This window comes from Gorilla gorilla, chromosome 23, assembly GCF_029281585.2.
Source record: "Gorilla gorilla gorilla isolate KB3781 chromosome 23, NHGRI_mGorGor1-v2.1_pri, whole genome shotgun sequence".
NCBI classification, from domain to species: Eukaryota; Metazoa; Chordata; class Mammalia; order Primates; family Hominidae; genus Gorilla; species Gorilla gorilla.
In genome coordinates, this window is record NC_086018.1 from 21,083,023 (window position 1) to 21,204,918 (window position 121,896).

General features: G+C 49.4%; 4 protein-coding genes and 1 pseudogene across 7 annotated transcripts in view; 1 reads left to right on the forward strand and 4 right to left on the reverse strand.

Annotated features, from left to right (window-relative positions):
- Positions 1 to 480, reverse strand: part of IGLL1 (immunoglobulin lambda like polypeptide 1) — an 8,573-nt gene extending 8,093 nt beyond the window's left edge. The window contains exon 1 of the mRNA XM_004063141.5: positions 1 to 480. This exon is cut by the window's left edge and continues 108 nt beyond it. Coding sequence (XP_004063189.4) covers positions 1 to 98 — 98 coding nt within the window. The 5' untranslated portion in view covers positions 99 to 480.
- Positions 481 to 27,894: 27,414 nt separating this feature from the next.
- On the reverse strand, positions 27,895 to 52,313 carry DRICH1 (aspartate rich 1). Its single transcript, XM_031005417.2, has 12 exons — positions 51,294 to 52,313; positions 45,441 to 45,505; positions 44,344 to 44,365; positions 41,537 to 41,619; positions 40,081 to 40,102; positions 38,841 to 38,870; positions 37,026 to 37,108; positions 36,298 to 36,319; positions 33,563 to 33,639; positions 33,062 to 33,083; positions 32,717 to 32,758; positions 27,895 to 28,211 (listed from the first exon to the last, which is right to left on the reverse strand). The coding sequence occupies exons 1-12, from the start codon at positions 51,505 to 51,507 to the stop codon at positions 28,207 to 28,209; spliced, it is 687 nt and encodes a 228-aa protein (XP_030861277.2). The 5' UTR covers positions 51,508 to 52,313; the 3' UTR covers positions 27,895 to 28,206.
- A 5,660-nt stretch (positions 52,314 to 57,973) lies between these two features.
- Positions 57,974 to 101,577, reverse strand: LOC101141165 (uncharacterized; annotated as a pseudogene).
- On the forward strand, positions 94,190 to 102,715 carry RGL4 (ral guanine nucleotide dissociation stimulator like 4). 4 transcript variants are annotated; one of them, XM_063704617.1, is made up of 12 exons: positions 95,582 to 95,777; positions 95,879 to 96,092; positions 96,233 to 96,561; positions 97,326 to 97,541; positions 97,913 to 98,016; positions 98,516 to 98,585; positions 100,164 to 100,238; positions 100,721 to 100,795; positions 101,384 to 101,407; positions 101,760 to 101,881; positions 102,102 to 102,192; positions 102,391 to 102,693. In XM_063704617.1, the coding sequence occupies exons 1-12, from the start codon at positions 95,601 to 95,603 to the stop codon at positions 102,658 to 102,660; spliced, it is 1,767 nt and encodes a 588-aa protein (XP_063560687.1). In that variant the 5' UTR covers positions 95,582 to 95,600; the 3' UTR covers positions 102,661 to 102,693. The 4 variants fall into 4 exon arrangements, with proteins under 4 accessions (XP_018873821.3, XP_063560687.1, XP_018873825.1 ...); XM_019018280.4 differs by lacking the exon at positions 102,102 to 102,192 and having other exon boundaries at positions 102,391 to 102,715; XM_019018276.4 differs by lacking the exons at positions 95,582 to 95,777; positions 101,760 to 101,881; positions 102,102 to 102,192; positions 102,391 to 102,693 and adding exons at positions 94,190 to 94,518; positions 101,507 to 101,724 and having other exon boundaries at positions 95,899 to 96,092.
- A 149-nt stretch (positions 102,716 to 102,864) lies between these two features.
- LOC101145823 (uncharacterized) lies at positions 102,865 to 121,435 on the reverse strand. Its single transcript, XM_063704706.1, has 6 exons — positions 121,252 to 121,435; positions 120,754 to 121,160; positions 118,718 to 118,903; positions 117,896 to 117,995; positions 113,498 to 113,579; positions 102,865 to 109,256 (listed from the first exon to the last, which is right to left on the reverse strand). The coding sequence occupies exons 1-5, from the start codon at positions 121,433 to 121,435 to the stop codon at positions 113,536 to 113,538; spliced, it is 921 nt and encodes a 306-aa protein (XP_063560776.1). The 3' UTR covers positions 102,865 to 109,256; positions 113,498 to 113,535.
- Positions 121,436 to 121,896: the final 461 nt, after the last annotated feature.

The window sequence follows — 121,896 nt, forward strand, 5'->3', positions numbered from 1 at the left end:
ACGGCCAGACCCAGCAGCAGCAGGGGCCAGCGCTGCCTGAGGTTGGGGCCTGGCTCACCAGGGGCCTCAAGGCGCCCCTGGCCTGTCCCTGGCCTCATCGGCCCTCAGGGTCAGAGGTCCTTGTGGCCTGACTTGCACTGTGGGCTCCCTAGAGAGTGGTGCCCTGGTCCCTCTCGCTGGCAGCAACTGTCCCATTGCACCCCAGTCCATGTGGCCCCATCCTCATCCTCTGGTCCCTGCCCCCAGCCAGGCCCCTTCCAGAGTCCATGACCGTTACCCCTGGGGTTCTGTCCCAGAGGCACATCTGCCAACTGCCCTGCTGTGGTCAGGATCCAGGGCTCAACTGCCTCCCACACCTGTCAGCTTGGCCTTGCCCCTGGGGCCCTGGGTGCTTTGTTTGGGGACCTCCCACCACAGGCAGAGGGTAGGCAAGAGCTGAGGTCACACAGGGAGGTGGGATGCGCCATGGCCCCCCAAGACCCTCCCTTGGGGCTTTCCTTTGGAGGCACCTGCGCCCTGGATGGGCTTGAGTCCCCTGGGGGCTGGTCCCAGGAGGTGATGCACCTGACTTCCCTCCTTCCCCACTTCCCCGAGGGCGCCCTGGGTCTGTGGAGCATCTCACCGGGGTCCAGAGAGCTGCGCAGCAGGAGTTCCCCAGGGCTTGAGCTCAGGGGCCTGGGCTGAGGCTCCTCCAACCGGTCCTGGAGGGAGGTGTGGTTAGAGAGCAGGAAACAGGTTTGGGTTTAGCCAGAAGCCACTCAACGGTTCAGGTCCAGGAATCATGAGATAAGAATGAAAATGCTGTTTAATGCACCATGTTCAGCACCTCACTGACCTCACATCACACAGACACACACACACACACCAACCACCCCAGCTTCCTGAAGGTGTAACTGACAAAATTGTATATATTTACCACCTACAATGCGATGCTTTGCCACACTGCAAAATGATTAAATCAAGCTGACACACACGTCCGTCACCTCACACACTTATGCTTTTGTAGTGAGAACATGGAAGATCTAATCTTAGCAATTTTCCAGTATACATTTATTAACTGTAGACTACATGCTGTACGATATATCTCCAGAGTTCATTCTTATAGATTTCACTCAAAGGCCAGTAGCTTCCTCCTGAGCGGTGAGTGCATCATGTCATGGCTTCTGACAGGCCCCCGGGTCCTCTCCCAGCCCAGCATCCCCGACCCTCTCCCAACATCTCGCGACCCTGTGCTTTGGTGTTGAGGGAGCAGTGGCAGTCAGGAGGGACTGAGCACCTGTGCTGGGCGGCCAGGGCCAGGCTCTTTTGCTGGTGCTGCCAGAGATGCCTCAGGTCACCCAAGAGTCTCAGGTTCCTCTCCTTCCTCCAGAGGTGGGGCTGGAAATGCTGCTGGCTCTGCTCACTCTCCAGGGCTGGGTTGAGGTTGGTGTTGGGAGATAATGCATGTCAGTGTTGTTTTCTTCATCTGTAAAAAAGCAGTAACATACACACAACCTAAAATTTATCATCTTGACCTTTTTTTTTTTTTTTTTGAGAGTCTTGCTGTGTCGCCAGGCTGGAGTGAAGTGTGGCGTGATCTCAGCTCACTGAAACCTCCGACTCCCTGGTTCAAGCAATTCTCCTGCCTCAGCCTCCTGAGTAGCTGGGATTACAGGCATGCACCACCACGACAAGCTAATTTTTGTATTTTTAGTAGAGATGGGGTTTCACCATGTTGGCCAGGCTGGTCTCGATCTCCTAACCTCATGATCCACCCGCCTGGGCCTCCCAAAGTGCTGGGATCACAGGTGTGAGCCACCGCGCCTGGCCCATCTTGACCATTTTTAAGTACACAGTTCAGTGGCATTAACTACATTCACAATGTCGTGCAACCATCACCACCATCCATTTCTAGATTTTTCTTTTTTCAGAGTCTTGCTCTGTTGCCCAGGCTGGAGTGCAGTGGCGCAATCTTAGCTCACGGCAATCTCTTTCTCCCGGGTTCAAGCGATTCTCCTGTCTCAGCCTCCTGAGTAGCTGGGATTACAGGCGCCCACCACCATGCCAGCTAATTTTTGTATTATTAGTAGAGATGGTGTTTCAGCATGTTGGTCAGGTTGGTCTCGAACTCTTGACCTCATGATCTATCTGCCTCGGCCTCCCAAAGTGCTGGGTTTACAGGCGTGAGCCACCGCAACTGGCTTTTTCTTTTTTTTTTTTTGAGACGGAGTCTCACTCTGTTGCCCAGGCTGGAGTGCAATGGCATGTCTAGATCTTTTTCATCTTGCAAAACTCAAATTCTGTCCCCATTCAACACCAACTTCCCATTCCTCCCTCCCCCAGCCCCTGGCACGCACCATGCTAGTTCCCATCTCTATATTTGGCTACTCTGGGTACCTCCTATGGATGGGACCATACACTACTTGTCCTTTGAAAGTCCTTTTTAAACTGGAAAGTGCTGCATGTATAATACCTTCAGGGGCTTATTATTATTATTATTATTTTGAGATGGAGTTTCACTCTGCTGCCCAGGCTGAAGTGCAATGGTGCTATCTCGGCTCACTGTGGCCTCTGCCTCCTGGGTTCGAGCAATTCTCCTGCTTCAGCCTCCCAGGCAGCTGGTCTACAGGTGCCCGCCATCATGCTAAATTTTTGTGTTTCTAGTAGAGACGGGGTTTCACCATGTTGATCAGGCTGGTCCCGAACTCCTGATCTCAGGCGATCAGCCCACCTCAGCCTCTCAAAGAGCTGGGATTACAGGCGTGAGCCATCGTGCCCGGCCGATTATCATTATTATTATTATTACCAGCTGACCCAGTTAGTGTGGCCTGGAAAATGTTGTCAACCATCATAAAATAAACGAATCCTTGATGATACTGAGCTTCCAAATGCCACTCTTCAAATTTTGCACTGCAACTCAGAGGGTGTAAAATTAATTCCAATGGCTGCAACCAGCATTTTGTTAAAGTGAGGCAGCCCAGAGCTGACTCCAGCTGGAGAGCGAGCTGTTCAACGGGAGGGATGGTGAGGGTTCCTGGAATGTTGCTTCAGTTACCTGAATGCGTAGATATGCTCTGGATAACGATGGAAGATCTACTTCTTGCTGGAAGTTTGGATGGAAAATCTTTTGGAAAGTGCTGTCCTGGAACACCTGGCCCAGCTGTCAATCCCCTCTGGTATTTCCCCAGCGGCTGATCTGCTGTCACGTTTGAAGCCATCCTTTGCCTTAGGCCCTCCATATCCCTGTCCACGCCCCCGGGTGTGTCCCTGGGGGCAGTGCCATCTGATGGCTTGTCCAGCGCTGTGAGGCTCTCCCAGCTTCCCTCAAGTTGAGTTTCATCCTGGAGCTGGGCCATCTCACACATCCCCTTGGCATCTGCCAGCCATGGTTGTGGGATGCTATAACAGACAGACAGAGAGACAAACAGAAGACTTCACGTTATCTCATGGAGATCACGAGAGCCATAGTGAGCTCAGGCTCCATGGACTGATGATGCTCAGATCCCAGTGTCCCACAAACACTGAGAGTCCCCTCAGCGCCAAAGGCTGCATGCCAGACAGCTCCCGATCTTCGGGGAGATGGGCAAGGTGCTGAGCAGTAATGGGATGTGGACACCCTAAGAAACACTGATGCAGGTACAGGGGAAGCCCCTGGGAGGCCCCAATCCAGTCTAGCTTCTCCCCTGTTGGGAGCCTTGGTCCACTGCTGCCCCGACCCTGGCTCCTCTCACCTTCAGGCCTGGAGCAGCACCTGCACTGGGGGTCTGGGCTGAAGCTGCTCCCTCCCCAGCATCCCCCTTGAGTGTGACACTCATCACTGCCTGGGACTCAGAAACTGTGGTTCCCCCAAGGACAGCCCCAGGTCTCGGGAGAGGAAGGGACTGTTTTAAATAGTGCCCCCAGCCGCTCCCTTTCAGGCCCTGCCTGACCCTGCACCTGCCATGGCCTCTCAACAGAGGCAGCCTCAGACCACATCTTTCTGTGGCGGGAAGTCTGGGTCTGGCTGGATCCTGGGGACCCTGCGGGGCTGGGCTGGGCCTCTCCAGCAGGTGCAGCTGCAGCTCTCACCACCCAGGCTCACCTCACCCCTTCCTGGACTGAGATGTGTCCAGGCCTGGGCAGAGGAGGCTGGGTCCTGCTGTCCTGCTCAGTGCCCTCCCTTTTTAGGGTCCCTGGTGCCTCTGCAGAGCCCTCTGGGTCCTGCCTGGCTGTCCTCTCTCAGAGCACAGGTGACTACCCCATCTAGTCACCTCTGCCCTGCTCCCGTGTTTGTGGGTATCCCCCATTGGCCTCCTGCTGGTCAGTCCCCTGCCCACTCTCTATGCCCCAGGCCTCAAAGACTCCGCCTGCACCACCAAGGATCCCTCTCTCTCAGGCTGTCTCCAGAGGAAATACAGGACCATTTTCCTCAGGAACCAGAAGTGAAGGTTCTAGAAACTCTCAGGTTTTCAGGGTCACTGGAAGTGATCTCTGTTATTTTGGCAGCTTCAAAATATTCTTCAAAGCCCAGAAGTCTGAGGGTTCCTTGGACATGAGGATGATGATGTACCTACCATTATTTACGGCCAGGGTGATGTTTAATTTTATGTGTCAACTTGGCAGGGCCACAGTGCCAGATATTTGGTCAAATATTATTCTGATGTTTCTGTGGCATTATTTTGTGGTTGGGATTAACATTTAAATTTTACATTTCACAAATTTGTGAAAATTAAACAACAGTCTTTTTTTTGAGACAGGGTCTCACTCTGTTGCCCAGGCTGGAATGTAATGGTGCAATCATAGCTCACTGCAGCCTCAACCTCCAGGGCTCAAGGAGTCCCTCCCACCTCAGCCTCCCAAAGGGCTGGGATTTAAGTTACCAATTTCCCTCTATGTGCTGATTTATCTGTATCCTACAAATTTTTATGTGGTGGTCTCATCATTGTTCAGTTTAAAATGTTACCCAATTTTGTTTCTTGAGTTCCCCAACTGTTGGCTTATTCAGCAGTTTCTTTTCTCTCTTTTTTTCCCTCTCTCTCTCTCCTTCCTTTCCCTTCTTTCTCTCCTTCCTTCCCTCCTTTCTGTTTTAGAGACAGGGTCTTGCTGTGTCAGCCAAGCTGGAGTGCAGTGGTGCAATCAGAGCTGACTGCAGCCTCCAACTCTTAGGCTCAAGCGATCTTCCCACTTCAGCCTCCGAAGTAGCTGCAACTAGAGGAACATGCCACCACACCTGGCTAAATTGTGTTACATGTTTTGTTGAGAGGGTCTTGCTATGTTGCTCAGGCTGGTCTCAAGCTCCTGAACTCAAGATCCTCCCGACTTGGCCTCCTGAAGTGCTGGGATCACAGGCATGAGCCACCATGCCCGCCTAGCAGCGTATTTCTTAATTTCCAAATATATGAGGAGGTTCTAGTTATATATTTGGTTGTGGGGGATGTTTTGTGGGTTTTGTGGGTTTTCTTTTCTTTTTTTTGAGACAGTCTCACTGTCACCCAGGCTGGAGTGCAGTAGTGTAATCATGGCTCACTGCAGTCTCCAACTCCTAGGCTCAAGTGATCCTCCTGCCTCAGCCTCCTGAGTAGCTAGGACTACAGGCACACGCCATCACACCCAGCTACTTTCTCTTTTATTTTTATAAAGACAGGGTCTCACTGTGTTGCCCGGGCTGGACTCAAACTTCTGGCTTCAAATGATCCTCTCGCTTTGGCCTCCTAAAGTTCTGGGATTACGGGGATGAGTCACTGTGTGCCCGGCCATATATTTGTTATTGATTTCTAGTTTAACTGTATGTGTTTAGGGCGCATACTCTGAATAATTTCAATTCTTTGAAATCTGCCTTATGGAGACTTGTTTTGTAACTCAATAGATAGCTACTTTTTGTCAATGATTCTTGTCTGTTTTTATCTTTGAAGAGAATATGTACTCTGCAACCCTTGAATGCAGTGTTCTATATGTAAGTCCATTAGGTACTCATTATTGTCTTTCAATCTTCTATTTATTTTTGTTTTTTAGGATTTGTCTGCTGAGAAGGAATCATCTCCCTCAGGGACTGTGAATTTATTTGTCCCTGTAGCTCAGCAGTTTTTGGTTTCATATTTTTTGAGACTACATTAATAGATGCATACAAATTTAAAACTGCTAGTCCGGCTGGTAGCTTACGCCTGTAATCCTATCACTTTGGGAGGCCAAGGCAGAAGGATCACTTGAGCCCAGGAGTTTGAAATCAGCCTGGGGAACATGGTGAAACCCCATCTCTACAAAAACATTAAAAACTAGCTGGGTATGGTGACCTGCACCTGTAGTCCCAGCTCCTTGGGAGGCTGAGGTGGGAGGATCATCTGAGCCCAGGAGGTCTAGGCTGCAATGAACTGTGATCACACCACTGCACTCCAGCCTGGGCAACAGTGTGAGACCCTGTTTCAAAAGAAAACCAAAAAACACCATTACCTCCCTCATGTTGCCTGATGAGGTTTTTGTTTGTTTTTGAGACTGAGTTTCACTCTTGTCACCCAGGCTGGAGTGCAATGGCAGAATCTCGGCTCACTGCAACCTCCTCCTCCCAGGTTCAAGTGGTTCTCCTGCCTCAGCCTCCAGAGTAGCTGGGATTATAGGCACATACCACCATGCCCGGCTAATTATTGTATTTTTAGTAGAGACAAGGGTTTCACCATGTTGGCCAGGCTGTTCTTGAACTCCTGACCTCAGGTGATCCACTCACCTCATCCTCCCAAAGTGCTGGGATTACAGATGTGAGCCACTGCGTCCAGCCGAAATAAAACTTTTATTAACATAAAATAGCCCTATTTATTCCAGATGACATCTTTTACCTTAAAGTTTCTTTTGTCTGATATCTATGTAACTACACCAGTTTTCTTTTGAGTAGGAATTTCACGGTATCTTTTTCCATCTGTTTACTTTCATAGCCATTCTCTAACCTAGCCCACCACTCCTGCACACGGGAGCTCTTCTCTAAAAGACTTACATGTGCCCTTATCGTGCAAGAGTCATGTTTGTTCTCCTTGCATTTCCAACAGTTTAGTCGCATCTCTATGATGGGATTTCTAGGCCTTTTCTGTGCAGTATCTGGGGCTGGGATAGCACTGCCGGGTGCCCCTCCCCCCATGCTTCCAGGGTACATGTGCAATGTCTGTTGACCATGTCAGAGAGCCATCCTGTGGGTCCCAGACACCCAACTCAAATGGCCTCAAACAAGGGGGGAGTTATTGCCTGGCATAACCGGGAATCTGGATGTGGGGCACCTAGGGTCACCCAATCCCAGAACCCTGCTTCCATTCCTGTGGGTTTCTCCCTGCCCTTTCCCCCAGTTGGCTGGATTTACTCATGGGAAGCCTTATCAGACCAAAATTCGAGGGGAGAGAGAGGCCTTCTCCATCATCCAGGCAGAGGGGCCCATCCCTGAGGACCAGGACCAGGGCCGGGGCCTGACTGCCTTCCCTGGGGCACAGAGAAGGGAGGGAGTGGTGAAGGTCTCAGGCCTAGGACAGGCAGCTGACCACCACCCTCCCCTCCCCACCATCCAGGCCAGGGACAATCTGAGAACCAACTAGCAATCCAGCAATGGGACACATTCAGCAGAACCCTGGAAGGTGCCCCAGGAACCAGGCCCAAGGCCTCTGATGTCAGGGCTCACAGAAACCCAGGGGTCTCCCCACCGTGCATGCAGTGTGACAAAGACTCTCTCCTTGAAAAAACTTGAGCCAGGCCCCTCTAAGCCTTCTCCACTAGGCTTTGACCTTGAGCTTCAGTGCCCACCTTAATTGCGTCTGCACTGCACAGTTTTAGCAAGATTCCTGCTAAGTGGGTTTAGCCAGTCATCTACCCTCAACATCTGATCACCTTCCCTATCTGATCAAATTCCCAATCCGCCAGGTGACGTCTGGTCACCCTGGCCTGCCTTCTGAGGAATCCCCACTTGCCCATGCTATATTCTCATGGAGCCCAGTCTCATACCGAGGCCTCTTCTGCACTGCAGTAGTTCCTGATAAAATCTGTTTTGACCCTTTTGCTACTGTCCAGTTCTGGTTTTCTTTTTTTCTTTTTTTTGAGACACAGTCTTGCTCTGTCGCCCAGGCTGGAGTGCAGTGGCGCAATCTCGGCTCACTGCAACCTCTGCCTCCCAGGTTCAAGCAATTCTCCCGCCTCAGCTTCCCAAGTCGCTGGGATTACCCATGGCCACATCCAGCTGATTTTTTTGTATTTTTAGTAGAGATGTTTTGCCATGTTGGCCAGGCTGGTCTTGAACTCCTGGCCTCAGGTGATCCACCTGCCTCGGCTTCCCAAAGTGCTGGGATCACAGGCGTGAGCCACTGTGCCCAGCCCAAGCTCTGATTTTCTATAACAAGTTGGGAAGGCGCTCAGTGGGAGGGTTCAGCCCACAGCAGAGAAGTGTATTCAGAACCTCTTCCTTCTTGCAGGTCACACCTGAGCTGCCCTCTTCCTGAGAACAGAGAGAGCTTCCAGGCAGGGGGCCCTACTGTCTGCCCATCAGGTGCCTAGGGCCACCATTTAAGAGGGTGCTCACTCTCAGGTGCTGACCCTGTACTCACACAGGTGCCTGCTCCCCTCACTCTGGTCCTGGGCAGGCCCAGCACCTCTGCATCTGTCTTATGGCCTCCAACCGAACAGGCCTGTAATGAGTGATGGCTGTCGCTTCCTTTCTGCCACCCGGGTATCTCACAATTTTTTTTAGCCAATTCTGACCCCAAATCATATGGAGAAGGGGACTGTGGGAAACTTAGTTCTAGTTTAGCCAGGTGGACACAGGGCAAAACCACTCCAGCCCACCTTTGTCAGTGTGGCATTTCTGCACACTTCCTCTGACCAGATTAACCTCCAAATAAAGCCACTAGCAACATCATGCTTCTGCCGAACATGATGAAACTAGACTCATATAACCCAAACAAGCTAAGCCTCCCAGAAAAGGACTCAGGTCTATAGATCACTTCATCCATCTTCAGGTGATGTTTATTACTCTCCCAGCTGACACACACACACACACACACACACACACACACACACCCCTTTGATATTCTATAACTTAGATATCAAAATAGGTTACCAGCCAGGCGAGGTGGCTCATGCCTATAATCCCAGCACTTTGGGAGGCCAAGGTGGGCAGATCTCTTGAGCCCAGGAGTTCAAGACCAGCCTGGGCAACATGGTGAAACTTTGTCTCTACAAAAAATACAAAAATTAACCAGGCGTGGTGGCTTGAACCTGTAGCCCCAGCTACTTGGGAGGCTGAGGTGGAAGAATCACCTGAGCCCAAGAGCTCGAGGCTGCAGTGAGCTATGGTGGTGCCTGGGCGACAGAGCAACACTGCCTCATTAAAAAAAACCCAAAAAACATATATATGTACATATATATGTGTGTATGTGTGTGTGTATATATAAAATAAAAAATATATAAATGTTCATATATAATAAAAAATTTAAAAGTAGGTCACTTATTAACATAAGAATGTATTAATCACAGGGAAATGAGGAGGAGAAAGTGTTACTAGTGTTACAACAAATGCAAATACAGTCATGTCAAAACAAAGAAGAAACATCCTCACTCTTGAGTGTCCTCCTTTCTGTCACTCTCACATGGCCGCAGCTGGTGCTGACTGTTTCCACTACCCATTGTGTATTCTGTGCCCTCAGCAGATACCTTGGTGTTACCTGTTTGGTGGGGTGACTCAAACCCTTATACCTGAGGGTCTGGGCCATTCACGCTCCTGCCTGAATTACATGGCTGTAGTTTGCAGTAACTGTTACCACAGGACATGAAGGGACCCCGAGGCTCTCAGTGCTCCAGACATACCCTCCCTTCATCCCTCTGTGTAGCAGTGCCCTAATACCCTGATAGTTTGGCTCGATCCCCCAATGTCTATTGTTCTCTGGCATAAGGAGCCCACAGTGGCCAGGGAGGCAGCCTCTTGTGGAATTGGTCGAAGGTTTCCTCTCTTGGGAATTAAAGCCTCTAAAGCAACAGAGCCCAGAGCTGTGTGGACGGGAAGCACCTTCTGTTTGTTGATTTCCAGAGCCATGAATCCTGGCTAGGGGTGAGGTGATGACACATAATGGCTTTCTGGTTGCATTTTAGTGATTGATTTCTAGCATCGTTGCATTGTACTACAAAAGCATAACCTGTATTTCAGCCCTTTGATTTTTTTTTTTTTTTTTTGAGACGGAGTGTTGCTCACCCACCCTGGCTGAAGTGCAGTGGTGTGGTCTCAGCTCACTGCAACCTCCACCTCTTGGGTTCAAGCAATTCTCCTGCCTCAGCCTCACAAGTAGCTGGGATTATAGGCATGCACCACCACACCCGGCTAATTTTTGTACTTTTAGTAGAGATGGGGTTTTGCCTTGTTGCCCAGGCTGGTCTCGAACTCCTGAGCTCAAAGTGATCTGCCTGCCTTGGTCTCCCAAAGTTCTGGGATTACAGGTGTGAGCCACTGCACCCAGCCAGCCCTTTATTTGGGGACACATTCTTTTTTGTTTTGAGATGGAGTCTTGTTCTGTCACCCAGGCTGGAGTGCAGTGGCACAATCTCAGCTCATTGCAACCTCTGCCTCCCAGGTTCAAGTGATTCTCCCGCCTCAGCCTCCCAAGTAACTGGGATTACAGGTGTGCACCACCACGCCCGGATATATAAATATAGATATCTATCTAGATATCTATATATCTAGAGATGGGGTTTCACCATGTTGGCCAGGCTGGTCTTGAACTCCTGACCTCAAGGGATCCGCCCACCCTGCCTTGGCCTCCCAAAGCGCTAGGACTACAGGCGTGAGCCACTGGGCCCAGCAGGGTACATGTTCTTTATAGCCTGGCATATGTGCGCTTTTGTTCCATATCTGCTTGAAAAGAATGTGTCCTGCACTCGGAGCATGCTCTGCTCCGTGGATGGCATAAGGCTGTCTACTGTCTTCCTCAAACCTTCTCTAGCCTTTCTCACTCATGGCCCACTTATTCTACTAATTACAGAGATGTGTAAGAATCTGGGAGCACCTCTACATCTATAGGCATCCCACAGCTGGAACGGGGCTCCCCTAGACAGTTCTGGCCTTCAGGCCTGCGGAATGGTTGAGGCAAAAGGAAGAAAAAGACACTGAGTCCCAAGCGGAGATGTGGGGTCCTCCTCCCCCAGCTCAGCCTGGGCCAGTCTCACAGCACCCCCTGGTGGCCTCCCGCTGCAGGTCACACACTTACACCCTCAAGGACTGCACTGGAGCTTCAGACAAGGAGGGCACTCTTCCAGGCCCTGTTCTTGCTGGATGGGTCAGGTCTCTTCCTCTCCCTCCCTGTGACTCCCCTTTCTCCACCGACTACAAGGAAATGGTCTCCTGCCAGCCTTCTCGCTGTCTGAGAACGTGAAATGACAAGGTCTCCTGTTGAGATCTTGAACTACTCCAAGCGCTTCCCGCTTCACTTCTATGAACTGAGCTTCCCTCAAAATTTCTGCTGACCTCATCCACGAAACAGGGAAGAAACCCAAGGGCAGGTTGAGCCTCAGCCATTGTGAGGATCTATCTGAGGCCTAGGGGGTCCTGTCAGGAGCTAGGTTGTGGAGCACATGGGCTCAGGGAAAATCACAGCTGGGGTGCTCGCGAAATCATTGTTTTTAGGAAATACGTAAATACACCAGGCGTTAAGGCGACATGAAAACATAACAGTGAGAAGCAAGAAGAAAATGGTTATGGTTGGACCTATTTTCTCCTTTTCCACTAACCAAAGGGCTGGCTCAAACCCCAAATTTGGCCTTCTTCCCTGGTTCAGCTGCACCTGACACCCAGAATACAGCACAGGGCTGGGGGAGGGGTGTGGAGGGGGAGCAGGCCCTCTGCTTCCCATGTTACAGTAGCTAACATGGGAATAGGACTCCCCCAAACCTCCAGCCCAGGCTCCTTCTGTGGCTACGCGAGGGGTGTTTCCGCAGGCACGTCCTTCCCTCCAGCGGAAGGCATGCTCAGGGAACACAGGAACGCATCTGTGGCTACGCGAGGGGTGTCTCCCCAGGCACGTCCTTCCCTCCAGCGGAAGGCATGTTCAGGGAACACAGGAACGCAATGGGGCTGGAGCACGGAGGGTCCAGAGACGGGAGCCAGATCAGCAAGGGCCTGCAGGCTGGCCTTGACATTCTGGTTTACCTGGGACTCAATGGGGGTGTCTGAGGAAGGGAATGACCCCATCAGGCTAGCAGGGTAGAAAGCACTCTGGCTGCCAAAAGCGGAACAAATACAAGGGCAGTCAGGTCAGGAGGCTGTGCACTGGGCCAGCAGAGGGATGGCAGCAGCCTCAGGTAAGGCAGAGTAATCAGAGAGGAGGTGGCATCCAGTGATATCAAGGAGCAAGACTTGGGGGGGCGGTCCATGAATTAGAAGGTAGAGGAGGAGTGGGTTTTTGAATCCAGGCTTAAGAGGAGAAAAGGACAGGAAGTAGGGAGAGAGCTGATAAGCACCATCAGTATGCATAACAGGCAAGAGAAAGTCACTTGTTCACACAGCAAGTGCTACTGGGCGGCCTACTCCACAGCCTCTTCAGGGGCAGAGCCCACCCCTCCAGGGCCCAGTCTGCACAGTGGGAAAGGAAGATGGGCAGAGAGAGGCTGATATTGGGCACCTCTGGGGCGGGCCACTAATAGAAGGGAGAGGCTTCAAGCTTTAAGATAAGACTTCCAGCCAGGTGGCTCACACCTGTAATCCCAGCACTTTGGGAGCCTGAGGCAGGCAGATCACCTGAGGTCAGGAATTTGAGACCAGCCTGGCCAACATGGTGAAACCCTGTCTCTATTAAAAATACACACACACACACACACACACACACACAAAATTAGCTGGCATGATGGCACACACCTGTAATCCCAGCTACTCGGGAGGCTGAGGCAGGAGAATTCCTTGAACCCAGGAAGTGGAGGTTGCAGTGAGCCATAATCGTGTCACTGCACTCCAGCCTGGCAACAGAGTGAGGCTTCACCTCAAAAAAAAGAAAAAAAAAAGAAATTATTCCTGAAGAAACACAGGTATCAGACTTGCTAGACAAAGACCTTAAAACCATCTTAAATACGCTCAGTTAAAGGAAAACATGGACAAAGAACTAAAGGAAATCAGCAAAATTATACATTAATAAAATGAGAATATCAATATAGAGATATAAAAAGAACCTCAACAAAAATTCTAGAGCTGAAAAATACAATAACTAAATTGAAAAATTCAGTAGAAGAAGTCAATGGAAGGTTCAAGCAGGTAGAAGAGAGAATGAACAAACTTGAAGAAAGTACATTTGAAATTACTTTGTCTGAGGAGCAAACAGAAAAGAGCAAACAGGCCGGGTGCGGTGGCTCATGCCTGTAATCCCAGCACTCTGGGAGTGCTGAGGCGGGCAGATCACCTGAGGTCAGAAGTTCGAGACCAGCCTGGCCAACATGGTGAAATCCCTTCTCTACTAAAAATACAAAAATTAGGCCAGGCACAGTGGCTCACGCCTGTAATTCCGGCACTTTGGGAGGCCAAGGCAGGCGAATCACAAGGTCAAGAGATCGAGACCATTCTGGTGAACATGGTGAAACCCCATCTCTACTAAGAATATAAAAATTAGCTGGGCATGATGTCGCGTGCCTGTAGTCCCAGCCACCCGGGAGGCTGAGGCAGAAGAACTGCTTGAACCTAGGAGGCAGAGGTTGCAGTGAGCCAAGATTGCACCACTGCACTCCAGCTTGGTGACAGAGCAAGACTCCATCTCAAAACAAAACAAAACAAAAACAAAAACAAAAAAATTAGCCGGGCGTGGTGGCGCATGCCTGTAATCCCAGCTACTCTGGAGGCTGAAGGAGGAGAATCACTTGAACCCGGGAGGCGGAGGTTGCAGTGAGCTGAGATGTCACCACTGCACTCCAGCCTGGGCGACAGAGCAAGACTCTGTCTCAAAAAAAAAAATAAAAGAAAAAAAAAAGAAAAGAGCAAACAAAGGTGAAGGCATCCTAAGGGACTATGCGACACCATCAAGAGGACCAAGATACACATATGCATTCAGCAAAGGAGAAGAGAGAGGAAGGAACAGAGATTATTTGCAAAAATGTCCAAAAACTATCCCAAATTGGAGAAAGACGTGAAACTACAAATCAAAGCAGCTCAATGAACTCCAAGAGAATTAACCACAAAAAGATCCACACCAAGACACATTATCATCAAACTGGCAAGTGACAAAAAATCTTGAAAGCAGCAGCCAAAAAAAAAAAAAAAAGTTGGCTGGGTGTGGTGGCTCACGCCTGTAATCAAAGCACTTTGGCAGACCAAGGGAGGTGGATCACCTGAGATCAGGAGTTCAAGACCAGCCTGGTCAACACGGCAAAACCCCATCTCTACTAAAAATACAAAAAATTAACCAGGTGTTGTGGCAAGTGCCTGTAATCCCAGCTACTCGGGAGGCTGAGGCAGGAGAATTGCTTGAACCTGGGAGACAGAGATAGCAGTAAGCCAAGATCGCACCACTACACTCCAGAGTGAAACCACGCCTGGCTAATTTTTTGTATTTTTAGTCATTGTTGAAGTTCAAGGGAACAAGATGTATGACAAGTGACTACTCATCTGTCAGAGTGGCAGGGCCACTGAGGATGTGACAGTCATTCATCCACTCTGAAACAACTATTCAGGACCCCTAACAGAAAGGAATGTCTGGCCTTTACATGCTTTGATAAACAGGATCTATTCCTGTTAAAGCAGAGGCTTCGTTCATCTCCAAAGCTTGTAGAGGAACCTCAGACCTGGGCCAGAGATCCTCAGAGGGCTGTGGTTTCAGGGCCTGGAGGTGACATCTCCCAATCACACAGACATTGCAGGCTCAGAGGGAGGAGCCCCTTTGAAAGAGGTGAGCAGAGTCTGGGGCATTTGTGCAAATGTTGATGAGGTCCCCAGACAACTCGCAGGCTCCCAGGGAACCCTAACTGGGGAAGAAAATATGAGGATAAGCAGAGCCCACCATGGGTGAGAAGAGAGGAAAGCCAGTGTCTCCACCACCCAGGTCCTCAGTGTCCTTCCTCTGTGTACCCGGCCCTGTCCTGTGTGTGGAGGGTGAGGAGAGGGAGAGAAGGAAGGGCTGGCAGTTTTATAAGAACTGGGGCTCCTCCAATGAGTGGATGAAATAGTTTAATGGGATTGGTTTTGGATTTTCCAGTTTCCCTAGAGGCCGGAATCAGATTCCCAATATAAGCTCTTGGTTGCTGTGGTGAAAGTTTGTGTGTATTCATCCCCTGAGAAGGTTCCCTAACCCTTACTGTGTCTTCTGTGTGAAGAGTGCAGCTCTAAGCACTCAGGGTACTGTTTCCCAGTGAATCTTAATGAAATGTTTGGAGAATTTTTATTTCCTCCATTTAGCCTAACCAGAAACGTCAGCTCTAGAGGTAGAACAGGTCACTCAGAGTCACCCGAGCAATGACTGCTGCATGAGCTGCTGACTTGAGGTCTAAGTGATGGGAAAGTTCACCTTTCTGCCTAGTTGCCTCTGAAAATGTATCCTAAAATTAAGTAAACACATTGTTTATAGCTAATCTTTCTAGGTGGCTTCATAAATCAATAAACAGACACACATTTTCCATGTGCAGATGGTGTGCAAAGTTCTGGGGGTCATACCAACTCAGGAGGCTGCCCCTGAGGAGATAGGAAAGGTCCCCTGTCCATTAATGAAGTGGCCTTGGCCAGACTTCCAACCATGGTGAGGGAGGAAGGGGGGCATCCGTAGTTACTTCTCCTCCACTCTCAGGAAACCCTAAGCCAGGAAATAATTCTAAAGAGATCTAAGGAGGAGGAACTGAGAGGACAAGTTGACTCAGACAGGAAGACCCTAGGACTCTCCATGGGGGACGTTCATAACTGAGAAGCATCATTGCCTGCCAGGGGACTGGAAAACACATCATCTTACGTCCCTGCATTCCTGCTCCAAATGTCTGAAATCCCAGGAACCCACAGCCTGTCCTCTCACCGGAGCTCTCAGGGGCACTTCTGCTCTGTAGGAGATAGAAACTGTCCCTTCATTATCACATTACGTCATTTTTGCTGCACACAGAGTCTTCCACAGTGGGTTCTAGTCATTTCTCCGTGTTTCCCTTCATCTCCTTTCTCCCTTTTCTGAGAGTCTGATTCCATCTAGCACCTCTTCTCTTTCCTGTGAGGCCAGTTCTCCCCGGGTCCAACCTCAGGGGTGCAGTTCAAAGGTTGTCCCCTTCCTCTTCCTCTTCCCCTTTTGACAGAGTCTTGCATCCAGGCTGGAGTGCAGTGACACGATCACAGCTCACTGTAGCCTTGATCTACTGGACTCAAGAACCCTCCCACCTCAGCTTCGCAAGTAGTTGTGACCACAGGTACATGGCACCCCCGTTTATTTTTATTTTTATTTGTGCAAATGGGGTCTCATTTTGTCTCCCAGGCTGGTTTAAACTCCTGGCCTCATACCATCTTCCCACCGTGGCCTCCCCGCTCTGCATTTTCTTCTGAGCGCTGGTCTCACAGCCTCCTACAAGTTTGGTGTGCTTTGTTTCCATTTTCATTTATCTCAAAGAATTTTTGAACATCACTTGTAATTTCTGCTTTGATTCATTGATTGTTTAGGAGTGTGTTTAAATTTTTATACATTCCTGAATTCAGATTGCCTTTGTTATTGATTTCTACCTTCATTCTATTGCAGAGAAGATGCTTTGATTTCAGTGCTTTTACATCAATGAGATTTGTTTCATGGTCTAATACATGGTATATTCCAGAGAACATTCCATGTGTGCTTGGGAAGAATCTGTATTCTGTGAGTCTGTTGTAGATGTTGTCAGGTCTAGCTGATTTATAGTTTTTCAAGTTCTCTACTTCTTTATTGATCTTCTGTCCCATTGTTCCAGCCAGTATTGACAGTATAGTATTGCAACTATTATTGCGAAGCTGTCTGTTTCTCTCTTCAATTCCATCAGTCATTACTTCCTATACTTGGGGGCTCTGTGGTTAGATGCACTTGTACTAATTGTTACATCTTCTTGATGAAGTAACTTATTTATCAATATATAATGTCCTTCTTTGCCTCTTGTAATAACTTTCATTGACTGACCCATCTTTCTTTTCCTTCCTGCCTTGCCTCCTTCCTTCTTTCCTTCCTCCCTCCCTCCATCCCTCCCTCATTTAAACTGTTGGCTGGACACAGTGGCTTACATCTATAATTCCAGAATTTGGGAGGCCAAGGCAGGTGAAGTGTGTGAACCCAGAAGTTTGAGACCAGCCTGGGCAACATGGTGAAACCCAGTCTCTACAACACAACACAACAAAACAAAACCTAAAATTAGCCGGTCACCTATAGGTGCAGCTATGCGGCCACTCAGGAAGCTAAGGCCAGTGCATCTATTGAGCCCTGGAGGTCAAGGCTGCAGTGAGCCATGATCACACCACTGCACTCCAGCCTGGGTGACAGAAGGAGACCCTGTGTCAAAAAAAAAAAAAAGGAAAAAAGAAAAGAAAAGTACATAAATACACAGATAAACTGTTGGTTGGGAGCCATGTATGCACCAGGCACTAAGCTGGGGATGAGATGGGAGGAAGAGTCTGGAGACTTGGGAAAAGGCTGCATCTCTGGGAGGCCACAGCTTTTCCTTAGTCAAAGAGGTTCCTGGAAGGGGTAGGTAAGATCCCTTGAAGCCAGGTCCTCCAGAGCTCCAGGACCCAAGGTGGAGCTCAGGGTGTGGGAAGGCAGCCAGGGGGCAGCATCAGGCCTGGTTGGGGGCTGGGGCTGGGAGCAGGTGGGATGTAGGGAGAGGGCTGTTCCACCCTCACCTGTGAGCTGCATGAACACCCAGTGCAGCCCTGAAATACGCTCCCCCTCTCCCTGGCCACATCTGTCTTGTTTTTCTCCTGTCCCACATCCCACGCAGCAGACTTGGCTTCTTCTTGCCTTAGTTTTTTCCCTTGTCACCCTGAGTTCTGGTTTAGGTCAATGTTAAGATTAACCTTAGCCTGGGGATTCCCAGGGTCAGCCAGCTGCAGGCAGGGCCACCAGAGCTGGGAAGATGAATCCCCCACCCCCATCCCTTGGCCTGGCCCCCACCCTACTCTCACCTCAGACCTCGCTGCCCCTCCAGGCCTCCCTGGCCAACCCCTTCACCCAGGAAGCTACTGGTTTCCTGAATGGCTGGTCCTCAGGGTCCCTGACCCAGCTTTTCCTTGACCAGAGCAAAGGCTGGGCCCAGGGAGGGAAAGACACTTGCCCAGGATCACACAGTGTGTCACCCACAGGCCCGGGCAAGAACCCAGGAGATAACAGCAATGGCTGCAGGTAGGTGAGGGTCCCCATGGGCATGGCACTCCCTAGGCATTCTCATTTAATCCCCAAAACAAACCTGTGGGGAGAGACTGTTATCACCCCCCTGTACAGAGGAGGAAACTGAGGCCCACTGAAGGGAGTCAAACTGCCCGAGGTCAAGGGCTGCTGAGGGCTGAGCTTGGGCGGGACCCCTTTTCTGTCTCACCCTGTGGCTGGGGCTCCCACAGCAGAGGCTCCACTTGGAAGAACACGCCCTGGGCTCCTGCAGGCCTTTGCCAGCTGCCCTCCCTCCTCCTAGCTGTTCAGGGGAGGGGTGGCCATCGGGCTCTGTAGCCCTGACTCAGCCTTACTCTGCTCTGAGGCCTCTTTTCTGCATCCCTGAAATGGGGTCAGAGCTGGGGAATGGTAAAGGGAGGTCACCCCACCTGAGCATATCTGGTGCCTGGCAGAGGGCAGTGCTCCATACAGGCGCCCTCCATACAGGTGTGTTCCATACAGGTGTGCTCTGATATGAGCTTGGGCAGGCCCCTTCCTTTCCTGATCTCGGTTTCCCCATTTGTCAGTGAGAGGCTCTGGGCTGAAAGTCAGGGCACCCGAGCTGGCTCTGCCTCATTCTTTGGGATTTAACTGCTCTGGGCCTCAGTTATCCTACCTGTGAAATGGGACCATGATCCTGGCTGTGGGCCCCACAGAATCCATGAGTGGCTCAGCTGGACAACACGTGTCCCATATTTTATAAATGGTACAGGGACAATAAGGCCACTCAATAGCGTCTCAACACAGGCACAGCTGCCTTTAGGAGTTGCAGATCTGGCCAGATCTGAGGCATTCAGGGCCTTTATTCTCAGCCTTGTTCCCTCTGGGCCCTGTTCCTGCCCCTCTGCAGGGCTCTGGGGCTTAGGACACGTCAGCCTGCTGGCCCAGCCCAGCGTGCGTGTTCACAGCCCTGGTCTACCATCCATCCCAGAGAACTCCTATGCACCCCGCAGGGCCCTGCCCTGGACCTGCCTCCCTGCATCCTCTGCTCATTCAGTCTTCTTTACCAGGTGGTCACTGCCTGTGTCCCATTCAGGGCCCAGACCTGCTCTCTCCCTTGTCCCCTGCCCCTATTAAGGCCCGGCCCAGTGCAGGGCCCAGCCATGTGGCAGAATGGAAGGAATTTTTGGGTGGTGAGCAGGGTGGCAGGGCACGTGGTATGGCAGACAGGTTCTAGGGTCTCTGAGATGATCCTTCAGGGTGCTTCTGAGGGGGCCCATGTGCACCTGCCATATCCCTGTTGAGAGAAGGGGCGCTGAGGTCATTCCTGTGCCTTTGCTCACACCCATCTTCCAGCATGCCCTTCCTCCCTCTGCCCTCCAGCCCTGGTTCAAGCTCCCAGGCCTGTCTGAGGTTGCCACTGCCCCCATGCCACCTTTGCTGACATGGGATCCCCAGTATCCCCTGCCCCTCACCGTCTTCACAGAGGGTCTCATCTGCAGCCTGAGCTCTGGACTGGGCAGGGACAAGTACTCCCAGGGGACCCCAGTGCCACAGCCCCCTTCTCCCACGGTGCATGAGCAGGCACACTTCAGGTCTCACCTGGGGCTGGGCTAGGCTGATCCCGCTTTGCCCGGGACATCAGGAGCTGAGGGTCTATATAGGTCAGGCCCCAGGAGGCCTCAGGGGGCTTGTGGAAGGGTGGTGGTGTGTGTGTATGGACAGATATATGGATGGACAGACTGATGGAAAAACGGATAAGTAACTGTCCAGTCTGAAGTCCTGTCCATGAAGGAGGGACCCTGGGAGGCCTCTTGGGGGCAGCTGTGCTTCCAGGTACTTTGTCACTACCCAAGACCTTAGGGTCCCAGGGCAGCAATTGAAAGGGTCCCCATTTCCCTTTCCCTCCCTGTAACTGGCCAAGCCCCCCTGAAATGTCCGAGGTTTGGAGGCAGCAGGTGGGGTGTGACCTGCAGGGACCCACTTCCAGCTTCGGCCAATCCTGCCCACCCTGGGTCCCTCTGAGCTCTGAGTGTCTGGCTGTGCCCTACAGTTGGCCATAGCTCTGCACCTAGCATTTTGAACAGTTCCTGGGGATCCCTGAGAAGGGGGTAGGGACTGCATGAACAGAAGCTTCTGGAGCGGAAGATGCCGCTTCTGTCCCTTGACTGACTGTGATCTTGAGACCCTGTCTAGCTCAGGTCTGGGCATGGGGCTTGGGCACCTCGGTGCTGGATACAGGCCCATTTTCCAGCTGGGCTGGTGGAGGCTTCATTACCCGAACCCTCCCCTACCCCTATGTCCCCACCCCCACTAGCCTCCCCTCTAAAAACAATTCGGCAATTTCTTTTTCTTTTTTTTTTTTTTTTTTGAGAGGGAGTCTCACTCTGTCGCCCAGCCTGGAGTGCAGTGGTGCGACCTCGGCTCACTGCAAGCTCCGCCTCCCGGGTTCACGCCATTCTCCTGCCTCAGCCTCCTGAGTGGCTGGGACTATGGGCACCTGCCACCATGACCAGCTAATTTTTTATATTTTTAGTAGAGACGGGGTTTCACCGTGTTAGCCAGGATGGTCTTGATCTCCTGACCTCGTGATCGACCCACCTTGGCCTCCCAAAGTGCTGGGATTACAGGCGTGAGCCACCGCACCCGGCCGGCAATTTCTAATAAACATACGCTTATGCATATCAAGCAAACTCTACTCCTAGGTTTTTATCTAAATGGAATGAAAACTTATGTTCAAACAAAAATTTGTTTGCAAATATTTATACTGGTTTTATTCACCATTGGCAAGAAGCAGAAACATCTGGTTTGACCTAACACACACACACACACACATACACACACACACACACACACACACACGTGGAAACAGCCCAATTGTCATTCAACTGGTGAATGGCTGAACACATTGTGATACCTTCATAAATGGAATCATACTCAGCAACAACAGGGAACAAACTATTGATCCATAAGGCAACTGGGATGAATTACAGCATTGTTAACACTGAACTCAGGAAGCCAGACTCAGAAGGTTACATACTTAGACTCCTAGTCAGCATTAAAAATGAACAAACTAGGTTGCAATTGAGCCACCTGGAGGAACACCCAGAAAACTATGCTGAGTGGGAGAAAGCCAGTCCCCAGAAGTCACATACTGTGTGATTCCATGTGCAGAACATTCTTGAAATAACAAAATTATACAAGTGGAGACCAAATTGGTCATTGCCAGGGGCTAAGGAGGGGTTTGGGACAGTGGGAAGTGACTGTTTCTGTGAAAGGGCAACATGAGGGATGTTTGGGAGGGAAGTGTTCCCTTCTTGCTGTATCAATGTCAATCTCCTGGCTGTGATCTGTTACTGTAGCTGCAAGGTGCTACCCTTGAGGGAACTGGCCGGAGTACCTAGGATCCTTCTGTATTATTCCTCACAACTGCATGAGAAGCTGCAATTATCTCAAAATAAAAAGTTTAATTTAAAAAACGGTCACATCCTTTACATTTGCATTTCTATGATATTCTGTAAAAAGCAAAAGTATAGGGTCAGAAAGAGATCAGTGGTTGCCATGGTTGGGGTACAGAAAGGGTTTGACTATAAAAGGAACATAAGGGCTGAGAGCAGTGGCTCACCCCTGTAATCCCAGCACTTTGGGAGGCTGAGGCAGGTGGGTCACTTGGGGCTAGGAATTTGTGACCAGCCTGGCCAACATGGCGAAACCCTGTCTCTACTAAAAATACAAAAATTACCTGGGTGTGGTGACACACACTTGTAATTCCAGGTACTCGTGAGGCTGAGGCAAGAGAATCGCTTGAAGCCAGGAGGCAGAGGTTGCAGTGAGCCGAGATTCACCTCTGCACACCAGCCTGGGTGACAGAGTGAGACTGTGTCTCTAAAAAAGGGGTGCTTAGAGAAATTTGGGGGGGGGAAATATTCTATATTTCAATTGTGATAGTTACATGAGTCAATGCTTTTTTAAAAATTATACTAGGTTTTATTAGCTACACCAAAAAGAGTAAACTTTACTGTAAATTAAAATAGAAATGTTTCAAATGTTTAAATGTTTTAAAATGTTTATTATGTCATTATAGTTGTCAAAAACATATTTATCTTAAGTGTTTAATGTTCCCTACCATGGATGTAACATAGTTTATTTTGCCTCCCCCTAACGTTCGACATTTAGGCTGTTTCCACTTTTCCCTCCATGAACACATTTAATTTTTTTTTTTTTTTGAGACAGTCTCGCTCTGTCGCCCAGGCTGGAGTGCAGTGGCACAATCTTGGCTCACTGCAACCTTCGCCTCCCAGGTTCAAGCGATTCTCCTACCTCAGCCTCCCACACATTAAGAATTTTTAGCTGAAGTTTTATCTCCCCAAAACAAATTTCTCGAAGTGGAATGACTTGATTAAAAGGAATGTACATTTTTATGATTTTTCATACATGTTTCTGAAATCCAGTCTCCCTCAGGCAGCCCCCGAGAATGCCTGCTACTCCCCATCAGCCTCTGGTGCCCCCAATTCAGCTTCACTCTCCCATTTCACAGCAATCTGGGCCCCTGGGTGGCTTAAACCTGTGCCTCCTCCAGGTACCTCACCTCCCCCGGACCTGGCTAACCCCACTCTCCGCCCTGGGCCTCCCTCCTCTAATCTGCTCTACACCAGCCTCTCATCAGAAGCACACAAATCTGATGATCAGTCTCCTACCCAAATCCCTCCAAAGACTCCTCCTGGATCTGAGGATAAAGGCGGGCCACAAGGACCCTGTGGTCTGTCAGCCTCTCCCTCCATGTCCCCCAGGAGCTCCCCGCCATAGCCCTTGGTCTCCTCTCCACTGGCACTGCTGCCTTTGAGGGGCGCCCATCACCAGCCAGTGCTGCTTGATCTGTGAGACCAGTATTGGCATCCCCCCACTGCAGAGGGGGACCCCCTCCCCCTTTATTACTCCAAAAATGGGCCATGATCTGTCCTCCTGACTGGACAGTCCCCTTCCGTTTGGCCCACCCTCCCTGTGTCCCCCAGCCTGGCCCCTAGTAAGCCTTTATGAGCAAGACGATGAGTGGATGGCCTTGGGGGAGACCAAGCCAAGCCCTTGCTGCCTTCTGGGTATGCTTTGCAGACCACCACTTCCCTTGGGCATTTTGTTTAAAATACAGGATGTGCTGACATGATCACAGTGTTCTCTTAACTGTTCATCAAAAAAGCCCAGGGCTGTCCTTGTTCCTCCCTCTCCTGTTCCCCCTTCTCCTGAATCTGTCCTCATATCAGTCAAACTGCCTGGGTCACCACAATACCCTCCATGGGGTGTCTCTAGTTCTGGATTTGCACCCCTGCCCACCCATCCAACTCTGGCCTCGTCAATTCCCTGCAAACAGCCTCCAGGACTCCCCAGATGAGTCTGTCCTCCAGGAATGAGTTCTCTGGGTCTGGGCCTGGCACCTGTCTAGCCTGTTCTCAGACCACCTTGGCCCCAGGACTCACTTGGTCCAGCCCTGTGGGCCGCCTGGAGCTTCTCGAGGCTCTATGCCTGGGAGTCCCCTGCCAGGTGTCCCCTGCACCTGTCACTCATCCTCTGTGGAGACCCCTCAGGCTTTCCCTGTCCCAGTCTCTGTCCTGCAAGCATCACACTGCATATGGCTGTCACCTCACACGACACCCTCATTTTGTGTGCTTGAGTTGGGGTAAGTCTGGTTCCTCCAGGACCTCAGCCCTGGCACAAAGCCTGACGCTGATGGGGACTCCTTGCCTAGAAGTCCCTGCAGGACACTGAGACCCTGGTCCCAGCCTGGCACCCAGTAGTTTTAACCCTCCCCTGACAGAGGGACTGCTGGACTGCTGGTGTTGCACAGGGTCAGCTTTCCTCGTGGAAGCCCTCACCACGGCCACTGCAGGGGTGGGCATCAGGCTGCAAGGCCCTCACCAATCAGAAACCTCACTTTGCATAAGGGGAAACTGAGGCTGCAGAGGTGCACACGTCAGCTCCATCAGCTCAGGGGACAGGGACAGGGAAGAGCTGGAGTTGGACTAGCTAAAGCCCTATGACTTTCTCAATCACTAGAGCTGCTAAGCTGACACTATCTTTATTACCTGGTTCCTCTCAGAGTTGATATTTGGAATAAAGTACATGGCCTTCCCTTTATTTCTGTGAAATGACATCTTGATCTAGTTGTCCCAGTCCATTGCATTTGGTGCAATTGTCCAAGGTACTCATGAACTCTGCCAGCTCTGCGATATGAGCTGAGTGAGTTGGGCGGGTCGCCTCACCTCTCTGGCCTCTATCCCTATTTGTACAATGGGGATCACAGCAGGACCTGCCTATGAGGCCACCGAGATGGAGGTTCTGTCCCTGAAATGATTATCACCTGGGGTATAAAGTTCACCAGTGATGAACAGGCCATTGTGACCCAGAAGGTTGTAAATGAACCCAGATGCTCAGTGCTTTGTCTGGGGACCTCCCACCACACACAGAGGGCAAGGACTGGGGCCACACAAGGAGAGGGGCTGCACCATGTCCCCCCAACAGGCCCTCCCCAGGGCCTTTCCCTCAGAGGCACCAGCACCGTGTGGTCTTGGCTTTCCTAGGGGTCAGTCCTAGGAGGTGACTCTGGCTGAGGTCTAGTGACCCACAGACCCCAGGGAAGGCCCCCACAACATCAGCTGGAGCCCACCACCTGGTGCTCAGGGAGGTGGCCCCTCCCCAGTGGGGGAAAGGGTGTGGAGGCAGCACATACGTAGTGGGAGGAGGAGGGGGAGAGGAAGGGAGAAAGGAGGAGCCTGGGTGCCCTGTGGGGACAGCGGCCACCATCCTCTGTGGACATCCTGCCCCTGCCTCCATTCCCACCCCTGCCTCCATTCCCACCCCTACCTCCATTCCCACCCCTGCCTCCATTCCCGCCCCTGCCTCCATTCCTGCCCTATCCAGAGGAGTGGGGGGAGGCCAGTGAGATGCTGGCCTTGGTGCCATATTTAACAGGGGCCAGAAATCTCACGAATCAAGATAAATATTTTAATATGATATTTAAAAATAAAAATTAGGCCGGGCACAGGTTAATTATGGGCTCATGCCTGTAATCCCAGCACTTTGGGAGGCCGGGGTGGGTGGATCACTTGAGGTCAGGAGTTCGAGATCAGCCTGGCCAACATGGCGAAATGCCATCTTTACAATAAAAAAATTAGCCAGCCATTGTGTGCACCTGTGAGCCCAGCTACTTGGGAGGCTGAGGTAGGAGAATCGCTTGAACCTGGGTGGCAAAGGTTACAGCGAGCTGAGTTCAGGCTACTGCACTCCAGCCTCAAAAAAAAAAAATTTTTTTTGAGTGAGACCCCACCTCAAAAAAAAAAAAATAATTCAAACAAGTTCATGATGGACAAAATAGCAACCCTTTAGTGAAAGCTAGTGTCTGCCCAGGCCCCTCTAGGGGTTGATGTTCCTCCTCAACCCTCTGGCTTGTCTCCTCCATATTCCATAAAATCTCTCACCCCTTACCTGCCCCACAGGCTTTTGGGGCTGTACCGACAACTTCCCTCCCAGGCTTCCAGCTCCAGCTGGGAGGAGCCAGATGGGGCCTGTTTATGGGGGAGCCTTGCCTCATTGTACTTCTCCCAGTACCTGCACCCCAGCTGTGCCATGTGATGCCCCCTTCCCATAGAGCCCCAGGTCCCTTCAAGACCCCTTGGCCAGACCCTATGGCTTCCCGTTGGCATCAGTTGGGGCGCAGCTCTTTTTGGTGTGTGAGACACTGGCCTCCACTCTAGGTCTTCCATCTCAGAGTCAAACCCAAGCTCTTCTCAAGGGCTGCTCTGACCAGGCGTGAGTCTCCAACTCCTTTGAAATATTTCAGGTGGGAAGCGGGGGCTTTCTTGGCTCCCCTACTCTGGGGCAGTGGTAGGGAAGAGCAGAGGGTCTCCTGGTGTGCCTGGACCCCACAGCAGTGAGGTGCGGGATCTCCCAGGGCTGGCTGCTGCCTCTCAGGCCACTGTGCCCTGCTACGGCAGATGCCCCCTGAGATGCCAGCGACCAAAGGCTGGCCCTCCCTGGGTCCTCTGCGCCTGCCCTCTCACTCAGCCCCTGACATGGCTGTCACCCACAGCCTCCTGCTGGCTTCTCAGGCCCCTGGCCAGGCAGCTTCGTGGGGTGACAGGGAACTTACAAGTTCTCCTGTCAAACCCACCAAGTTGCTCTGCAAAATCCTTCCTGCGCCCTGCAGGCCAACCAGCATGGGAGCGGGTGCGGCCGGTCCACCCTCAGTGCCCTTTCCTGTTGTGCAGGGGCCCACGATATCATCAGCAAGGGTCTGATCCGCTCACTGATGTGGAAGCTGCAGAGGGAGGAGCAGCTCCGGGAGCTTGTCCTGGACCCGCTGTCCCCTGCCTGCAGGAGGATGCAGGAGAGGGTCTGACACCTCCTCCCCATGAGGAAGGCGAGAACAGGAGAAGCACTGGTGACGATCCTGACACCCAGCGGTCACTGAGTGGCTCCTGCGTGCCAGGCATTGTCTCCAAACCTCACATTTAGACAACCCTCCAGGGAGCCGATGTCTGCCTTCACAGGTGAGGAAATGGAGGAACATTGTCTCTCACCCCAGGTCACATAGGATCACAGTCTACATCCTGGCCTCAAAACTGGGGGAGCACAAAGACTCACAGCTTGCAGTGGTTGGGGAGTGTTCCCACACTGGGACCCTCATTGTGAGGATGGGCCAGTCACTGACCCCCAGAGTCCCTGCCTTGGCGGTGGCCATGTCCCCTTGCTGGCGGGAGGATGGGGGGGCCTCTTGCCTTCCCTAAGTCCAGGCTTCTCTTTCTTCTGAGAGTCTCATTAGAGGCTCGGGTGAGTATTTCTCCAAGTGTGGCCCCTGAACCAGACCCTGGGTGGTCTGTGGAAATGCATGTTCCCAGGCCCCATCCCAGCCCCATCCTTCTTAGGTTTGCACAGAGGTCCCTTTCCATGGGATCAGGAGAGTGGCTTTCCAGGAGAGAACTTTCTCTCTGAAACTGCAGCCTCCCCAGCCTCCCCGCATCCTCCTGTGTCCACTGTGACCACCATTCTTGCCATCACTTTCTGTGTCATCCCCAAGGGGAGCTCCTGAGGACAAGGCTTTGCTCTGTTTGCTGCTCCAGACCCAAAGGTCACAGCAGGGGAGCTTTGGCCCCAAGTTGAGAATTACCTGGCCCAAAAGAGTGCTGAGGTGGGGAAACCCAGCTCTTGCCTCAGCATCTCGCTGCATGAATGAATCAGGGAATCTCTGCAGCAGCAGGACAGGGTGGCACCTCCCTTTGAGACTCTGCAGGCACCAGGGTCAAAAGAGGGCTAGGGTGAGAGGGGGTGAGAAGAGGCCCCCACAGGCTGTTAGAAATTCCCTGTGTTCGTGGCCTGCCAAGAAGTATGTGGCCCTGGACGCACAAGCCATCAGCCTGCTCCTGAAGCTGCTACACTCACCCATAGGCAGGGTGTGCCTGAAGGCCACGAAGGCCCTCACCATGTTGCCAGAGGCCCCTGAGGGCTGCAAGGTCCTGCAGGCCCACATGCACACCTTCCGTGTCCTGGAGGAGGACTCTGACAGCAAGGCTTATGAGGGCGAGGCCTTATAGAAGGTGACCCAGATCGCCATCGATGTCATTGAGTGGAAACCCTGAGCCCCTCATTGGGTCAGACCTGATCAGCCACCTCTGCACCTGAATAAATGCACTCAGTCTCTTTATTTCAAGTTGGAATAGCACTTTCTTCTCATGGAGCACAGTCACGTCTCTTCTCACTGTCTTGCCAAAGGAGAAATGCCAGGCCCAGAAGCACTGGGTCCTGGATGGTACAGGCCAAACCCAGTGCTGGCGGTGGGTGTGAGGCGGCCTTGGACTTTTGCTCTCTGCTGGGGCCAAGAGTTTTCCTCAGAATGTAGAGAGGATTGAGACCTCCAGGGGCAAAGCTGGGGACCCCGCAGCACGTGCTGGCCTGCCCTTTGGGTCAGCACCCTGGTCAGCTCCACAGAAGGGCTTCACCCTAGATGAAGAGACAATCCCTTTTTAGTGAAAGCAGGCTCCCAGCTTTGTGCACTATGACATCATCCCACTAAGCAGCCTCCATGCCAGCATCTCCTGGGCTCCCGCCTCTGCAGTCCAGGCTGAGGAGAAATTACAGATGTGGAAACTCATCAGCCAGGGACAGAGGTGCCTCTGTTACAAGGGGAGGGCCAGGAACACAGCCTATGTTGGGACCTAGAAGTCCTGAGCACCACACCCTTGCCTCCATTCTCCAAGGCCCACTTACCGTTATCAGCTTCTGGGATTTAAGAAACTGCTGCCAGGAGAGGTATGGGAGCCAGCCTGGAAGAGGCAACTGGTCATTCAACTGTAGCCCAGAGGCACAAACTGACACCCCAGACAGCTGAGTTTGGACAAGGGCAGAGGGACAGCCAGTGGCTATGAGCCCACACTATGGAGGGAGGCTGCTGTGTTGAGACCCCAGCTCTACACTGACTGTTTATCTATGCAGCCTGGGGCAAGTTGATTAACTGCTCAGTGCCTCAGTTTTCCTAGCTCTAAAGTGGGGCGAGTAATTGTGCCTATCATAAATGGGTAGGATTTTGGCAGTGCCGGGGGCATCATACTGAAAATAAGTGCCTTGTACATTGTGGGTACCCAGGAAGCCAGTTTACAGCCCCTCAGAGGAGACCCATCAGCAGGCATCTGAGGGAGCCTGGAGCCCTGCATCCTGCAGGTGCCTGGGGTCCTGTGCCCAGGAGAAGCTGCTCCCTCACTCCACAGCAGTCTACAGAGCACCCCCTGACCAGGGGTACACCTGTTTGTGCAGGTGTCAGGAGGGAGCCCTGGGCCTCTCTGGGCTCTGACTTTCCCTGGCAGGACTGTAGAGGGCCCAGAACCCTGCCTTCTCCCAGCCAGGCCCTTCCCTCCCTTCCCCAAACTCACGGCCTCCTCACCGCTCTCTGCCTCAGATTCAGGACTAATCTCACTATGTCCTTCATCCCTGTTTGCATCATGGGCTGCAAGAAGCTCAGCTCACCTCCCCCTCAAGGCCATGAATACTCCTTTTCTGACCCCATCTGCTGCAACCTTTTTTCCAAGCCCTCTGGAGGCCCTCCCTGGAACATTCTTTCCTTTCTTGCTTGGACTGAAACCTAGCTCTCCCAAAACCTGCTTCCCCTCCCTGGGCATCCTCCTATGTGGGGCTACTTTCCTCCCTCCCTGCCCCTCATGCCCTCACTGGAGTGGGACAGGTCCTTATGAACCATCTCCTATGCCTGTTCTGAGGAGCCCTCTGGTTCTGAATCCCTGCACAGGCTCTGTGGCCCTGGCCGTCTCCCCTCCCCAGCACCAAACCACCAGATTGCTCTTGTAGGGCACGACGTGGTCTCCATGTGGCTGAGCCCAACCGCCAGTCCTCAGGCCTCATGTTTCTTTGGTCATGAGGATTTCTTCATCTCACCACCTCCCCCTCCCTGAAACACTTCCAGGAAATGAGGCCACTTCTCTGCAATTTTGGTTGTTCAGTAATGTGCTATTGTGCTCTTTAAGAAACTGATACACATCGTGGTGTGTTTAAGCCTTTAGGGAAGTGGGAGGATACTGGTGGCTGCTGTGTGAGCACCTCTATGCCATACCAAGTAAGACCAGTAAGGGAAACTGGACTGCTAAGCTGCAGGGCTACCTCCCCCTCCAGGATGCTTTTCACGTCTTCCAAGATCCCCTCACTGGAGACCTTCCATGGCCTGGACTCATCTCAGGCCTCCCTGATCTCTCCATGTGCTACTGGGGTGCCTGCCGATCAGACAATTAGCAATGCTGTCACTGAACTGACTGCCCGCAGGGACTCGTGGTCTTTGGTGCATTCCAGGCTCCACCACAGTCTCTGCATCCACAGGCAACTGTGGTCCTGGCTGCTCTCTGCTGTTAGGTTTCCCTTCCATTTTTACTTATTGCCTAAAGAACTTCATACAAAACTCTATTTAAAAGCAGTTTATTCCACAGTCCCACATAGAACACATCAACTATTTTAATTTTTTTCTTCTTTCCTGTCACTGTCTAAAAGCACTTTTTTTTTTTTTTTTTACATAGTAAGACCCAGTGTGGCTGACTCTATCTAATTTTTAACCTATTATTAGATGGGCAATTTTTTTTTTTGAGACAGAGTCTGCTCTGGGTGATTCTCTTTGATTCTCTCTGTTCTCATTCCACCACATGCTCTATGGACGCATAATCCTTCAACTGCACTCATATAACCTGTCAGTAACTTTTCACTCCCTGAGCCAAGAGCTGCTTCTTGCAAGCTTCAGCAAGACCAATTTCTGACCCATGGAGCAATGGGTAACACCAGCCTCACTGAACTCACATGCCCAGCTGTGGAAGCAAATTTCATTTTATGTTAATTCTATTTTGCCAGTACAGGCGGTGTAGCACGTTAGTTTATAGGTTAACCTTTGGCGTTAAAGAGATCCAGCTCTTGGTGTGTCTCCTCAGTAATTTACTTAACTGAGACCCACATTCTTCATCTGTATAATGACTAAAACAAAACTAATTCCGTCTCAAAGTGATTGTGACACTTCAAGGAGACAACATACAGAAGTGCCCACATACCCAATTTATGGCTGTTCTTATTTTCATTCTTTTTTTTTTTTTTTTTGAGATGGAATCTCGCTCTATCGCCCAGGTTAGAGTGCAGTGGGCATGATCTCGGCTCACTGCAAACTCCGCCTCCCAGGTTCACGCCATTCTCCTGCCTCAGCCTCCCAAGTAGCTGGGACTACAGGCGCCCGCCACCACACCCAGCTAATGTTTTGTATTTTTAGTAGAGACGGGGTTTCACTGTGTGAGCCAGGATGGTCTCGATTTCCTGACCTCGTGATCCGCCCACCTTGCACCTGCTTATTAACTACAGCCATATGTAGCAGAATGACATTTTGGTCAATGACAGAACACATGTATGACAGTGGTCCCGTAAGATTATAACAAAGCTGAAAATTTCCTTTTCCCCAGTAAAGTCGTACCTGTTGGAAGGTCGGCGCAGTGCATTACTTACGTGTCTGTGGTGAGGCGGGTGTAAACAAACCTACTGCGCTGCGTCATTACAGTAAAACAACATTTCTTTTTGGTGAACATTTTAAGTAATATGTTATACAAATGAAAGACTAACCGCAGTGATGTAATTTTTAGAAAGAGATAAAACTAAGAGTCTGTGAGGATTTGGAGAAACGGCTACTCACGTATGCTGTTACAGGAGCATGAATTGGTGTCATCATTTTGGAAAAAGTTTGGCATTATTTATAACAATGAAAGATATGCCCGCTTCTAACAGTCTACTCCACAGAAGTGAGTGCTGGTGTTATTCCAAAACCACTGACAAAAATACTCAAAGCACCATTACTTGAGATAGCCACAATTACATTAAAAATAACCCTGGCCAGGCACAGTGCTCATGCCTATAATCCGAGTACTTTGTGAGGCTGAGGTGGGCAGATCGCCTGAGGTCAGGAGTTTGTGACCAGCCTGGTCAACACGGTGAAACCCTGTCTCTACCCAAAACACAAAAAATTAGCCAAGTGTGGTGGTGGGCACCTGTAGTCCCAGTTACTCAGGAGGCTGAGGCAGGAGAATGGCATGAACCCGGGAGGCAGAGCTTGCAGTGAGCCAAGATCGCACCACTGCACTCCAGCCTGGGTGACAGAGCGAGACTCCATCTCAAAAAAAAAAAAAAAAGTCTAGAACTTAAGTGATGAATACAACTTAGAGAACAAAACCAAAGCCAAATTTTTGAAGACAGGAAATAGTGTGATACTATCTTTTGTGGGAAGGAACTCCTGGCTTTCCCAAAAATTAGAGAACTGGGGAGAAAGAAGCCTCATCTCAGAATCTGTGATGGGGTTGGGAAGTGGAGGCCGGAAAAGTGCTCAAGGTCAAACTTTTCTCCTCCCCTCAAAGGAGACTGGAGTTTTACCAGTGAGCCCAGAGTGAATATTCACTCCACCATCCACTCCGGGAGATCCCTTTAAACCAGGAGCGCACAGTGAGGACAGAAACATGAATGTGCACTAACAAGTCCTGAAAGTTCAGAGGGTGATTCTCAATTTCCCCTTGGCACAGAGCAGAAGAACTGTTTCTCTAGGTTCCAGGAAATGCCTGTGAGAGAGTTGCATCCCCCAGATTCCCTTCATCACAGATGACACCCAGTGCTTCAGCCTACACCCTTTGTGTACAATCCCAAGGAGTGTTGACTAATCCAAACCAAAGGCTCTGATGTTCCACAGGCAGAAAAGAGCAGGTGCACTGCAAAGATAAACTCTCATGAACGCAGCACCATCACGGCCCATAGAGACAGTTCTTACCATGATGCCAAGAAACTCTGAAAACAACAAGCCAGACCTCACACACATTTCCATTTTCTTTCTGATTTCATACCCCCTCCTTCAGCCCCTCCTCACAAGCAGCAGGGATAACCTGGAGGCTCCTGGGAACCTTTTCCCATTGGGTTTTTCCTGGCATGTAGTTCCCTACCTGGATGAATCTCCTCATCACTTAGACTCTCCAGCGTCAAGTCTTTAGAAACAAAAAACACCAGGATAAGTCATTAGAGAAAGTGACTGACCCACTCCTCCTACTTTAGCTGAAGCTGAATGATGGGCTAGTCTCCCACCCCACACTGCTTCATACATGATCCCCTAATCTTTCTTCTGGGTTGACAAACCTTCCTACAGCTTCTTGGGCCAGAGTTCTACACTGGCAGAATCACTTTCATGAGAACCCCAAGCCTCCTTCCCAGCAGGAACCCAGAATCAGGTTTCTATACACTGAAGCTAGCAAGTTTTTCCCTCAGGAAGTGAGTTATTTCATGGTACATACCGCTTTCTTTCCGAGCTGGTATCTGCAATTAAATAAAAGAAAACATTATAAGAATCAGATTCTGCTGTGCACTTCACCAAGATCTGTTATTCTCTGGACAATGATAAAAAACCAAAAGGCAGTATAGTGATTGAGCCATAGGTCAAAGTCCCCAAAGACTAGCACAGAGGATAGCTATAGAAAAACAAGACCTCTATTTGCAGAATTTACCTTTAAATTTAATTTTATATGCAAATGCACAATGCTTAATCCAAGGAGGAAAACTGTTGTTGTGGAAAATCCCTCAGTATTCCAGTTGATAATGGATGCTGTCATTTAAAAGCACCCTAGCATACCACGTATCAGTTGGGAAGACACTCCTACGGAATTCCAGCCCCACAAAGAGAATAGTGTGCAGTGTACATAATGTGCATTGCCAGATTTTCATATCAAAATTAATTGAGAAGTAAAGGAATCAGGACAGCAATATTGCTGTAGAAGACAAAAAAAGGGAGGTCTTACGTGGATGTCATCATCATCTTCTTCTTCATCTTTGTGTCGCAGTGAGCATCTTAAAAACAGGCTATCTTCAGAACAAGCTGGAAGGACACAGAGGAAAGATCAGTGCACCGGTGGTTGGTGACTGTGAGTCACTCAGGGAGCTTTGCTGGATGTGGTGTATGGAGGTGGTTGATTAACAAGCATGGACTGAGTTGATGCTGGGCTATTCCCCTGAGTGGAGGAGGGATGGCAAAGAAGGGAAGCATGAAAGACATGAGAGATGGAGGCCTTGGCCTTGTACTAGAGGCATCAGGAATCAACACAAAACAGTCACCCCCAAATGTAAGTAAAATGCACACTAAGGGTCAGTGGAAGAGTGCCTTCCTCCCTCTCAAATGTTTTGAAACTCTTCAAAACAAACAGGATTTTCTTAACATATTCAAGACTGTGTCAGTACACTAGGATCTAATTATGCTGATACTACATTTAGAATCTCTTTTAAAGGATTTATTACTTATTTAAAATCATATTTTATTGTGAAATGGACTCAATTTTACCCAAATTATTCTATTAATGACACTTTCTTTTTCATAGAGATCATTTTAAAAATTCAATATTAAAATGCTACAATTAAAAATAGTCATGATTTCCTCTTTGTAAGTCTTCTTCTGGAGCAACTTCTACACACACTTTTGGACCCCTGTGATTAGGGGCTTCAGCAGCTCCTGTGTCACTCTCCCTGAGGAGATTCCCTAAAAATCAGGCTTCATTCAAACAGGCCAAGCTCACACAGCCTGCTCTAACTACACCAGTGAAGCTGAGAGACGTGACTCTGAACACTTTCTGCCATGAGGATAAGTTTCCAGGTTCAAATATGCATTATCTACTGAACTGGGGAAATGTATACCAATACAAATGAACAAATTAATGAAAAAAAGTCCATGAGTATGGGGGTGATTTTTGGTTAGCTAGCTTATATAAAAATTATTTTTTTGGTTGAGCACTCTGGCTCAGACCTGTAATCCCAGCAGTTTGGGAGGCTGAGGTGGGTGGATGACCTGAGGTCAGCAGTTCACAACCAGCCTGGCCAACATGGTAAAACCCCGTCTCTACTAAAAATACAAAAAAATTAGCCAGGCATGGTGGTGAGCGCCTGTAATTCCAGCTACTCAGGAGGCTGAGGCAGGAGAATCACTTGAATCTTGGAGGCAGAGGATGCAGTGAGCCGCAATCACGCCATTGCACTCCAGCCTGGGCAAGAACAGTGAAACTCCATCTCAAAATATACATGTATATTTATTTGATACCTATTCATTCAGACATATAAAATATTGGTATAAGAAATCAAAAATTTTTATCAGTCATGTTAAATCTAATTATCAACTGTCAACATGAAGATCCTAGGAAGTAAAGAAGGTACAAATAAGTTGAAAGGCATCCTGTATTCATGGATAGGAAGACTAAACCTGACTAACACACAATACTACACAAATGATCTACAGACTCACAACAACTGCTATCAAACTGGCAACAGCCATCTGTGCAGAAATGGAAAAGATAATCCTACAACTTTAATGAATTTTATATGCTTCAAGTAACCATGATGACGTTAAAACAATAGTGTTAGAGGCTGCACATTCATGAGATTGAAATCCACACACACACAAAAATACAGAAATTCAGACAGCTTGGTTCTAGCATGCGGGCACTCAAAAGTTTCACAGATATAGAGAGCCAAGAATTGAATGCACACATACACCGTAAACTGATCTTCAACAAAAGTGTCAAAAATACACAATGGGGAAAGGACAGCCTCTTCCACAAATGATGGTAAAACTGCATATTCTCATTCAAATAAAGAAATAGAATGTTGACAGTGTGCTCAAGGTTGTGCTTCTCCCTCCATTTCCAAGACACTGAAGCTTGTGCAGTGAGCCCAGAGTGAATTTTCATTCTGTCCTCCATGCCCAGGAAGAGCTCTTGATACCAGAGGTAAGCAGGAAAAACAGACAAATGAATGTGCTGCCATGAAACCTAACACTTCATAAGGTGAGAATTAATCTCTCATATGCATCTGGGCACACCACAGAAGAATTTTGTCTCCAGAATTAAGTAACTGCCTGTGACAGAACTCTGTCCTAAACCAAAAGCTTTGAGATTTTGCAGTGGCACAGGCAGAAAAGAGCAGGTGTTCTAGAAAGATCATCTGTAAATAATAAAGTAAGAAGAGGTGATCGAAAACACAGGATACTCAAAAGCCCATAAACATAGTACTTCTCACCATGATGACATTAAACTCTAAAAAGAACAAACTTGACCTATATTTACTTTTTCTTTATCTATTTCTGCACCTTCCCTAACCCTGCCAAGCAGCAGGTATGACATGAAGGCTCCTGGAAATGCTGTATTATTAGACCCCACTTGAAATCTTTTTACCTACCTGGAAAGGCATACTCTTCCCTGCTGAGATTCTCCAGAATTCACTCTTTAGAACCACCAATATCAGGATAAGTCAGTGAGAGGTGCACTCACTTCTCCTACTCCAGGTGAAGACACACTGGCTCACACAAAATCTCCTCGTTGGTCCTCTGGTTCACACACATTTCTACAGCCCCTCTGCTCATAGCTATACACTTGCAGAATCATTTGCTCTCACCACACCCCCAATATTTTTAACAGGAACCCAGATTAAGGTTTCTATATATTAAAGCTAGCAAGTTTGTTTCTCAGAAAGTGAGTTAGTTCAAGGTACATACCCTGGACAGGTGATGGTAAAATCTGCAATGAGATAAAAGAAGATGCTGTAAGGATCAGATCAATTCTGCCACACTCCTTACACAGATCTGTTAGTCTCTTGATGACTTCACAAAACTATTTGTAAAACAGTGGTAAGTCAAGGTCAAAGACCAAACATTCTAGCATAGAGGACACCTGTGGAAAAGACAAGAGCTTTTCCCACAGAATTTATCTTTGAGGTTGACTTAGATTGGTAAATGCACAATGCCTAATCCAAGGAGAAAAACTGGTGTGGAGGAAAATGCCTCTGCATTACAGTTGATGATGGATGCTGTCATTTAAAAACATCCTAGTGTGTCATGTGTTAGATGAAAAGAAACTCCCACTGAACTCCATCCTCACAAAGAGAATTGTGTATGTTGTACATAATGTGACTTGTCATATTTTTATATCAAAATTAATTGAGAAGGGAAGAAATCAGGTGAAGGAAATAATGTATACAGTGGTCCATGTTTAATACAAAGTGCCTTGAACCGGTCTAGGTCAGCAAAAAAAAACAGAAGAAATAGGATATGCTGGGCTCCTGCTTGGATAGGCAATGCCTGCTTGTTGGGCCCCCTCTCCTCGGAAATCTCACTTTTACTGTTTTTCAGCTCCCTGAGTCCATTCTTTGGGTTTGGACTGGTGACTTTGTTTCTCACATCAGAAAACCAACATTTCCTTAGAAGGCAAAGAAAGGTGGTCTTACCTGGGCATCATCATCATCATCATCACAGTCATCATCTTCACTTCGTGGTAGGCATACTAAACTCAGGTTGTCCTCAGAAGAACCTGGAAGGACACAGAGGAAAGATCCGTGTCCTGGTTGCTTGTGACTGTGAGTCACTTAGGGAGCTTTGCTGGATGTGGTATATGGAGGTGGTTGATTAACAAGCATGGACTGGTTAATGCTGGGCTATTCCCCTGAGTGGAAGAGGGATGGCAGAGGAGGGGAGCAGGAAAGACATGAGACATGGAGGCCTTGGCCTCGTACTAGAGGCATCATGCAGCAACACAAAACAGTCAACCCCAAGTGGAACTAAAGCACACACTAAGGGTCAATGGAAGAGTGCCTTCCTCCCTCTCAAATGTTTTGAAACTCTTCTAAACAAACAGTATTTTCTTAATGTATTCAAGACTGTGTAAGTACACTGGACATAATTATGCTGGTACAACATCTAGCATCTGTTTTAAAGGATTAATTACTTAATTTATTGGTGAAATGGATTCAATTTTACCCAAATTACTCTATTCTATTGATCACACATTCTCTTTTTTTTTTTTTTTTTTTTTTTTGAGACAGAGTCTCACTCTGTCCCCCAGGTTGGAGTGCAGTGGTGTGATCTCAGCTCACTGCAAGCTCCACCTCCCAGGTTTGCACCATTCTCCTACCTCAGCTTCCTGAGTAGCTGGGACTACAGGCACCCACCACCACGTCTGGCTAATTTTTTTTTGTATTTTTAGTGGAGTTGGAGTTTCACCGTGTTAGCCAGGATGGTCTCCATCTCGTGATCTCATGATCCACCCACCTCGGCCTCCCAAAGTGCTGGGATTACAGGTGTGAGCCACCGCACCCACCTGATCACAATTTCTTTTTCATAGAGATCATTTAAAAAATTAAATATTAAAATACTAAAATTAAAAATAGTCATGATTTCCTCTTTGTAAGTCTTCTTCTGGAACCATGGTGTGTGAACACAAACTTTTGGGTCCCTGTGATCAAGGGCTTCAGCAGCTCTGTGTCAGCCTCCCTGAGGGGATTCCCTAAAGATCAGGCTTCATTGAAACAGGCCAAGCTCACACAGCCTGCTCTACCTGTACCAGTGAAGCTGAGAGACGTGACTCTGAACACTTTCTGCCATGAGGATAAGTTTCCAGGTTCAAATATACATGATCTACTGAAATGAGGAAATGTATATCAACAGAAATGAACAAATTCATGAAAAAATGTCCATGAGTACAGGGGTGATTTTTGGTGAACTAGCTTATGTAATTTTTTTAACTTGATGCCGATTCATTCAGACATACAAAATATCGGTATAAGATATCACAAATTTGTCCAGGCATGGTGGCTCATGCCTGTAATCCCAGCACTTTGGGAGGCCTAGGTGGGGGGATCACGAGGTCAAGAGATCGAGACCATCCTGGCCAACATGGTAAAACCACGTCTCTACTAAATCTTCAGAAGTTAGCTGGACGTGGTGGCATGCATCTGTAGTCCCAGCTACTAGGGAGGATAAGGCAGGAGAATCACTTCAACCCGGGAGGCAGAGGTGGCAGTGAGCAGAGATCACATCACTGCACCCCAGTATGGTGACAGAGTGAGACTCCGTCTCAAAAAAAGAAAAAAAAAATAGAAATCACAAATTTATATTAGTCATGTTAAATCTAACTAATCAGCTGTCAACATAAAGTTTCTAAAAGTAAAAAACATACAAATTAGTTGAAAGGCTTCCCATATTCATGGATAGGAAGACTCAGCATGACTAACACACAATACTACACACATGATCTACAGACTCACAAGAACTGCTATCAAACTGGTAACAGCCACCTGTGAAGAAATGGAAAAGTTAATCTAAGACTTTAATGAATTTTTATGTGCCTCAAATAACCATGGTAACGTTGAAAAAGAACAGTGTTGGAGGATGCACATTCATGAGATTGAAATCTACAAAAAACAGAGAAATGCAAAGAGCATGCTTCCAGCATGGAGGCACCCATAAGTATCACAGATATAGAATAGAGAGCCCAGAATTAAACACACACATACAGAGTCAGCTGATCTTCAACGAAGTTGTCAAGAATACACACTGGGGAAAGGAAAGCCTCTTCCACAAATGATGGTAAAACTGCATATTCTCATTCACATGAAAAAACAGAATGCTGACAGTGTGCTCAAGGTTGTGCTTCTCCCTCCATTTCCAAGACACTGGAGCTATTGCAGTGAGCCCAGAGTGAATTTTCATTCTGTCCTCCACACTCAGGGAGATGTCTTGATACCAGAGGTAAACAGCAAGCACAGACAAATGAATGTGCTGCCATGAAACCTAACAGTTCATAAGGTGAGGATCCATTTCTCCTATGCATCTGGGCACACCACAGAAGAATTCTGTCTCCAGGAGTAAGTAACTGCTTGTGACAGAACTGTGTCCCAAACCAAAGGCTCTGAGATTTTGCAGTGCCAGAGGCAGAAAAGAGCAGGTGTTCTCAGAAAAATCAACTTTAAATAATAAAGCAAGAAGAGGTGAACAAAAACATAGGATACTCAAAAGCCCATAAACATAGTACTTCTCATCATGATGACATTAAACTCTGAAAAGAACTTGGCTTATATTTACTTTGTCTTTTTCTCTTTTTACATCCTCCCTCACCTCCCAAGCAGCAGATATAACATGAAGGTTCCTGGAAATGCTGTTTTATTAGATCCCACCTCAAGTCTTGTTGCCCACCTGGAAAGGTAACCTCTTCCCTGCTGAGATTCTGCAGAATCCACTCTTTATAACCACAACATCAGGATAGGTCAGTGAGCAGTGCACTCACTTCTCCAACTCCAGGTGAAGACACACTGGCTCACACAAAATCTCCTCGTTGGTCCTCTGGGTTCACACACATTTCTATAGCCTCTCTGGTCATAGCTATACACTTGCAGAATCATTTGCTCTCACCACACCCCCAATATTTTTAACAGGAATCCAGATTAAGGTTTCTATATATTAAAGCTAGCAAGTTTGTTTCTCAGAGAGTTAGTTCAAGGTACATACCCTGGACACGTGATGGTAAAATCTGCAACGAGACAAAAGAAGATGCTATGAGGATCAGATCAATTCTGCTGCACCCCTTACACAGATCTGTTATTCTCTTGATGACTTCAGAAAACTAGTTGTGAAACTGTTGTTGAGTCAAGGTCAAAGGCCAAACATTCTAGCATAGAGAACACCTGTGGAAAAGACAAGAGCTTTTCCCACAGAATTTATCTTTGAGGTTGACTTAGATTGGTAAATGCACAATGCCTAATCCAAGGAGAAAAACTGGTGTGGAGGAAAATGCCTCCGCATTACAGTAGATGATGGAGGCCATCATTTAAAAACATCCTAGTGTGTCATGTATTCGATGAAACTCCCACTGAACTCCATCCTCACAGAGAGAACTGCGTATGTTGTATATAATGTGCCTTGTCATATTTTTATACCAAAATTAATTGAGAAGGAAAGAAATCAGGTGAAGGAAATAATGTATACAGTGGTCCATTTTTAACACAATCTGCCTTGAACTGGTTTAGGTGAGCAAAACACAGAAGAAATAGGATATGCTGGGCTCCTGCTTGGATGGGCAATGCCTGCTTGTTGGGCCCCCTCTCCTCCCCACTTAATTGCCCTCACTTCAACCAAAGAAGTTTAGTCTAAGTTGAAAGTTTACTAGCCTGCAAAATAGCTCGCTTTGTCTGTTCTTATCAGCCTGCCCAGCTACTTAGGTCATAGGTCAAATACTTGAAGAGCCCCTGAGCTCACTAGGATGGTAATGCATTGTGGGCTGCAACAAAATGCAGTAAGACAACCATAAAAAAAAAATACCTAAAGCCCCTCCCCAACAATCAATATGTGACACCCACGAAGATTGTGACCTCATAGTACTCAGCCTATGAGGAACCAGGGTAGGGACCTGCACACTAGGGGATAAATTGCTTGTTGAAACTGTGCTGGGTGTATCTGCCCATAAGGTACCGGATCTTGCAAGACTGTCATTAAAAGTCTCACTTTTGGCCAGGTGGGGTGGCTCATGCCTGTAATACCAGCACTTTCGGAAGCCGAGGTGGGTGGATTACCTGAGGTCAGGAGTTCGAGACCAGCCTGGCCAAAATGGTAAAACACCGTCTCTACTAAGAATACAAAAATTATCTGGGCATGAAGACACATGCCTGTAATCCCAGCTACCTGGGAGGCTGAGGCAGGAGAATTCACTGAGCCCAGGGCATGGAGCCGAGATTGCACCACTGCACTCCAGCCTGGTGAACTGAGTGAGACTCTGTCTCAAACAAAAACAAAAACAAAACAAAACAAAAAAAGAAAAGAAAAAAGAAACAAAAAAAAGAAAGGAAAGAAAATCTCACTTTTGTTGTTTACAGCTCCCTGAGTCCATTCTTTGGGATTGGACTGGTGAGTTTGTTTCTCACATCAGAAAACCAACATTTCCTTAGAAGACAAAGAAAGGTGGTCTTACCTGGACATCATCATCATCATCATCACAGTCATCATCTTCACTTCGTGGTAGGCATACTAAACTCAGGTTGTCCTCAGAAGAACCTGGAAGGACACAGAGGAAAGAACCGTGCCCTGGTTGATTGTGACTGTGAGTCACTCAGGGAGCTTTGCTGGATGTGGTGTATGGAGGTGGTTGATTGTGACTTTGAGTCACTCAGGGAGCTTTGCTGGATGTGGTGTAAGGAGGTGGTTGATTAACAAGCATGGACTGAGTTGATGCTGGGCTATTCCCCTGGGTGGAAGAGGGATGGCAGAGGAGGGGAGCAGGAAAGACATGAGACATGGAGGCCTTGGCCTTGTACTTGAGGCATCATGCAGCAACACAAAACAGTCAACCCCAAATGGAACTAAAGCACACACTAAGGGTCAATGGAAGAGTGCCTTCCTACCTCTCAAATGTTTTGAAACTCTTCTAAACAAACAGCATTTTCTTAACATATTCAAGATCATGTCAGTACACTGGGATCCAATTATGCTGGTACTACCTTTAGCATCTGTTTTAAAAGATCTATTACTTAATTAAAAGTCTATTTTATTGGTGAAATGGACTCAATTTTACCCAAATTACTCTATTAATCACACATTCTTTTTCATAGAGACCATTTAAAAAAGAATATTAAAATGCTACAATTAAAAATAGTCATGATTTCCTCTTTGTAAGTCTTCTTCTGGAATAATGGTGTGTGCCCACAACCTTTTGGGACCCTGTAATCAAGGGCTTCATCAGCTCTGTGTCACTCTCCCTCAGGAGATTCCGTAAAGATCAGGCTTCATTCAAACAGGCCAAGCTCACACAGCCTGCTCTAACTACACCAGTGAATCTGAGAGACGTGACTCTGAACACTTTCTGCCATGAGGATAAGTTTCCAGGTTCAAATATACATGATCTATGGAAATGAGGAAATGTATACCAATACAAATGAACAAATTCATTAAAAAATGTCCATGAGGAAAAGCGTGATTTTTTGGTTAACTAGCTTACATAAATTTTTTTTGTTTGATGCCTATTGTACCAAAAAATATTGGTACAGGATATCACAAATTTGGCTGGGCATGGTGGCTCATGCCTATAATCCCAGCACTTTTTGGGAGGCTGAGGCGGGCAGATCACGACATCAAAAGATTGAGACCATCCCGGCCAACATGGTAAAACCACATCTCTACTAAAAATACAAAAATTATCTAGGCATGGTGGCACATGACTGTAGTCCCAGCTACTCAGGAGGATAAGGCAGAAGAATCACTTGCGCCCAGGAGGCCGAGGTGGAAGTGAGCGGAGATCACATCACTGCACCCCAGTATGGTGACAGAGTGAGACTCCATCTCAAAAAACAAAAAAGAAAAGAAAAAAATAGAAATCACAAATTTATATCAGTCTTGTTAAATCTAACTAATCAGCTGTCAACATAAAGATTCTAGAAAGTAAAGAACATACAAATAAGTAGAAAGGCATCCCATATTCATGGATAGGAAGACTAAGCCTGACTAACACACAATACTACACAAATAATCTGCAGATTAACAACTGCTATCAAACTGGTAACAGCCATGTGTGCAGAAATGGAAAAGATAATCCTCAGACTTTAATGAATCTTCATTTGCCTCAAATAAACATGGTAATGTTGGAAAAGAACAGTGTTGGAGGATGCACATTCATGAGATTGAAATCTACAAAAAACAGAGAAATTCAGACAGCATGCTTCTAGCATGGGGGCACCCATAAGTATCACAGATGTAAAATAGAGAGCCCAGAATTAAATGCACACATACAGAGTCAGCTGATCTTCAACGAAGGTACCAAGAATACACAATGGGGAAAGGAAAGTCTCTTCCACAAATGATGGTAAAACTGCATATTCTCAACAGAATGCTGACAATGTGCTCAAGGTTGTGCTTCTCCCTCCATTTCCAAGACACTGGACCTTTTGCAGTGAGCCCAGAGTGAATTTTCATTCTGTCCTCCACACTCAGGGAGATGTCTTGATACCAGAGGTAAACAGCAAGCACAGACAAATGAATGTGCTGCCATGAAACCTAACAGTTCATAAGGTGAGGATCCATTTCTCCTGTGCATCTGGCACACCACAGAAGAATTCTGTCTCCAGGAGTAAGTAACTGCTTGTGACAGAACTGTGTCCCAAACCACAGGCTCTGAGATTTTGCAGTGGCACAGGCAGAAAAGAGCAGGTGTTCTCAGAAAAATCATCTTTAAATAATAAAGCAAGAAGAGATGATCAAAAACACAGGATACTCAATAGCCCATAAACATAGTACTTCTCACCATGATGACATTAAACTCTGAAAATAACAAACTCAGCTTCTATTTACTTTTTCTTTTTCTATTTCTACACCCTCCCTCAGCCTCCCAAGCAGCAGGTATAACATGAAGGTTCTTGTAAATGCTGTTTTATTACACCTCATCTGAAGTATTGTTACCTACCTGAAAAAGCATAGTCTTCCCCACTGAAGTTCTCCAGAATCCACTCTTTAGGATTCTGGTATCTTTACCAACATCAGGATAAGTCAGTGAGAGGTGCACTCACTTCTACTCCAGGTGAAGACACACTGGCTCACACAAAATCTCCTCATTGGTCCTCTGGGTTCACACAGATTTCTACATCCTCTCTGCTCATAATTATACACTCGCAGAATCATTTGCTCTCAACAGACCCCCAATATTTTTTAACAGGAATCCAGATTAAGATTTCTATATATTAAAGCTAGCAAGTTTGTTTCTCAGAAAGTGAGTTAGTTCAAGGTACGTACCCTGGACAGGTGATGGTAAAATCTGCAATGAGACAAAAGAAGATGCTATGAGGATCAGATCAATTCTGCTGCACCCCTTACACAGATCAGTTATTCTCTTGATGACTTCAGAAAACTACTTTTGAAACAGTGGTTGAGTCCATGTCAAAGACAAAACACTTTAGCATAGAGGACATGAATGAAAAGACAAGAGCTTTTCCCACAGAATTTCTTTGAGGTTGATTTAGGTTGGTAAATGCACAATGCCTAATTTAAAGAGGAAAACTGGTGTGGAGGAAAATGCCTCTGCATTACAGTTGATGATGGATGCTGTCATTTAAAAACATCCTATTGTGTCATGTATTAGATGAAAAGAAACTCCCACTGAACTCCATCCTCACAAAGACAATTGTGTACGTTGTACATAATGTGTCTTGTTATATTTTTATATCAAAATTAATTGAGAAGGAAAGAAATCAGGTGAAGTAAATAATGTATACAGTGGTCCATTTTTAACACAAACTGTCTTGAACCAGTGTAGGTCAGCAAAAAAACAGAAGAAATAGGATATGCTGGGCTCCTGCTTGGACGGGCAATGCCTGCTTGTTGGGCTCCCTTTCCTCCCCACTTAGTTGCCCTCACTGGAACCAAAGAAGTTTAGTCTAAGTTGAAAGTTTACTAGCCTGCAAAATAGCTCACTTTGTCTGTTCTTATCAGCTTGCCCAACTACTTAGGTCATAAGTCAAATACTTGAACAGCCCCTGAGCTGACTAGGATGGCAATGCAGTGTGGGCTGCAACAAAATGCAGTAAGACAACCATAAAAAAAAATACCTAAAGCCCCTACCCAACAATCGATATGTGACACCTGGGAAGATTGTGACCTCATAGTACTCAGCCTATGAGGAACCAGAGGAGTGACCTGCACACTCAGGGATAAATTGCTTGTTGAAACCGTTCTGGCGTGTCTGCACCCAGATCTTGCAAGACCATCATTAAAAGTCTCACTTTTGCTGTTCTGCAGGCCTCTGAGTCCATTCTTTGGGTGTGGATGGGTGAATTTGTTTCTGACATCAGGAAAGCAACATTTCCTTAGAAGGCAAAGAAAGGGGGTCTTACCTTGGCATCATCGTCTTCCTCACTTGGTGGCAGAAATTTTAAACTCAGGCGGTCCTCAGGGGGACCTAAAAGGACACAGAGTTAATGTCAGTGCCCTGGTGGTTGGAGACTGGGAGTCCCTCGGGGAGCTTTGCTGGATGCGGCACATGGAGCGTGGGACTGAAGGTTCGGAGACCATCTCAGAGAAACAACTGTGTTCAAGTAGTGAGCATGAGGGAGTCTCACTAGATACCTTGCATCTTAGCCAGTGCCCAGACCTAATAAGACTCTTGCATTCCGAAGTCCCAGAAGATATTAACCAATCAAAAATCAGGGCTTTGGTGTTTGCTGTGACATAGGAAAAACTGGTCTTCTGGGAAAGGTAATCATTAAATATCAGAGCAAGAAAAAAAATGGTTACAAACACAGCACACAAAGCCCATGGATACAAATTGTCTCATATCTATCTTATTAAAATTCCAAAGGAACAAGTCAGACTTCTACACATATTTCCTTTGGTTCTGACTTCATTGCCCTTTTCCTAGGTTCCAAAGCAACAGGTGTCACCCAACTGCTCCCAGAGATCCTCCTAGAGTATCATTCTCTAGCTGCAGATCTGCCTCATTGCAGCTGCCCTCATGGATGGTGTCCACTGGCCAATCATTAAGAGACAAAAACTCTGCAAGAAGTTATTCCAGAGAGCAACTCGCCCAGCCTCCTACTGCAGGTGAGGCCACACTGGGTTGCACAAGATCACTCTGCACTTTCCTCGGTGTTGTCAGACTCTCCCTGGTCTCTGTGGAGTCAGAGGTCTCTAAAAAGGCATTGCTCACACTTGCCAGCCTTTGAGTGAGAAAGAGGAACTGAAGGAACCACCTTTTAACTTTTTCCTTCCACTGGCCCATTACAGGTCTCACCTCCAATCTCACAGCCCTGAGATTCCCACTTTCATGTGCGCGCTTTGAGTTAGAGGAGTTCAACAACCAGTCCCTCGGCCAGGCTCACAGCAGATGTGAAAGTGCATTCTGCGGGGATGGAAATCTCTCCGCTGCATGAACATAAGGCTGCTGGGCCATTGCACGGTGCCTGTTGTGATGAGGTTCTGATTTTTTTTTTTTTTTTTTTTTTGAGACGGAGTTTCACTCTTACTGCCCAGGCTGGAGTACAATGGCATGATCTCGGCTCACTGCAACCTCTGCCTCCCAGGTTCAGGCGATTCTCCTGCCTCAGTTTCCCAAGTAGCTGGGATTACAGGTGTGCGTCACCACACCCGGCTAATTTTTGCATTTTTAGTAGAGATGGGGTTTCACCATGTTGGCCAGGCTGGTCTCGAACTCCTGACCTCAGATGATCCACCGTCCCTGGCCTCCCAAAGTGCTGGAATTACAGGTGTGAGCCACCACGCCCGGCCCTGAACTTTTAATTGTAAATAGTTAAATATATTTAAATATGAGGAGACACAGATATGACTGAGAACCTCACTAGATGGCACAGGAGATCCAGACATGAGGAAGACATGACTCCCCTCCCCTGGTGCTTTCTTGCGAAACAGTTTGCAGCTCTGCTCCTACCATATGTTTATGGTTACTTCCTGGGCATCTACACAAGGGCCAGTCACTGTGTGGGGCTGGGGATATGACAACAATGAGGACAACATCCAGGTCCGGAGGGATTCCAGCAGGGGGCGCACGTGCACACAGGGGAAGAGCGTGGCCCTGCACAGCCTGTCTAGACAGGATCAGAGCAGCAGGAGCCGAGGGGCAGGGGCACCTCACTGTCCTCAGGAGCTCAACTTCATCTCCAGGGACCCTGACTCAGAAGCTGGGGCAGGCTCCAGGATTGGTGTAGGGCTTAACAGGCTGGACAGGCTGAGAAGGGAACACTTCCACAACTAAGCTAGATCCCACCCCAGGGGCGACCTAGAACTCATCCCAGGGATGTGTTCATTACAATGCCCATGGGGCCTAACATGTTCTCCCCAGGACCAAGCTCTGGGATAAGGACTAATGAGGAAGACACAGTCACTGCCCTGGCAGGAAACACCCATAGCCAGGGCTCCTCTACCCACCCTGTGGGAAGACACAACACAGATAACAGTTTGACACTGAAGATTCCAAACCTTCTATAAAACAAGTGGAAACTGATGTGTGCTGGATTCCACAGAAGAGTTGCAAGGATGAGCTGGACTCTGGAATCAGTCCCCATCCCTTTGCTGAGCTCATGGTGCACTGGAACTTGTGTCCCTCCCCACCTCCCCTGCTACTCAGGAGTGCTGCAGCTACAGGCCCAGTGCTAGGGGGCTCTGTCCAGTTGATACACACGTCGGCCAGGCACAGTGGCTCACGCCTGTAATCCTAGAACTTTGGGAGGCCGAGGTGGGTGGGTCACTTGATGTCAGGCGTTCGAGATCAGCCTGGCCAACATGGAGAAACCCTGTCTCTGCTACAAATATAAAAACTAGTTGGGTGCGGTGGCACATGCCTGTAATTCCAGCTACTAAGCAGGCTGAGGCAGCAGAATCAGCTGAACTTGGGAGGTGGACGTTGCAGTGAGCAGAGATCGCACAACTGCACTACTCCAGCCTGGGCAACAGAGTGAGACTCCACCTCAAAAAACAAACAAACAAACAAACAAACAAAAACACATTTCTGAGCCAGACAACCCTTGGCAAATAGTGTCTCCTCAAGGCCATTCCTCAAGTGACTTCCATAAGAGGTGAAAAAGAAAAAGTCATCTGTCCCAGCCCCAGGAAGATCAGGCCTGGGACCTGTCTGTGTCTGTCCTGACCCTGAAGTCCATCCCTGCTGACTTGTGTCCTGTCTGCTCTGTGTCAGAGAAGTGGGGACCTGATTCCTGTTCTGCCCCCCCACCAATTTCTGCCGGTGTCAACGGCCATCATCGCACAAAGAGATGGAGAAGACAAGAGAAAGCAATGAAACTCCATTCTTGAGGCATTTAGGATGATGTCCATGCCATGCTCTCCGCAGACAGGAAGGCCAGGTCCTGTTCACTCCTACTAAGAAGGGGTCTCAGATATACGACTACTAACCCTGTTAGATATTTCTCCTCTGCTCTTCCCTTTCATTTTTTGTTTTGTTTGTTTGTTTTGAGAAGCAGTCTCAGTCACTGAGGCTGGAGTGCAATGGCTCGATCTCAGCTCACTGCAACCTCTGCCTCTTGGGTTCAAGTGATTCTCCTGCCTCAACCTCCCGAGTAGCTGGGATTACAGGCACCCACCACCACATCCAACTCATTTTTATATTTTCAGTAGAGACAGGGTTTCGCCAGGTTGGCCAGGCTGGTCTCGAACTCCTAACCTCAGGCAATCCACCCACCTCGGCCTCCCAAAGTGCTGGGATTACAGGCATGAGCCACCGCACCCCGCCCATGTCTTCCATTTATTTGCACTGTGTGTGCATCCATTGAGTCAGTGGCTGCTCATGCTCACACCAGCTCCCGACAGTGGGACAGTCCATCATGGGGATCAGTACATGGGGATCAGTACATGGGGATCAGTACATGAGTGTTGAGCCTCACTAACCTACTGGTGCAAGAGGTCTCCAATGAGGGTGATCGGCACCAGGCTAATAATATTGTCCTGAGTTCTGACGTGGCACTGGCCCTTGTCTGTCTGCTATGGATTGCAGCATTTCTTTTTATTTATTTCTTTATGTTTTTGAGACAGAGTCTCACTCTGTCACCCAGGCTGGAGGGGGCAGTGGCTCGATCTCGGCTCACTGCAACCTCCACCTCCCAGGTTCAAGCGATTCTCCAGCCTCAGCCTCCCAAGTACCTAGGACTACAGGTATGGGCCACCATGGCCGGCTAATTTTTGTATTTTTAGTAGAGACAGGTTTTTACCATGTTGGCCAGGCTGGTCTCAAGCTCCTGACCTCAGGTGATCTGCTGCCTTGGCATCCCAAAGTGCTGGTATTACAGGTGTGAGTCACTGTGCCTGGCCATGGATTGGAGCATTTCTAAGGCTTGAGGTACTCATGTTACTAAATACAATGCAATATCTTCCTGATCCTTCCCTGCTTTGACCAAGTGCTGAGGAATGACCCCAGCACTCACAGATGTTGACCTGCACTGTTCCATGTGAACCCTTACACTTCTCAGAATCTGTGAGCTGACCAGAAGCCTGTGGGCTTTCTATGTGTATTTCACAGTAATGCCCATGCCAACGTCTATTGTTCCGTGTACCTTTTGCTACCCAGGGTTATGTGACCACTGGGGCCCCATTTGATGGTGGGCAATGTTTGGCACGCTTATAGGCCATCCACTACCACTACCAGGGGCACACATAGGTGCTGGAACTCCCTGGTGTGGGGTCATATCACCAAGCCTGAGTGATGACATGGTTGAGTAATGCAGACCATCAACATCGGGACCCATTTCTGGGTTCACTTTTGCCTCTTCCATTCAGGAGGTCAAAATCTGGGTTCATTCCTTTCCACACTCTCTCTCTCTAAGAAGTAGGGATATTAAACTGACCTTCAGGTACAGCTGTGTTGAGCGAAAAAGAGGTCATTTATGTAAAGTGTATGGTGGTGCTGAAGTTTTTCTTCCTTTTTATTAGAAGAATGACATGACTTGGGAGGCTGAGGTGAGAGGACCACCATAGGCCAGGAATTCAAGAAAACTGACACTTGCACTGTGCTGGGCATGCGGGTCCACATTTTTGGGGGAAAACACACATTTACAAACACTACACATTAATTCACCCCTGGCTATCTCCCAACCCTCATGCACACAAACCCACACCATCTAAATGATACGGCTGTTTCCAGGGACTCTAGTGGATGATGACAGTTCTTCACTGAGCCATCTGTTTCTCACACTGCACTCCAGGTCCTCACTCCTATCAGGAACCTGAAGCCAGGCAGCCTCTCCAGACAAAAGCAGGGAAGAGAGTCCCCCGCGAACCATCACTTAGATTTGTCAACAGCAAGGGAGTGGTCTTAGAATACGTACGGTGTTAGAGAGGGAATGATACACACTGGGGCCTGTCGGGGCAGGGGAAGGGCGAGCATCTGGATACACAGCTAATGCATGCAGGGCTTCATACCTAGGTGATGGGTTAACAGGTGCAGCAAACCACCATGGCACACTTTTACCTATGTAACAAACCTGTACATCCTGCACATGTACCTCGGAACTTAAAAAAAATTAAATTAGGAGCCGGGCGTGGTGCCTCATGCCTGTAATCACAGCACTTTGGGAGGCCGAGGCGGGCAGATCACCAGGTTAGGAGATCGAGACCATCCTGGCTAACACAGTGAAATCCTGTCTCTACTAAAAATACAAAAAATTAGCCGGGCGTGGTAGTGGGCACCTGTAGTCCCTACTCAGGAGGCTGATGCTAGAGAATCGCTTGAACCCAGGAGGCAGAGGTTGCAGTGAGCTGAGATCCCACCACTGCACTCCAGCCTGGGCAACAGAGCAAGACTCCATCTGAAATAAATAAATAAATAAATAAATAAATAAATAAATAAATAAATAATAAATAAAATTTACAAAAAATAAGCTACCTTAAGAGATGGAAGAAAAACAATCTGACCCTTAGCTGGTTCCTTCATTTAGGTACCAAACCGGCCAGATAGGTGAGGCTACAGAATGGGATGGGGACTCCAAAATTGGGGTATTTGAATTTTCATTGAGAAAAGGGCTCTCCCTTTTCTAGATCAAAAAGTCTCAACGACAAAGACAGGAGGCAGAGCCAGCCTTTGTCTCCCATGCCTCAGACCTGGGAAAGCTGGCTATGGGCAGGAGGGAGCTGGAAGCTGAGGATGTCTCTGGGGATGAGGGTATGGGAAGGGGGTGGCGGTGGCCAGAGGTGTGCCAGAGGGTAAACGGCACCCGTGGCTTTTTTACCTGTGGGCATCTTTTGGTTGTTGATGTGCTGCAGGTCTTGGCCCTCCGTGGCTCCCACATCCAGCTTGCCAGGCTCTACAGTAGTGGATTCTGATGTTGGAGCAGCCACGGCCTCATAAATATCAGATTCATAACTGGGTGCTACCTTCCTCCTGGGCCAGCCACAGTTGGAGCTGACTTTGGGGCACACACAACAGGTCAGTATATTCCCCATGGGGCCTCTCCGTGCCTCTCCACTCCTGCCTCAGCCTTCAGCAAAATTTTAACTGTGCTGCCCTAGCAGCCACACTACTGAGGGTGGCCCTGCACTTTTAGAAGCAGCCTGACCCCAGGCAGATCTGGGGCCTCAGCCCTTACTCTGCCGCCACCTCCCAAACTAGCTGGTCTATGAGGTCAGGGACCTGCTGTCTTCTTTGAAAAATAAACGAACACGACAAGCACCCAAAGGTGCAAAAACTGCCATCAAAGAGCACAGTTGGAGCTCCTCCTCCCTCCACTGCGAGCTACCGACTGAGGGCTGCTGGCCCTGGCTGATGCTTATAACCCACAAACCTTCCTATGTCACCTGGTTACCAGGCAACAGCCAGGTCAGGCTAGTGACTCACAATGTCCAGCCCCACAGCCCCCCGCAATGCCTCACAATGCCTGTCCTTGCTGCTGCCCACCTTGTGGCCCCCATGCCCCTCTGTGGGGACTGCACTACTCAGGCTTTTATTCACCCTATGCTGCCTGAGCTTTCCAGTCCTGAGCTAAGTGCAGGGGGGGTTGTTATTGGGAGTCACCCTTGGCAAGAAACTCAATAGAAAACCCTGGTATGGCCAGGAGTGGTGGCTCACGCCTGTAATCCTAGCACTTTGGGAGGCTGAGGAGGGGGTGGATCACCTGAGGTCAGGAGTTCAAGACCAGCCTGGCCAACATGGTGAAAACTTGTCTCTACTAAAAATACAAAATATTAGCTCGGCCCGGTGGCGGGCACCTGCAATCCTAGCTACTCAGGAGGCTGAGGCAGGAGAATCGCTTGAATCCAGGAGGCGGAGGTTGTGCAGTGAGCTGAGATCATGCCATTGCACTCCAGCCTGGGTGACAAGGGTGAAACTCTGTCTCAAAAAAAAAGAACGAAATAAAGAAAACCCCAGTTACTAAAGTCAGTTCCACCAGCAGTTCTGTTTTTCTGAGTCTGACAGCTTTCATTTGCTCACCAAATGCAGTTACACACAAATTTTTGATTGCTTTTGTAACTAAATGCTTCTCTCCTGTCTTACAAGTGTTAGTTCTTGTCTGCAACTTGACCATAGCTACCCCCAGGGCCCTGGTCCCACTCTCAATAGAGAGTTATGGCTGCGTATCCTCAGTGAAACCCTGGGACACATCACACTTCCCTCCTCGTCTATAAAATAGGGACTGAACACGTCCTTCCCAGCTCTGTAATGCTAGGACCTACCAACTCCCTTTTCTCGCTCTGTTTCTTCTTTCCACGGCAGGGGTATTCAGATATTTCTTTTATTTACTTATTTATTTATTTTTTGAGATGGACTATTGCTCTGTCGACCAGGCTGGAGTGCAGTGGCACGATCTCGGCTCACTGTAACCTCCACCTCCCAGGTTCAAGCGATTCTCCAGCCTCAGCCTCCTGAGTAGCCTGGACTACAGGCACACGCCACCGCATCTGGCTAATTTTTGTATTTCTAGTAGAGACGAGGGTTTCACCATGTTGGTCAGGCTGGTCTTGAACTCCTCATCTCAGGTGATCCACCCGCCTCGTCCTCCCAAAGTGCTGGGATTACAGGCATGAACCACCATGCCCAGCCTCAGGTATTTCTTTTACTAACAAATCATAAAACATTATTTTCTTATACAAAATTGAGAACCCCACAGTGGGGTACCATTGTCCTCATAGGACAAAGACAAATAGTCAATATCTGGCAAGCATTATGTGCCTGACAGTGTTCCAACTGTGGCCTACTAATTTAACCCTCAGAAATAGTCCCATTTTACACATCTTACAGCGTAAATCTAGAGGGAAAAGTCAAGTAACTTCCCTAGGGTCCCACAATTGCTCAGTGAGTTCAGGCAGATGAGCAAACAAAGGCTTAGAGTTCAGTTGTCTGAGGCTACACTGCAAAACAGTGGATGAACCTGGAATACAAAGGCTCATTCACTGTCCAGCAGTAGAGTTTAAGTAGAGTTTAAGTTTTATTCTGGAAACATGAGAGTCACGGAACCACACAGAGGTGAGGAGTCTCTATCAGATGTGTTTGCAGTGAGGTCTCTCTGCACAATAGAGAAGGACTCATGGAACCAGTGGGACCAATTAAGAGACATTATGTTGGGAAGCCAAGGTGAGTGGATCATTTGAGGTCAGGAGTTCGAGACCAGCCTGGCCAACATGGTGAAACCCCACGTCTACTAAAAATACAAAAATTAGCCTGGCATGATGGCGGGCGCCTGTAGTCCCATCTACCCAAGAGGCTGAGGCAGGAGAATCGCTTGAACCCAGGAGGTGGAGGTTGCAGTGAGCCAAGATCACACCACTGAACTCCAGCCTGGGCAACAGAGAGATTCTGTCTCAAAAAAAAAGAGAGAGAGACATTATGTTCATCTGGAAGAACAGATAAGGCCAAAGGAAGTGGAAATGACTGAAGTGGACGAAAAGTTCTGTGATCATTTGGCAGAGAGAACAGAAAGTGCTAGAGGATTAGATGTGGAAGAACAGGGGAAGGAAAAGGAAAAACAGGCTGCTAAGGCTCTAGTTTGAAGGACTGGGTAAATAGCAGTGAATTTCTCCTACAAAGACAATGTAGGAAGAGGAACAGGTATGGGGAATAAGATAGTTTTCGGCTGGGTGCAATGACTCACGCCTGTAATCCCAGCACTTTGGAAGGCCGAGCTGGGTGGATTATGAGGTCAGGAGTTCGAGATCAGCCTGGCCAACATGGTGAAACCCCATTTCTACTAAAATTACAAAAATTAGCCGGGTGTGATGATGGGCACCTGTAATCCCAGCTACTCAGGAGACTGAGGCAGGAGAATTGCTTAAACCTGGGGGGCGGAGTTTGCAGTGAGCCGAGATTGTGCCACTGCACTCTAGCCTGGGTGACAGCGTGAGACTCTGTCTCAAAAAAAAAAAAAAAAACACCACATAGTTTTGGACTCTTAAGTATCGCATTGAAATGGAGCTCTCTGGTAGAAAGTTGGACAGAAACCTCTGTAGGCTAAGTCCATTCTGTGACATCACAACTCATGTTTAAAAAATACACCCACAAAGTCAAACCATTTAGGAAATTTCCTAAAATTTACATACTCAAATATGACAACTTTTTAGTTATTACTTTCTTAGAGCAACTTCGAATTTACAATCGTAGTGAATGAGGTGTCATGTAAAATAGAACTGTTATATAAAAACAATACTTGAATTTTATTCTCATCAGAGCATATAGAAAACAATTGACGCCATGGGTATGGCAGGGATTACTTTAAAAAGCTGTGCCTGATAAGGGGAATTGGAAAGAAAGGAGACTTGGGGGCTGGGTGCGGTGGCTCATGCCTGTAATCCCAACACTTTGGGAGGCCTAAGCAGGTGGATCACCAGAGGTCCGGAGGAGTTTGAGACCAGCCTGGCCAACGTGGTGAAACCCTGTCACTACTAAAAATACAAAAATTAGCTGGGCATGGTGGTGGGCACCTGTAATCCCAGCTATTTGGGAGGCTGAGGCAGGAGAATTGCTTGAACCCAGGAGACGGACGTTGCAGTGAGCCGAGATGGTGCCACTGCACTTCAGCCTGGGTGACAGAGCAAGACTCTGTCTAAAAAAAAAAAAAAAAAAAAAAAAAGAAAAGAAAGACTTGAGGAACAGGGAGATTTCAGTGGCATTAAGTAAAGCCTGCAAATGTGAGCAGGGAGTGTCAAGGTACCTGAGTGTTCATCAGAAATGGCTGATCGAGTGAGTCTCATCACAATGGAGCTGGTGTCTGCTTCTCATTTCTCTTAACGGCTGCACCTAGCACAGTACCTGGTCAACAGGGACTCAATACCTAATACCCCAAAGAACACAGTAAAATTCTGCCAGTTCAAACACACGTCCATACCCACCAACTTCCCTCGTGGAGTTTTACTTCTTTCACTTACTGTAATGTTTTGAAGTTCATCCCTCCTGTGACCTGTATCCACAGTTTCTTTTCTTTGTGTAACTGAGCAGTACTCCACTGTATGCACAGACCACATGGGTCTATCCATTCTCTAGCTGACGGACACTTCGGTTGTTTCCAGTTGCTGCCTATAGTGAATGAGGCTGCTGAGAACATTTATGTACACGTCTTTTTTGAACACATGCTTTCATTTCTTCTAGATAAATTCCTAGGGCTAGAATTGCTAGGTCAAGGGCTAGTTTACGCTTAACTTCTTTTTTTTGCCTTTCTTATTCATAGAAATTACACTGATACATAATATTGGACATTTCTATGAGGTGCATGTGCTGTTTGGTTCTGTGCATCCACCATGTCATCATCAAGTCAGGATATTTGGGGTACGGCCTTGAGTATTTATCATTTCTATGTGTTGAGTATATATTTCAAGTTCTCTCTTGTAGCTATTTTGAAATATACAACACATTATTGCTAACCATAGTCACCCTACTCTGCTATCCAACATTAGAACACATTCCTTGCATCTAACTGTAAGTGTATATTCATTGACCAACCTCTCTGCATTCCCTTCTTATACCCAGAGAAGGAGAGAGGAAGGAGGGAAAGGAGCTGTGGTTGGGCTGAATTAGGGCCCAGGGATGGCTGTGTCCCAGTCCCGGGACCTGTCCATGTGCTGTGTTGTGTGGCCTCAGGGACTTTACAGATGTGATGATGTTAAGGGGCCTGATGTGGAAGATGATCCTGGGTTATGTGGGTGGGTCCAAGGTGGGGTCTTTATAAGGGAAAGGAAGAGGCAGGAGGGTCAGAGTGACAGCAGGTGTGGGGCTGGAGGACAAGAAAGGGAGAGAAGGAGGGAGGGTGAGAGAAGACAGTTGGCAGGGAGAGAGAGAGAGAGAGAAGAGTGGGAGAGAGATTTGAAGATGCTGAGCTCTGGCTTTGAAGCTGGAAGAAGGGGCCAGGAGCCCAGGGCGTCCTCTAGAAGCTGGAAAAATCCTGGAAATGGATTCTCCCCAGAGCCCTCAGAAAGAGCCTGGCCCAGCTGGTACCCTGATTTTAGCACTCTACGATTCATTTTGGACGGCTGACCTCCAGACCAGGGACAGAACCAATGTGTGATGTTTTAGGGGTCATTTGTGACAGCAGCCACAGGAAAGTCAAACAGGAGCCATGGGAGAGACTCCCTAGGATGCCCCGAGGGTCCCTCCCTGGCCCCACCCACAGAAACATAGGCCTGACCACTGCTGGTGCCCCCACCCCTCTAACGCCCTGATGAGCAGGAACCATGCAGGAGGAGCTGGGTGTGGCGGGGCCATGTTCTCTCCCCGCAACACTTTCTTCTCAGAGAGGAGCTGGAGCCCCAGACCTTGGGAGCCTCACAGATATTCCCAACACAGGACCTGGTTTTCCATTTCCCAAAATGATGCTTCCTCCAAAGATGGCCAGTGACTCTCTGTGCCAAGCATCTGAGAAACTCTCCATGTCCTAGGGCTGCCAGGCAGTCAGCTGTGCACATGTTGGAGCCCAAATCCCATCAACAGTGAGGCCCTGGGTAAAACACATCCCCACTTTTAATTATGAGGAGATGCCTGGCCTCAGCATTGAGAACACCAACTTCCCTCGAGTGAAGACTTGTTTAATCTCTTAGAAATGATGGAGCACACCAGCCTGAACAACATGGTGAAACCCTGTCTGCAATAAAAACACAAAAATTAGCCGGGCATTGCAGCATCTACCTGTAATCCCGGCTACTCAGGAGGCTGAGGCAGGAGAATTGGTTGAACCTGGGAGACAGAGGTTACGGTGAACCAAGATCGAGCCATTGCAGTCCAGCCTGGGCGACAGAGTGAGACGCCATCTAAAAAAAAAAGAAAGAAATGATGGAGCACCTATTACTCTTCTTGCACAGGTTCCTGAGGAGCTCAGAGCCTATCTTTTGCAAGTGTCCTGAGCCTCTTGTAGGCCTTTCATGTGTGTTTCCTTTCTGGCTTCCTCCTGTTTTTCTCACACTTCTGAACCTGCTGTCACATGAAGAATCAAGGTGGGCCCAAAATGTAAGAGCTCATGAATTTGATGGTGTTGGAGTGTCCTGGACAGTCCAGCTCTCGGGGTGGGGAGTTGCGCAGAGAGGAACGAGGGCATTCCAGGGTCCAGGGCCAAAAGCAGAGGGACTCCAGGCCCAGAGTAGGATTTCCAGGCTGAGGAAAGAGAGGCTGTGGGTGGGTAGAGGGTCCAGACCAGGACAGGGACACAGGGTGTATCTGGAGGCTCAGCCAGAAATAGCTCCCTACAGAAAGCAGGCAGCAAGTTGGGGGTTGAGCTGCAAGGAGGAAGGGGAAGAGGGAGAGAATGGAGGGACTGGTGTCCAGTGAGCCGACTCCTATCCTGGCCTATTTCCCCAGGGGACACCCCTGGGAGACTGTGATCCTCTCCTCCAGGCTACTTTCCCACTGGTGCCAGGATTCCCCCAGTGCCACATTGAGAACCCAGGAGAAGCATTAGATTATATGAGAGATAAGAAATGAAGAGAGGCAGCAGGATTTCTGACTGACAAAGATATTTATTGAGGGTTTACTGGGTACAGGGAGAAGGGCTGAATGGCTTGGGATGCAGAGAGATCCGTCCCCTGGGATCCTGCAGCTCCAGGCCCCTGTGGGTGGGGTGGGGGCTGGGAACCTATGAACATTCTGCAGGGGCCACTGACTTCTCCACGGTGCTCCCTTCTTGCATAACCTGGCAGCTGTAGCTTCTGCGGGACCTCCACTGCTCGGGCGTCAGGCTCAGGTAGCTACTGGCCGCGTACTTGTTGTTGCTCTGTTTGGAGGGCGTGGTCTTCTCCACGCCCTGGGTGATGGGGGTACCATCTGCCTTCCAGGTCACCGTCAAGATTCCCGGATAAAGTTATTCATGAGACACACCAGTGTGGCCTTGTTGGCTTGGGGCTCCTCACAGGATGGCAGGAACAGAATGACTGACGGGGTAGTCTTGGGCTGACCTGTGTGGACAGAGGAGGGGGTGAGAGATGGCAGAGGGAGTGTGCGGTGTTGTGGAGCGCCTCTCTCTGTCTAAAGTCTCTGGGAGGGTTCATGGTGTGGCCGTCTGGCCCACCCAAGGCCTCTCCTTCCCTCCTCATTCCCTCCTTTCCACTGGAGCCCTCTGGAGAGCAGACAGCCCCGAGCCTTCCTAGGAACTCTTCCCAAGTCACCTTTCCCAGGTGTCCTTGCCCAGCCCTTTCCTCTGCAGCCTCGGTTTCCCTGTGTGCACCCAGGGCAGGCTGTGCTCCCTCCTTCCTGGTTTCTGGAGTCTGAGTTTGGAATCTAGGGGTCTCCCTCACAGCACACAAAACTGACCTGGCAGGGTGTGGGGAGGCCCAAGCCTGGCATGGCCTGGAGCTTCCCATCCCCTGGGGCATCAGGCTGTGCCCCAGCCTGGCCCACTCAGCTCTCCTGGTAAAGCGTGGGCTCCACCCAGAGACACCCTGGGGCTCTGCCGTCGCCCCATACCCACCAGCCCGACCACAGGACCCTTCACAGCAGCTGGGTTCTTGGGGCTGCTCCCCCAGAGTTCGGGGCACCACAGCCCCCATACCCACCCCAGCAGCCTCTGATGCCCCTGGACTTCACCTGGCAGCCATGGAGTTCTCTGCACCCCCATTTACTCCCCACTAGTCACCTTCTGAGTCTAAGGTGCCCTTCCTCAAATGAAGGCGGGAGGTCGACCCTTCAACAGACACCAGGCCCCAGAGGTGATGGGACTCCAGGGACAGACACATCTCTGCACTAAGAGACCCTCTCCTTTCTTGGGACTGTCCAGGGAGGGCTGGGCCTTGGGACCTCTCCCAGTTTCACCCATCCCTCTGTGTCCCCATGTCCTCACGACCCAGCAGAGGCCACAGAGCTACACCCTAGACCCAGAGCCCTCTCTGCCCCCCATTGGTCTCCCCTTGGGATGACCCCTGTGTCCACAGGCCCCCGTGTGGCCCTCCCAGCCTGGATGGGCATCCAGCCCTCAGCCTAGACCCTGGGGTCCCAGGGACTGTCTCTAAGGCCACCGTACGGCCCCTCATCAGAACCGGCCTCTGTCCCTCATTCAGACATGTGCCCTGCCCAATCCCAGCCCAGGCCCCAGGACCAGGCTGTGTCCCACTGTTGGAACCTGAAGGCGGCTGCTCCCACTGTGGGAGCCCCTCATGCCAGTTAACCTGAGACTAGCCCGCTTCCCCCAGACCCCATGGAGAAAGGAAGGGTTCCGTGCTTAAGGCTTGGAGGGCAAAGGGGAAGAAGCCCCAGAGAACGAAAACAGATTTTTGCAGAGACAGGAGAGGGTGCGACAGGCTAGGGAAAGTTGTGAGAGCCATGTACCAGTGAGCTGGGTCCCACTGCCAAACACATGCTTCACTGAATTATGCTTGGATTGAAACCCCTGGGGCCAGCACCTGGCGCCAGTCCAGGAGCCGCACTGGAGCAGGAACCTGCTGGGAGTGAGGGGCACAGGGCTGCAGTGTGCAGGCTGTGACCCAGGCACAGGGCAGGGGGGTGGCCAGTGTCCCAGTAGTGTCCCCCAGTAGTGTCTCTGTGCCTGTTCCCTGAGGCAGGTGCCGCCCACAGCCTTGGAGTCACCCCAGCATGTGTCCCCCTCTCTGAAGCTGTTGGTGCTGATGGCAACGCTGGGCCCAGTAGGTCCCAGCAACTCCCTGAGTGACACATCCCCTCAGGCAGCTGTGCCGTGTGGCTGAGGAGTCCTCAGCTGGCTTGGACCTGTCCACCTCACTTGGCCTCATTTTAAGGGCCTCTGAAATCTGCCACAAGTGTCTCCAGTCAAGCCAAGCTGACTTGCTCCCTGGACCAGGACACTGGGTCATTCCTGACTCAAGAGGAGAGTCCTCTGCTTTTGTATCTACCCATGGAGATGCAGCTCAGTCTCATGTTGTTCATGAAGCCTTTTCTGATCATTCATTCCGTCTGTCCGTCCATCCATCTGTCCATCTATTCATCTGTCTTTGCATCCATCTATCATCTGTCCATTCATCCATCTACCTATCCATCCATCCATAAATCCATCCTGTCTACCAGGCACTGTTTCATGTACTGGGGACATGGTGTGGTCCCCCAGGCTCTCACCCCCATCCATCCCAGGTCATGGCCAACAAGGCCCTCCTCATGGTCATGTCCAAGGTCCTTCTGCTGTACCTGGTGTCTCCGCTGGATGTGACACGGGGCTGGCCCCTCCCTCCAGTGACTCTTTTCCCCTTGGGGTCTGACTCCCCTTTCCTCTTCCCCTGGCATCTGTTTCTCCACGGCCCATGCCTGGCTGCTGACTCCCCAGACCCCCGCCCAGACCTCTTTCTTGGCCATCTTCACACTCTGTGACCCCCACTACTGCCCACATGGTGAGGCTGGAGTCTATCCCAGCTCCAAACCCTCTCAGCTCCTCAACTGCCTACTGACCATGCCCAGTGGGCTACCCAACAGGAGTCTCAAACTAATCACTTCCAGAGATGACCACCTTCCCCCAGCCCAGCTCATTTTCCATCTTCATCTCATCACAATGACCATGGGCGGTCTCAACCCCACAGCCAGAAACCTGGAGTCCCTGGACTCAGTCACCTCGCCTCCCACACTGAAATGGCTTCTGTGTACTTAGCTACTGCATCTAGACATTCCTTTTTTTTTCTTTGAGACAGAGCCTTGCTCTGTCACCCAGGCCGGCGTGATCTCAGCTCACTGCAACCTCAGCCTCCCACGTTCTAGACGATTCTCTTGTCTCAGCCTCCAGAGTAGCTGGGATTACAGGCATGCACCACCACACCCGGCTAATTTTGTATTTTTAGTAGAGGCGGGGTTTCACCATGTTGGCCAGGCTGGTCTCAAACTCCTGACCTCAGGTGATCCCCCCGCCTTGGCCTCCCAAAGTGCTGGGATTAGAGGCATGAGCCACCGCACCCGGTGACATTCCCTTTAAAGCTAAAAGAAGGCTCAATATAATTAAGAAACAATAAAACCACCTTCTGAGACTCTAAAACCACAAAAAGTGTGAACTTTGCTTTTCTGGATTTTAATCTCAAACTCTCTTTGGTACAAGGATTTGGCGTTGAACTGGGGCTTACTGGGTGCAAGTTCCCTGCCAGGGGTTCAGACCAGAGTGTTTCTACCTTAGAAGCTGGTCTAGTAATTGGTATTGGTTTTGTGTGGTAAATATAAGATTTTTTAAATTTATTTGTTGACACAGGGTCTCGCTCTGACACCCAGACTGGAGTGAAGTGGTGCCATCACAGCTCACTGCAGCCTTGATCTCCTGGGCTCAAGCGATCCTCCCACCTCAGCCTCCTGAGTAGCCGGGACCACAGGCATGTGCTACCACGCCCAGCTAATTTTCTTTTAATATTTTTTTGTAGAAATGGGGACTCACCATGTTGCCCAGGCTGGTCTCGAGCTCCTGGGCCTCCCAAAGTGCTGGGATAACAGGCCTGAGCCACTGCGCCCAGCCCGCCTGGCCTGGCCTTTTCTTTTTTTTTTTTCTTAAAACAGAGTTTTGCTCTTGTTGCCCAGGCTGGAGTGCAAAGGTGCGATCTTCCCTCACCGCAACCTCCGCCTCCCAGGTTCAAGCGATTCTCATGCCTTAGCCTTCTGAGTAACTGGGATTACAGGAACTTGCCGCCACACCTGCCTAATTTTTGTATTTTTAGTAGAGACAAGGTTTCTTCATGTTGGCCAGGCTGGTCTTGAACTCCTGACCTCAAGCGATCCGCCCTCCTCGGCCTCCCAAAGTTCTGGGATTACAGGCGTGGGTCACTGCGCTGGGCCTACAGCTCATTTCTTACCACATAAAGTTTTGCGCCTCTCCACAAAACTGCCATCAGGGATGTCCCCAGAAACCATTCATCCCAGGTGCCATGCAGAGAAGAGCTGCTTGTTCTCCCTTTCCCTTTACCTCTTCCATCTCACCTCATCTTGTTCATTCATTCATCCCTTTTCCATTCTCACTTTTAAGCGTTAACCTTTCAAAACCCTGTTTTCCCCTATAAGTAATGTATTGTAACTCCTGCAATCACCATATCCTTCTCCAACCCACCAAACTGCCATCCTGAGTTTATGGTAAGTCCATAAACTAAGAAGAAATGGGAAACATTCATTGCAAACCTGGCAGCCCCTCATCCACCCAACGTGACAGCACAGATCTTCTTGTCTTTGAAGACCCCTTTTTTTTTTTTAAGACAGGTCTCACTCTGTCACCCTGGCTCAAGTGCAGTGGTGTAATCATAGCTCACTGCAGCCCCCAACTCCTGTGCTCAGGAGATCTGCCTGCCTCAGCCACCCAAGCAGCTGGAACTACAGGAACACACCACCATACCTAGCTAATTTGCTTACTTTTTGTAGAGAAGCGGTCTTGCTATGCTTAGCAGGCTGGTCTCGAACTCCTGGCCTCAAACGATCCTCCCACCTTGGCCTCCCAAAGTGCTGGGATTACAGGGATGAGTCACCATGCCCAGTCTAAAGACTTTTAAATGCTGCCGTATTCAAGACGTGTTGAAACTCACCTGTATTCGATAAGCCTGCTTTTTGCAAGTGAGTAATATAAAACAGACTGAAATACCTTAAGCTTCTCAGGCTTTGTACCTTCCTAAAGTAAATCCATGAGGTCCAGTTTTTCCTTCCTCCTTGGCTATGAAACAGACAAGAAAAAGGCAAGCTAGCCATTTACATCTCACTATAGCAGACTCTCCTGTTTGCTTTTTGACTGTATTTGGGAAGCAGGGGCCTGACTGCTTTCCTACTTACTAAGCACAACTCACTTTTCCTAGGAAATCCTCAACACAACCTGCATGGATTAAACCACCTCCTCGCTTTGTTTCCAATATTCTTACAATCAAAGTGTCCAGAATGGGCAAGGCAACCTGAAAAAATGAGGACAGGTACATTATCCCATGAGCCAAACTGCCGCTTACACTGGTTAGTCATGAAATCGGCAAAATTCCAGATGAGCTCTCCAACCACGTATTTTCCGCGTTTTTGATCCAGACCCAGATGGTACTGCTCTAGCAGACTTTTCTGGTAGTCTTCACTGAACATCAGAGGTGGATCCTGGGATTCAAGGCAAAGAGAATTTAAGAGTCAGAACTGGCAGAATTGTAAATGTTAGATAAAAAATAAAGATCCACTTGATGGTGACCAAAATATCTGTCCTCGCAGGGGGCTGTAGTGACTGCAGGACTCACTGATGCTAGGGTAAAGACAGCCAGGGAATGATGTAACCCAGAGTTAAAAAGGAGGTTTAAAAAAACAACACATTAATTAGTAACTGCTTTATTTATAAATGTAATCTGATATTCACTTTTTCTTACTTTTCCATCTCTATCTGCTGGTACAGTCTTAAGGCTGAACTACGTTAGAAGTAAAAATATGACTTTGGGCCAGGTGCACTGGCTCATGCCTGTCATCCCAGCACTTTGGGAAACTGAAGTGGGAGGACTGCTTGAGCCTAGGAGTTCAAGACCAGCCTGGGAAACATAGCAAGACCCCATCTCTACAAAAAGTACAAAAATTAGCCAAGCATGATGGAACACACCTGTGCTCCCAGCTACTTGGGAGGCTGAGATGGGAGGACTGCTTGAGCCCTGGAAGTCGAAGCTGCAGTGAGCTGTGTTTCCACCACGGCACTCCAGCCTGGGTGACAGAGTGAGACCCTATCTTAAATAAATAAATAAATGTATGTATGTAAAATTAAATTAAACCAGGCTGGGCATGGCAGCTCAGGTCTGCAATCCCAGCACTTTGGGAGGTCGAGGCAGGAGGATCACTTGAGCCCAGGAGTTCAAGACCACCCTAGACAACCAGTGAGACCCAGTCTCTACAAAAAGTCTAAATATTAGCCACGTGTGGTGGCACATGCCTGCGGTTCCAGCTACTTGTGGGGCTGAGGAGGGAGGATCGTTTTGAGCCCAGGAGGTTGAGCAGTGAGCTGTGATAACGCCACTGCACTCCAGCCTGGGCAACAGAGTGAGGCTGTCTCAAAAAAAATTTTTTTTTTAATTAAGCTAAATAAATTAAGTTATCCTAGTCATATGTCAAGACCTCAATAGCCACATGGTCCCAAAACCTGTGGATGAAACCTAATTCCCAAAACCTGTGGATATTACCTTATACAACACAAGAGTGACTAATACCTTAAGTGGAAAAGTATGTTAAAGATTTTTTTTTTTTTTTTTTTTTGAGACAGAGTCTCACTCTGTTGCCCAGGCTGGAGTGCAATGGCGTGGTCTCAGCTCACTGCAACCTCCGCCTCCCAGGTTCCAGTGATTCTTGTGCCTCAGTCTCCTGAGACTACAGGTGTTCGCCACCATGCCCAGCTAATTTTTTTTGTACTTTTAGTAGGGATGAGGTTTCACCGTGTTGTTCAGGCTAGCCTCGAATTCCTGGCCTCAAGTGATCTGCCTGCCTTGGCCTCCCAAAGTGCTGGGATCACAGGTGTGAGCTACCCTGCCCGGCCTTTTTTGCATTTTTTTTTTTTTTTGAGAGGGAGTCTTGCTCTATCACCCAGGCCAGAGTGTGTGGCACAATCTCAGCTCACTGCAATCTCCACCTCCCAGGTTGAAGCGATTCTCCTGCCTCAGCCTCCTGAGTAGCTAGGACTACAGGCATGCGCCACCATGCCCGGTTAATTTTTGTATTTTTAGTAGAGATGCTGTTTTACTGTGTTGGCCAGGCTGGTCTCCAACTCCTGACCTCAAGTGATCCACCCTCCTTAGCCTCCCAAAGTGCTGGGATTACAGGCATGAGCCACCGCACCCGGCCTAAAGTATGTTAAAGATTTTGAGAGGAGGAGATGATCCTGGATTATCTAGATGTGCCCTGAATGTGACCACAGTGTCCTTGTAAGACAGACACACAGAGGAGAGGACACACAGCAGAGGAGAAACCAGTATGACCATGGAGACAGAGACTGGAGTGAGGCAGCCACAAGCCAATGAATGCTGGCAGCCACAGGAAGTGGGAAGAGACTGTGAAAATTGTCAAAATAGAGCTGCGGCCACACACAGTGGCTCACACCTGTAGTCCCAGCACTTTGGGAGGCCGAGGTGGGTGGATCACCTGAGGTCAGGAGTTCGAGACCAGCCTGACTAACATGGTGAAACCCCATCTCTACAAAAATACAAAAGTTATCTGGGGCATGATGGCGGGTGCCTGTAATCCAAGCTACTGGGGAGGCTGAGGCGGGAGAATTGCTTGAACCCAGGAGGCGGAGGTTGCAGTGAGCTGAGATTCCGCCACTGCACTCCAGCCTGTGCAACAGAACAAGACTCCATCTCAAAACAAAACAAAACAAAACAACAAAAAAAAAACTCTGAAAAATAGAGCCAGGGAAAGGCCACGAAGAGAGGACTCTCCTGCACAAGTGCCCCATTCTCGGCTGGGTGTGGTGGCTCATGCCTGTAATCCCAGCACTTTGGGAGGCTGAGGTGAGAGGATTGAGGTGAGAGGATTGCTTTAGTCCCGGAGGCTGAGGCTACAGTGAGCCTTGACAGTGCAACTGCACTCCAGCCCAGGTGACAGAGCAAGACCCTGCCTCAAAAACACAACTCACAACATTACACAAAGGCCATCACAACCTTACACAAAAAATACTTCTGCAAAGACATGTACCCAGGAGTGGCCTGTCCAGCCTCAGACTAGTGTCACCCTTATCACTGATCCTAGTAGCCAAGGATGATAATTCCAAAACAGTTATATACCAAAGCTAAGCTATGAGGAAGCAAACACATAAGAATGATATAATGGGCTGGGTGCAGTGGCTCATGCCTGTAATCCCAGAACTTTGGGAGGCTGAGGCGGGTGGATCACCTAAGGTCAGGAGTTTGAGACCAGTCTGGAGAACATGGTGAAACCCCGTCTCTACCAATAACACAAAAATCAGCCAGGCATGGTGGCACACTCTGGTAGTCCCAGCTACTCGGGAGGCTGAGGCAAGAGAACCTCTTGAACTGGGAGGTGGAGGTTGCAGTGAGCCAAGACTGCACCACTGCACCCCACTCCAGCCTGAATGACAAGAGCAAAACTCTATCTCAAAAAAAAAAAAAAAAAGGGTCTGGGAGCCAAGATGGCCGAATAGGAACAGCTCCAGTCTACAGCTCCCAGCATGAGTGACACAGAAGACAGTGATTTCTGCATTTCCAACTGAGGTACCAGGTTCATCTCACTGGGGAGTGCCGGACAGTGGGTGCAGGACAGTGGGTGCAGGACAGTGGGTGCAGCGCACCGTGCGTGAGCTGAAGCAGGGCGAGGCATCGCCCCACCCGGGAAATGCAAGCGGTCAGGGAATTCCCTTTCCTAGTCAAAGAAAGGGGTGACAGACGGCACCTGGAAAATCGGGTCACTCCCACCCAATACTGTGCTTTTCCAACGGGCTTAACAAACGGCACACCAGGAGATTATATCCCGCACCTGGCTCGGAGGGTCCTACGCCCACAGAGCCTCGCTCATTGCTAGCACAGTAGTCTGAGATCAAACTGCAAGGCGGCAGCGAGGCTGGGGGAGAGGCACCCGCCATTGCTGAGGCTTGAGTAGGTAAACAAAGCAGCCGGGAAGCTCGAACTGGGTGAGGCCCACCACAGCTCAAGGAGGCCTGCCTGCCTCTGTAGGCTCCACCTCTGGGGGCAGGGCACAGACAAACAAAAGGCAGCAGTAACCTCTGCAGACTTAAATGTCCCTGTCTGACAGCTCTGAAAAGAGTAGTGGTTCTCCCAGCACGCAGCTTCAGATCTGAGAACGGGCAGACTGCCTCCTCAAGTGGGTCCGTGACCCCTGAGTAGCCTAACTGAGAGGCACCCCCAGTAGGGGCAGACTGACACTTCACACAGCCGGGTACTCCTCTGAGATAAAACTTCCAGCAGAATGGTCAGGCAGCAGCATTTGCGGTTCACCAATATCCGCTGTTCTGCAGCGACTGCTGCTGATACCCAGGCAAACAGGGTCTGGAGTGGACCTCCAGCAAACTCCAACAGACCTGCAGCTGAGGGTCCTGACTGTTAGAAGGAAAACTAACAAACAGAAAGGATATCCACACCAAAAACCCATCTGTATGTCACCATCATCAAAGACCAAAGGCAGACAAAACCACAAAGATGGGGGAAAAACAGAGCATAAAAACTGGAAACTCTAAAAATCAGAGTGCCTCTCCTCCTCCAAAGGAATGCAGCTCCTCACCAGCAATGGAACAAAGCTGGACGGAGAATGACTTTGACGAGTTGAGAGAAGAAGGCTTCAGAAGATCAAATTACTCGGAGCTAAAGGAGGAAGTTCGAACCAATGGCAAAGAAGTTAAACACCTTGAAAAAAAATTAGACGAATGGCTAACTAGAATAACCAATGCAGAGAAGTCCTTAAAGGACCTGATGGAGCCAAAAACCACAGCACAAGAACTACGTGACGAATGCACAAGCCTCAGTAGCCGATGCGATCTACTGGAAGAAAAGGTATCAGTGATGGAAGATGAAATGAATGAAATGAAGCGAGAAGTTTAGAGAAAAAAGAATAAAAAGAAATGAACAAAGCCTCCAAGAAATATGGGACTATGTGAAAAGACCAAATCTATGTCTGATTGGTGTACCTGAAAGTGACGGGGAGAATGGAACCAAGTTGGAAAACACTCTGCAGGATATTATCCAGGAGAACTTCCCCAATGTAGCAAGGCAGGCCAACGTTCAAATTCAGGAAATACAGAAAACGCCACAAAGATACTCCTCAAGAAGAGCAACTCCAATACACATAATTGTCAGATTCACCAAAGTTGAAATGAAGGAAAAAATGTTAAGGGCAGCCAGAGAGAAAGGTCGGGTTACCCACAAAGGGAAGCCCATCAGACTAACAGTTGATCTCTCAGCAGAAACCGTACAAGCCAGAAGAGAGTAGGGGCCAATATTCAACATTCTTAAAGGAAAGAATTTTCAACCCAGAATTTCATATCCAGCCAAACTAAGCTTCATAAGTGAAGGAGAAATAAAATACTTTACAGACAAGCAAATGCTGAAAGATTTTGTCACCACCAGGCCTGCCCTAAAAGAGCTCCTGAAGGAAGCACTAAACATGGAAAGGAACAACTGGTACCAGCCACTGCAAAAGCATGCCAAATTGTAAAGACCATCGAGGCTAGGAAGAAAGTGCATCAACTAGCGAGCAAAATAACCAGCTAACATCATAATGACAGGATCAAATTCACACATAACAATGTTAACCTTAAATGTAAATGCACTAAATGCTCCAATTAAAAGACACAGACTGGCAAATTGGATAAAGAGTCAGGACCCATCAGTGTGCTGTATTCAGGAAACCCATCTCACGTGCAGAGACACACACAGGCTCAAAATAAAGGGATGGAGGAAGATCTACCAAGCAAATGGAAAACAAAAAAAGGCAGGGGTTGCAATCCTAGTCTCTGATAAAACAGACTTTAAACCAACAAAGATCAAAAGAGACAAAGAAGGCCATTACATAATGGTAAAGGGATCAATTCAACAAGAAGAGCTAACTATCCTAAATATATATACATCCAATACAGGAGTGCCCAGATTCATAAAGCAAGTCCTTAGTGACCTACAAAGAGACTTAGACTCCCACACAATAATAATGGGAGACTTTAACACCCCACTGTCAACACTAGACAGATCAACGAGACAGAAAGTTAACAAGGATATCCAGGAATTGAACTCAGCTCTGCACCAAGCGGACCTAATAGACATCTACAGAATTCTCCACCCCAAATCAACAGACTATACATTCTTTTCAGCACCACACCACACCTACTCCAAAACTGACCACATAGGTGGAAGTAAAGCACTCCTCAGCAAATGTAAAAGAACAGAAGTTACAACAAACTGTCTCTCAGACCACAGTGCAATCGAACTAGAACTCAGGATTAAGAAACTCACTCAAAACCGCTCAACTACATGGAAACTGAACAACCTGCTCTTGAATGACTACTGGGTACATAACAAAATGAAGGCAGAAATAACGATGTTCTTTGAAACCAACGACAACAAGGACACAACATACCAGAATCTCTGGGACACGTTCAAAGCAGTGTGTAGAGGGAAATTTATAGCACTAAATGCCCACAAGAGAAAGCAGGAAAGATCTAAAATTGACACCCTAACATCACAATTAAAACAACTAGAGAAGCAAGAGCAAACAGATTCAAAAGCTAGCAGAAGGCAAGAAATAACTAAGATCAGAGCAGAACTGAAGGAAATAGAGACACAAAAAACCCTTCAAAAAAAAATCAATGAATCCAGGAGCTGGTTTTTTGAAAAGATCAACAAAACTGATAGACCGCTAGCAAGACTAATAAAGAAGAAAACAGGGAAGAATCAAATAGATGCAATAAAAAATGATAAAGGGGATATCACCACCGATCCCACAGAAATACAAACTACCATCAGAGAATACTATGAACGCCTCTACGCAAAAAAAAAACTAGAAAATCTAGAAGAAATGGATAAATCCCTAGGCACATACACCCTCCCAAGACTAAACCAAGAAGAAGTTGAATCTCTGAATAGACCAATAACAAGCTTTGAAATTGAGGCAATAATTAATAGCTTACCAACCAAAAAAAGTCCAGGACCAGACGGATTCACAGCTGAATTCTACCAGAGGTACAAGGAGGAGCTTGTACCATTCCTTCTGAAACTATTCCAATCAATAGAAAAAGAGGGAATCCTCCCTAACTCATTTTATGAGGCCAGCATCATCCTGATACCAAAGCCTGGCAGAGACACAACAAAAAAAGAGAATTTTAGACCAATATTCTTGATGAACATTGATGCAAAAATCCTCAATAAAATACTGGCTAACCGAATCCAGCAGCACATCAAAAAGCTTATCCAGCATGATCAAGTGGGCTTCATCCCTGGGATGCAAGGCTGGTTCAACATACGAAAATCAATAAATGTAATCCAGCATATAAACAGAACCAAAGACAAAAACCACATGATTATCACAATAGATGCAGAAAAGGCCTTTGACAAAATTCAACAACACTTCATGCTAAAAACTCTCAATAAATTAGGTATTGATGGGACATATCTCAAAATAATAAGAGCAATCTATGACAAACCCACAGCCAATATCATACTGAATGGACAAAAACTGGAAGCATTCCCTTTGAAAACTGGCACGAGACAGGGATGCCATGCCCTCTCTCACCACTCCTATTCAACACAGTGTTGGAAGTTCTGGCCAGGGCAATCAGGCAGGAGAAGGAAATAAAGGGCATTCAATTAGGAAAAGAGGAAGTCAAATTGTCCCTGTTTGCAGATGACATGATTGTTTATCTAGAAAACCCCATCGTCTCAGCCTAAAATCTCCTTCAGCTGATAAGCAACTTCAGCAAAGCCTCAGGATACAAAATCAATGTGCAAAAATCACAAGCATTCTTATACACCAATAACAGACAAACAGAGAGCCAAATCACGAGTGAACTCCCATTCACAATTGCTTCAAAGAGAATAAAATACCTAGGAATCCAACTTACAAAGGATGTGAAGGACCTCTTCAAGGAGAACTACAAACCACTGCTCAATGAAATAAAAGAGGATACAAACAAATGGAAGAACATTCCATGCTCATGGATAGGAAGAATCAATATCGTGAAAATGGCCATACTGCCCAAGGTAATTGATAGATTCAATGCCATCCCCATCAAGCTACCAATGACTTTCTTCACAGAATTGGAAAAAACTACTTTAAAGTTCATATGGAACCAAAAAAGAGCCCACATTGCCAAGTCAATCCTAAGCAAAAAGAACAAAGCTGGAGGCATCATGCTACCTGACTTCAAACTATACTACAAGGCTACAGTAATCAAAACAGCATGGTACTGGTACCAAAACAGAGATATAGACCAATGGAACAGACCAGAGCCCTCAGAAATAATGCCGCATACCTACAACTATCTGATCTTTGACAAACCTGACAAAAACAAGCAATGGGGAAAGGATTCCCTATTTAATAAATGGTGCTGGAACAACTGGCTAGCCATATGTAGAAAGCTGAAACTGGATCCCTTCCTTACACCTTATATAAAAATTAATTCAAGATGGATTAAAGACTTACATATTAGACCTAAACCATAAAAACCCTAGAAGAAAACATAGGCAATACCATTCAGGACATAGGCATGGGCAAGGACTTCATGTCTAAAACACCAAAACCAATGGCAACAAAAGTCAAAATTGACATATGGGATCTAATTAAACTAAAGAGCTTCTGCACAGCGAAAGAAACTACCATCACAGTGAACGGGCAACCTACAGAATGGGAGAAAATTTTTGCAACCTACTCATCTGACAAAGGGCTAATATCCAGAATCTACAATGAACTCAAACAAATTTACAAGAAAAAAAACAAACAACCCCATCAAAAAGTGGGCAAAGGATATGAACAGACACTTCTCAGAAGAAGACATTTATGCAGCCAAAAGACACATGAAAAAATGCTCATCATCACTGGCCATCAGAGAAATGCAAATCAAAACCACAATGAGATACCATCTCACACCAGCTAGAATGGCGATCATTAAAAAGTCAGGAAACAACAGGTGCTGGAGAGGATGTGGAGAAATAGGAACACTTTTACACTGTTGGTGGGACTGTAAACTAGTTCAACCATTGTGGAAGTCAGTGTGGTGATTCCTCAGGGATCTAGAACTAGAAATACCATTTGACCCAGCCATCCCATTACTGGGTATATACCCAAAGGATTATAAATCCTGATGCTATAAAGACACATGCACACGTATGTTTATTGCGGCACTATTCACAATAGCAAAGACTTGGAACCAACCCAAATGTCCAACAATGATAGACTGGATTAAGAAAATGTGGCACATATACACCATAGAATACTATGCAGCCATAAAAAATGATGAGTTCATGTCCCTTGTAGGGACATGGATGAAGCTGGAAACCATCATTCTCAGCAAACTATCACAAGGACAAAAAAACAAACACCACCATGTTCTCACTCATAGGTGGGAAATGAACAACAAGAACACATGGACACAGGAAGGGGAACATCACACACCAGGGACTGTTGTGGGATGGGGGGAGGGGGGAGGGATAGCATTAGGAGATATATCTGATGCTAAATGATGAGTTAATGGGTGCAGCACACCAACATGGCACATGTGTACATATGTAACAAACCTGCATGTTGTGCATATGTACCCTAAAACTTAAAGTATAATAATAAAATTAAAAAAGAAAAAAAAAAGAATGATATAATGGGGTCCGGCATTCTGGCTCATGCCTGTACTCCCAGCACTTTGGGAGGCCAAGGCAGGCAGACCACCTGAGGTCAGGAGTTCAAGACCAGCCTGGCCAACATGGTGAAACCCTGGCTTTACTAATAATACCAAAACAATTTAGCCAAGCATGGTGGTGGGCGCCTGTAATCCCAGCTGGTGGAAGGCTGAGGCAGGAGAATCACTTGAACTCAGGAGGTGGAGGAGGTTGCAGTGAGCCAAGACCACACCATTGCACTCCAGCCTAGGCAACAGCGAGACTCCATCTCAAAAAAAAAAAAAAAAAAAAAGATATAATGGACTCTGGGTACTCAAGGGGAAGAGTGGAAGGGGAGGGGGATGAGGGATAAAAGACTACACACTAGATACAGTGTACACTGCTTGGGTGATGAGTGTACCAAGATCTCAGAAATCACCACTAAAGGCCAAGTGCAGTGGCTCATGCCTATAATCCCAGCACTTTGGGAAGCTGAGGCAAGTGGATCAATTACGGTCAGGAGTTCAAGACCAGCCTGGCCAACAGGATGAAACCCCGTCTCTACTAAAAAGATAAAAGTTGGCTGGGTGTGGCGGCTCATGCCTGTAATCCCAGCACTTTGGGAGGCCAAGGCGGGTGAATCACCTGAGGTCAGGAGTTCAAGACCAGCCTGGTCAATACAGTGAAACCCCATCTCTACTAAAAATACAAAAATTAGGCGGGTGTGGTGACGCATGCCTGTAATCCCAGCTACTCAGGAGGCTGAGGCAGGAGAATCGCTTGAACCTGGAAGGTGGAGGCTGCAGTGAGGCGAGATCACACCACTGTACTCCAGCCTGGGTGACACAGCGAGACTCTGTCTCGGGAAAAAAAAAATTAGCTGGGCATGGTGCTACATGCCTGTAATCCCAGCTACTTGGGAGGCTGAGGCATAAGGATCACTTGAACCAGGGAGGTGGAGGTTGCAGTGAGCTGAGATCTCGCCACTGCACTCCAGCCTGGGTGAAAGAGCGAGACTCCATCTCACAATAAATAAATAACTAAAAATAAAAAGAGAAATAAGTAAAAATAACAACCAAACGACAAAACAGTGCAGTCTATTCAAAGAGACAGAGACTCTTAGAACTGACAAAAAGGGCCCTGTTGGGCTCTAGGAGACCCACACCCTGCTCTCGGGATCACCGTCACCTACCCAGAGGTTACTGAGAGAGTCCAAAGAACAAGTGGCTCTATGCACCTGGGACACCTGTGCCCAGGCAGCCTGCTTACATGTGGGGAAACTGAGTCTCAGAGGGGCTAAGGTATTGCCGAGGTCCACTTGCCTGGTTTCCAGGGCCCATGCCCCCAAGCCCTGCCCTGCTCATCTCCCAATCTCCAAGCAGGGCTTGGCATCCGCAGCTGAACAGGCCTGGCGTACACATGGTTGTCAGGTTCCTTGGAGGCCGAGGGCAGCCAGAGATAGAGGCCAACAATGACCAGCACCAGGACCACGGCCAGCAGACCCAGCACCACTAACTTCATCTTCATGGCTCTGCTGCATCCACGGGGCAAGGAGCAGGGTCAGGCACAGCCTCAGACACTCCCTGGCACCTCCCCAACAGAGCACAGTCTAAAGTCGGGCCTCAGAAACACAAGCTCAGTGTCTCCTTCTCGCCTCCCAGAATGTGTGCATGCTGTCCAGTCCTGGGAGTGGGCGCCTCCAAGGAGGAGTAGAGGCAGGGAAGGAGCAGGAGCTGCCAGAGAACCCATAAGCTTACCTAGTCCCAGAGGGGACAAGAGGCCAGCCAGGGGGTGCCCAGCAGCCCTGGGGGACAGTGGAAGGCATCTACACAGGGTGCAGGACAGGCAGGCCTCTCACAGAGGTCCAGCCTAGCAAGGAGGATGGGGAGGCTGACGTCACAGCAGCAAGGAGGCACACAGTGACTCCGTACAGTAACTCAGCCTGTCACCAGGTGACTAAACTTCATGCAGCCCTGGGAGGGCCCCGGGTGGGAGGTGTTGTGAGCCGGGGAATAGGGTTCCCACTTCCCAGGCTCAGTTCCTTCCAAAGGGCGCTGTCTGCCCACGAGCCCCCCCAGTGAGCCCCAGGCTGGGTCCCTCTCTGGCTCTCCCTGTCCCTGTTCAGAACATCTGAACTCACAGCCAGTGTCCCAGAGATGGCTCTGGAGGCGGTGGAGTAGGGGTGCCCCTGGCACTAGGCCAGAACCCAGCCTAAGGGGCCTCACCACACGCTGCTGTCAATGCTAAAGGTGTGTTCCGGGAACATGGCCTGGGGCCCTGAGTGCAGACTGGTTCTGCTGCCTGTCCAGAAACATTAGCACCCCAGGCCCAAGGAACAACCTGAACAGCCCAGAAAGGCAGGGCCCAGAGAGGGCCTGAGCTGGCCCAAGCTCACACAGCCCAGCAGTGCAGGCTTGGCCACTTGGTAACTGCCCCAAGTTACTGCATGTTTCTGACCAGCCCACCAAGAAGTCTGAGCCAGGAACAGCCGCGGGCCCAGCCCAGGGGACCTTGGACACTTCTGCCCATTCCCCTGTGGCCCTTATCTGCCAAGGATACGGGCCAGAGGCTCCCTGAGTCATGGCTTCCTCCCCTGCTCCTGGGCCTGCTATGCCTACAGTGCCGGAGAGCCCCTGCAGCCTCCACCTGAGGTCTATTCCGTGCCCATAACACCTACCCCACAATCATGCTTCCAGGCTGCCCCAGCTGACAGAAGGGGACATGAAGGCTGACCCAATATTGCTGCCTGCCTGGGTCACATAGGCCTGTCCTGTCATCCACTGCTCTCAAATGGGCTCTGGACAGAACCCACCAGACACACAACTGTGAGATCCTCAATAGCCCTAGGGTGGAGGTGCTATGACCAAGCCCTTACCCTGGCTATTCCTCCCCCTGAAGATCAGGGTGACTGGGAAGATGACAGGGCAGGAACCAAGGCCCCATGACCTGTCCCTGAAGGCTAGACAGCCAACAGGAACATCAGGGGATTTGGCCCTGCTAAGTGGCTGCATTCCATGGCAGTCAGCCAGGAGGGGTCTAAAGTGGAGAGCCACAGGGCTCTGTCCCCTGCCCCGGCCTGCTCAGCAGTTTCCTCTCTGCCTGAGAGCATATAAGACAGGCAGGATTCACAGCAGCTGGTGGGCAGGAAGAAAGTCTGAGTGCGCAAAGGATGGCTCAGACCCCCGCTGACCCCAAAAGGAAAACCCTGGGCTGGGGAAAGTAGGGAGACAGAGCTGCCTTTGATGGGGCATAGCTGAAGCCTGGCAGCAGCTGAGGATTCCAGAGAGGGGAGACAGGAGGGGAGGCACTTTATCAAAGGCCATGTCAACAGAGGTAGGGCCTACAGAACGAAGGAGGCTTCTCCTCACATGCTGAGTGTGTCACATTTTGTCCCAGTCAGCCCTCTACCCCCTGAATGCAGAGAGGGCACCTAGGGGGAAGTGGGTCTGGGGAAGCCATGTCACCCAAGGAAAGACTGCAGGGGCTGGCCTAGAAGTCTTCTGCAGACCCCACAGCTCTTGTCCTGGGCACATAAGGTAGTGAGTTCCCTGTCCCCAGAAATGCGCAAGCCTCACTCACCCAGAGACACAGACTCTGGTGTCAGTACCACCCACTTCCAACACACGTGCAAGCACGCACACACACACAACTGAGCCTAATCTAGGCTGAGCAGAGCAGCTTCCCAGGATGCAGCAGAGAGAGGAGTATGAGGAAGAGATAGACATGGCAGCCAGTCTGAAGTTTCCTGGTTAATCCTTCAACCCAGCTTGATGGCTTTGTCACCACAACCCCAGAGCCACAAGGGTGAAACCAGAGCACAGCCCCAACCCCATTCACAGGCAGGAAACTGAAGCTTCGACAAAAGGGATTTACCGAGGTCAGCTGGCCCCAGGAAGTCTGCAGACCTGCAGGTAAGCCCAGGACCCACCCATCCCTTACCCTGCCAGCCCCCAGAATGGAGTCACTATCCCTGGGTATGAGAACGCACAGATCTCTGTGGCTTCTCCAGGCCTGTCTACATCCCTGGACTGGATGCTTACTACCCAGACCTGGAGTTGGAATCCATCTTCCACGCTGTCTACCCGTGCGGTGCAGTGTTGAGAATTAGAAAAAACACCCCTTCAGTAAAATTTAATAACCACTACCTGCTGGAAACCTGTTGAAAGAACTATATATATATCCCCATATATATAGCTGAGAGGTGGCAGGCACCCCCTGGAGTTGGGCAATGACCCCTTGCACAACCGGCCCTGCCCCACCCCAATCCACAGCCACAAACAGAACCCAGGAGTGAGGCAAGCATGGCCCAAGGACACAGGGTCCCCCAACCCCATCACAGCTCTGGCTCTACTCCAGAGCTGACCCCCCACCCCCACTCAGGGCTGCCAGATCCTCCTGGGTCTGTTTCTTCATGCTGCACTCTTCCCTCCTTTTTTTTTTTTTGAGACAGAGTCTCACTCTGTTGCCCAGGCTGGAGTGTAGTGACGCGATCTCAGCTCACTGCAACCTCTACCTCCCGGGTTCAGGTGATTCTCCCACCTCAGCTTCCCGAGTAGCTCAGATTACAGGCACGCACCACCACGCCCAGCTAATTTTTGTATTTTTAGTAGAGAGGAGGTTTCACCATGTTGGCCAGGATGGTCTCGATTTCTTGACCTCGTGATCCGCCCGCCTTGGCCTCTCAAAGTGCTGGGATTACACGCATGACCACTGCATCTGGCCCACTCCTCCCTCTCAATTCCAAGAAGCCAAGGCTCTCTCAAGGGCTTCTTCGAATAAGTCAGGTGACTCTGCCCCAGCCCTCCCTTACCCACCGGCATACTTCTCTCAAACCCACTTAGCCAAGAAACAGAGGCCCCCGCTAGCCCAGACGCAGTTGGATAAAGAACCCAGGGCTCTCCCCACCTGTGGGATCCCTCTGCAGGATGTGCCCACATGAGTTGCCCCCTTCACCCCGAAGTGCAACTCACTCCCACCGCACAGGTGCATAAACCGAGGCTCGGAGAGGAAGAGGAACTCCTCTAGAGCACAGCAAGCATACGGCAGAGCTGAGAATGGAACTCAGGCCTCTAGACACTCCTGGGAGTCCCCTGGCCTGAGCTTCCCCACCTATGATGTCCAGCATCTCAGAGAGGGTGAGTGGCTCCTCTGGGTCACACAGCGCTGGGCCACAGCCAGCTGCCCTCACTCACTGGCTCACCGGACTCTGGATCTGGTTGTCCAGCAGCACACTAAAACCAAGCTAAGATTCCCCGCTGTGACCCAGCTCCTCTCTTCCCCGCCTCCGCAGGCAGCATGGGGGCGGGCAGTGCAGTGCGGGGGAGGCATTAAAGGCACAAGAACTGCTGCAGGTGGGACAACGGCTGGCTGCTGGTCCCATCCCTGGGGCTGTGTGATCTGGGACCGCTGCAGGTCTGAGTCCGGTGGGGTCTCAAACCCTGAATGAGAGACCTGAGCTCTGACAGCCTTGGTGGGGCTGAATGAGGCCAGGTTTCAGTGGAAGGCAGATTAGACCAAAGGTTCCCTGGGAGATGGGGCCACAGAGCTGGGCTGCAGCCAGATGCCCATGCCAGGAGGGGCTGGAGATGTAAGCATCTGAGGCCCTACAAGGTCTGAGGAGCCTAGTTCACCTCTACAACCCCAGGGCAGGGGATGCCTCTCCTAACAGGCCCTCTCCCCAGCTTGCAGGGCTACAGGTGGGGCTCTAGGAGATGTCACTCCAAGGACCCTGGTCACCTGGACTGAAGGGAGTCACATGATCCAGGAGGGTCCTTCCTCAACCCCCAATTTCAGGGGTCTGACAAGACAGGCTGACAGAGGACCCCAGACAGTGGGAGCAGGGGGATGAGGCCCATCTGTCCATCCATCACACCCTCACCTGCTCTGCCCCATTCAATGAGATGGGGTGGGTGCCCCCACATGGCTGACAGGCCCAAGCCTCTCAGCCCTCAGATCGAGGTCCACACGTGGTCTGCAGCCTGCCAGAATTGTCACTCTTAGCAAGGTGCACGCTTACGTTCCTTCTTTCATTCCATCATTCATTCTCTCATCAAATCCTGGCCCCTCCAGATTCTTCTCTCAAGGAGCCCTGACCTGGCTGGGCATGAGATAGTATGGTCACCCCAGGGGGGAAGAGCCCTATGGAAGGGGCAGACACCAGAATAGGGGCCTTGGGAATCCAGCCGGAGGTGGGATTGGATTTGGGGAGGACCTGACAGGCAGAAGGAACCACCTGAGCCTGAAGGCCAGGAAATGGAGCCTTTTCCAGGAAGTGAGGGCTGCAGGGGACCTCTTGACCACCCTAGGCCCGTCCTGAGCCTCGAGGTGTCAAAGCTGGAAAAGGAGGTGGCCGAGCTAAGACCTTCAAGGCCAGGCCAGTCTGGACTTTGAGAGCCCTGGGAGGCTGTTCAATGTGTCACCGGGCCCAGTAACCCATTAACCCTGGCTCACTCATTAAGACCCTGGTGGGTGTCCATTAGCTCCTTGGCCGGTTTCAGGAGCCGGGCAGAGGGTAGGGGTCATGGGAAGAAGGGAGTGCTGATTGGGGTGCTAGGTGGAGGCTGGCTGAGTTGGCTCTCTGTGTCCTTGTTCCTTGAGGAGCGTTCCAGGGCCAAGCTGGCCTCCAGCCAGGGGCAGCTGCCAACACAGCCCGGCGGGGGTGCCGCCCCACCATCCTACTGACTTTCATCTCCTTATCACTCCTGTGTACTGGCACCAGCAGCCCACAGTGCCTCGGGGGCCTCAGCCTGACAGGAGGCTCAAGGGGCCAGTCCAGTGCCTGGCTCAGCACCCAGCCACACTGCCCCTCTGAGAAATGGGCCCAATGTGGCCTCCAAAGCCCTGTCTGTTTCAACGGGCTGGGATCTGCCCCACCTCTGTATCTGGGAAAACAAGGCCCTGGTGGGGCAAGAAGGGAGCTCCTGGCATAGGAACCTGCAGCCTGAGAGGGGACGGACCTGCCCAAAGCCACTCGGCAAGACAGTGACCCATGACACCAGGAAGGCTGTGCAAACCACTTCCTGCAACTGGTGTCTCATTGCAGCCCCACCCCACTGTCAGGTCCAGGAAGCTGACCACAGGAATCACCCGGAAATCCTCGTGCCCTGAGTGGGCCATGGTGAGGGCCATGGCGGGGTGGGGTTGGGGGGTGCATGGGGGCATGACATCCTGAACTGCCATCATGAGGCTCACAATGAGCGAGCAATGCGGATCGGTCCAGATGCAAGCTGTGCCTGGCCCATACTCCAGAACCGCTGGAACAACATCTCAGGGACCCCTGGGAGCCAGAAACCCAATATTATCCAGGACATTTTGTGTCTCCTGGTGTCCTGCACCAAGGAGACACTTGGTAAACTGGCTAAATAGAACTGACTTCAAATCCAAGCATCATAGCATTGGAGTCAATATTAGGATCACAGAATCTCAAGTGTTTGCCCTCTGATCTTCCAGCATCCCAGAAAGGTTGGCTTACATACCTTCCCCAATGGGGAGCTCACTACCTCCAAAGATAGTGGGACTGTGTTTGGTTGGCGAGTTCTTCCCAACATTAAGCGCCAGTTTGCCTCTTTGTAACACCTGCTGCAGGTGGGCCTGGCCTCAGATCCTGCCCACTGTCAAAGGCCACAGAGCAGAGAAACAGGGGCCACCCCACATCCTGTACCTGGCCACAAATTCTCTGAGCCACAAAGACCACACTGAAGGAATGGGAGGAAGACTTCAGCTCAATGGAAGGGCTGGTGCCACTCAGCTGTGATGGAGGGACGTCAGCACAGGCCAACTGTGGGCATGGGCAGAGCTCCTGTGCCCCCAGAGCCTGGCCAACACCCCCAGTGCCATTTGCAGCATTTGTTATTCCAGCACCCACCTGTGATGTCAGGACACAGACTGAAGCATGGCCAAGTGCGTGGGCCCTTCAGAATTGTCAGCTTGTGAATGCCTGGGAGCACCCAGCAGCAGGGCTGGCCTGGCACTTGATGGAACAAGTCCAACTCCCAAACTCAGAGGCAGGATGGCAGAGGCATGGGCCCTAGAGTCCCTGGGTTCAAACTCAACCCCAGCCACTGATAGTGTGGGTATCACAGCAGCCTTTCCCTTCCTGGCCTCAGTCTCCTACCTAGAGAGCAGGGATAACTAGAACAGTTACTGGGTGGATTCCCTGAGATGACAATGCACAGACTGTAGGGAGCACCTCCTACTTTCAAGGCCTCACAGGGTCTCGCCAGGCTCTGACACCAGGCCTGTAGGAGCTTCTCACCTTTCCTGATAAGCAGCTCAGAGCAGGGGCCCAAAGGGTACCCCTCCTGGCCGCCCTGTCCTCCCTGCCCAAGGCACCCTCCACAGGTAGTATTTATCACATCACCTGGTAATTATCTGCAGTGTCTGAAAGCTCCAAGGAGGGGTTGGGGGTGCAGGAAGACTGTCCATGCCTCAGCCCCGACACTATCCCACGTCCTGGTCTCCAGGAAAGCCAACCCGAACCCGCTCCTGTCTCAAGGCCTCCCTGGTGACACGCCCAAGCACACCTGTTCACACACAGCCCCCTGTGACTTCACTGATGCCAAAACTGCGCAGCACTTTCCACGCATGCCATGCTCTCATCTGGACTTTTGGGGACCTCCCCCTGCCTCATAGCAGCACCTTCCCGACCTCCCTTGCTTCTTGGATGCTGGGCTCAGGAATGCTCTCACTGACGAGTCTGCGCCCTGCTGGCTTATGTTTCAGACACACCAGATGGACGTGCCCAAGCCTGAGCTAAGCAGCTGCCTCCCCAGACCTCCTACCACCAGGGCAGCCACAGTCTAGCCCTGGGCAGCTGCCCCTGCATCCTCACTGGTCCTGTCCAGCTGCTCCCACCTCTATACCCTACTCCCAGCCTCACCTGATCCCCAGTCCCCACGGGCCACCCCTCTCACCTGGAGACTCCCAATCACAGGTCCCAGCCCCTCTGCTGTTTCCCTACTGCAGCCCTGGCAATCGGCATGCACATCTGAGCACATCCCTCCCCAACTGGAAAAAAAACACTCCAGAGGTCCCCCTTGTCCTACCTTGCTGGCACCCGTCCTTTCCTCCTTTTTTTTTTTTTTCTGGAGTGGGGCAGCTGGATATGAACTGTCCTTTCCTCTTGCTCCTTCCCGGTCTTTGGGACTTTGCACTGACTCCATTATCATGGAGACACTCTTCAGACACCAATCACAATGTCACCTCCTCCTGAAGCCCTCCGGCACTGCATCTCACTCTGCAGGCCGGCTGCGACTGCTGCCTCCTCCACAGTATCCACAGTGCACAACAATCTTCACTGAATGGATGGATGCCAGCTGTCAGGTGGCTAGCTGTTTTTACTAAAATGCATCTTCTAGGACTTTACACTGAATCTAACTAGCCACCTGACAGCTGGCATCTCTAATCTTGTAATCCCAGCACTAAGGGAGGACCAGGTGGGTGGATCACTTGAGACCAGGAGTTTAAGACCAGCCTGGGCAACAAAGTAAGACCCTGTCTTTAATTTTTTAATTATATATATTTTTTTACAAGGCCAAAGAGGACAAGGTTTGGGGAGCTTCATGTGGAGGCCGACAGGAAGGTGAATAAGAACTCATCCACGGCCAGGCGCAGTGGCTCATGCCTATAATCCCAGCACTTCCGGAGGGCGAGGTGGGTGAATGGCTTGAACCCAGGAGTTCACCACCAGCCTGGGCAATATAGAGAGACCCCATCTCTACAAAAATAAAAAAAAAATTAGCTGGGTATGGTGGCATATGCCTGTGGTCCCAGCTACTTGGGAGGCTGAGGGGGACGATCACTTGAGCACGGGAGGCAGAGGCTGCAGTGAGCTGAGATAGTGCCACTGTACTCCAACCTGGGCAACAACAAAAAAACCCAACTCATCCATGTGTCCAACTCCATTAGGACAGAAACTTCTGTACTTGGGAGTCTTCCAGTCTTTGCCTTATATTATCTCTTCATCTGACTGTTTATTTGTAGCCTTTATTTATTTTATCTTTTTTTTTTGTGATCCGCCCGCCTCGGCTTCCCAAAGTGCTGGGATTACAGGCGTGAGCCACCATATACCACGTTCTCACTTCAAGTGCGAGCTAAGCACTGGGTACACATGGACATCAAGATGGAACAACAGACACTGGGGACAACCGCAGGGGGCTGAGAGGGAGAGGGGCAAGCGCTGAAAACCTACATATTGGGTCCTATCTGGGTGCTGGGGATCATTCATACCTCAAACCTTAGCACTGCACAATATACCCACATAACAAACCTGCACATGTACCCCTTGAATCTAAAGTGAAAGTTTTTTTAAAATCTCATGGGATTCTTTGGAGGAATTAAAAGAGGTTGAGTCCATCCATGCCCCATTCAAAATCCAGGAGTGGCTTACAAATGCTCTGGTTTTAGAGCTTCAATATGAGTTTTGTGATACAACACAAACAGGCAGAAGGGAACTGTATTCAATATATTTGAAACGAACCATCGCATATAAAATAAAACGATACCATTTGTGGCCAGGCATGGTGGCTCACGTCTGTAATCTCAGCAGCACTTTGGGAGGCTGAGGAGTCCAGCGGATCATTTGAGGTCGGAAGTTTACATTCCCACCAACAGTGTTTGAGGGCTCCCCTTTCCCCACGTCCTCACCAGCGTTCATTATTGCCTGTCTTTTTGACAAAGGCCTATTTAAACTGGGGTGAGATCTCATTGTGGTTTTGATTTGTGTTTCTCTGATGATTAGTGACACTGACACACCACTGTGCCCTCGGTTGGCCTTAGCTCACTTATACATCTAACATTCACACGACTAAAATAGTTCCCATGAAGCCAATAGTGCCACTGGTATCATGTAGAAGGATACAAGACACGAAACACCGTGTGCCAGCAGATGTATCCTGCCTGTGTCTTTAGCAGGAATCCTCACGGCTGTCCACACTTCAGGCCAGGAGCTATTCTCTGGATCCTGCTCCCCAAGTGACACCTCACGTGCAAAGCAACAAGGTCACACGGGTGGGCACAGGGCTACCAAGCTTAGAAGCCTGTGTCCCAAAAAGAAACTGAGATTTCTTTTAACAGTCCCATGGTCAAAGTTTTCAAGGGTCCCAGCAACGGACATGCCTAGTTACAAACACCACTGTGCTCAGGGAAACCCAAAGTATGGTTTACCTCTTGATTTCTTCTCCAAAGCCAGCCACGAAAAAGTTGACCACAGACTTCAAAACATTTCTAACAACAGCAAAGTCCAATTGATGGCAGACTTCAAAAATTGCAAATACTCTTCTCTAACTCGAGATGCCCCCACTGTTTTACAATTCATCATAGCTCTCCCAATTCAGATAATGATGACCAACTCTGGGCCATTTTTATTTGTAGTCTGGTAACCCAACACAGATGACATTCCACCTTTTCCAGGTTTCCAAGGGAACTGACTCAGAAAGTTAACCCAAGTTCATATTCATTTCTAGAGAAAGATAAAAAAAGTTTTCTAACTTTATTCATGCATACGCAATACAAGGATCCGTGGAATTTCTGAGAGACCTTCAACGTCACTGCGAAATTTTCAAGAGCTGTGACAAACCTTAATGTCAAAGAAAGACTGCTTTCATAGCAGCAGAACTGCCATCACATCTGTCAGCTGGATCTGCCACGGGCTTTTTTTTTATGTCATATCAACTGCTTCCCCATGTCTCTGAGTTGTTGAAAGTATCACAGCGGCAAACACATTTTTCTTTCTCACTTTTTTTTTTTGCTGTTGAGATGGAGTCTCAATCTATCCCCCAGGCTGAAGAGCAGTGGCGCAATCTTGGCCCACTGCAACCTCCGCCTCCTGAGTTCAAGCGATTCTCCTGCATCAGCCTCCAGAGTAGCTGGGACTACAGGCATATGCCAGCACGCCTGGCTAATTTTTGTATTTTTAGTAGAGACAGGGTTTCACCATGTTGGCCAGGCTGGTCTCAAACTCCTGACCTCAGGTGATCCACCCGCCCTGGCCTCCCAAAGTGCTGTGATCACAGGCGTGAGCCACCATGCCCAGCAGGCAAACACATTTCTAGTTCATGCATACATATGCCAGGTGGGATGAACCTGCCCCGGGGCCCCTGACGGTGCTCATGGGTAGAGCAGGGTGATCCCCAGGTCCCACGATGGCATGGGACCTGATGCTGACATCAGGTGGTCTGGCCTGTTGTTAGGCCCCCTGCTGGTGCAAGCACATGCCAGAAGTGGAAGGCAGGGCAGGTCTATACCCAGGTCCCTAGGTGAAGTACTTGGGTACTTGTGGGGTGGGGGTTCTCTGGGAGGGGTCAGCCTGTCCTTAGGCCCTGTGGGAGCCTGCATGGACACAGGTTGTGGTTGGTGGGCTGGGGTGATCCCCAGGCCCCTGAATGTCATCCTTGGGGACCAGGGGCAGGTGGGCTGGGTCTGTTGGCAGTCCTCCCTATGGTATGTGTCTGTGCCCATGGCAAGAGGTGGGCAGAGCAATTTCCAGGCTCCCAGGTGGCTTGCTTGGGTGGCAGTGGTGGTGACTGGTTGTGAGTGGGTTGAGTCTGCATTCAACAGTCAACTCAGAAATCCCAGACGCCATTTTCCATGCCAACTGGCCTGTCCACCACTCAGAAAGGCCCTGGACACTGTGCCATGTGGCTGGCCCCGCATTGGGCCAGGCTTCCATGGGAGGCAGGAGGTCTGGGCCCTGCCCTGGGGAGGGAGAAGAATGGGACACAGGCAGTGGTCATTGAGCGGAAGAGACAGAATGAGCACAGGATGCTGTGAGGCGGTAAGTATAAGGAATCATGGAGCTGAAGGTGTTCATCTGACATATACCAGAAACTAACATAAAGTAGGAAAATACACAAAACCAACTAATCCAACAAAACTTGGGCAAAGAACTGATAGACATTTCTGAAAAGAAGGCAGGAAATGAACAGGTAAAAAAAAAAAAGCTTGCCCACATCACTAATCATCACAAAAATTTAAATCAAATCACACTAAGACAGTGTCCCCATCCACATAAAATGAATGTTGCCAAAAGCAAAAACAGAATTTTTAAAAGGCAATCACAAGTGTAAATTTACAGAGAGGGAAACTCTTAGACACTACTGGTGGGAATGTAAATGGGTGTACACACTATGAGCAATAGTTGGCAGTTCCTCCACAAACTAAAAATACAATTACTATGTCATCTAGCAATCTCACCACCGGGAAATACAAAGTACATGGATGTATTATGCTCCCTGATTACAAATGACATAGAAGAGCTATAGTGGTCCAAACAATACGGTATTGACATTAACACAAAAATACAGAACAAGACACAACGAGGGAACCAAATACCAAACCCAAATTCATATATGATGGACACATTTTTAACAAATATACCCAGGGGATGGGAGACCCCGGGCTGCCTTCGGTCGGGGCTGCAGAAGTGTCCTGGGGGGACCTGCAGCCACCTCTCACCTGGGCTCTGGATGGTTTCTACTCCATGAGGATTTCCAGAGTTTCCCCTCAGCCACCCTCAGAGTCAGGGGGGCTTCCACGGGGCTGCAACCAACTGTCCCAGTCTTTCCTGTCTCTATGACACACCGTGTGACCTGCGTACACTGCGAGATGTAGGTGCGTGCATTGAAACCGTACAGTTAAGATGACCTACAACCGATGCTACCCTAAGTCTTCCAGAGATTTTTCAGATATCCCCAGAGTAAAACAAACTAGTGATATCCCATGGTTTTGCAAATCAGAACCAACAACTGCACAGAAACAGCTCCTTATGTGCCATCAGACACTCTCCAGACCTGCCCCTCACTCACAAATGTAACAAAGCAGCATGAACCCAGGCAGTCTTCACTCCTCAGGGCCACATAACAACCTCTATCGGTCAGGAAGCCTTTGATCTGGGCCAGGCTGCCGACCCACAGGGGTTAATTGTGCCTCTCATGCTGAGTGTTGTTTCCCCTCACTGGACTAACCCCCACCCTTCCACCAAGAAGGGCCCCCAGGGAAACTGCTGTTTGACATCCAGGAGCCCATGTGGAATGTTCCAGCAACCTGGATGGCCTTGGCCACCTCTAATACCAGCCTTTCCCGCTGTGGGGCTCCCTTCCTGGCTCTTGCTCATGCAAGTCAATCTAAAGTGGCTGAGATGTCCTGCTCCCTTACCCTCCTGGGTCACCCTGATAGCATAGGCAGGTGTCTGCATTCAAGAATGAGTTACCCACAGGCCAACTTCCCTGGTGTGGGGGACAATGCCTGGGGCCTCCAGACAGCCAGCCCCAGGTAAACAATCCAGCTCCGACACAGCTCAAAGACTGTGTGGCGTACCTGGAGAGACTCTCTGGTCCTGTGCCCTCTTCTGGCTCACTGGATTCTTAGGATTATTGAGAGACTGGGCTTAAAGCTCTCAGCCTAGGGCCCACAATGCCACAGGGAATCAAATCAGCATGACCAGGGATCGAAGACCTCTCCTTGGCTGGGAATGGGGAATCAGGGTTGCAGAGACAAGGGACACAGAGAGATGCCTGTGCCATCAGAGAAGGGACTGGGGATCTGGACCACTCTGGGCTCCTCAACCTGAGCGTGAGGCCTTGCTGCGGCCATGAGCTCACCTGCCCCTTGGGAGTCCACTGTGACTGCAGTCCAGCGGGGTCAGTGTCCACACTGATGCCGGAAAGAAGTCCTGGGAGATGCGGAGGGCATCCTGTAGCGGCAGGCAGTCTGGGTGGTCCACGGGTGTGAGCTTCAGCAGGTCCTGGGAAGGGATGAGGTGGTGAATTGGGGGCCGTGTTTTTGGGGTTCGATGAGAAGCTCCTGGGGGAATGCTCAGTCCTCACCAAAAGAATTCAAAGGGCAGGTACTCAGGGACCCACACTCATGCCTGCAAAATCTGAACTGAAAATTAGAATCGGAGCAGCAGGGTTGATTCTAAAAGGGGCTGGGCTCGCTTTTCTCCCTGCTGCAGTCATTACTCTTTCCCCCTGGCAGAGGCAGCCGGGTGGAGGCTCATCTCTTCAAGCAGCTGGGAGAGACACCCCACTACCCACCCTGCAGCTGCTCCAAGGATACTGGAGACAAAAAGACAGGGGTTGGGGAAGCAAGACGTTCCTGCCTCCACCAAGACAGCAATTGGCCAAATGCCCTGACCCTGCTGGCATGGTTACCGCAGGCCAGGCAGGCATATTCAGGGCTCAGGATCCCTCTGCCTGACTTTTCAAATGGGCTGTTCTCAGTGACTCTGGCCCCCTCCCACCCTGGGCTCACTCTTGAGAAACTCCTAAGCCTTCTCTGGCCCTTCAGGGGCCTTAACGCTTATGTGTAGGACCAGGATGCTCTGAGTGACCTACTTGGTCAATGGGCTGCTACAGCAGAGCTGTTGGGGAAGGCAGAGAGAAAAAGGACAATGACATACAAAGAACCACTCAACACCTCAGAAACCAGCTTTGTCCCCCACCCACCCGCCTTGCTCCCCACATGAACACCTGCTTGCAGGAAGCCAAAGTGGGTCCACAGCAGCCCACCTCTGTTCTCACTCCCAGGGCAGACAAAGCAGCAAGAACAGGTGACACACAGCCCCGGTGACCCTGTCCCCTCCCTACCCATGCCTACTCTCCCATCAGACGTGGCTTTGAGGGCTGCCCCCCAGTCCTGTCCAGGCCTTATCTGGCTCAGAGCAGATGATCCCCTGCACCTCCCACCCTGAATCACACAGCTACACCCAGCACATGCTACAGAAGCCCAGCACACTCTGGATCACATCCAGAAACTCCACAATAGGGGAGGAGACATGCTGTTTCCCAGGAAGGGCAGCTCCCCAGGCTTGGTCATTTTCAGACTCCTCCAGTCAAAGGCCGGGCACAGGCAGCTGGGATCGCCATGCTTCACTCTGACCCACACGACTGGCCTTGCCTCCTCTACGGGAAGAGACCCCTCCGCACAACCTCAAACCGAGACATAACAGGACAGGACAGGCTGGATGCTAGAGAGGCCAGCCAGATCTCCACACAAAGGCTCTGCTCTTAAGCAGGAGGTAACCTGAGGGTCAAAGGTTTCCTGAAGCAACTCAGGTGAGACCTCACATACAAGAGCCCCGAAGAGGCTGCAAAAGCACCAGCTCAGCCAGCCAAGAACCCAGGTGCCACACGCTTCTCAGACCACTGAGGATCGCTGGGATTCAGCAGGAAAAGGTGGACATGACAGCTGATGGACCAATACTTCCCAACACCCTTCCAGCAAGCAGCTGTGCCCCACCCCTCCCCACATGAGTCACTCAACTTCGGTCCTGCACATGGATGCCTTTGACCACGGGGTCATGGCTTTGGTCTCCTGCCATAGTGGCAGTGAGAGGCAGGATGGTGGTCTGGGAAGGAGGATCCTAGACTGGGTGTCCCACAAGACCAGGCTGTGACAGATCCCAGAACCAATACCCATGTGCCAGCCAGTCCCCAAACCCAACAGCTCCCCAAAGCCCAGGATATAAATAGCCTGTGCACTGCTAAGCAGACACTTCAGGGAATGATCTGCTGGCTGTGAAGAAGATGCGGCCTCAGTAGGGTTCCACGAGCCTTCTGCAAGCAAAATCTTTTTTGCTTGGATGCCCATTAGAAACACTAAGGGAGCTCTTCAAAGAAACAGGCCAGACATGGTAGCTCACATCTGTCAACTCAGCATTGTGGGAGGCTGAGGCAGGAGGACAGCTTGAGGCTAGGACTTTTAAGACCAGCCTGGGTGGAACAGTGAGACCCCACCTCTACAAAAAACACAAAAATTAGCATGGCATGGTGGTGCATGCCCATAGTCCCAGCTACTTGAGAGGCAGAGAAGGGAGGATTCCTTGAGCCTGGGAGATCAAGGGTGCAGTGCCCATGATCGTGCCACTGCGCTATAGCCTGGGCAACACTGCAAAGTCCCGCTTTCAAGAAAGAAACAAACAAAACAAAACAAAACCAAAGATGCCTGTCTCCTGCCCCATCAAATAAATCCAAATCTCTGCAGGGTGACACAGGGTATTAACATTCTTAAATTTCGCCTTTGCTGAAGTAAACATATAGTAATGGCTGAAAACCACTGCGTTATGTAAATACACTTCCTATGACTTATTTGTAGTCCTTTCGTATCTAGCAATTTCTACAGACCCTCTCTGTGGGCTTCGGAAGCCAGAATGGGCAGGGCCAGGTGTGAGGTGTCCTAGGACACTGAGGGTAGAGCACAGCTCCCAGCTCAGGGGGACCCATTTCTGAGGCTAAGGCACCCACCTGGGGCTCAGCCTATCTTCAGAGGGAAAATCACACCTCAGAACACCAGACACCCAAAAGAAAGCTCCAGTTTGGCAGATACCTGCCAATAGACCCTGGAGTGGCTGCCCCAGGGAAAACTGCCATTGCACTGTCAGCTCCCTCCAGCCCTCTCTCAGGTCCCAGCAGGAGCAGATTTCTGACTAAGCTCAGAGGTCTCAACAAACGGCAGGTTGAACATCAGAGGAGTTATTAATAGGCCTATAGTTACCTCAAGACTCCACCTTACCAGGGCCAAAAATGAGTCCTGGAAGGGCAGCCAGAAAGAAAGTAGGGCAGAGAGGAAACACAGGGAGAGGGGCCCTGGGACCATGTCAGATATGGAGGGAACCAGGGGAACGAGAGCAGCCCTGATGATTGTACTCCCCACAGCCCCTGCATGCCTGTGAACCCTGAGAATTCAGGGTGAGGAGCTCTCTTGCCCTTCACCTGTTCCTGGGCTCTGGCAGGCTGGCCTGCTTCCTGCCCCAGCCTCACCCACTCTCTGCACTCCTCGCCACTGATGTGGGCAAGCTGATCTCTCTGGTTTGCTGGGCTCTCACCCTCTGCCCAATGGCACCGAGTTAACTTCTTCGCATGCTTTATTTTCTGTGATTAAAAAGGGAAACAATTCTCACTAATGCCATTTCTCAGAGGAGAAAACAGGCACAGGGATGTTCTATGACTTCCTCACGATCGCCAAGCTACAAGGGGGAGCTGGGCTTTGAATGGAGGTCTACCCATGCTCCTAAAGTTGAGGCGTCCTCCAAGGAAAGGACAGCACCTGTAAAAGCTCAATGAATGGGGCGGCAGTGTCACCACTAAGCCCGACCACGCTGCTACTCTGATATCCAACTTCCAGCCTCCAGAACAGGGAGAAATACAATTCTGTTTTTGATGAGCTCCCCAGGCCGTTACGGCTCTTTCTTTGCTGTAACAGCCTGAACTAGCCCAGAAGTGCTATTCCATCATCTGTGTCATATTCCATCATTCAGAAGGGAGTCACTAACCCCTCAGTGCTGTCTCTGTGGACGCTGCCCACCCTAGGCTGAGATGAGGCACAGGGTCTGGGTCTAAATAAAATGGGAAGGCACTGGAAGGTGCAATGTCAGAGAATCTCTGAATTTCATTTAATCTCAACCTCTACTGGTGCAGCATGAAAGACGAGGCCCAGAGCAAAAGTGTCTTTTCCCGAGATCACACTGTGGACCCCAGGCCCACTGGAGTTGCATTCCATGTTACCTCTCACCCCTTCTTGTATTTGTTCCATTTCTAAGTGTGTGCAATATCCACAGGGAACACCACACCATGAGTTTTTAAATATTTATCTCAAACATACCTCATGAGTTCCCTAGGAAAGAGATGCTAGCATAACCCCCATTGTGCATGCTGGGGAGACCCCAAAACACCAAAGGAGTTCTCTAGGGTCTCACAACTGCTAAGATAAAGGCTGTTTGACCCAGCACTGTCTCCTCAAACCTGGGACCCTGGTTATATCCAGGTCTTCCCAAGGTGCTGAAGGGGCACACTTTTTCATAATGGTGAATACGTAAGGAGTTGACGGGGGAGGGTGAGCGGTCAGAAGCCCAGAGGGGCCTTTGAGTAGGACTTATGGAAAGGAGGAGCTTACAGGATGGAACCTACAAGATGTGACCTCACTTCCTTGCCGACAGAACCCCAACAGAACTTACAATTCTGGTAACTAGGCACCCACATTCTAGAGACAGCCCCATTTCCAGCTCACTTCGTAGGCGACGCTCGAGAGAACAGCATGTTCTCCTGCTGTGTCCCGACATGCTGCCGACCTCCTCGTCGCAGAAGAGGCCAAAATGAGAGTCTTTCCTGAGAATATAGCCATTGGTTCAACCCTCGCCCTCGACGCCTCTGGCCCTTTGCCAGAAGGCACCCACAGGTAACACAGGGCCCAGGGCAGGCCCGTCCAGGCTAGGCCTCAGCTGTGCCCATCAGGGCAGCCCCAAGCCCCTCCCCATTTGTTTGGGGGAAACAAGAGATGAGGGGCCCTCCCTGGATAGGAGCAGGTAGGTTGTCAGGTGTTTGGAGCCCGGTAGGTATGTCAGGTTCACAGCCCAGGCCATGCCTGGCAGGATGGGAAGGTGAGTGTCAAGGACACAGTTTGTCTGCTCAGATCTGAATCCCAAGTCCTCAAGCTGTCATCTGCCAGAGACTTCAGGCTTCTCTGGCTGGAGGTCTATGCAGACGCTCCTATGTGCCAAATCCTGTTGGGGAAGGGGGTGCCAGGGAGGAGTTCTAATAGGGGTGTCCCACTGTGGGGTCAGCCAGACAGGCCACTGACACCTCTTGGCCCGGCTCTCGGGCACTCTCTTTGCAGAGCTCCACACAACAGACCAAACAAGAGCTGTTGGATGGATTCAATTTCTCCATATTCTTCAAAGAAGGGCACGTGCACCACACCACCAACCACGTCCAGTGCTGGTCTGCAGTGAGACTGGGCACAGAAGGGTCTCCACAGACAGGACTTGTGAAAACCAAGGTGGGCCCAGGACTCAGACACGAATATGGGGACTCCCTAAGCTCCATCCTAGGGCATTCCCACTTGAGTGACCCACTGTCCTCTCCCAAAGGAATCTGGCTGCCATTAGTCCCCAGTGGCAACTTGGTTACAGGCAAAGTCCCTTTCACCTATCAGAGGAAGCCCAGAGAAAATCCTTCTGTTTTCACTTTAGGCTATGCCAGGAGTATCTCGGCATGTTGCTTTAAGAATTGAGTACAATGGTAACATCGTAGCAAAATCCTCACACTGTTATCATTTTAACTCCCCACCCTAAGTGGAGCTCCAGCAACAGGCAGCTCCACTGCCCTGCCAGACCTCCTCCAGGACTTAAAATCCAACACTTCTGCACAAACAAGGGGTGGGGGTGGGGGTGGGGGGTGCATTGATTACAACAAAAGAAGGTGAAGCTACTCTATGCATTTGTCTTTAAAGCATCATTGCACAGAACTCATCCCTGCAGTCCCATCAGGCAGGAGCTGGAACCTCACATGTCATTGTAACATTCCTTAAGGGAGGCCATTTTCCACAGCGGGTCAGCCTCTCAGTGCTGGTGGAGCCTGTCATGATAAAATTCCCTTTCGAGGCAGCCTTTCTACAAGGAGCATAATCCTATGCGTGTCCTAATAGGCTGGAGCAGTTTGCCAGGGCTGCCATAACATGGCACCCTGACTGAAGGGCTTAACCACAGAAATCTGGTTCCTCACAATTCTGGAGACTGGAAGTCCAACGTCAAACTGTCAGCCTGGGGTGGTTTCTCTGGGCCTCTCTCCTTGCCTTGGAGATGGCGGACTTCTATCTCGGTCAGCACAGGGTCTTCTCTTGAACTTCTCTGTGCGCTGACCCCCTCTCCTTGTAAGAACCCCAGGCATATTAAATTAGGGCCACCCTAATGAACTCATTTCACCTGAATTACCTCTTGGAGTACTCTGTGTCCAGACACAGTCACATTCTGAGTCTCTGGGGTTGAGAATAGAAACAGTTACATTTGGGGAAGGGGACACAATTCAACCCATAAAATAAACAAATCCCCTGCAGCAGACAGACACCCAGGAAAGGGATATCTGGGTGAAAGGATATGCAGATATCAACTTTCAACAGCTCTAGCTAGTTGACTTTCCAAAAGCGCTCCAGCTGGTCACACGGTCACCAGCAGCCTCTGAAGGTAGCTGCTTCTCTGAACGCAGCCTCCCCTGAATACTAGCATGCTTTTAACTTTTTGCCAACCTGCTGTCTGTGTGGCAGAGAAAATCCTTGTTTCATTTCCACTTTCAAACATACATTTGCATAACCTTTCACGGGTTCAATACCTGCCTGCGTTTTCCCCGAGTCGCCTCGCAGATCCTGGGCCTTGGGACGCGCTTCCACCCACCCCGGAGTCTTCCGGCATTTTCCCCTTGGCCAGGGCTGGGATGGCCGTAGCTGTTTCTCCAGACTCACGTTCATGTTAAAGGAACAAAAACAATCATATACCTTTAAGTCAAAGAGTTCTTCTAGAGCGTATTGTCCTGTGTGCTGTTGCTGAAATGAGGAGGGGATGAGGCCTCCCCAGGCCTTGAGGACTTGCAGGGATGATGCTCTTCTTGCAGGTTGCTGACACAGAGGGTGCTGTTGCCCCACAGGTGACAAACACCGGGACGATGCCTTGAAGGCAGGAATCGTTTTATCATTCTCCATCCTCACATGCAATGTCACTTTGAAAGCCTAGAACGCTTTTCACCATGGGCACCCAGGTTCTCCATATGCACAAGTCCCTGAAGGGTTGGTGCTTCTTGGTGTGAGTTCCAGATCCCGATCCTCTGGTGGTCCATGGTGTTACCACTGACTCCCATGTCCCTCCTTGTCCCCCTAGTATGAAAATGAGATCTGCAGGATGCTAACTTTCCAGCCCGGCACTGGGGAGAAGCTGTTGGAGTCCCTGGTTCCAGCCTTTCTAACTAAACCCATCTCCTCCTATGCCACCTGCCTGGGCCCCTCCTGGGACTTTATCACCGTGCCACACTTTTTGGAACTACTGGTTAGAAGGTGAGTGTCCATCCCCCTCCAAGACACGGAGGTGCCTCTGTCCCCTACTGGCTCTGTCTTGAAGATGCACCTCTCGGAGCCTCGGTTGGCTCCTCTGGAACAGGGAGTAGTGAGAAGACGAACCTCACAGGGTTCTTGTAGGGACTCAATGATCTAAGACACAGCAAACAAAGGGGTCCCTAGAGCCTAAAACTCTGGAAAATCTGCTGGGGGTGCTGTGATTCATGTTTGTTACTTTTCTCTTCCCCCTCACTTGAAGCAGCTCTCAGCATTCTGCCTCAATGGCCTATATCACTCACTGTTTGGAAAAACACACAGAAACCAAGTCTGCGATGGCACTGGTAAAGGATGTCTGAGATTCCTTCTGGCTGGTCTTTCTCCTTGACACAGACAGAAGAGGGGTCCCTTGGTGCTGAAAAAGGAGCACAGGCCCACTCAGACATCTGGAGAGGCTCACTGGGGTTCTCCAAAGGTTGGGGTTCACTCATTCAACACATACATTCAAAACACCTCATTTGTGCATCGCTCTTCTTGGGGCTTGGCATAATTTCATAAACAAAGCAGATGACAATCCCCCGGCCTTGATTCTACTCAGTCAGGCACTCACAGTAGACAGAATAAACAAGTCATATCTATAGAATGTTACAGGTGAGACCCTCATGGCCTCCTCTACGTATGGTGGCATCCTCCCAGATTCTGACTAGAATGACGCAGCCCAGCAACAAATATAAACTGGGTGGATTTAGGGTTCTGAAGGGCCATTTTCACCCACAAAACATGGGGGAAAATATGTGGACTCTGGCTGGGGAGAGACTAAAAGAGCCCTGGGGCTCATACTTCTTATAATTCCCACGAGAAGGCTGACATCTGGGGACTTCCCCCACAAGAGGCAAATAGTGAGTTCTGTAAATGGAGACTTAGGTCCCCTGCAAAGCAGAGGGGAGGCTGGGGTCACAGCTGGCCACTGAGTAGACCCATCCCCCTCAGCACCGTGGCTTCCCAGCTCTCCCTGTCCTCCTCCCCCCGACATCTGCCCCTTCCCTCCTAACCCCAGGACCGGGGGACCCAGATCTGGAGCTCTGATGAGGAAGCTGCTCACAAATCTGCCTGCAGCTGCAGTCTTGAGTGCACAGGTGTACAGTGCTGTGCTCCAGGGCCTTTGGGAAGAGAATGTCTGTGGGACGCCAGGGCGCACAAGGGTCTGTACAGCCCTGCTGCATGGCCAGGTCTGCCCCTTCCAGGAGATGGCTTACAGTAGGGTGGGGCTGTCCTCCACACTGGCAGCAACAGGCCAGGGACCCAGAACCACGCAGGGGTGCCCTGGAGGGTTGTGTGGGAGAAGGCCAGGCCTCTGACTCAGCTGTCTACTCCATCGACCAGCACCATCACCTCCATTTTGTTCAACTGGCCCCCCGAAAACACTTCGGTTTACTATCAGCCCCCGCAACGGTCATCTTTCCGGATAAAGCTGGCCTTCAGGAACTTCGCCTGGCCTGGACTGGGCTTGGAGGACCATCAGGAAATTGTCCTAGGCCAGTTGGTGCTTCCGGAACCCAACGAGGCCAAGCCAGATGGTGAGGGGGCTTGCAGTCTGCAAGACTTTCCGGGGGTGGTGTTTTGGGGCTACAATTCCCTTAAATTCCACCCGGTCATTTCTGTGCTTGGAAAACCCAGTGAAAAATGACTGGTGTGGTGACCTTTTCTCCTTTTCCAGATCCTGCTCCACGTCCTGGGCAACACGCATTAACAATGCCGGCCCTGGAGCCAGCACCACCACTGCTGGCGGACCTGGGGCCTGCTCTGGAGCCAGAGTCACCTGCAGCCCTGGGTGTGCCAGGGCATCTACATTCAGCACCAGGGCCAGCACCAGCACCGGCACCAGGGGAAGGGCCCCCTCCAGGGACAGTGCTGGAGCCACAGTCAGCCCCAGAGTCCTCCTGTCCCTGTCGCGGGTCTGTAAAGAACCGACCCAGTGAGGAGCTGCCTGACATGACGACCTTCCCTCCCAGGCTGCTGGCAGAGCAGCTGACCCTCATGGATGCGGTGAGCAGCTGAGCTTTGCAGGCTGTGTCTCTGGCACCAGCTGTCTCAGACCAGCCTCTCCCTGAGGAGCAGCCAATGCCCTGGGTCCAATTTCAGCCCCATTTCTTACCAACCGTGGGATCTGGATGAGTTTCCTCACCCACAAGCCTTCCCTGTCTGCATGTGGACAGCAGAGATGGGACATCACCAGCGCCAGCTGCACAGAGTGACTGTGCAGACTGAGTGACAGGGGATGGACAGAAAGCAGGGCAGGGCAGGTGCTCACTGTGGGGCAGGCAGGGCCATGGGTCATTCACCCAGCTGCTCAGGAGCCTCACTACCCTCAGCACTTATTAGGTACCTGATGCATACTGGATTCTATGGCAGACACCCAAACAGAGCCCATAGTTGCAGCTGCCACAAGGAAAGTGCACCGGTACGGAGAGTAGTAGAGGGCTGATTGAGATAGGAGGAAGACGAGGCCTCAGGATGGGCAGGACTGAGCCACCTTCTAGTTCTTGGAGTGTGGATGGCCTGGGAGAAAATGTCACTCTCTCTTCCCACCCTTGTTGGGTTCTGGGCCATGATGCATTCAGTTCCCTCGGGGGCAGAAAACCAAACCCAGGGACTCCCACAAGTCTGGAGCCCATTTTAAAGCTTTCTGAGCTCCAGCTTGGTTCCTGCCAGAGACTGTGGATGACTGTGAGCTCAGTCCCTGCCTGGGACTGTGGGTGACTCTGAGCTGCAGCGTGCTGTGTCCGTGACACTCTCCTCCTCCCCCAAAGGAGCTGTTCAAGAAGGTGGTGCTCTACGAATGCTTGGGCTGCATCTGGGGCCAACGACATCCGAAGGGGAATGAGCACATGGCACCCACAGTTCGTGCCACCATCGCACACTTCAACAGGCTCACCAACTGCATCACCACCACCTGCCTCGGGGACCACAGCATGAGGGCCCGGGACAGGGCCAGGGTGGTGGAGCACTGGATCAAGGTGGCCAGGGTAAGCTACGGTTGGGCCTGGGGATTCCCTCTTTAAAAATGGGGAACTTCCTCTTCTCCTCCATCGGCTTTCAGGATCGGCATCTGTATCTCTGGCCTGGACCCTGCACATCCCCTAGGCTCTTCTTGCCAGAGCTTCACTCACCTTGACTCCCACAGCCCAGTGGTGGCTGCTCACTTCCGACCTGGGGTCTTCCTTGGGTTGAACTAAAATCCTCCTAGATGAGTGACATCCACTCGGCCCCAGGTCTGCCCTCCTGAGGCTCCCCAGGCCTCTGCTTCATCCAGGAGGGGAGATCTCAGCAGAGGGGGCTGAGGCTGAAGGGGGCCGGGCTCTACTCTGAACCGCACAGCTCATTCTTCCCTCTCCAGGAGTGCCTAAGCCTCAACAACTTCTCCTCGGTGCACGTCATCGTCTCTGCTCTGTGCAGCAACCCAATAGGTCAGCTACACAAGACGTGGGCCGGAGTGTCCAGGTGAGGAGGGCTCTCTCCATGGCAGCATCAGGGTTGACCTAGGGACTCACAGGTCTCCCCCCATGTGCCCTCAATGACTCTGAAAGGTTCCTGGAGTCCAGGGACACTGGAGGCAGGGATGGGCCGGTGGCTGTGGTCACTAAGCTGCCCTGGACTCCTAGGCAAGGATTTCCAACTCAGGACTAAGGTTTTTTAACCATCAGGAACAGACTGGAGCCAACTGGAGGCTTTCAGGTGTTTGTACCCAGCAGTGGAACTCTGTGTCCAACTGAAAGCTAACTGTAAACACACAGTGGCTCATGTGAAGTGGAGATGGGGCCCAGGGGAGGAGCATGAGAGGTCCCACCCTGGTCCTCTGGAGCCCCTGTGATCAGAGGACTCCACTGAAAACTCTCACCCAGTAAGCTGGGATTCACTGGGTTTTCAAACAAAAGGGACTGGAACTCACAAATCTCCCCCGATTCCCAAATTTACCCTTCTTTCTTTCCTCTGCCCATAGCAAAAGCATGAAAGAGCTAAAAGAACTCTGCAAAAAAGACACTGCAGTGAAGAGGGACCTACTGATCAAGGTACAGTGGAGTCTGGGAGATGCAGGACAAGTGTTTAAGGGTCAGAGAAAAGAGTGAGTTTGGAAGGGCATTGGACCAGGTGTGGAGTGGTTATTTTGTTTGGTTTTGACTTACCTACTAAAAGTGGACTTGAAAAATTCCCTCCATGCCTACCTTGGCCCAACAGGAAGAGTGGTGTGTCGGTCCATGGGCACGTGGGGGCATGGGGGCAGTAGGCCCTGGAAATGGGATGTGGCAATGGCTGCTGGGCTGCTGGGCTGCTGAGCAGGGGTGATGAGCTGCAGCATTAGCAGGGCTCTGGCTCCCATGCTGGTCCATGCTGCTGGCATGGAGCTTCCTCCAGGCTGGAGGGTGATCATGGTAGGTGGGACTTCCTTCCTTCCTCAAACCGGCCAGCAATTCCTCAGGAAGCCAGGCCTCTCTGCTGCTGCTGCTGCTGCTGTCTGCAGCACACCTCCATGGGCAGGGGGCCTTGGCCTGCACTGGGGGAGAGGGGGAACAACAACAGAGGAAGCTCATGTGGCAGGGAGTCCAGTAACCGCCCAGCTTTGGGTACCAATGGGCATACTGGGGACAGACGTAGCTGTTTGCTGGGACTCCCCACTCTGCCCTTTGCAGACACCCAAAAACGGTCATGTCACAGGATTCTCACCGGTTAGCAGCGACGCATGCTCATGACAAGTATCTGGGGAATTCATACATTGCTAGGTGATCCTCCCTGACCAGATCTCAGAATCGTCCATGCAAATGAGAAAGCAACATGTCACCCCACCCAGGACTCTGGAAAACCCTGCCATCGCAGTCAGAGATGGTGCATCAGGAGGCTACTTCCTCAGTGGAGGAAGAGAGAGTTCTGTGCACGGAACTCCCCTGGGGGATCATTGGCGAGGCGAAGCCTTTGGCATGGCTCAAACCCAGTTTGCGTGGCAGAGATTCCAGTGGGGCTGGGATAGGCAGGTGCCACTTAACCAGGTCTCCTAAAATGCCCTGTCCCTTTCCCATCACGACTGTATGTGGCTGGAGACCTAGACACTCAAAGACTCCAGAGAACACGACCCTGATGGGTGGTGGTGCTGGGATGTGGGCTGAAGGCAGCCGAGACGGAGCCTCTAGGAGCAGAAGGAGGCGTCCTCTCTTTTGGGACCCTGGGGAGCCACTGCCCGCTCTGGGCCTCTGTTTCCTCATCTGGAAAATGAAGGGATGCTGAGCCTGTAGTGCAGGCCTCACAGGGTAGAAATGAAGTTCAAGAAAAGAAAGAAATTTGAGGGTGCTCGTGCCTGGTTCTTCCTCAGAGGGATGATGGTGAGAACAATGGCAACAGCTACAGGAAACTGAGCCCTCAGAGGCCCTGTGAGGTAGCTGTGGTTTGCATCACTCTTTACAGAAGAGGAAACAGTCTCAGGGAGGCCCGGCTGCAAGACTGGGTGACACACACAGGGAGTGTGGATCTGGGCCAATGGTATGAGCACAGTGCCAGGTGGCTCCCGCCACTCCCTGGGGATCCAAGTGCGGGGTGGCTGGGGTGTAACTGGGGGAGAGGAGGAGAGCCTCACTGTCTTTGTCACTGACACCTGGCAGGCAGGGAGCTTTAAGGTGGCCACCCAGGAGAGGAACCCCCAGAGAGCCCAGATGAGGCTGCAGAGGCAGAAGAAGGTGAGTGAGCCTGTGGCATGGACGGGCCGCAGGGGATCAGAGGACATGGCTCCCTTCCCCGCCAGCTGGAGGCCTCCATATCAAGACAGCGGGGGCTTCCTCCCCAGCCCTGTCCTCCTGTGGCCACTGGGCCTGGAAAACCTCCATTTGAGAGACCAGAGGAAGGGTCTGGGAAAGCTGGACTCAGACTAGATGTGGGGAAGGGTAAAGCTGGGACCACAGGCCTTTGTGACTTGTTAAAATCCCACCATAGAGGTTAACAAGGAGTGCTTGCTAGACTTGGAGGTTAGCTGGGATAGAGGAGGCAGAGAATTGGGAAAGGCAGCTGAGGGTCTTTGGCTGCTCCAACCGGGAGACCTGAGGAGCGGGCTCTGGGAGACAGGGGCTGATGGGATTTCATGGGACAGGACCTTGGGCAGGCACCTGAGGGCCAACACTCATCACCACTACCCCTCCCACCTCCCCACCCCTCCTTGGCACAGGGTGTGGTCCCCTTCCTGGGGGATTTTCTGACTGAGTTACAGAGGCTGGATTCGGCCATCCCGGATGACCTGGATGTGAGTGAGCCTGGGGCAGGGTGCTTGGGAACCAAGATCCTGAAGCTTGGGAGGAGAGGGTCCTGGACCGAGCCTTTAGATCTCAGCCCTTGGCAAACCTCCTCTCCTGAGAGCCTCACAGCTGCTCCTGTGGGTGGGGGTGTCAGGCCCATCTCATCACCTCTGAGTGATGGAGGCTCCATGGCAGCCACCAGGCCCTATTCCTGAGTGGTGAAGCTGCAGAGCTGCCTGACTGCAAAGCTGCTGAGGTGTGGGCTGAACTGGGCTCAGCTTCTCCCTAGGGTAGTCCCGTAATAGGAGGGTGAAATTGAGCCTCTCCAAGGGCAGGCAGTTCCAAGGTCACTGAGTGCTTTCTATGAGAGACCTCAGTTTCCCTGTCTGTCATCACAGAGGGTTGGGGCAGAAGGTCCCTGGGCCTCAGCTCCCATTCCCCCTGCTCTAGAGCCCGGAGCCTGAGGCAGGTCCAAGTCCTGTCGTGTGCACATCCCCTGACCCTGGTGGCCCTGGCAGTAGTGCAGCATGGTAAGGGGTGGGGTGGGGCTGGTTGTGGGCCAGGGGCCTTTCTGATGGACTCTGTCTGCCTTCCAGGGCAACACCAACAAGAGGAGCAAGGTGAGCAGCTGGGGCACTCACGTTGGATGAGGGTGGGAATGTGGACGTCACAGTCCACCCTGGGCAGGACACTCCCTGGCTCCATCCTCTACATCTTAGGCTTACTGGGAGTGTTTGACACACACAGGAGGAGGGGACCTATCCCAGTGGAGAAAATGGGAAAAGCACTGGAATCAAAGACCAATTCCTGCAGGAGGGGCTGTTTATATCCAACTCTGAGAACAGGCTGGAGGCGCTGCATGGGACCCCTTCAGAAAACTGCCCCAGGGACCAGCCCCTTCTCCCTGCCTGCCAAAGACCCCCGCAGCAACTTCCACCCAGGCCCTGTCAGCATCCTGTCCTCTGTCTCTAGGAGGTCCGAGTTCTGCAGGAAATGCAGCTGCTCCAAGTGGCTGCCATGAATTACAGGCTTCGGCCTCTTGAGAAATTTGTCACCTATTTCACAAGAATGGAGCAGCTCAGTGACAAAGAGAGGTGAGGGCCTAGCCCATGGGCTGAGGGTGGGAGAAGGCTCTCCATTTTTTTTTTTAACATGGTCTGGCTCTGTCGCCCAGGCTGCACTGCAGTGTCACCATCTCTGTTCACTGCAACGTCTGCCTTCTGGGCTCAAGCCCTTCCTCAGCCTCCCAAGCAGCTGGGACTACCGCTGTACACCACCATGTCCGGTTGTTCTGCTGTTGTTGTTCTGGTACAGATGGGGTTTCACGATGATGTCCAGGATGGTCTCAAACTCCTGGCCTCAAGCAATCCACCCACCTCAGCCTCCCAAAGTACTGACGTTACAGGTGTGAGCCACCCCACCTGGCCTAGAGGAGGCTCTCCCGTGGCCAGCTGCAGAGAGCCTATGGCCATGACTCCATGGCCAGCATCAAGCCCTGTTGCATGGGGACCACTGGGGACCCAGGATTCCAGCTGGGCAGGCACTGACAGGGGACCTGATGTGTGGCTCATGGTGGCCTCACAGCTGCTTCTCTGTCCTGCAGCTACAAGCTGTCCTGCCAGCTGGAGCCCGAAAACCCGTAGGCTGGCAACATCCTGCAGTGGCTGGGAACCCACCGGGATGCTGGCCAGAACACCGGCTCTGCACCATCCCTCACCCAGACCGTAGACACCAGGGAACCACATCCAGGAGGCTGGCAGCTCAGCTGCATCTTGCTCTGGATCCTCATCACCAACTGCTCCTGCTGGCCAGGATGAGGCCATGGGACTTTTGCGAGTCAGGCAGGAAACCATTTTATGTTTATTTTCTTTAGTGTATAAGTAAGGGTTTTTTCTTAACTTTCGTTAAAATAAAATTTTAAAAAACTATTCAAAATGTTCTGTAGTTGTTGGAATGAGAAAAGTAACTCCAGTGCGGTAACCATATACCAGTCTTTAGGATTCATAGCCTAGCATGTCAAATTGAGGCTATGGCTGAACAAGTGATGGAATAGCATTCACATTACACATGCCAAGCATTTAATGTTTTCCTTCTTTATTCAAATTATTGTTAACTCTGTTTAAGAAAACAAACAGAACAAAACAAAACCCCTTAAAAGCCATAGTATGTCACTCAATCTATGTCACCCATAGTATGTCACATTTGTTCTACTGACCAGCTACTCTCAAACTTAAAAGCCATAGTATGTCACTCAATCTATGTCACCCATAGTATGTCACATTTGTTCTACTGACCAGCTACTCTCAAACTTAAAAGCCATAGTATGTCACCCAATCTATGTCACCCATAGTATGTCACATTTGTTCTACTGACCAGCTACTCTCAAACTTAAATTCTAGTTAAATTCAAGTTCCACTGGATTACTCAACTTTCTTAAGGTTTAAATATTTAACAAATCACTTAAATATTTACTGAAGGGCTGGAGATGGGAGGTATTTAAGCAAGTGGTAGGGCTGGCCTTCTCCAGAAGTCCTGGGCAGAAGGGAGCTGGCCATCAGTCTCCACGAAATACAGATAAACTTTTTCCACTGTGGATCTTCCCAGACCTTCTGACACCTCTCCCCTAAATGAACATCAAGGAAGGTGAGAACTGTTTGAACCCAGTATCTAAAGGATGTCCCACAGCTTAATTTGAACACAACCCCCACTGTGGGATATCAGACAAAAACAAGCCAAAGAAATCAACGTTTCAGGGTCTGAAACATGTAATACCCCCAAATCAACACAAAATAGACACCTAAATCCAATCCTGGAGCCGCAAAGCTCCTATAAGAAAAGCGGGAGTTTCTATTTCGGCAAAACTTGTATCTATGCACGCAGTTTGCAAAAAAGAAAGAAAAGAAAACCAAAAATTATTTATGGCAAGAAACCCTTTGACCATGCAATTGATTTGGCAATACTTTTTCTTATTTTTTGTTCTTTTTGGATGGAAAACAAAAATGTGAATACAAACACATAGGACTAAACGTCATTTTAGAGCTTCCGCATGGGGAAGAGAAACAATGAACCATTAAAGAAGGCATCCTACAGATTGAAAAAAGTTCAGCAGAATCATCTGTGAAAGGGGTTGTTATCTAACATGTACAAGAAACTAACACTGCTCTTAACTGGAAAAATGAACAAAACCTAATACCCAAGCTAAAACTGGGCAAAGAACCTGAACAGGCACATCTGAAGAGAAAACACAAAATTGACTGACAGGTCAAAGAGAAGTTGCTCAACTTCACTAATCCTCACACAAATGTCTAAGTGCAAACCACACTCAGATACCTCTCACTCTAATTAGAATGAAACTTACCAAAAACAACAAAAAACCCATACGTTCACAGGCAGTGGCCAACGTAGAAACGCAGAAAAAGACACTTTTATACACTATTCGTGGGAAGGTACATTACTAGACACATGAAGCGAAGCAGTTGAAGGTGCCTTAAACATTTCACATTATAACTACCCGTTCACCTAGCAATCCCACCACTGGTTATATACGGAAAGCGCATGGAATCTGTTATGTTGAAGAGATATAGGCCTTCCTATGGTGACTGAAGCACTACTCACAATAGCAAAGGTATCCAATCCACCTACCTGTTCATGCACAGATAAAGGGATAAAGAAACTGCAGCACGCAGTGGAATCCTCTTCGGCCACAGAAATTCATGAAATCATGTCATCTGCAGCAACGTGCAGAAACCTGGAGGACATGACCTTCAACAAAATGAGTCAGGCAGAGACAGACAAACACGGCATGATTTCATGCATGTGAGAATGAGATCAACTTTCTCTCTAAACGACTTTATCTCCTAGAACTAGAAAGTTCCACAGTGGTGAAGAGAGGTGGGGGGTTGGGGAGTCCGGGCAGGAACTGGGAAATGGATACAATGTTAGACTCAGATGACAGGAATAAATTCAGCTGTTCTACTCCACAGTAGGGTGTCTAGAGTTAACAGTATCCTACCATATTTTCCAAAAAAGGCTGAAAAGAAGGATTCTGCATATTGCAACCACAGAGAACTAATAAATAATAACTACACAAGGTAACAGAGAGAGTCAATGCCTTGCTTTCCTCATTACACAAGGTATATATGCATGATCAAAATGTCCCACTCTACTCTTTAACTGTATACCTTTACTACAGAGCAAATTGGTTTTAAGGACACAGAAATAAACAATGCTGGAGTTCATGTGACACCAGGAAATGCCCTGCATTTCCAAAGCAATTCTGAGAAATCCAAACTACACTGGATGCATCACATTCTCTGATTTGAAATTTCACTCAAACTCTAGGGACCTGCTTCCACATGGATGAGTGGAAGAGAACCTGAAGTAAACCCACACACCTCATACCACCTGATTTTGGATGAAATACACAATGATAAGTAACGGGGAAAGAACTCCCTTTTCAATAGTCTTGGGGTAAGTGGCGAGCCATATGCAGAAGAGTAAGTAACACTAGGCCTCTACTTCTCACCATGTACAAAAGTTCACTCAGATGAATGAAAGATGTAAATGGAAGACCTCAAAGTACAAAAATCCTTTAAGAGACCCTATATCAGCTTTGACAAAGCATTTTACATGCCTAAGACCCCACATGACACTGCAACAAAAGCAGTAATCAACATGTGGGACCTAATACACTGAAGAGCCACCGCACAACACAACAAATTACCAACAGAGTAGACAGACAACATACAGCATGAGAGAAAATGTTCCCAAACTATGCACCTCACCAAGGTTCTAATATCTAGAATCTACCTTAAAGACCTTACAGAAATCAATTAGCAAAACCCCCCAAATAACTAATAAATAGACAATGGATATGAACACACACTTCTTGAAAGATGACGTACAAGCAACCAACAAATCTGAAAATATGCTCAACTTAACTATCAGAGAAATATACATCAAAAGTACAAGGAGATATCATCTCACACCGGTCAGAATGGCGATTACACAGTTTAAAAAAAAAAAAAAGGTCACTGGTGTGGCAGCAGAGAAAGGGGACACTGGTCCACTTTTGGTGAAAATGCAGAGTAGTTCAGACACCATGGAAAGCACTTCGGAGACTGCTCAAAGAACTTAAACCAGAACTACCATCTGACCCAGCAATCCCACCACTAGGATATACACAAAGGAAGATGAATCCTTCTGACCAAAACACACATGCACACCAACGGTCTTGGCAGCACTATTTACGATGGCAAACACGTGAAATCAACCTAGGTACCCATCAACAGTGGATCAGAAAAGGAAAATGCAGTACATATATACCACAAAAAACTAGGCAGCCATTACAAAAAAGAAGGAAATCATGTCCTTGGCAGCACCATGAAAGGAGCTGGAGGCCATTATCTAAAGAGAAATAAGGAAAAAACAGAACACCAAATGACACATGTTCTCACTTACAAGGTGGAGCTAAAATTGAATACACCCTACCGTAAAGGGAAAACAGCAGACACTGGTGACTATCAGACGAAAAAGAAGGCACAAGGTATGTGCTAAAGACCTACCCGGTGGGTGCACCTGTTCCCTGCGTGATAAGGTCCCTGGGACCCCAAGTCTCAGTGGCATGCAGTATACCAAAGGCAGTAACTAATCTGCCTTTGTACCCTTTAGTCTATAATAAACGTAGAAATTATGTTAAAAAATACACTTAGAAGCTAAAAAAATGAATGAAAAACACAAGCTTTTATAATTATCCAAACAATCCTTTATTGGCATAAACTAAGAAAGTGGACAGAATGAGTAAACCAAATACTCAACCCCAATTTACATATAGTGAACACATTTTTTCAAAAGAACACCAAAAAGACACAATGGGAAAAAGAGACTGTTTAATAGATGATTTTGAGCAAACTGAATATTCACATACAAAACACTGAAATAGGACCCTTATGTCACGCAACACAAAAATCAATGCAAAATACATTAAAGACCTAAAACTCAATTCTGAAACCACAAAACTCCCACAAGAAAACAGGGTGCGCATGTATTTTAGAAAAGAAATCCATGCACGCAGCCTGCTAAAGGTATAAACAAAACATTAAAACAAAGGAAACACTCTAAGAAAACATCCATAGACAATGTAATGGCTTGGCATTTTCACTGAAAAGCTAGGGACCTGGTTCCACAGAGCAGTGGAACAGATTAGAAGACCCAGATATAAACCCGCACAACTGAAACCATCTGATGCTTGAAAAAAATCAACAAAAATAAGCGATGGAGAAAGGACTCCCTACCAGTAAGTGGTGCTGGGATAAGTGGCTAGCTGGATGCAGAAGAAATAACACTGGGCCCCTGTGTCTCACCATGTACAGAAAGCAACTCAAAATGAATCAAAGATTGAAATGCAAAATCCCAGGCTGAGCACGGTGGCTCATGCCTGAAATGCAAGCACTCTGGGAGGCAGAAGTGGTCAGATGATTTGTGGTCGGGGAGTTCAAGACCACCCTGGCCAATATGGTGAAATCCCGTCTCTACTAAAAAAGCAAAACTTAGCCGGGCATGGTGGCATGTGCCTGTACTCCCAGCTACTTGGGAGACTGAGGCAGGAGAATCACTTGAACCCGGAAGGTGGAGGGTGCAGTGAGCCGAGATCGCTCCATTGCATTCCACCCTGTATGACAGAGTGAGACTCGGTCTCTAAATAAATACATAAATACATAAAAATCCAAGACCTGAAACTATAAAAAAATCCTGCACAGGATCTAGTAAATACCCTTCTCGACAGAGGCTTCGGCAAAGCATTTATATGTCAAGTCCCCAAAACCAATGGCAACAAAAACAATTACTGATAAGTGAGACCTAATGCACAACAGAGCTGCTGCACAGTACAAGAAACTACCAACAGAGTAAACAGACAGCCTATAGAATGAGGGAAAATATTCCCCAACTATGCATCTGAAAAACATCTAATATCCAGGATTTATCGTAAAGACCTTAAACAAATAAAACCAGAAAAAAAAAAAAAAAACAACTTATAAATGGGCAAGGGACATGAACACACACTTAAAAGGAGGTGTACCAGTAACCAATGAGCATGAAAACATGCTCGATCTCACTGATCATCAGAGAAATGCAAATCAAAAACATACGGAGATACCATCTCACACTGGTCAGAATGGCAATTATGACACACAGTCCACAACAACAGAGGCTGGAGGGGCAGATGAGCAAAGAAATGCAGGTCCACTGTTGGGGGAAATGCAAACTAGTTCAGACCCCCTGGAGAGTAGTGTGGACATTTCTCAAAGAACTTAAAAGAGAACTACCACCCCACGCTGCAACCCCACTCCTAAGGATCTACCCAAAGGAAAATCCTTCCACCCAAAACACACATGCACTCGTCTGTTCATGGCAGTACTACTCACAATGGTAAAGACATGGAATCGGCCTTGGTGCCCATCAGCAGTGGATCAGAGAAAGGAAATGTGGTATATACACACCACGGAATGCTACACAGCCATAAAAAACAAATCCATGCCCTTACTAGAAACACGGACAGAGCCGTAGGCCATTATGAACAAAAAGCAAGAACAGAAAACCAAAATTTTCAAAACAGCTACAAAGGTCAGTTGTGAATATTCTCTCCACAGAGAAATCATAACTCTGAGCTCACAGAGATGCTAGACACTGCAACTTCATTATGATGCCACTTATACATAGATCAAATTGTCCCTTACAGCAGCTGGTTATACACACATACTCTACGGCAATGAAATTGCTATCCCATTCTGGTAACATTCATTCTCACCGGAGTGAGATGATATCTGAGTGTGGTTTTGACTTCTCGTGAGGATCAATAATGTTGATTCAGAATCTTTTACCTGTGCATCCATCTCAGGTCTTCAGGTCCTTTGCCCAGTCTTACACATTAAATTGAAACAAGTTCACATTAACTTGGCAAACATCACTCACCACAAGCAAAATGTAAATCAAAACCACACTTAGATACCATCTCATTCTAACTGGAATGAGTCTTACAAAAAAAGACAAAAAACATTGAAAGAAAGGCAAATGCTGGTGTGTGTTTCCAGAGAGAGACAGACAGACAGAGAGAGAGAGAGAGAGAGAGAGAGAGACTCTTCTCCACAGTTTGTGAGAAGGTAAACTAGTACACACGCTACAGAAACCACTTGGAGGTTCCTCCAAACCTTAAAAGACTCCAACTACCATTTCAACCAGCAATTCTACTACTAGGAATACGCTCAAAGCCATTGAAATCAGGACACCAAAGATAGATCTACCCACCCATGGGGATTCCAGCACTGTTCCCAAGAGCCACTATAAGCAGTCAACCTACCTGCTTATCCACAGATGAAGGGATAAAGAAGCTGCTCCACATGTACACACTGGGATACTCTTCAGACAGAAAACCACAATGAAATCATATCATGGGGAACCACACGGTTGCACCTGGAGGACATGATGGTAAATTAAATGAGCGAGGGGGAGAGAAACAAACCTTGAGTCATCTCACTCATGCAGAATCTGAGAAACTCTATCTCAAAGACCTGGCAAGGACAATATTGGATTCCAGAGATTGGGGGAAAAGAGGGGTAATGGGCAGGAACTGTAAATGGGTACAAAGTTACACATAAATGAGAGGAAGAAAATTCTGTTGTGCTATTCCACTGCAGGGTGACCACAGTTAACAGTATCAGCACATCACTTTCAAAGCAGCTTGATAGGAGAATACTGAAGGTTCTCACCATAAAGGAATAAACAATGGGAGAAGGTAACAGAAACAATAAGTACCCTGACTTCATCATTCCACAATGTATGCATGGACCATAATGCCCCACTCTACCCTCTCATTGTACTGTTCCTTTACTATGGAACACATTTGTCGAAAGAAATAGAAATACACGATGCTAATATTCACGTGGGACCATGAAGCGCCCTGAGTTTCATCCTCAGCAACCCTGAGACATCCAGACTACACCGGATACATCACTCCCTGATTTCAAATTTCATGGAAAAGCTAGGGACCCGCTTCCACACAGAGCAGTGGAACACAAGAGAGGACCAAGAAGTAAAACCACACACTGAAAACTATCTGATCTAACACAGAATCCACAAAAGTAAGCAAAGGGAAAAGGACACCCTATTCAATCAATGGTGCTGAAGTAAGTGGCTATCAATGGTGCAGAAGAATAACACTGGGCCCTCCCTCTCACCAGACACAAAGAGGAAATCAAGATGAATGAAAGATTTAAACGTAAAAACTCAAACTATTAAAATCTTATGAGAAAACTTGTGAAATATCCTTCTCCACATAGGCTTTGGCAAAGCATTTAGATGGCTAAGTCCTGAAGAGCAAAGGCAACAAAAACAAAAATTGACAAGTCAGACCTAACACCTGAAAGAGCTGCTGCACAAAAGAGACTACCAACAGAGTAAACAGACGGCGTACAGAATGGAACATGTTCCCAAACTGTGCATCTGACCAACATCTAACATGCAGAATCTACAAGGCCCTTCAACAAGTCAACCAGGGGAATAAACAGAAAAAGAATATCCCATTAATAAACGGGCAAGGGATGTGAACACACACTGCTCAAAAGTCGATGTACAAGCAACCAACAAATAGGAAAACATGCTCAAACTCACTCATTATCAGAGAGCTGCCAATCAAAAGCATGACGAGATGCCATCCCACGCAGGTCACAATGGTGAGGACCACGCAAGCAAAGAACACATGCTGGTGAGGCAGCCGAGGAAAGGAAACGCTGGTACACTTCCGGGTGGGATGAAAGCTAGTACAGACACCACTGAAAGCAGATCGGGGATTTCTCAAAGAGCTGAAAACAGAACTACCATCTCACCCAGTAAGCCCACTCCTGTGCATCTACCCAAAGGAAAGTTAATCCTTCTATCCAAAAGACACAGGCACTCGTATGTTCACAGCAGTGTTATTCACAATGTCAAAGACATGGAATCAACCTAGCCATCAACAGTGGATGAGAGGCCGGTACAGTGGCTCACACCTGTAATTCTAGCGCTTTGGCAGGCCGAGGCAGGTGGATGGCTTAAGTCCGGAATTCGAGACCAGCCTGGGAAAAATGGTGAAATCCCATCTCTACAATAATACAAAAATTAGCTGGATGTGGTGGTGGGCACCTGTAGTCCTATCTAATCAGGAGGCTGAGGTGGGAGGATCACCTGAGCCCAGAACATGGAAACTGCAGGCCACTGTCGTAAGTGAACTAAGGCCCAAATAGAAAACCAAATGCCACATGTTCTCACTTATAAGTGGCATTCAAAGCTAAACTTTGAATGGACTCAAACATAAAGAAGAGAACAACAGACACCTGGAATGACCACCAGACCAATAAAAAAACGGGAGAGGAAGAGTGTGCTGAACACCCACCCTGTGGGCCCTCTGCTCACTGCCTGGGTTACGTGGTTGTTGGGACCCCAAGTCTCAGTGTCATGCAATGAACAGATGTAACTAACTTGCATATGTACCTTTTAAACTCTAATAATGAGAGTAGAAAGCATTAAAAGAAAAATCCAAGGTAAGAACCCAAGAAAATAATAAATGAAAAAACAATCTGTAGTTATCCAAACAATCCATGACTGTCACAAACACAGAACGAGGACCTAAGTGACAGAATGAGGCAGCCAAATACTCTATCCAACATGATATGTAAGGAATACATTTTTCAAAACCCCAGAAAGATACAATGGGAAAGGAAGAGTCTGGTTCAATTGATTTTGAGAAGACTGAATATCCACAGGTAAAACACTGAAATAGAGCCCTTACGATGCACGATACACAAAATCAACACAAAATGAATTAAAGACCTAAACTCAATCTTGAAACTGTAAAGGTCCTATAAGAAAACAGAGAGCAGGTGTATATTTTAGGAAACCTGTATCTATGCAAACAGGCTGCAAAAGGTAAAAAAGCATCATAACACTAAAAAAAAAAACACCCACAGACAATGCAAGGCATGGCTGTGCGTGTGTGCGCGTGTGTGTGTGTGCGTGCATGCACGCACATTTCTGTGTTTTGTGGAAGTAGGGTGTTAAACACAAAAATCACTGCTAACATATGCAACTATAACCATATGAGACTAGGGACACTTTGCAACTTCTACAGGGAAAAGAAAACAATGAAACAAACAAACAAAAAAAGGCATCCTAAAGACTGAGAGAAACTATAAAAAATCCTACCCCTGAAAAGAGGTTGTTATCTACTACATACAGTAAACTAATATGACTAAGTGTAAAACAACAACAACAACAACAACAAATATCCAAGGTAAGAGGATCTAAATAGACCTGAGTGAAAAGGTGGCAGGAAATTGACTCACAGGAGATAGTTTCTCAATATCACTAATCCTCACAAAAATGTGAATCAAAACCATACTCGGTTACCATCTAATTACACTTAGAATGAGTATTACAAAAGACAAAAATCAAAATTGTTGAAGGCAATGATCAGTGTAGACTTGCAGGAAAAAAAAAATCTTCTACACTCTTTGTGAAATGAAAATTACTATACACTCTATAAAAAACTTTTGGAAGTTCCTTAAAAAAGTAAAAGGTAGGCTGGGCACAGTGGCACACACCTGTAATCTCAGTACTTTGGGAGGCCGAGGCAGGTGGATCACCTGAGGTCAGGAGTTCGAGACCAGCCTCACCAACATGGTGAAATCCCGTCTCTACTAAAAATACAAAAATTATCCAGGCGTGATGGCAGATGCCTGTATTCCCAGCAACTCGGGAGGCTGAGGCAGGAGAATCGCTTCAACGCGGAAGGCGGAGGTTGCATTGAGCCGAAATCGCGCCACTGCACTCCAGCCTGGGCAACAAGAGCAAGACTCTGTCTTTAAAAAAAAAAACTAAAGGTTAAAGTACAACTGCCACTCCAGCTAACAATCCCACCACTGGCTACATGTTTAGAGAAAATGAAATCCCTGTGTTATCTGCCTTTTCATGTGTCCTGAAGTACTAGTCACAATAGCCAAGATGTGGAATCAACCTACCTGTCTATCCACAGATGAAGGGATAAAGGAACCACAGTATATATATATACAAGGAAACACACTTCAGCTCTAACACTTTGGGAAATCATGTCATCTACAACCACTTGGAGAAATCTGGAAGACAATTAGGTGAAATGAAATGAGTCTGCTAGGGAGACCCACACTGCATGACATCAGGCATATGGAATCCAAAACACATTGTCTCCTAGAAGCAGAACTTCCAATAGGGGTTACTACAGGCTGGGGAGAGCAGGGAGCCTGGGCAGGGATGGGTAATGGGTACAGAGTGACGCTCAGATATGAGGAATCCATTCTGGTGTTCTGTTACACAGCAGGGTGACTAGGTGACTAGGGTCAACAGAATCTACAAAAATTTTTCAAAATCAGCTGGAAAATACGGTTCTGAATATTGTCTCCACAGAGAAGTAACAATGATGGAAGGTCACAGAGATGCCAGATATGATGATTTGATCATGATGCTACATATACATGTCAAAATGTCCCTTGCACTCTTACGGTTGTGTGTGTTTGTGTGTGTGTATATATATATATACACACATACACACACACATACTCTACAGAAACAAAACTGCGATCAAATGTTGGTAGTATTCATTCTAACTGCAGTGAGATGAAATCTTCAGTGTGATTTTCACTTACGCTTTTGTGTGAATCAGCGATGGTGAGAATCTTCTCTTCTACCTGTGCCTCCACCTCACGTCTTCAGGTCCTCCATCCAGTCCTACACAACAAATTAAAAACAAATTCACAATAACTTAGCAAGTACCACTTATCATACACACACAAAAATCAAAAACACACTCAAGATTCCACCTCACTCTACATGCAATGGATGCTACAAGAAAAAAGTTGAAACACTAAAGCACAAAAAAATCAAGGTGTGGATTTCCAGAGGAGGAACTTGTCTCCACAGTTGGTGGGAAATGGTGAACAGTACGCACACTAAAGAAACCACTTGGGTGTTCCTTGAAATCCTAAAACTTCAACTACCGTTTTCTCCAGCAATTCTATTCCTAGGTATATACACAGAGCACATGATCAGGACATGGAAGAGATTATCTGTCATCCCAGGTGGAATTCAGCCCTATGCCCAAAAGCCAAGATAAGAAATCAGCCTACCTGTCCATCCACAGATGAAGGGATGAAGAATCTCTAGTACACAGACACAATGGGATAATTTTGGGCCATCAAAATTCATGGAATCCTATCATTTCCAGCAACATGGCTGCACCTGGAGATACTATGTTCAATCAAATCAGAAAGGCAGACTAAGACCAAGCCTGCATGTTCTCACTCATGTAGGAGCTGAAAAATTTAACTGACTGAAGATGGAAATACAGCAGTGGTCACCACAGGCTAGCTGGAGGAGAGGATACCAAGGATTGGCAATAGGTACACAATAGGTATACAGAGAGTTACAGGAGAGGAATACATTCTGGTATTCCACTCCAAAGCAGGGCGACGATACTTAACAACATGATCATGCCATTTTCCAAAACAGCTACCAAGGAGGATACTGAATGTTCACACATCGAAGATATAAAACCTATACGTGGTCACAAGCATGGGAAACTCCCTGATTTTATCCATACTCAAGGTATACAAACAAGTATCACAATGTCCCAATGCACCCCTAATTCTGGACATGAAGTATGAAACAAACGTTTTATGAAATGTTAACGATACATGGCTAAAAATTCACATGGAACCACCAAAGACCCAAAGAACCTGAATATGCAAAGCAATCCTAGGGAATACAAACTCAATTGGAGGCCGCACACTCCCCAGTTTCAAATTACAAGTAAAACCTCCACTCATCCAAAAACTACAGTAGTGGCATAAAAATGAATCCACGAACCTAGGGACGTAAGAGAACCTAAACACACACCTGTACGCAGTCAACACATTTTTTTCAAAGAACACCTAGAAGATGCAATGAGGCCGGCTGCTGTGGCTCACACCTGTACTCCCAGTGCTTTCGGAGACCAAGTCGGGTGGATCACTTGAGGTGAGGAGTTTCAGACCAGCTTGGCCAAAATGGTGAAATCCTATCTCTAGTAAAAACACATGCAAAACCAGGTAACCCAGCCAAAGTTGGGCAATGAACCGGAAGAGACATTTCTCAAAAGTCCCAGCTACTCGGGAAGCTGAGGTGGGAGAATCACCTGAGCCCCGGGAGGTCAAGGATGTAGTGAGCTGAGATTGCACCACTGCCCTCCAGCTTGAGCAACCAGAGCCAGACACTATCTGAAAAAAAAGGAAAAAAGGAGAAAGAAATAAACTACATAAAGACAAACATCACATTTTCTCACTCAGGAGGAATCCACAAAACTTTCTTTCATAGAACTAGTAAGCATAACTGTTCTTACCACGGGTGGGGGTTGAAAGGTGGGGCATAGTCAGAGATTGGAAACGGCATAAAGTTACATACTCCGTGAGAGGAATGAAACCTGTAGTTCTATTCCACAGCAGCAGGGTGACCAGGTCTAACATTATCAGAGCGTACTTTTCAAGAAAGCTAGAAAAAGAGGATACTGAATGTCTTCACCTCAAGGGAATAATAACTCTATGAGGCAAGAGAGATGCTAAATACCCTGATTTCATCATTACACAATGTACGCATGGACCAAAGTGTCTCATTCTACCTTCTGGTAGTACACCTTTACCATAGGGTAAATTTTTGTAAAGAAATTTAAGGAAACAGGCTGAGCATGGTGGCTCATGCCTGTAATCCCAGCACTTTCAGAGGCTGAGGTAGGCGCATCACTTGAGGCCAGGAGTTCGAGATCAGCCTGGTCAACATGGTGAAACCCCATCTCTACTAAAAATACAAAAATTAGCCAGGCATGGTGGCACACGCCTGTAATCCCAGCTACTTTAGGGAGACTGAGGCAGAAGAATTACTTGAACCTGGGAGGCGGAGGTTTCAGTGAGCCAAGATCGTACCACTGCACCACTCCATCCTGGGTGACAGCACAAGACTCTGTCTCAAAAAAACAAAAAACAAACATAAAAAAAAACATGTATTTGGCCAGGGGCAGTGGTCATACTTGTAATCCCAACACACCACCACAGGGAGGCTGAAGAGGGAGGATCACTTCAGCCCAGTAGTTCAAGACCAGCCTGGATAACATAGAGAAACCACATCTTCCCTAAAAAATAACAAAAATTAGCTGGGCGTGGTGGTGTGTGCCTGCAGTCCCATCAGCCCCAGGTACTTGGGAGGCTGAAGTGGGAGGATTGCTTGAGCCAGGAGTTTGGGGCTGCAACGAGCTACGATCTTGAGGCAGGGTAGGTAGTCAAGGAAGTGACCGTGTCCTTCGGACGTGCCAACCACGGCGCTGAGACATGTGATGTGTGAATAAGCATGTACAGCTACAGCCCATGTGCACCCAGAGGATGACCCAGAACGTGCTTAGAGTAACACCTCTTCCAACTCCTTAGGAATTCATCATGGAAGACTCCCAGAAAGGGAGTTTCCCCAGTAATAATCAGCGCTCTCTCATCCTTACGAGCAGCCTGCCCTGAATCCTCTCTCAGGGTGAACCGTGTATTTTGGACTTCACGATCTTTTTTGAGATGGGGTCTCGCTCTGTCACCCAGGCTGTCTCAGCCTCCCGAGTACCTGGGATTATATAATGGAGTGTTGCAATCTCAGCTCACTGCAACCTCCACCTCCCAGGTTCAAGCAGTTCTCCCATCTCAACCTCCCTAGTAGCTGGGATTACAGGCATGAGCCACTGTGCCCGGGCTATTCTGCACTTAACTTGCAAAATACTTTTCCCTTTACAATAAATTGCTCTATGCTGCATCACCTTTGCTGTGTGATTTCTTATTTAAATTCTTTTTTATTTATTTTAATTATTCATTCTTTTTGAGACAGGGTCTCACTATGTTGCCCAGGCTGGTCTCGAACTTTTGAGCTCAAGCGGTCTGCCGACCTTGGCCTCCCAAAGTGCTCGGATGACAGGCATTAGCCACCACACCCAGCCTAAATTCTTTGAAACTTACAACTGCGGCCCCACAACAGCTGTCAATCATCGCACCACTGCCATCCAGCCTGGGCAACAGTGCAAGGCCTCATCTCACAAAAGGAAAAAGATATATTTAAAAATAAAAAAATTAAAAAAAATTTTTTTTTCTTAAAGACAGGGTATTCCAGCCATGCGCGCTGGCTCACAGCTGTAATCCTTGCACTTTGGGAGGCCGAGGCGGGTGAATCATCTGAGGTCAGGAGTTCAAGACCAACCAGGCCAATATGGTAAAACCCCATCTCTGCTAAAAAAAAATACAAAAATTAGCTGGATGTGGTGGAAGGTGCCTGTAATCCCAGCTACTCGGGAGGCTGAGGCAGGAGAATCACTTGAACTCGGGAGGTGGAGGTTGCAGTGAGCCCAAGATTGCACCAGCGCCCTCCAGTCTGGGCTCCTACAGAGTGAGACTCTAGCTTAAAAACAAATAAAAATAAAAAAGACAGGGTCTCCCTCTGTTGCCCAGACCAGAGTGCAGTGGCGTGGTCACAGCTCACTGCACCCTTGACCTCCCAGGCTCAACAGATTCTCCTGCCTCAGCAGCTGGGACTACTGGCATGCATCACCATGCCTGGCGGTTTTTAATTTTTTGTGGTGATGGTCTCGCTATGTTGCCCAGGCTGGTCTTAAACTCCTGGCCTAAAGTGATCCTCCTACCAAGTCCTCCTTACAAAGAGCTGGGATGACAGGCGTTAGCCACCGCACCCGGCCCCTCGAAGCTGCCTGTTCCTTGAGCACGATGTGTAGCAAGGGGAGCTAGAGTGAGAGCAGCACCGTGGGGAAGGGACAGGATTGCCACCCTGAGCTGTGTGACGTTAGGCCAGACCCCTCTTCTCCAAGCGAGATCTACCACATGGGTGATTTCGGGAGCCCATGCTGGCTCAGACAGCCTGGATTTTAGCTTCGTAGGTGGATGGGAACCTATGAAGGTTTAGAGATGCTGGGAGAGCTTTCCAAACAGAGAACAAACAGAGCCACCCTGGGCCCCACTGAGGGAGGATCTTACCAGAAGCCCTCACCACTGTCTCGCTCCATGCCGGTGGTGACGGTGACGTCATCGATGTAGGTGGTGGGTGTCGTGTATAGAAGCAGAGACCACAGCAGTCCTGCGTAGTTGAAGAAGTCAAAGTCTGTGTTCTGGACAAAGTAACCCTTGGGATACCTAGGGCGGGAGAATTGTGGTTCGCTGGGCCCTTGCCATGGGTCTTTTGACCTCAGCTCACATGCCTCCCCAGATCCAGGGCCTCCTCTCTGCGAAGGCCACCCTGTCCCTAGCAGGAAGACCACAGGGTGGGGCGGGAAGGTGGGTGCGTGCAGTGGAGGCAGGATGGTCCCCACTTGGAGGTGTCGGTCATGTACAGATGGTCCCTGGTTGCAGGGCTGGGAGGTGAGCGTGTTGTTGATGGCGATAGTGATGCAGAGGCGGGGGGGCAGGGGCTCCACCTGGAACAGGCTGCTGATGTCGGCCTCAAAGGGGAGGTAGCCCCCTTCATGCTCTACCGTGTCGACCCCATTTACCCACTGCAGACATAGGAGATATGGGGAGGGGGTGGCAGGTCAGGGCATGAGGAGGGGCACTGCTATCGGGCACTCCCTCACATAACCTGCAGCATGGGGATCGGGGGCCTGCCAGCCAGACGGGAAGAATGACATCCCAATGGGGTACATCAGGCCACCTATCCCCCTACACAGGGCACAGCCTCCAGGGCAGGGCAAGGCCCCCCACCGTCCCACCCCAGGAGACAGGCTGTGGGTGGCAGCTGAGGGTCCCATGCTGTTCAGCAGCTGTGCCCACCCACCCGCCCTGCCTGCTCCTGGCCGCACTGACCACGATGGCATAGAAGTGGGCACTGCCAATCCTCAGCACCACTCTTGTGCGCAGGTCCTGGATCCATCGCTCCAGCAGGGTCACCTCCCGTTCATACCACAACCAGCTGACAAAATGCCGCAGCCGCCAGCCCTGGCCGATGTCGTTGAAGCTGGAGGGAACCGGCATGTCCACGGTGGGGCCTGACTGCGAAGAGAAGGGCTGGGCTCAGCTCCTAGGCCCCCCAAAGGGATCCAGGACCAGCGTACTGCACAGCCGCGCCCCCAGGCCTAGCGCAAACACTGACACACGGCGGGGACTCCTGGTGGAACAGACAGATAACTTGCTGATGACAGGTCAACTGCCAGGGCGGTTTGTACACCTGGGCCAGTGGGGCCAGGAGTTCCTCCTTGGAGCGGATGGGACCCAGTATCTCCCAAGACAGGGGTGAGCCCAGGGGCACATCCCAGCATGAGGCAAGAAGGTTCAGACCTGTGACTAAGAGGCAGATGGCCCACTGCCTGTCACAGGGAGGAGGGCTGGTTAGGGGGATGGGGGGTGCTTTGCTTAGGACACTGTGAGTGGGGCACACGCTGGCACCCAGCCTTCTCCTCTCTTTCTCCTGTACTGAATGCCGTAAAGTCAGAAAAAGAGGATGTAGGCTGGGTGCGGTGGTTCACACCTGTAATCCCAGCACTTCGGGAGGCGGAGGCAGGCGGATCACAAGGTCAGGAGTTCGAGACCAGCCTGGCCAATATGGTGAAACCCCATCTCTACTAAAAATACAAAAATTAGCTGGGTGTGGTGGGCCTGTAGTCCCAGCTACTCAGAAGGCTGAGGCAGGAGAATCACTTGAACCCGGAAGGCTGCACTGAGCCAAGATCGTGCCATTGCACTCCAGCCTGGGTAGCAGAGAGAGACTTCGTCTCAACAAAAAAAAAAAAAAAAAAAGAAAAGAAAAAAAGAAAAAGAGGATGTACACCAGGCAAACGCGGCCCAAACCTCATCGGATCCCACTTCTCTGCTGACCACATCCAAGTCAGGAGGGGAAGAGGGGTGGCGTCCTTGGCCCGAGGTCACATTCTGTCCTCTATCTGAACCGTGAAAACCAAGGTACCTTCCCGCCTTGGCAGAGCTGACCTCAGAATATCTAAACTGTCGCCTCCTCCCGATCCCCGGGCCCAGCTCTGGGCAGCGCCTGCCTCTCAGGCCTGACAGTGCCTGGGTGGCTCATGCCTGTAATCAGCACTTTGAGAGGTTAATGTGGGAGGATGGCTTGAGGCCAGGAGTTCGAGACGAGCCTGGGTAACTCAGTGAGACCCTATACCTTAAAAATACGAACAAAAAAAAACAAAAAAAAAATTGATTTTGTTTTTGTTTTAAGACGGAGTCTCCCTCTGTCTCACAGGCTGGAGTGCAGTGGCGTGATCGCGGCTCACTGCAACCTCCGCCTCCCTGGTTCAAGCAATTCTCCTGCCTCAGCCTCCCAAGTAGCTGGGATTACAGGTGCTCACCACCACGCCCGGCTAATTTTTGTGTTTTTAGTAGAGATGGGGTTTCACCACGTTGGCCAGGCTGGTCTTGAATTCTTGGCCTCAGGTGATCCGCCTGCCTCGGCATCCCAAAGTGTTGGGATTACAGACGTGAGCCACGAGCCCGACCAAGTTTGTTTGTTTGTTTGTTTAAATTAGCCAGGCATGGTGGTCCCAGGTAACTTGCAAGGCTGGGGCAGGAGAATCGCTTGAGCTCAGAAGTTAGGATTGCACCACTCCGCTCCCACCTGGGCAGCAGGGCCAAACCCGGTCTCAAAAGCATTTCAAAAATTAAAATTAAACATTAGAAAGAAGGACACTGCCCGGGCTCAGCCTTCGCCTAGGAACGGGACTCGACAGGAGTGCTTCTTCCTCCTCCCGCCTCCACCGCTCCGGCCCTCGCGGGTCCCCCTGGTACTCCCGTCCTCCAATCCCGCGCCCCCAAGCCCGTTGACCTTTAACCTCCTCCGGGCCCCCAGCTCCGGGGCACTCCGGTGAAGGAGGCTTCAGGGCGCCGGAGCTTACCCCATTGCCACCGCCGGGCTTCCGGGAGACTCCTGGCCCTGCCCCGAGTCCGCGCCTCCGACAGCGGTCGCCGGTACCTCTGCTCCTCGAAGCCCCGGCGTCGGTTGTCGGAGAAGTCGGCGCGGAAGCTTCAGAGGCCGTCCAGCTGCTTGCGCTCCCACGACGGGCTCGCTCGGGGATACAGCATCCCGTCCGGTAGCGCCAACGTGCAGCCATACAACAGCAGCCGGAGAGCCGCCCAGGCCACTGCCGCCCCTCAGGCGAGGCTTCCCGCTCCCCGTCTCGGCCGCCGTCTACGGGGATAAGAGCTGCGCGGGAGGAGCACTGCGGCAAGGTCGCGTGGCGCGCCGGTAGCGTGACGCGCCTGAGGTCGTCCGCGCCATCTTTGTTGAGGGCGATTGCCAGGCCTGGAGGGGCGGGGCGGTGCCGTGCTGCGGCGCCCAGTGGGGCCTGTGGCTGGAACCCTGGGCTAGGCCTTTAGGGAAGCGGGACGCCCACCCTCAGCCCCAACCAAGAAGGGCATCGTCTGCTCCCCATCGTCGTCTGCTCTGTGCTGGACGATCCAGGGCCACAGGCCAGGACAGAACCCCTGAGATTGGTGGGATCCCCGTTTCTTCAAGGGGCACCTCCACTTGCTTTCCCCAGCAGGAACTAGAGCAGGCCCCAGTGGAGCCTCTTCCATGACTGCTGGATGCAGCCTCTTGCAGGCATGCACGTCCTTGGGAGGCGGCGGTAGCCTTGACCCTGGGCCTCTGGGACCTCGACCCTAACCGAGGGGCCAGAAGCTCCCTCTTGGCGTTGAAGACACATGAAGATGCAGGGAGAGAGGCCAAGTGCAGTGGCTCACGCCTGTAATCCCAGCACTTTGGGAGGCTGAGGTGGGCGGATCATTTGAGGCCAGGAGTTCGAGACCAGCCTGGCCAACATGGCAAAACCCCATCTCTACTAAAAATACTAAAAAAAAAAAAAAAAAAAAAAAAAGCCAGGCATGGTAGCAGGCGCCTGTGATCCCAGCTACTTGGGAGGCTGAGGCTGGAGAATCGCTTGAACCCAGGAGACGAAGGTTGCAATGAGCCGAGGTCACACCACTGCACTCCAGCCTGGGCAACACAACAAGAAGCTATCTCAAAAAAAAAAAAAAAA

What these genes read in the sequence shown, in the direction of transcription:
- RGL4 (XM_063704617.1), top strand. Translation starts at nt 95,601, where the DNA reads ATGAGGAAGCTGCTCACAAATCTGCCTGCAGCTGCAGTCTTGAGTGCA. An exon ending in CAACGAGGCCAAGCCAGATG is followed by an intron (nt 96,093 to 96,232) that starts GTGAGGGGGCTT and finishes CTCCTTTTCCAG; the next exon opens with ATCCTGCTCCACGTCCTGGG. An exon ending in AGCTGACCCTCATGGATGCG is followed by an intron (nt 96,562 to 97,325) that starts GTGAGCAGCTGA and finishes CCTCCCCCAAAG; the next exon opens with GAGCTGTTCAAGAAGGTGGT.
- DRICH1 (XM_031005417.2), bottom strand. Translation starts at nt 51,507, where the DNA reads ATGGGGAATATACTGACCTGTTGTGTGTGCCCCAAAGTCAGCTCCAAC. An exon ending in CAACCAAAAGATGCCCACAG is followed by an intron (nt 45,506 to 51,293) that starts GTAAAAAAGCCA and finishes GTGTCCTTTTAG; the next exon opens with GTCCCCCTGAGGACCGCCTG. An exon ending in AAGATGATGATGACATCCAC is followed by an intron (nt 33,084 to 33,562) that starts GTAAGACCTCCC and finishes ATTTAATTGCAG; the next exon opens with ATACCAGCTCGGAAAGAAAG.
- LOC101145823 (XM_063704706.1), bottom strand. Translation starts at nt 121,435, where the DNA reads ATGGAAGAGGCTCCACTGGGGCCTGCTCTAGTTCCTGCTGGGGAAAGC. An exon ending in CTTCTTGGTTGGGGCTGAGG is followed by an intron (nt 121,161 to 121,251) that starts GTGGGCGTCCCG and finishes CCGCCCCTCCAG; the next exon opens with GCCTGGCAATCGCCCTCAAC. An exon ending in AGCCCGGCGGTGGCAATGGG is followed by an intron (nt 118,904 to 120,753) that starts GTAAGCTCCGGC and finishes TTCTCTTCGCAG; the next exon opens with TCAGGCCCCACCGTGGACAT.